The sequence below is a fragment of the Mauremys reevesii genome, unplaced genomic scaffold (genome assembly GCF_016161935.1).
Source record: "Mauremys reevesii isolate NIE-2019 unplaced genomic scaffold, ASM1616193v1 Contig3, whole genome shotgun sequence".
In the NCBI taxonomy this organism is placed as follows: Eukaryota; Metazoa; Chordata; order Testudines; family Geoemydidae; genus Mauremys; species Mauremys reevesii.
The window spans coordinates 1,311,738-1,455,916 of NW_024100840.1; the positions used below are offsets into that span (position 1 = coordinate 1,311,738).

General features: G+C 45.4%; 1 protein-coding gene across 1 annotated transcript; it reads left to right on the plus strand.

The window, feature by feature from the left end:
* Positions 1 to 34,992: 34,992 nt before the first annotated feature.
* Positions 34,993 to 121,226, plus strand: LOC120393762 (GTPase IMAP family member 4-like). Its single transcript, XM_039518260.1, has 6 exons — positions 34,993 to 35,344; positions 105,432 to 105,556; positions 112,105 to 112,157; positions 112,888 to 113,006; positions 118,860 to 118,922; positions 120,253 to 121,226. Exons 1-6 carry the CDS (start codon positions 34,993 to 34,995, stop codon positions 121,224 to 121,226), a joined length of 1,686 nt encoding a protein of 561 aa, XP_039374194.1.
* Positions 121,227 to 144,179: the final 22,953 nt, after the last annotated feature.

Here is a 144,179-nt window from a genome sequence, read left to right on the forward strand (position 1 = left end):
TGCCCATCAGTCACTCTGCCACTATTCCTAAAACCTTCATTATTCTCATTAAAGACAGAGGCAAAATATTTGTTTAGATATTGTGCCATGCCTAGCTTATCCTTAATCTCCACTCCGTTTACAGTTTTAAGCGGTCCCACTTCTTCTTTCTTGGTTTTCTTCCTATTTATATGGCTAAAAAACCTTTTACTATTGGTTTTAATTCCCTTCGCAAGGTCCATCTCTACCCGGCGTTTGGCTTTTCTCACTGCATCCTTGCACCCTCTGACCTCAATAGGGTAGGTTTCTTTGCTGATCCCTCCCATCTTCCACTCCTTGTACGCTTTCTGTTTTTTCTTAATCACCCCTCTGAGACGCTTGCTCATCCAGCTCGGTCTAAAACTGCTACCTACGAACCGTTTTCCTTTTCTCGGGATACAGGCCTCTGACAGCTCCTGCAACTTCAACCTGAAATACTCCCAGGCGTCTTCCTCCTTTAGATCCCTAAATATGTTAGTCCAATCCACTTCCCTAACTAGTCACCTTAATTTCGTAAAGTTAGCCCTTTTGAAATCGTAAACCTTAGTCTCAGATGCAATTTTGTTTATCCTTCCATTTATTTTGAACCAAATTAGCTCATGATCACTCGAGCCAAGGTTGTCCCCTACAACCATTTCCTCAACAAGGTCCTCACTACTCACCAAAACCAAATCTAAAATGGCACCCCCCCTCGTCGGTTCAGTAACTACTTGATGAAGGAATTCATCAGCTATCACGTCTAGGAAAAGCTGAGCCCTATTATTATTACTAGCATTTGTTCCCCAATCTATATCCGGGAAGTTAAAGTCCCCCATGATCATACAGTTCCTATTAGTATTTACCTCCTTAAAAACATTAAAGAGTTCTCTATCCATATCCAGGCTAGATCCGGCGGTCTATAGCACACCCCAATCACTATCCCAGGGGAGGATCTAGTAGTTTTCTTCCCTAATGTGACCATTGCCCGAACAGACTCCGTATTATCCATTCCATTACTAGTTATTTCATTACAGTTTACCTCATTATTGACATACAATGCTACTCCCCCACCTTTACCTTTGTTTCGGTCTTTCCTAAACAGCACATACCCTTCCATACCTGTACTCCAGTTATGACTACCGTTCCACCATGTTTCGGTTATTCCTACGATGTCCGGTTTCAATTCTCGGACCAGGAGCTCCAATTCCTCCATTTTGTTACCTAGGCTTCTTGCATTGGTGAACAAACATCCTAATTTTTGCTGTTTGGCTTCTCTCACCTTTGTTACCCAATTTGGTAGGGACACAGTACCACCAGTATGACCTATTGGTCTAGTATCCATCCCCCCCCCTTCCTTACGTCCAAACCCCTCCCTCTGGCTATATCCATTCTTATCCTGTTGTCCTCCCTCTCAATGTTTAAATTTGGCATGGAGAGTGCCTGGACATCTCCCAACCGTCTCCCCCCAATTCCTAGTTTAAAGCTCTTTTGATCAGATGAGCCAGCCTGCCTCCTAGAAATCTATTTCCTTCTCTACTCAGATGGAGCCCATCCCGTGAGAACAGTTCTCTGTCCCCGAAAGCCTCCCAGTGCCCATACATCCCAAAGCCCTCCTTATAGCACCACTCCCTGAGCCAACTATTTATCATCACTCCTATCACCCCTTTGTCGCCCTTCCCTAGGGACAGGTAGAATCCAACTGAAGATCACCTGAGCCTCAATTTCCTTGAGCGTCTTACCCAGCCTGGCATAGTCTCCCTTGATTCTCTCCAGCGAGAATCTAGCCGTGTCATTCGTTCCCACATGAAGGACAATCAGCGTATTCTTTTCCGCTCCCATTAGGATCCTCTTCAGCCTCAGGTCCACATCCCGTATTTTAGCGCCCGTTAGACAGCACACCCTTCTGTTCTCCGGATCGGCCCTGGTCACAGGCCTGTCCACCCTTCTCAGTATGGAATCCCCAATCACGTAGACCTGCCTTTGCCTGGTGACAGTGCGGTCTGCTAACCTATCCCCCGTTCCCCCTGGTTGCCATCTCCTTCCATTCCTATCATCCCTTGTAGGCACCCCTAAGCCATCCTGCATCCCCCCGGGGCCCAAAGTTGGTGCTGCCTCCATCAACTCCTCCCCTCTTTCTATCGGACTAGCCGCTCTTCTCTTCTTCCTTACCATCCCACCGTCAGCTACCCCTTCCTCATTCTCCAAACCTTCAAACCTGTTCCTTAGCTCTATTTCTCCTTCCCTGGCTCTCCTTTTCCCCTGCCTGCTTCTCATGGTCACATGCTTCCACTGCCCATGTTCCCCATCCAGCATTTCCCCCTCACAGGCCTTAGCCCCTGCTTCCCCCTGTACCTCTGAGCATTCCCCTTCAGCCACGGCTTGCCTTTGCTCCACCAGCTGCTCAAACCCCCTTCTAAACTCTACCAGGGTTTCTACCTGCATCTCTAGCCCTCGGATCTTTTCTTCCAGCAGCTCTATTAGGCGGCACTTCATTCATACATACCTCTGTTCCGGCGCCCCCGCTAGGACCATGTACATACCGCAGCTGCTGCATGTAACCATCCTCATTGTTTCCTCTGCTACTTGGCTCATGGCTGCTGTTGTCTCTGCCTCTATCAGCATTCTCACCTGGGGAACACAGCACACACAGCACCGCGCCCCTGCCGCCTCCCCCTGTAAACTCCCACCCAAACTCCCCTGTTAGCAGCCCTGTTCGCCGGCTCCTGTGCCGCTGCTCGCAGCTGTGCTGCTGCCTGGCTGGGTGGCCGCTTTTATAGGCCCCCTCCTCAGCCTAGCTCTGCCCCCTAATCAGGGCTCGGCTGCCCGCTCAGCACATTAAAACCAGCCACAATGGTCACCACATTTCCCAGAGTCACTACCCTTGATAGCAGCTGGTAAATGATTGCATTGACTACTTAGATCTCAGCAGCCCTCACACTAGATTTGCCTATTCCAAACTGATTTCCGACTGACCGGTAGCTGTCTGGCATTGCAAGCTTCCACAGGGCTATCGACACTCGCTTCTCAACTGTGAGAGCTGCTCTCATTTTGATAAAAAGAAAAGGAGAGCTTGTGGCACCTTAGAGACTAACAAATTTATTTGAGCATAAGCTTTCGTGGGCTACAGCCCACTTCATCAGATGCATCATTTTGGTGTCTTTCCACTTCAGGGCAGGGGACAGCAAGTCACAAAGTTCCAAGAAAGTGGCCCTATGGATACGAAAGTTTCGCAGCCACTGGGAATCAACCCATACTTGCAACACAATGCAGTCCCACCAGTCTGTGCTTGTTTCCTGGGCCCAGAATCGGCATTCCACGGCATGAACCTGAACCAATGGAAAATGCGCGAGGTATTTACAATGGTCAAAACCAGTGATGAGCTGCCAAAATCTTAACAATGGGTTCCCTATAAAAAGTTCTGATTTAACAACGGGTTCCCTATAAAAAGTTCTGATTTAAGGGATGTTCATCCACAGTATGTATTTTTGTACCTTTTCTCCATAAGAAATGGCAATGCATTGAATCATTGGAAGTCATACTTAAGAATAAAAAAACATTTTTATAAAAGTTTGTTACAATAGAAACAAAGTATTGCTTTATTACATGAATTTAAAATACATTTGAAAAGAAAAAATATATAAAGATGTATGAGTAAGCAAACAATAATAAAGAATTAAATGCCTTTTCTTGTATTTTAAAATATTACATGTGAACTACTTAAGTTATTAAAAAAGTAATATATTTATGTTGAAGTATACAATGCAACAACAAACAACATGACTCGGGCACGGTACCTGGAGGGAGAGTAGGGGGTGGCCTGCAGGGCCAGGCGGTGGCTCTTCTCCCCACCTGGGCAGCGGGACTCAGGAGCAGCCGCTGCTGCAGCTCCCACTGCCACGGAGGGAGGAAGCGGCCGCTGGCCAGGCTCGGCGGCTGCAGCTCTGGCGCCCACGAACCCCCCGAGTCTGGGCCTGCTGCGGGGACCTAGCGGGCACACCGCGTGCGCCCAGCCCCTGGCCAGTCACGTCTGGGCTGGCTGCCCAGCTGGTGCAATCCCGCGGGCGGCCCCGGAATAGGGGCAGCAGGCCCCAGCCTCCCCAGGTCCCCCAGGGGAACGAACGGGGCTGGGCTGCCGATGCCTCCGCCGCGGGATTGCACCAGCTGGGCAGCCAGCCCAGACGCGACTGGCCAGGGGCTGGGCGCAGCGTGCGCGCTGCTGGGTCCCTGCAGCAGGCCCAGATTCGGGCCCGGGCGCCACGTGCTTGGTCACGTCCTCCCCCCGCAGCAGTGGGAGCTGCAGCAGTGGCTGCTCCCGAGTCCCGCTGTCCAGGTAGGGAGAAGGGCCGCCCCCCTACTCTCCCTCCAGGTGCCAGGATGGACTCACACTCACCCCGACCCCGTGCTCCCCTGCGTCTCCTGGGCATGGTGTGCTTGGCAAGAGGCGGGGATTTGGGGAGGGAGCCAATGGGGCAGTGAGGGGGCGGGGATTTGGGGAGGGATCCAACGGGGGAAGGATGGTGCGGAGTCGGGGCAGGGGAGGGCGCGAGCCCTTTCGGGCTCCGGAGCTTTTGCTTGTTTGTCCAGTGTCCCGACCTAACATTGGTCGGGACGCGGGACAAACAAGCAAATATCGGGACATCTGGTCACCCTATTCGCAACAGTTCACGCAAACCGTTTGCTAAAATTAGACGCCGGACAGAGCCTGCCTGGCTCTTTAGCATCCGGTTCTCTGTCCGGCGTCTAATTTTAGCAAACGGTTCGCGCGAACCGTCTGCAGCTCACCCCTGGCTCCCTCAATCTCTCCTGCTGAACATTGGGTGTCATTACAGAGTCCTTGGGAAAGGGGATGGGGCCCTCCCAGGCAGGTGCCCCGACCCCTGGGCTACTGAGTCAGTCTCTTGCTCTGGCCCAGTGAACGTCTCCAGCTGAGCTGGGCAAAGAGGGGCTTTGCTGAAGGTCTCTCCCCAGCACAGACCCTGCTCGGGGAGCAGCAGCTGTGCGGTTTGGGCTCCCAGATCCCGATGGAGGAGGCAGCAGCTTGTGACCCAGGCTGGAAAATAGAGAGAGATGGAGCGTGGCCTCCTCTCTCTGAGCAGGACCCAGACCCCTCTGGCCACAACAGCTACTGAATCAACTCCCCCCAACCCCTCTCTGCTGGACCCCTAACCCTGGAGGGATCCATTGTAGCTTGGGCTGAGCATGACATGGGTGCCAGTCAGTGAATGGTGCTGAAACCCCCGTTCCCCCAGGAAAAAATTCGGCCCTGGAGCCAATCCTAAGTGGGCAGAGCACCAAGACGTCCTGAACCAGGCCAGCCGGAAATTTACCAGGCTCTGGTTGGGGACCAGCACTCAATGGCCACATGGGGGAGGTGTAGTTGGGATTCCTGGGGGCGGGGGGCAGACATGGGGGGGTTGCCTAGAGCCACAGGGGTGGGTGAATCTGAGCCCACAAATCACTGAATGAACCTGTTGCCATGGCACTGACAGCTCCAGGGCTGGTAGCCACGGATAGGGGGGTGCACCAGCTTTGTACTCGAGGGACTCACACACCGAGTCACATGGTGTCACTGAAAAACGTGTCCTGGGCAACCTCTCTAGGACCAGGACCCGAACCCATCACCCTGTGTCCATGTAGACATTGGGGACTCTCTGTTTGGAACAACGTCCAGTCTCCATAGAAACCCCCCTTCTGCCCCCTCCCCGGGATCTGCCCGGCTCCTTTCTGCCCCCACGTTGTGGTTTCTAGGCAGGATGCCTGCATAGCGCTGGGAGAAGCTGCCCTGCCCAGGGGGCTGGGGCTGGAGCAGGGGCTGCATTGAGCCGAGTTGATCGCTAGGACCCAGGAGCCGCCGGGAGGCGGCTCTGGGCAGCGAGCGCTGGGCTCAGGCCCGGCTGCAGGAAGTGACTTGCAGCCGCTGCGGTGACTCTGGCTCCCAGGCTCCTGGCGAGATCCCCGGGGGCCGGCTGGTGCTGGGAGCCCGGAGCCCTGGCTGCAGCGGGGAGAGGGGAATCTCCAGCAGGGCCCTTCCCGCTGCTCCCCCCCCCAGGAGCCTCTCCCAGGGCAGAGCGTCTGGTCACCCTATTCGCAATGGTTCGCGCGAACCGTTTGCTAAAATTAGACGCCGGACAGAGCCTGCCTGGCTCTTTAGCATCCGGTTCTCTCTCCGGCGTCTAATTTTAGCAAACAGTTCGCGCAAACCGTTGCGAACCGTCTGCAGCTCACCCCTGGTCAAAGCTGCAATGAAGATGTGGAAGCAGGGAAAGCTTCAATAAGGATTTGAAGGGGATTTTAATGCATGTTAGTCAGTTAGCAAGAGTCAGGCCATACTATAACCCTAATGACCTGAGTCTTGTAGGAGCAAAGATAGTGCGAGGCGACAGGACAAGAACTGTGTACAAAGTTATTACGACCTTGCAATCACTAACCAAAATGCAGGCTTGCTTTTCTTAGGCTTATCTTATTGTCTCACTCCTTTCTGCTATGTATAAACAAAATGTATGTGTTGCTTTTTACTGTCTCCATGATTGCTAGAAATTGTCTGTAACAAAGGTATAAAGGCTTGCTGTAATTGTTTACCAGTTGAGAGACCTGTCCAGGACTGGGGCAACCCTGTGTCCTATGGCACTCTCTCCCTCCATTGTAATTACTGGAGAAATAATAAAGTATTTGATTCTGCTGCACCCAAACAAAAAGCGAGAACTGAGTTTTTCTTCGACAAAGATCTGAGCGGGCTCCTTGCTTGCCTCGCTATGGTGCCTGCACAAGTAATCCTGGAAAAAGGGCGCAAAATGTAGAAGAGCAGAGTTGGCTGCGGAAGCTATGCTGTTCGGTTCACGGTAGCCCCACAAAATGGGGGAAATGGTTGTCTTCTGTAGTTTTCATGGAGACGGGAGCCCAGTACAGACAATATGCCTGCCCAGGGCTCGATAGCGTGGCAAGAGTGGGAGAGCAGAGTTGGCGGCGGAAGCTGTGTTGCTTGGCTCATGGTGGCCGAGCAGAGTTGGCAGTGGAAGCAGTTGATGAGAAAGAGAAACAGTAGATAGTTATAGAGTTGAGAAGAAATCCGAGATGGATTTATAGTAGCAGGAGAGTGGCAGTATACTGTACTGCACCATCTGCTGAAAGCAGTATGGTGTCTGCATGCCAAAAAGGCATGAAACTATTGTCTGCCGTAGCTTTCACGGACGGAGGAGCAAATGATGACACACGCCCAGAAACACCCGCGAGAATGTTTGTGCCCCATCATGCACTGGAAGCTTAACCAATGGGTGGCAGGGACTGTGGGAACTGTGGGATAGCTACCACAGTGCACTGCTCCAACATTCAATGCTACTGTGGATGGACTCCGCCGAATTCACACACTTAATGGGGACACACAAGCCCGAATGTATAAAATCACTTCTGAAAATTCGACTAGAATAATTTCAAAATAATTTCGTACCATAGACGTACCCTGAGTTATCTCCTCAGGAGCCATGTGGTAGGTTTAGCACATAATGCACAGGCACTTTGCTCAGAGTCTAACACATTATTGCTTTTTAGCTCTTTGGTCAAACAGAAAAAAATACACCAAGGACACAGATCGCACGGAAAAAAAAAACCATCCAGAATAGCTGACCCTTCCCTTGGAAGTAATATTCCCAGTTCCCCAATAACTCAGGGTCCCTCCTGGATAGCTCACTAATGCGAAGGCTCATAAGCCTCACAGCCTGATACTAACTGCTCAAGCTAAATGTCTTACATGATGGAGACTTGTGGGTTTCTTGTGTTGCTGCTACATAAAATACCTGAGAGCTACCCCTATGGACAACAGGAGGGAAGGAACCCTTCTGCTCACCCACACTCTAGGGACAGATTTTTGGGACACTGAGATTTTCATAGAATCTATGATTCTCTGAGATTTTACTTTTGAGTTATTGTCTGAATAAAGCCAAACCTCTCTAAGGATGGCAATTGGACAAGGAAGTGTGTGGATTGTCTGCAAAACTTTGGCCTTGAAGAGAGAGAATAAAGGGCAGGGCAGGGCAGGACCACCCCAGTCACAGGAGGGTGCACAGGCCAGGCAACTCACCTACAGGTGTCAGTCCCATCGCCAGTGCTCACAATCTCACCAACAATGCTCCTGGTAAATCAATAATCTCTTCTGAGAAAGAGCAATGAAATAGAAATCAAGTCAATCATTAAGCACCATTACTGCAGCTTATCTAAAGGAGATGGATGTGAGTAACACCTGTGAGACTCACAGTGATAAAATATACAGAAGTAAACCTGAAAGTAAAACTAAAGATAAAAGCTACAATAATGTCTTTCAAGGCCAGTAATTCTGCACATTGTCTGCTGTTTGCAGCTGCCAGCAGGGCAATGTCTCTCCACTCCCTTCCAGTAACGTTGTTATTTAGAATTTAAACTCCTGACTTATTGAGATACAATTATTTAGACATGCTCATGAAATCATTTACTATTCAGCTAGTCCAAAGGTAAATAGTGCACTGTGGAATGGGTCGCCACCCTTGGGCCTGTGCTCCAGTTCAGTATGTGAGCAAAGGTTACCTAAGGCTCCTGCTATCCATGGAATGACATGTGGAGGGGGGATACAGAAAGACCCAAGTAAGGGGGTAGGATTTGCGGAGGGATATAGATAATCCAGGCATGTAAGTGGACATGGGCGGGATTCAGATAGTTCTTGGCTTGTGAGGGGAAGGGATACAGACTCATTTTTTCCACACCTGGAACTCACCGGACACCAACACAAAAATCAAGTAAATTACAATTTCAGACACCTAAACAGACCCACCAAGGGCACAGACTTTACAACTCCCACAACCACTGTACAGTACTGAGCACATACCAGAACCATAATTCTGCTCTCCTCAATCCTCTGTTCTGCACACAAACCTTTGCCAAACTTCCCCTTCCTAACACCATTATTTATGGGTGTTTGGTGTCATTGTCTGCTGTGATCATTTTGTAAAGCAAGTGTTAGTCTGGCATTTCTAGGGGTCAGAACTAAGATTATGGTCTGTAATCTGTGATGTATGGTAGTTGTGGTTGTGGGAGTGGGGCAAAATGTTTGCCTGTGGGTGTAGGAGCAGAGGCTATAAAGGAAAATGGCTTCACTTTTTATTTCTTTGCTTTTACAGATCTGAGTCTGGTATGTTAAGCAGTAAAGGCCTGTAAAATTACACAATTTTTAAACTTCAATGGGGAGGAGAATGGTGGGTGGAATGAGCGGTGGGGACCCAGGAGCTCCTGAATATCTTGGGGGCTCTGCGACAGAAAGGGCATTCTGGCAGCCGGCTGATGGTATTTGGTCCTAGACATCCCAAATGCATTCTGGTAAGTCTCTTTGACTGAACATGCTTGGGACCGCACTGCCTTTACCTGCGAGGAGCAGCAGTGGTCTTAGACCATCCTTCCCCAGGGGTTCCCTAACTCTCCCACCCTTTTCCATCAGGAGTTGTGCAAGGGGCTAGATACTTTGGGACGAACAGTCAACAATTCCCTCCTACAGTATGTGGATGATATCTTGATAAAGGGAAGATATTAGACATTGGACACTCCTTTGGAACCAATGATGGTGGTGCCTATGTCCACGGCATTGTTTCCGTTGAAGGCCATTAAAGCAGAAGTCACTCCAGAAGGATGGGGACATATCCCGGTCTGGGCCCAGGATAGTCTGGATATGAGCAGGTTGACCCACACTGAACCTGTGAGGCTGGGGGGATTGGGAGCCTCAATAGTTGCCCCCTACATGGGCAAGAGAGGCAAGACAAGCCATACAAGAGGTACTTGATGTTTTAGCCACCCAGGGTATCATAGTCTCGACATCATCATCTGCTAACTGTCAGGTGTGGCCAGTTAAGAAGCCCAATGGCACCTGGAGGCTCACTATTGATTATCGGGCCCTCAATAAAATAATTCCCGCCCTGGCCCCAGTGGTGGTCAACCTACCTGAAATGATCTCCTGCATTCTGGCAGCCGGCTGATGGTATTTGGTCCTGGACATCCCAAATGCATTCTGGTAAGTCTCTTTGGCTGAACATGATTGGAACCGCACTGCCTTTACCTGCAAGGGGCGGCAGTGGGCTTGGACCATCCTTCCCCAGGGATTCCACAACTCTCCTACCCTTTCCATCAGGAGTTGTGCAAGGGGCTAGATACTTTGGGGCAAACAGTCAACAATTCCCTCCTACAGTGTGTGGATGATATCTTGATACATATCTCCAACCAAGAACAGTGTGATCAGATCACCACCCAGGAGCTAGAGGGACTAGCAAAGCTGGGGCTTTGATGTAACGGATCAAAGGCCTAACTTGTACAAAGGCAGGTGTCTTTCCTGGGAATACTGCTAGGACAGCAGAGTAAAGGTATTCAGGAAGATTGAGCAAAATTAGTACAGGCCCTGCTGTGATGTTATTGACATGAACTGTGACCATATAGATCATTGTTGCAACCAAGGTCATATAGTGGCACCAAATCTTGTACAAAGGAGATTAAGTAAGGTGTCTATGACAAGGTTAAGATTTGCTGGTTATAATTATGCTATCTGAATGAATGTATCATTTTGTATTTAAAGATATAAGTATTGGCTCTACACTGTCTGTATTTCAAACTTGTGCTGTGCTTCTGAGTGACACCCCAGACAAGTTGGTGTTAGTTCTGCCTAGCCTGCTTGATGGCCCATTAAGAACCATCAGCTGAGAGAAGGAAGATACACGTTGTTACTCAGAAAGGCAGGCAGGGACATGCCTATGTACAGAACTCCAAGGTTTTTCCATGCCATTTGCTGGATAGATTGTTTTTGGAACAAAGGAAGCACAAGCCACATGGCAAAAGGACGATAAAAGGCAGCTGCATCATCTCCATTTTGTCTTCAATCCTGCTTCTTGCCTCTGGAGGGACTTTGCTACAAACTGAAGCTCTGAACAAAGGACTGAATGACCCATCCCAGCCATGGATGTACTCCAGAGACTTGATTTGAACCTGCAGTTTATTCCATCACTACTCCAAGCCAGAACCAAGAACTTTGCCATCACTGTATGTAATTGATTCCATTTAACCAATTTTAACTCTCATCTATATTTCTTTCTTTTTATGAATAAACCTTTAGATTTTAGATTCTAAAGGATTGGCAACAGCGTGATTTGTAGGTAAGATCTGATGTGTATATTGACCTGGGTCTGGGGCTTGGTCCTTTGGATCAAGAGAACTCTTTTTCTTTTACTGAGGTATTGGTTTTCATAACCATTCGTCCCCATAAGGAGTGGTGCTGGTGGTGATACAAGGGAACTGGTGTATCTGAGGGAATTGCTTGTATGACTTCTGGTTAGCCAGTGGGGTAAAACCGAAGTCCTCTCTGTTTGGCTGGTTTGGTGCCTTAATAGTAAAGGAACTCCATTTTGGGCTGTAACTTCCCTGCTCCAAGAAATTTGTCCTGAATTGATACTCTCAGTAGTGTCCCACCAGAGGCAGCATCATTACTCCTGTCTTGGCCTAGACATGCCAAAAGTCTGGCTGTAACCATAGGAGTAGTGAGCTTTACATGCCTTGGCACGGGCTGAAAACTAGGAATGGACCCCAGCCTGTGAACAAGCCTTCACAGCTCTCAAGAAGGCTGTTTCCTCAGCACTGGCCCTTGCCCCAGTCAACGGGAACAAGCCCATAATAATTTACCCAGAGTGTTTAGATGAGGAGTTGGCCACCATTGCCAGCATGGGGGAGACCTCTGGCCGCATACTTCTCAATGCCTGTCCAATGTGTAAAGCAAGAATGGGCCATGTGAGTGAGAAGTGCTGGTTGTGATGGGTTGGACCCCCTGGGGCATCACTTGGGGTTCTGGGACACCCACTGAGTGAGATTCTTCTGCCAGCCTGGGCTCCCTGTTTACCTGCACTTGCTGGGTTAGACTCCCTCCAGTCTTTTCCAGCCAAGCACACACCCTAGCAGGGCCACACCTGGCTGCACAGAGAGACAGAGATCCGCCCTGAGAAGACTCATCATAAAGGGAGATTTCAGAGTAGCAGCCGTGTTAGTCTGTATCCGCAAAAAAACCAGGAGTACTTGTGGCACCTTAGAGACTAACAAATTTATTTCAGCATAAGCTTTTGTTGGCTACAGCTCACTTCTTCAGATGCATAGAATGGAACACACAGACAGGAGATATTTATACATACAGAGAACATGAAAAGGTGGAAGTACCCATACCAACTGTAAGAGTCCATAAAGGGACTTGCCTCAGCACCCAAATGCACAACCCCAATGGGACCTGAACTCCAGATAAATCCGTTTTACTCCTTATAAACTTTTATACAGGGTAAGCTCACCTTGTTCGCCCTCTTTCTCAAAGTAAAGGCAGATATGCACAGCTGCTTACCCCCACCCCAGGTAACAATTATTTACACTGCATTTATTTATTTTAAAAAGTGATTTTCTTAAGTATAAAAAGTAGGATTTAAGTGGTCATAAGAGACAGGAGATAGAATAAAGCAAATTACTAAACTGAAATAAACAGAAGACATAAATTAAACTAGTTTTACTAAAAACTGGTTACAAATAATAAGTTCTCACCCTAGATGTTGTTCTAATAGTCTTTGTACAGACTAGATGCCTTTCCAGTCTGGGTCCAGCACTTCCTCCTATTCAGCCTTATATGTTTCAAGCAGAAACCTTTGATGGAGTCCCAGGAGAGAACTGATGACCTGGATTACCTCACTCCTCACCCGTAAATAGGATTTGCATAAGGTAGAAGTCCATTGTTTCAGTTTTACCCCCTCCCAGCAATTCATGGAAAAATACATGGTTTAAGACGGATTCCAGCATCAGGTGACATGGTCACATGTCTCTGCAAGACCCCTGATAGCCTCTCCTCACAGGCTTACAGTCCATTTGCAGTCCATTTTCTTGCCAATGGGCCATCAAAATCCTGAAGAATCATTAATGGCCCCCACTTAGCATGACTACATTAACAACACAGTTTTATACTCCATAATCCTAACTTGAGCTACAAAGAGGATACATGCATACAGTAGATTATAATTTTTTCCAATGATATGCCCCATCACATTGGCATGTTATTGAAGCCTAAAAATATTTAAATACCAAATGGGGGAGCCCCAGTGATTATATGTTCTTTCCACAATCCTCAGAGGCTGATACCCACATTTTTACATATCCCTGGAGTGTATCTGACACACAAATAGGAAGGTGAGCTATTGCCCTGGAAAACAGTCAATGGAATGGCAACAGCTTAAGAACCCTGAACAGCGGGTGACAGGTCTGGTTTTCAAATGGGAGCCCCATCGGTGCAAGGAGGGTTCCAACCAACAATGGAGCTTGCCATTCCATGAAGTGGAGTCCTCCCAAGTCCAGGAGGTGGATGACTTGTGGTTTATCAATGGCAGTTCCTCCATCATCTCCAGGAGGTGAATAGTGGGAGTTGGGATCATCAGCCCCAGGGAAACTTGGCCCTTCAGTTTTGAAAAGGGGAGTTCACAAACTGCACAGGTATTGGCACTGCTCCTGCTACTAAAGCAATGGGAGTAGTGACCCTCAACTCTCAGATGGATAGTGGTAGTGTACAGCAACTACAGGAGGCCACCCAGTTGTTGGGATGGTGGGTGGGACATGATTTTGTAGACACCTTGCATGACCAATAGCTCATGAAGGGACATGGCATATAATATTGAAATTAACCAGGGGACACAGAGTTCCCCATCCCCACCATGAAGATTAAGGCCAACTGGAAAACTGGTTTTGGGTGGCAGGGAAATGCAAGGGCTGATGAGGCAGCTAAACTGGTTAAGGACCCAATCTCGTCAGACTGGGAGCCCTTCCAAGTCTCCACTCACACCGTGATAATGAATACTTATTGGCTGGAGCAAGAGAACTGGGAGAAACCTGAGGATAGACCAACACTCCTGAGATTAGAGAAGAGTATCTGGGGAAAGGAAGAGGCCAAGTTTGTTCCATACATCCCTAAACATCGATGTTACCCCCTCTTGATATGGGTTCATGGGTCCCCAGTGGGAGGACACCCTGCCACAACGGAAGCTGAGACACTGATAGGTCAGTTAGGATGGTGGCCAACTTGGAGGGAGGACATAAAAAGACACATGAAGAAGTGCTTGGAGTGTTCTCAACCTGGCCTGCCCTGGCAAACCACAAGAAATGGCTCATGAAGCGGTCGATGCTAGACCCATGAGAAAAGGTTTTTCTCAACCCGTGAGATTGACTACGTTGGCCCCCTCCCAAGAACCTGATGAGGTAACTGATTTATGATGGTAGTAGTAGATGCTTTTAGTTGGTGGGTGGAAGCTTTCACCACTTCTACAGAAACTGAGAAGCAAACCGCAGAGCTCCTGGAACAGAATGTCATGACCAGGTGGGGAATCCCAAGAGCCATTGATAGCAAGAGCGGATCTGCATTTGTGGGGTCATTGCTAAAACAGGTCTGTGAGGTCCTGGGAACTGAGTGTCAATATTTCCTACCACTCCCAAGCAGTGGCAGATTAACAAATTTGCCACCCCTAGGCCCTCAAAATATTGCCACTCCACCACCCCCCGCCGCGCCCACTCACCTCCGCTCCCCCGCGGCAAGCCTGGGAGGGAGGGGGGAGAAGGAGAGTTGTGGCACGCTCGGGAGATGGTGGAGGTGGAGTGATGGTGAGCTGGGGCAGGGGGCAGGGAGCGGTTCCCTGCCCCCCCCCAAGAGTTACTCCTCATGCCCGCAGCCCCAGCTCACCTCCATTATCCCTTGAGCGCACCGCTATTCGCTTCTCCCTCCCAGTGCTTTTGCACGGCAAGCCTGTGAGGGAGAAAGGGAGCTGTGGAGCTCGGGGGATGGTGGCAGTGGAGCGGAGGTGAGCTGGGGCGGGGAGTGGTTCCTGCCCCCGCCCCGGGTTACTCCCCGTGCCTGCGGGCCCCAGCTCACATCTGCTCTGCCTCCTCCGAGCGCGCCGCTACTCGCTTCTCCCTCCCTCCCAGCGCTTTCGCGCGGCAAGCGTGAGAGGGAGGTGGAAGGAGGGAAGCGCAGCGCACCTGGGGGAGGAGGCGGGACAGGGATTTGGGGAAGGGGCGGAGTTGGGGAGGAGGCATGAGCAAATTTGCTGCCCCTGCAAATTTGCTGCCCAAGCCTAGGCCTTGTTGGCCTAGGCAAAAATACGCCGCTGCCCCCAAACAGCAGGTAGGTGGAACGCATGAACAGGTCTCTCAAGGAAGAGCTCCACAGAGGGTAAAGCTGGGTGGGGAGGTAACTGGGCTGAGTTGCTTCCTTTCATTCTCATGTGAATCCGAGCACGTGTTAACCGAAGCATGGGGTTCAGCCCTGATGAAATTCTCATAGAAAAACCTCTTAGCCCTGTTGCCTACAGAATTTAAACATCTCACTGAGGTGGAGGAGTGGGTACAACACTTAATAGCACGACTTGAGTTGGTGCAGGGTATGGCTACCCAAAACAATGCCAAGGCCAAGGCCAAGGCCCAGACTAGGCTCTGGCACGACCTGGAGCACACACCCTCTGACTAGCTTAAAACAGGCGCGCTGGTAATATATAAAATCCTGGGAATGCACCCATTCCCGAAGCCAAAACGGGATGGGTCATACCAAATTATGCATAGGTTAGGCCCATCTCTTTTCGCACTGGGGAACGAGGGACAGTTGTGGTGGATTCCTGGGTTCCAAATTCAGAAATATCCAGGCCCCGAGCCTGGTCCTGAGAAAAGGACAAAGAGGGAAGAGATAACCTAGCCCCCCAGTAAAGGCCGTCTCTGTTTTGTTTGGCAGGAGTCCTTCTAATTCTAACCACAGAGGCAGTGGTGGAAGGATGGGAAGGTGGCAATTAGAACTCACCACTCACTGACCTCACTGAGGTCTGGGCTAATGGGACAGAAGCTGTCACAAAAATAAACACCTCTCAGTATAGGCAGGGCTTGCCCACAACATTTTGGCACCTGAGGTGAGGAGCTCAAATGACACCCCATGCCCCCTCACTTGGGCCAAAACTTTGAAAGGTCTCTTGTGCCCTCCTTCCTCCAGCCCAGCGCTCCACCATCTCTGTGCTTCTAGAGCAGAGAGAATACATAAGCCCCAGCAGCAGACACAATTTTCTACTCCCTGGGTCCTAGTGGCGCTCCCACACAATCTGGCACCTTAGGTGACTGCTTCAGTTCACCTCATAGGAAGGCCAGCCCTGAGTACAGATCATGGACCAATGGGTATCAACACTGTGCATGCCTTCTGTGCAGCATTAATTGGGCTTGGGATCACAAACTCACACAGGCCTATGTCCCCACTGACTGTACCAACTCAATCTACTATGACCCGGAGAGATGTTATACCCCGGGTAGATGAGCAGGGTCTGCAGTATGCTTTTCCTAGACTCATAGACTTTAAGGTCAGTGTTGTCAGAGTGATACCGGTGTGGTGCTCTGCTTTCTCCAATGTTGATATCACTTGGCTGTGTGCGTGTGTCCCCCCTGAGTGCTGCCCCAGCTCTGAGCAGATAGCTGACACAGCAGACCCGATGAGAACCCCCAATAACCACAGAGTCCAGTAAGATGCAAAGTCACGTCGACTAGGTTTATTGCAACCTCGGACACAATGGCAGTTCCGTGTAGGTTTCTTAGCCTAACTCAGGGCATACTACGAGAAAGTGCCTCTTGGCAATGGACTCAGCTCAGTCATTGGCGGGACTTTCCACTGCCCCCTCGGCTGGACAAAGACACCGCCCCAGGGATGTATTCTTATCCACAGGTACAAACAAGTTACACATCACTCCTGACATATTGAGATGCAACCCCTCCACGTAGCAAGGTACAACCCCTCTACGTATTAAGGTGACGCCTTTCACCTTGTACATGTTGGTTCGATCAAAACAACTCTATCCATCATATTACCCTTTTGCCCCTGTCATTGGGATGGGCCAGTCTGTTCTTTGCTATCTGTGTGGAATGTGTAAGTATGTGAATGTTCTGATATCTAGTGTCCAGTACCTTTTAGGTACGTATCTTCTTGCAGCATCAGCATCTCCTTGCCAGCTCCTGTGAGCAGGGCCTACCTCTGGCTCACAGCTTAACTTTGCTTTATGTTAGCAAAGTCTTGACCATTACTTTAGTTTAGGCCTCAGGCCTCATACCAGGCCTCTGATACCAAGGTTTATATCTTAGGGCCTCCTCTTACTACATTCCCCCACTTTCTGTCTTTTTATGGGGAGGATGTTTACCCATCGTCCCGGAAAAGCATAATGCATGAACTGAAGATAACCCAGTGGGCTAAACACTGTTATGTGGTTATCTTATTTTACCATTCATACACTCATGCCCCATCTGTCTGTTTAGTCTGCACATTCCCTCGTACGACTGGCAGACAGTTTTCATTATCCAATTCATTCAGGCCCCTTATGGTGGGCCTGGGAATGTTAGGCCCGGGACCATGACTGAGGAATGTAATATTATGATTGAGCCTATAATATTAATATATATGAATTATATGGATATGGCATATATATTTGTAGCGTGTATGGGCATATATGTATAGTATGTATGTGTACATATGACACCACCTTATATCCAAGCATAACCATGTTTTTCCAGTCTGCTGGTGTACTTTGGCCACATTCTTTTTAGGGCAATTCCAGTTATTATCTCATCATTAGTAGTAGGCTGAGTGTTTTGAAATACTGGGATAGGGATTATAATAGTGTGTCCCACAGTGCTATGTATATGAGAAATAAAACAGAAATTTGGAGTAGTGACACTACCACTGAGGCCTTTATATATAAATATATTGTAATTAGTTACTACACAGTAACTAATTACAATATATTTCTATATAAAGGCCTCTGACCCCAGGGTCAGATGCCATACCAGCAGAGGTGTACAAAGTCGGTGGACCAGTGCTGCTACGGAAACTCACTGAGCTGTTTCAGTCCTTCTGGAAGCAGGGATCCATTCCACAGGAATTTAGAGACGCGTCCATCGTGAACCTCTATAAGAGGACGGGCAATCGCCAGGTATGCGATAATCACCGTGGAATCTCGCTGCTCTCTACAGCGGGGAAAGTTCTTGCACGGGTTTTGTTGAACCGACTGATCACTCACCTGGAGGAGGGCTTACTGCCAGAATCACAGTGTGGCTTCCGCAAGGGGCGTGGGACTATTGACATGATCTTCGCTGCGCGTCAGCTACAGGAGAAATGTCAAGAGCAGAACCGTGAACTCTACACAACTTTTGTGGACCTCACGAAACCGTTCGACTCTGTCAGTCGCCAGGGCCTGTGGAGGATCATGTCGAAATTCAGCTGTCCAGACCGATTCATACAAATGGTACGTCAATTTCATCACGGTATGATGGCTCGTGTCCTGGATAACGGTGAAACATCTGAGGCCTTCCCAGTCACCAACGGCGTCAAGCAAGGGTGTGTTTTAGCACTCACTTTTTTAGCATGATATTCTCTGCCACTCTGACTGATGCCTTTCAACACTGCACTGAAGGAGTAGGCCTGAAGTACAGAACTGATGGGAAACTATTCAATTGAGGTGACTGTATGCCATCACCAAGGTGAAGGAAACTGTACTTCGAGACTTTCTCTTTGCCGATGATTGTGCTCTGAATGCTAGTACAGAGCCACAAATGAAAGCCAGTATGGACAAGTTTTCATCTGCATGCAACAGCTTCGGCCTCACCATTAACATCAAGTAGACTGAGGTCATGCACCAGCCAGCTCCCCACACTCTATACTCAGAACCGTCCATCACTGTAAATGGACAAAGACTTCAGGCAGTGGACCACTTCACGTACCTGGGCAGTACCCTTTCTCGAGCAGTGTCAATCGATGAAGAAGTAAAGTGCAGAATTGCTAAAGCCAGCTCTGCATTTGGCCGATTGCGCTCCAACGTCTGGGAACGTCGAGGGATCAGCCTACCAACGAGGCTGAAGGTCTACCGAGCAGTGGTGCTTCCAACTCTGCTGTATGCCTGCGAGACGTGGACTGTCTATCGGAGTCATGCACGAAGGCTCAATCACTTCCACACTTCCTGTCTGCGAAAGCTTCTAAAAATCAGATGGCAGGACAAAGTGCCCGATACTGAAGTCCTTATCAGAGCCAGTCTGCCGTCAGTTCACACACTGCTGATGAGAGCCCAGACTAGATGGGCTGGACATGTCGTGAGAATGTCAGACGAGCGCATTCCTAAACAGCTCTTCTACGGAGAACTCGCCCAGGGAAAGCGCTCCCATGGAGGACAAAAGAAGCGGTTCAAGGACACGCTGAAGACCTCTCTGAAGTCCTTTGAGATTACCACCACCACATGGGAAACCCTCGCACTGAACGGTTCAGCATGGCACAGCCTCATTCACACAGGCAGCAATACCTCTGAGGCGAGGCATACTGCGGAGGCTAAAAGAAAGCGTGAGCTGCGCAAGTCCAGAGCTGCCCGCACATCATCGACAGTGCCATCACATGTCTGCCCAACGTGTGACAGGACGTTCCATGCCCGAATCGGACTGATCAGTCATCTTCGGACGCACAGAGTCCGGTCATCGAAAGAATGAGTTGTTGAGGTCTTCATCGACAACGATGGACGAACATCAACTACACAGTACTGTCCATTCATGTTATAGGTTATCCTTAAGGCTGATTGTCACCCTCTGGTCAGCTTTACTGGGCAGGAAACAGAAGTGGCTAGCTTCTCTGTTCCATTGGATGATGTAGATCAAGTTGTTTCTTATGGATGCTGTCTTCCAGATAACCTACTGAATGGACAGTAACCAATTTATGAAATATTGCTGTGTCAGGATTTAATATTGGTACCCAGACACTGACCAAGATTGTTTTGAATAACATGTGCCTCAGTTAGGATGCAGTGTTACTGACCCAAATTATGACTGGTACTAACAGGCAATTTGTTTACCCAATTTGTAGTTACTATGTAAATTAGTTTCTTTACCCATTTGTTTTTTCCTTGCCTTCATGTTGTTTGCTGCCATTCGTTTGTTGATTTTTACCTGTGTGTTGGTTAAACAGTTTAGCAAGGTTATGCACATTGTACATGTTGTACATCAATCATACAATACAGCAATAATACAGCAGTACAATGATAATACAGTAGTACAGCAATAATACAGTTGCTTTAACAACCAAGTTGAAATTAAATGACAGTTTTCCTGGTCCAGCTAGTGGTTTTTAGCTGATTGTTAAATTAATTTTCCATATATGGTAGATAGAGGTGTATTTGACCAGTCTCTTATTTATAAAGCACTTCTTTTTTCTTTTCTTGATGTTTGGGGGTTTCTTCACTGTATCTAGTGTCTTCAGGGTGTGATATTTTGTGGCATCTTTGGTCTGTGGGATGCAACTTAAACAACTTTTGTTAGTTAACATAGTAAAGTTTTTTTGTTTGTTTTCAGTAACCCAAACTTAATACACGGTTTTAACTTAAAAAGAACAGGAGTACTTGTGGCACCTTAAAGACTAACAAATTTATTTTAGCATGAGCTTTCGTGAGCTGCAGCTCACTTCTTCGGATGCATAGAATGGAACACACAGACAGGGGATATTTATACATACAGAGAACATGAAAAGTGTAATAAGAACAATGTAATAGGGAACGAGCCTTTGATAACACAAGCTATACTTTTGCAATTGTTGTATAGACATTCATTTTTATTTCGGGTGCATTACTAATATTTAATACTAAATGTAATGCTTAACAGCTAAAATAAATGCTCACAATCTTCCATGAGAAGGTGTATTGCTTTCCCTTGCTGAACACTTTGTTTCAGCAAAAGAGTTAGTAACATAATTTTAACTAGCTTTTTAGAGTTAATTTGCTTGTGATACCAACTTCATTCTTGTTAACTGTTTAGAAGCACAAACCTTAACAACCATTGCTTCCCATTAACATAACATAACAAAAGAAAAGCATATAAAACTAAACCAACTATAAAATTAAACCAAAATAATTTTTAAATACAGATACATGCAAATAATTTGAGGGTATTTGAGGGTATACTCTGTTATGTTTGGGCGCCAAAGGTGGAAACCTGTTGAAAATGTGGAAACCTGTTGAAATTGTTTGGTTAGCTTTATGCATAAATTATTATTTTAAAACATTTTGGTTATGACATTCTTATAACTATATTTAAAAGTGCAAACAAGTTTATAAAAAGCCCAAACAAGAAATTGACATTTTGTTAATATTATCTTTACCTTAATGTTGAGGTTTCCCCTTACATTTTTTCTTTGAATAACAAATTTAAAAAAAAACCCAAAAACTTAAAAAACAAAACTGTGATTAATAAAAGAGAATTATTTTTGTTTGCAATTACATTATTTGTTGAGGCAGAAATATATGTACATATATTTGTAAGTGAAACCTTTTTGAACTTTGCACAAAAAATTGGTGCTAATAATACTATGATTACACCCCAACCATGATTTTAAAATAGTGTGGTACCACATCTTATATATATTTTAAAAAGGGTATAAAATTAACTTTTGTCGCAACAAAATAAAAATAATTAAAAAAAAATAGTCATGTGACACACAACATAGACACAAGACACACACATGACATACAAGACAAACGTACAATTAACAACAAATGGCACCAGAATTTTATTCATAACTATACAAAATAACACAACCAAAAATAAAAAGTAAAAAGGGTTAAACATTTGAATAAACAAGTTATTACCTTATTTAAAACTTGTAGCATACATTTGATAAAAATATATTAATATTTGCCAAATGTATTGTATTAATTTGGTAACCAGGAATTTTGCATTACTTTATATTTAACATTATTTTAAAACTCTGCTATATGGAAATAAGAAAAGCCCATGTTTCAAATATTAGTTAGTGGTTAGGATAAGAAGCAGAGAGTGCCTTTCTGTTGCTTGGCAACCATATCTTCAAGAAAGTTAGGAATAATTCCAGCTGTTGCATTCCTGAAGGGTTAAAATAATTAATTTACTGGATTTGTTTAAAGTTTTTACCTTGTTTTGTTTTTGTTTCTTGTTTTGTTCTGTTTTCAGTTGCTTTATTTTTTGGAGATTTCTTTAAAAACTATAGCTTTTAACTTTTAAAATAAAGAGAGAGAGCCGAAGTGAGGAGAGGCGGGGGGAGGGGAAGGAGGGAGGGAAGAGCAACCTAGGAAGGTAGGGAGACCTGAGCCAAGAGAGATTAACTCTATCAGGGTATTTGAAAGTACAGGCAGCAGCAGCAAGTTTAGCAAACTGGGAAAACATATAAAGGACAAAACTTAACTAGTATGTAAAAATATTTGAGAAAGGTGGTTATATTTTTAGATATGAGCGCGGAGTGTGGTTCCGTGGGTCAAAGCAATTGGGAACCTGCACAGTTGGGAATTGTGCCCCTGGTTTTTATCCTGGCTCTGAGAGGAGATTGGGGGTAGTTACCTGCTCTTGTAAAACCTGAATTTGTTCCCCCAGTGTCTGTTGCTTTTGTGTGCATGCTTTTTCACTGGGAGGGTGTTGAAGCACTGGAATGGATTACCTAGTGAGGTGGTGGAATCTCCTTCCTTAGAGGTTTTTAAGATCAGGCTTGACAAAGCCCTGGCTGGGATCATTTAGTAGGGAATTGGTCCTGCTTTGAGCAGGGGGTTGAACTAGATACCTCCTGAGGTCCCTTCCAACCCTGATAGGTTTAGAAGAGCTCTGCCCTTAGTTGGTCCCTCCAGCACTTGCACCAGGAAATTGTCCCCTACACTTTCCCAAAACTTCCTGGATTGTCTGTGCACCGCTGTATTGCTGTCCCAGCAGATATCAGGGTGATTGAAGTCTCCCATGAGAACCAGGGCCTGCGATCTAGTAACTTCTGCTAGTTGCCGGAAGAAAGCCTCGTCCACTTCATTCCCCTGGTCTGGTGGTCTATAGCAGATTCCCACCACGACATCACCCTTGTTGCTCAGACTTCTAAACTTAATCCAGAGACTCTCAGGTTTTTCTGCAGCTCTGCAGGTTTTTCTGGAGCTCTGAGCAGTCTTACATAATGCAACTCCCCCACCTTTTCTGCCCTGCCTGTCCTTCCTGAACAGTTTATATCCATCCATGACAGTGCTCCAGTCATGTGAGTTATCCCACCAAGTCTCTGTTATTCCAATCACATCATAGTTCCTTGACTGTGCCAGGACTTCTAGTTCTTCCTGTTTATTTTCCCATGCTTCTTGCATTTGTGTATAGGCACTTAAGATAACTCGCTGATTGTCCCACTTTCTCGATCTGAGACAGGAGTCCTCCTCTCTTGCACTCTCCTGCTCATGCTTCCTCCCGGTATCCCATTTCCCCACTTACCTCAGGGCTTTGGTCTCCTTACCCCGGTGAACCAAGTTTAAAGCCGTCCTCACTAGGTTAGCCAGCCTGCTTGCAAAGATGCTCTTCCCTCTCTTCGTTAGGTGGAGCCCGTCTCTGCCTAGCACTCCTCCTTCTTGGAACACCATCCCATGGTCGAAGATTCCAAAGCCTTCTCTCCGGCACCACCTGCGTAGCCATTTGTTGACTTCCACAATTCGACGGTCTCTACCCAGGCTCTCTTTCCCTGCACAGGGAGGATGGACAAGAACACCACTTGCTCCTCAAACTCCTTTATCCTTCTTCCCAGAGCCATGTAGTCTGCAGTGATCCGCTCAAGGTCATTCTCGGCAGTATCATTGGTGCCCACGTGGAGAAGCAGGAAGGGGTAGTGATCCAAGGGCTTGATGAGTCTCGGCAGTCTCTCTGTCACATCGTGAATCCTAGCTCCTGGCAAGCAGCATACCTCTCGGTTTTCTCGGTCGGGGCAGCAGAAAGATGACTCAGTCCCCATGAGGAGGGAGTCCCCGACCACCACCACCCTCCTCCTCCTCTTGGGAGTGGTGGTCATGGAACCCCCATCCCTAGGACAGTGCATCTCATGCCTTCCAATTGGTGGAGTCTCCTTCTGCTCCCTTCCCTCAGATGTATCATCTAGTCCACACTCCGCATTAGTACCTGTGGAGAGAACATGAAAATGTTTGCTCACCTGTATCTCCATTGCTGGTACATGGACGCTCCTCTTTCTTCTTCTGGAGGTCACATACTGCCAAATTTCTTCACCGTCCCTCTCTCCCCTCTACACAGCCTGCTCCAATTCTTCAAGACGTTGTGCCCATAGAAGCATATCCTGACGTCTGTCCAGGAAATCTTCATTTTCCCTTATACAACGCAGGGTCGATACCTGTTGCTCCAGACCTCAAACCTTCTCTTCCAACATGGAGACCAGCTTGCACTTTGTACAGACAAAGTCGCTTCTGTCCTGTGGAAGAAAGACAAACATGGCACAACCTGTGCAGGTTACAACAGCTGAACGCTCACCTTCCATATTACCTTCCTTCTAAGAATCTCCTCAACTGTTGCAGCAACTCACAGAAGCCTGTGAGATGAAAGCCTCAGTGGGCTCTCCCCAGGCAAACTCCCTCTGTTAGCCTCCGTTGTTCGCTGCTCAGCTGGTTCGCTCCTGGCTGCCTTTTTATAGCAGTCAGGCCCACTCAAGGCCCACCTGGAACAAAGCTCTCCCAATTCACACTTTTCAAACAAAGAAGCAAACAATCAAGCACATGGTCAAACTGACAAACTGTCCCCTGCAACAGACACTCAGATACTCACCAACACAGCTCCCCTAATGCATCTCTTAGTTTACCTCCTCACGGACAGATCCCAGGCAAACTCCCTCTGTTAGCCTCTGCTGTTCACTGCTCAGCTGGTTCGCTGCTGATTGCCTTTTTATAGCAGTCAGGCCCACTCAAGGCCCACCAACACAGCCCCCCTAATGCAGCACTTAGCGTACCTCCTCATGGACAGATCCCAGGCAAACTCCCTCTGTTAGCCTCTGCTGTTCGCCGCCATTGAATGCCTGAATGCATTGAATGCCTGAGCCATTGAAGTCCACAAATCATGGTTTAAAGACCTCAAGGTGCAGAGAATCTTCCAGCAAGTGACCCGTGCCCCACGCTGCAGAGGAAGGTGAAAAACCTCCAGGGCCTCTGCCAATCTGTCCTGAAGGAAAATTCCTTTCCATCCCCAAATATAGTGATCAGTTAAATCCTGAGTATGTGGGCAAGACTCACCAGCCAGCACCCAGGAAAGAATTCTCTGTAGTAACTCAGATCCCACCCCATCTAACATCCCATCACAGACTATTGGGCATATTTACCTGCTAATAATCAAAGATGAATTAATTCCCAAAATTAAGCTATTCCATCATACCATCCCCTCCATAAATTTGTCAAGCTTAGTCTTGAAGCCAGATATGTCTTGCCACAACTATGTGAGGTATGTCCCCACAGCGGGGAGGGACCTCCTCAGGACTAAGTTACAGCACCTGTGGTCCCCCTAAAAATGAGACTTGGAGGTTACAGAACATTTTCTGGGTTAAGCCCGAAACTCTGTTGGAGCTAAAACGGGTAACTTTGCCAATGGCATGCCTTGGCATGGGGCCAGGCATTGAACCTTAAGAGACTGGGTGGGTGAACAAAGCACCAATGGTTACGGGAAAAACAAAAATGAGGGGAGGTTCTGCTGGATTGGGAGGATGAGGGGTGGCAACAGTACTGATGGGAGGATGGGGTGGAAGACCATTAGGTCAGGTCTGTGGAAATCTTAAACTTACCTAGAACCAGAGGGGTACTATTTGGGTTTGAAAAGGGGAAAACATTTGCCTCTCATGCATGGGGCATGCTGTGGAATAGCAGAAACAAGGTTTCCATTAATCCCAAACCCCAGCAGGGGAACTGGACATGGGCTGACAGTACTCCCTGGTGGTGGTTGGAGGAAGTTAACCAGGTAATTGCCCTCAATGCAACACCCATCAGGGCAGAGGTACACCTCACCTCCCAGGACTGGGATATTGGGTGGGCAGTTCCACAATGTATACCCTAAAGCAAGGCTTCTATATCTCTGCTCAAATGGTCAATGGGTGCAGCACAGGGCTAGCAGAAATGGGACTTTGGTGATTATCTGTGGAGTGGGTACAATACAGTAAGTAGCCTGGAGATTGACACTGTGATTGTTGGAATTGACAAAGCTAACCAAGTCTATGGGAATGAGAGAAGGAAATACTCACCAGTTAAAGTGGAAGGCCCTGCAAACCACAGCATTGCTTTTTGCAGACCTGACTCAAATATTGTCAGTCTTAACAGATGCAGTGGTAAGTGTTACCCAGAGGGCAAAGTAGAGTGCAGAATGTACCTTGGCACAGGCAGTGTTTATGGTGCATCTGCACCACAACTGGCAAGCTCCTCAAAAGGGCATATGGTCTCTTTTACTTAACCCCATGATAAACACACGGTTCCCCTTACAATGGAGTAATACCTGGACAATCATCTTGGGGTCTTGCTCAGCCCAATGATACATACTTTATGCCAAGGGGGTGGGAACAAGGGCATCAATCCAAGCTACCCCGCTGTCCCCAAGCCAAGTGAATAAATGTCAGCTCCAGTGGATGACCAACTGAAGTGTATTCCAACTCACATGGGGAAATGTAGCAGGGTGGTCACCACAGGTAATATAAAGGGAAGGGTAACAACCCTTATGTATCCAGTAACATAAAATCCCTCCTGGCCAGAGTGTTAGGATGCTTTGCTAACCGGCCTAAATATCAATATCCTAACACAGAGGTACAGAATCCCCTTACCTGTAAGGGGTTAATCAGTTCTGTTAACCTAGTTGGCACCTGACCAGAAGGACCACTGGGAAAAGAAAATACTTTCAAATGTGTGTGTGTTGGGGGGAGGTTTTGCTTGTGCTCTTTGTTTTGTTCCCTCTCAGGGCAAAGAGAGAGACCAAGTAGGTAATCCACCTCCTACTGAAATAATACATATAAACTTACAGAAAATATAAGTAATAGCAAGGAAATGTGTTAGATTATCTTTTGTTTTAGCCTCTGTGTTTTAAATCCTTTTATTATCCTGTAAAATTACCTTCCATCCTAATTTTACGGAGGTGCTTCTTTTACTTTTTTCTTTGTAATAATGTTCTTCTTTTAAGAACCTGATTGATTTTAGTGTCCTAAACATAAAGAGTCTGGTCTTTAATTTTATTAAAGGAAATTGGTCGGTATATTATTCTCAAGGCTCCCAGGAAAGGGAGTGAAGGGGTTTGGGGGGATATTTGGGGGAAACAGGAATTCCATGTGTTCCTTTTCCTGAATCTTTGGCTAAATCACTTGGTGGCGGCAGCAATACCATCCAAGGAGAAAGGAAGGAATTTGTGCCTTGGGGAAGTTTCTAACCTAAGCTGGTAGAAATAAGCTTAGGGAATCTTTCATGCGGGCCCCCACATCTGTACCCAGAGTTCAGAGTTGGGAGGAAACCCTGACAAACGGGTTAAAAACAGCCCTGGAAAAAGGGCTTTCCTGTGGAGCCAATCAGGTGAGGGCAGGCAGCAGCAAGTCAGGGCCCAGCTAGGCCCTATAAGAAGGGCTCCTGGACAGGAGGAGCTGAGTCTCACTCATGCTCAGGAAAGAGATGCACCTGGCTGCCTATTAGGTACAAAAAGGGCACCTTTGAGAGAAAAGTGCTGGGGAAGGGCAGAAGGAGCTGGGGAGCACCCACCTGGCGAACTCCCAGGCTGAGGCCTTGCCTCCAAGGCTGGAAGAGGTACTAGGGCTGCAGGGAGGCAGCCACAGGTGGGAATAGGCAGCAGGTCCAACCATCCCCTTGTCCATGATGAGTGGCCAATTCAGACTGCAGTTTTCCCTGCAGTTTTCCCTGCAGTTTTCCCTGCAGGTAAAGGGCACCAAGGTCCGGGAAGGACATGGGGCTTGACGTGACATGATGAAGACTGGAGAAAAAGACAGAAAGCAACAGAAGAAACACTGGTCAGCAGAAGGCACTCCGGAGCTGGAAGTGAGCTAATTACCAGTGTGACCAGCAGGAGCCACTGCGGGGGTGAGTGGCGAGCATCTTACAGGAAACAACACTAGATATATATGGAACCTCGGGAAACAAACACAACCTTTGGGGAGGATTAGGGCTGCTCTAGGCAATGCTGCTGAACACTTCCCATGATACCCTCCTTCACTGAAATGTCAGAAGGGATCTGCACCCTTAGCGGAAAAGATAGGGGATACATTTGCTGAGGGAAGAAAGGTTGCATTATTAATAGCGCACAGCGTAATCTTACCTGCATAGACACTCAGCCTGGAACCTTACCGATCCACATCCCATGGCAGTATGGGGATACAAATGAGAGAGTCAGAATTCACACCATCCTATTGGTTAACTGGACTGTCACCCAAAAATTGCCAATGGATTGGGTAGGGCACATAAACCCAGTAGTGGTGGAGAACTGGTCTCAGGTCTGCACCCTAATTAAAGCAGCTATTTATAGGGGTCAAGAGATACATAACCTGGGAATTACTATCCAGACCAAGGATGAGAAAATTGAGGTTTCAGCTAGATAAGTCAGGGAGTGCCCTTGGTGGAATATTGCCTGCCACATGGGTTTGGGAGGGATTCAGCACCGAATTAATGTCCACTGCCATGAATGCCATCACTGTGTTGGCAGGAATCTTGATATTCTGTACTGGATGACATCTATACACTCAGCAGGTTGTCTGTAAAACTAATCATAGAATCATAGACGACTAGGGTTGGAAGGGACCTCAGGAGGTCATCTAGTCCAATCCCCTGCTCAAATCAGGACCAATTCTCACATAAATCATCCCAGCCAGGGCTTTGTCAAGCTGGGCCTTAAAAACCTCTAAGTATGGAGATTCCACCACCTCCCTAGGTAACTGATTCCAGTACTTAGAATCATAGAGTCATAGACTTTAAGGTCAGAAGGAACAATTACGATCATCTAGTCCGACCTCCTGCACAACGGAGGCCACAGAATCTCACCCACCCACTCCTGTAATAACCCCCTAACCTAAGTCTGAGCTATTGAAGTCTTCAAATCATGGTTTAAAGACTTCAAGGTGCAGAGAATCCTCCAGCAAGTGACCTGGGTCCCAGGTTGCAGAGGAAAGCGAAAAACAGCCAGGGCCTCTGACAATCTGCTCTGGAGGAAAGTTTCTTCCCGACCCCAAATAAAGCGAACAGCTAAACCCTGAGCATGTGGGCAAGACTCACCAGCCAGCACCCAGGAAAGAATTCTTTGTAGTAACTCAGATCCCACCTCATCTAACATCCCATCACAGGCCATTGGGCATATTTACTGCTAAATGTCAAAGGTGAATTAATTGCCAAAATCAGGCTATCCTATCATAGCATCCCCTCCATAAACTTACCAAGCTTAGTCTTGAAGCCAGATATGTCTTTTGCCCCCACTACTCACCTTGGAAGGCTGTTCCAGAACTTCACTCCTTTGAGCTTTAGAAACTTTCATCTAATTTCTAGTCTAAACTTCCTGATGGCCAGTTTATATCCATTTGTTCTTGTGTCCACATTGGTACTCAGCTTAAATAATTTCTCTCCCTCCCTAATATTAATCTGTCTGATATAGCCATCATATTCCGCCTCAACCTTCTTTAGCTTTGGCTAAACAAGCCAAGCTCTTTGAGTCTCCTTTCATACAACAGGTTTTCCATTCCTCGGATCATCCTAGTAGCCCGACTCTGAACCTGTTCCAGTTTGAATTCATCCTTCTTAAACATGGGAGACCAGAACTGCACACGGTATTCCAGATGAGGTCTCACCAGTGCCTTATATAACGGTACTAACACCTCCTTATCTTTGCTGGAAATACCTCACCTGATGCATCCTAAAACTGCATTAGCTTTTTTCACAGCCCGATCACATTGACGGCTCATAGTCATCCTGTAATCAACCAATACTCCAAGGTCCTTCTCCTCCTCTGTTACATCCAACTGATGTGTCCCCAATTTATAACTAAAATTCTTGTTATTAATCCCTAAATGCATGACCTTACACTTTTCACTATTAAATTTCATCCTATTACTATTACTCCAGTTTACAAGGTCATCCAGATCTTCCTGTATGATATCCCGGTCCTTCTCTGTGTTAGCAATGCCTCTTAGCTTTGTGTCATCCACAAACTTTATTAGCACATTCTGACTTTTTGTGCCAAGCTCAGTAATAAAAAGATTAAATAAGATTGGTCCCTAAACCAATCCCTGAGGAACTCCACTAGTAACCTCCTTCCAGCCTGAGAGTTCACCTTTCAATATGACCCTTTGTAGTCTCCCCTTTAATCACTTCCTTATCCACCTTTCAGTTTTCATATTGATCCCCATCTTTTCCAATTTAACTAATAATTCCCCATGTGGAACCATATCAAATGCCTTACTCAAATTGAGGGAAATTAGATCCACTGCATTTCCTTTGTCTAAAAAAAATCTATTACCGTCTTAAAGAAGAAGATCAGGTTGGTTTGGCATGATCTACCTTTTGTAAAACCATGTTGCATTTTGTCCCAATTACCATTGACCTCAATGTCCTTAACTACTTTCTCCTTCAAAATTTTTTCCAAGGCCTTGCATACTACAGATGTCAAACTAACAGGCCTATAGTTACTCGGATCACGTTTTTTCCCTTTCTTAAAAATAGGAACTATGTTAGCAATTCTCCAGTCATACGGTACAACCCCTGAGTTTACTGATTCATTAAAAATTCTTGATAATCGGCTTGCAATTTCATGTGCCAGTTCCTTTAGTATTCATAAATGAAGATTATCTGGGCCCCCCGATTTAGTCCCATTAAGCAGTTAGAGATTGGCTTCTACCTCAGATGTGGTAATATCTACCTCCATATCCTCATTCCCATTTGTCATCCTACCATTATCCCTAAGCTCCTCATTCGCCTCATTAAAGACTGAGGAAAAGTATTTGTTTAGATATTGGGCCAAGCCTAGATTATCCTTAACCTCCATTCCATCTTCAGTGTTTAGCAGTCCCACTTCTCCTTTCTTTGTTTTCTTCTTATTTATATGGCTCTAGAACCTTTTACTATGGGTTTTAATTCCCTTTGCAAGGTCCAACTCTACATGGCTTTTGGCCTTTCTCACTTTATCCCTACATGTTCTGACCTCAATAAGGTAGCTTTCCTTGCTAATCCTTCCCATCTTCCACTCCTTGTAGGCTTTCTGCTTTTTCTTAATCACCTCTCTGAGGTGCTTGCTCATCCAGCTTGGTCTACAACTCCTACCTATTAATTTTTTCCCCTTCTTTGGATGCAGGCTTCTGATAGTTTCTGCAACTTTGACTTGAAGTAATTCCAGGCCTCCTCTGCCTTTAAATCCACGAGTTCTTCAGTCCAATCCACTTCCCTAACTAGTTTCCTTAATTTTTTAAAGTTAGCCCTTTTGAAATCAAAAACCCTAGTCCCAGATCTATTTTTATTTATCCCTCCATCTAGTTTGAACTGAATTAGCTCATGATCGCTCAAACCAAGGTTGTCCCCTACAACCATTTCTTCTATGAGGTTCTCACTACTCACCAAAACTAAATCTAAAATGGCATCCCCTCTTGTTGGTTCTTCAACTACTTGGTGAAGAAATTCATCAGCTATCACATCGAGAAAAATCTGAGCCCTATTATTGTTACTAGCACTTGTCCTCCAGTCTATATCTGGGAAGTTAAAGTCTCCCATGATCACACAATTCCCATTAGTATTTACTTCATTAAAAACATTAAAGAGGTCTCTATCCATATCCAAATCAGATCCCGGCGGTCTGTAGCACACCCCAAGCACTATCTCAAGGGAGGCTCTAGTAGCTTTCTTCCTCAATGTAATTTTTGCCCAGACAGACTCTGTCTTATACATTCCATCACTTCTTATTTCTTTACAGTTAACCTCATAATTGATATACAATGCTACTCCACCACCTTTGCCTTTATTTCTGTCTTTCCTAAACAGCACATAGTCTTCAATACCTGTACTCAAGTCATGACTACTATTCCACCATCTTTCTGTGATCCCTATAATATCCGGTTTCACTTCCTGCACCAGTAGCTCTAGTTCCTCCATTTTGTTACCTAAGCTCCTTGCATTAGTGTACAAACATCTTAATTTTTGCTGTTTGGCCTCACTCACATTCTTTACCAGATTTCTTCCCTCTCAATGTTAAAATCCGGCATGGATATTACCTGGATATCTCCCAACCATCTCCCCCAAATTCCTAGTTTAAAGCTCTCTTAATCAGTTGTGCCAGCCTCCATCCTAGAAGTCTATTTCCCTCCTTACTCAGGTGAAGTCCATCCCGAGAGAACAGTCCTCTGTCCATGAATGCTTCCCAGTGGTTGTACATCCCAAAGCCTCCTTATAGCACCACTGCCTGAGCCATCTGTTGATCACCATAATCTTGTCACACTTTTGTTGCCCTTCTCTAGGAACAAGCAGAATCCCACTGAAGATCACCTGAGCCTCGATTTCCTTAAGCATCTTCCCCAGCCTGACATAGTCTCCCTTGATTCGTTCCAGCGAGAATCTAGCTGTATCATTTGTTCCCACATGAAGGACAATCAGCGTATTCTTTTCCGCTCCCATTAGGATCCTCTTCAGCCTCAGGTCCACATCCCGTATCTTAGCACCGGCAGACAGCACACCCTTCTGTTCTCCAGATCAGCTCTGGTTACAGGCCTGTCTATTCTTCTCAGTATGGAGTCCCCAGTCACGTAGACCTGCCTTTTCCTGGTGACAGTGTGATTCTCTGGTCTATCCCCTGTTCCCTCTAGCTGCAAGTCCTCTCGATTCCTATTCTCCCTTGCAATCCTCTGCAACCCATCCCGTATCCTCCTGGGGCTCATATTTGGTGTTGTCTCCATTGACACTTCCCCTCTTCCTACAGGATTTTAGATGCTCTTCTCTTCTTCCTTGTGCTCTCACTTTCAGCGACCACCTGCTATGCCCCTTCTTCATTTTCCAAACTCCGCAAACCTGTTCCTGAGCTCTATTTCTCCTTCACTAGCCCATCTTTTCCTCTGCCTGGTTCTCTTAGTCACATGCTTCCACTGTCTATTTTCTTCAACCAGCAGTCTCCCCTCAGAGTTATTTGGCCCTGCTTCCATCGGCAAGTCTGAGTTTTTCTCTTCAGCCTCCTTGTGTCTTTGCTCCATCATCTGCTCACCCCCCCTCTAAACTTCACCAGAGTTTCCACCTGCATCTCCAATCCTTGGATCTTTTCCTCCATCAGCTCTATCAGGCGGCACTTCATGCAGACAAAACTCTTTCCAGGTACTCCCTCCAGTGTCATGTCATACCACAGCTTCCACATCCACTCATCTTCAATGTGTCTTCCACTGCTTGGGTCACTACCACTGCTGCCTCTGTATCTGTCACAACCTTCTCACCTATGTCCTGTTAGTCCCAGAAACAAAAACCAAACCAAAACACCACCACCCACAGCAAAACAAACCCTCAATACTGCCAGAACACCACACACTCCCTTCACTATCCTTTCTGTTCCTCTGCCTGGTTCTCCTAGTCTTCTCTCCAAACTCCTTTTACAAACTCCCACTAAAATTCCCCTGTTTACAGCTCTTCTTGCTGGCTCCTGTGCCACTGTACTTCACCACCCGCCTAATGAAATAATGTTTCCTAATATCCAATCTAGATTCCCCCACTGCAACTTCAGAACATTGCTTCTTGTTCTCTCATCTGCCACCACTGAGAACAGCCGAGCTCCATCCTCTTTGGAACCCCCCTTCAGGTAGTTGAAGGCTGCTATCAAATCCCACCTCACTCTTCTCTTCTGCAGACTAAATAACCCCAGTTCCCTCAGTCTCTCCTCGTAAGTCATGTGCCCCATCCCCTTAATCATTTTCATTGCCCTCCTCTGGACTCTCTCCAATTTGTCCACATCCCTTCTGTAGTGGAGAGACCAAAACTGGACACAGTACTCGAGGTGGCCTCACCAGTGCCAAATAGAGGGGAATAATCACTTCCCTTGATCTGCTGACAACGCTCCTACTAATACAGCCCAATATAATAATAATTGGAGATATACTTATCTCCTAGAACTGGAAGGGACCTTGAAAGGTCATTGAGTCTAGCCCCCTGCCTTCACTAGCAGGAGCAAGTACTGATCTGTGCCCCAGATCCTTAAGTGGCCCCCTCAAGGATTGAACTCACAACCCTGGGTTTAGCAAGCCAATGCGCAAACCACTGAGCTATCCCTTGCCTCTAAGCTTTAATCCCCAGGTCCTTTTCTAAAGAACTGCTGCTTAGCCAGTCAGTCCTCAGTTAGTGGGTTTCCTCCAGGTGCTGTACACCTCTGCACAGTGGTCAGACTCAACTGGACCCTGAATGCACATGTCACCTTTGGGCGATGAGTATGGCTGGGCTGCCTGCTGTCAGGCCAGCTGTGTAGTCTCGTGATAAAGCCCTTCTTCCATCTCCTCTGTCGGAGGTTGATGGGGTTGGTGCTCTGGGAGCCGGAGCTGCGGCTTCTCCTGTTGGTGTACACCAATGACGTGATCCTTGTGGTCTAGGACCTGGGCGACCTGGTGAGGGTGGAGGCCTGTTAAAGGATCTACTCAGCAGCCTCCTCTGCCCAGGTCAACTGGGGTCAAGAGCTCTGGCTTCATGGTGAGGGACAGGTGGCAGGCAGGCGAGCTCTCTCCCACCTGTGCTTCAGGCCATTTGGTGGAGCATGGGTCCGCTGCTCTATCTTGACATCTATCTTCATGCCATGCATCCATCTTTGCCGGAAAACTGGCAAGGTTTAGAAGGCAGGGTGGCTGCTGAAGTGGACGGGACTGCTCCAGTGCCTCTCCCTTCGAGGGAGGGCACTGGTCCTCAACTAACTGGTCCTATCCATGCTCTGGCACTACTCAACACCCTGTGCTCAATCTGGGATTCCTGGCTGATATCCAGAAGCTGGTACTGGAATTCTTTTGGCCAGTACTGCACTGGGTCTCTGTGGGAGTTCTGCATTTTCCCTTGGAGGAGGGGAGACAGGGCCTGAAGTGCCTGCACATGCAGATCTATGTCTTCTGCCTCCAAGTCCTGCAGAGGCTTCTTTATGGTGCAGGTAGTCTGGCATGGAGCGTACTGGCACATGCCTTCTTCTGTCATCTCTGAAGACTCCAATATGACCGGCAGTTCCTTTATCTACATCCAAGAGGTCTTCCATGAGACCTGTCTGGGTTGCCGATCTTCTACCAGGACCTCCTCTGGACCTGGAAATGTCTTGGTGACCAGGTATGTGGCAGCCACTGAGGGGGCTGATCTCCTTGTGTATCCCCTGCTACACAACCCCCAGCTCCATGTGCAGGCAGTGGAGTTCCCCTTGGTGCAACAGAAGTTGTTCCTGGTGGAAGTCATCAGAGATGGAGACCTCCTGGACTATGACCAGGGAGACTGGGTGGATATTCTGATACTAATTGAGCACATGGAGCTCTCCACCCATCGTACTCCCTGGCATGTACTGCAAGAGATTAGGGCCACTTTGCCACCCACTGCTCGGGTCTACCTCAACTCGGTCCTGTGGGAGGGGGTCACCCTCAGGAGGGTTCCCCCCTCCCATGCTACACCCCAGGCCCTCCGGACCTTCTCATAAGGCCGCTGCCCCATGAATCCGCTCGGCCACCCCATCTGTACACTCCAAGCCAGCTGCAAGACTTGCAGATGGTATGCTTTCAAACCATGCCAAGGGCACATCTGTACATGCTCATGATCCATTCTCTTCATTTTCTCACCCTCGTGTCCTGCCCCAGCACCAAATGATGGGACCCTGTCACAATATATATGTGTAATAATTTTGTTCTTTGCAGTAGTTTGAACCAAATTGCCTGGTCCTGTAATTGCCAGGATCATCTCTGGAGCCTTTTCTAAAAAATATGCATTACATTAGCTACTCTCCAGTCACATCGAACAGAGGCTGATTTAAGTAATAGGTTATATACCAAAATTAGTTGCTCTGCAATTTTATATTTGAGTTCCTTCAGAACTTTTGAGTAAATACTATCTCATCCTAAAAGCAGCAAAGAGTCCTGTGGCACCTTATAGACTCACAGAAGTATTGGATCATGAGCTTTCGTGGGTGAATACCCACTTCGTTGAAGTGGATATTCACCCACAAAAGCTCATGCTCTAATACTTCTGTTAGCCTATAACAGCAGTTCCCAACCTTTTCATCTGGCAGGCGCCAGATGAAGGACCGTGGCGGTGGTTGAGCATCCGCCGAAATGCCGCCGAATTTCGGCGTCATTTAGGCAGTGATGCCTCTCATTGACATCACTTGTTGGTGGCAAGTGGCATCATTGAGAGGTGTCGCCACCGAAATGCTGTCGAATTTCGGTGGCATTTCGGCAGATGCTCGACCGCTGGCCAGGACGCGGGTGCTGGTCTATAAGGTGCTACAGGACTCTTTGCTGCTTTTACAGATGCAGACTAACATGGCTACCCCTCTGATACTATCTCATCCTAATGATTTTTTACTGTTTAATTTATCAATTTGTTCCAAAACCTCCTCTATTAACACCTCAATCAAGGACGGTTCCTGAGATTTGCCTCCTAAGAAGAATAGCTCAGGTGTGGAGATCTCCCTCACATCCTTTGCAGTGAAGACCAATGCAAAGTGTTAATTTAGTTTCTCTGCAGTGGCCTTGTCTTTCCTGAATGATCCTTTAGAACCTCAGTCATCCATTAGCTATACCGACTATTAGCTAGGCTTTCTACTTCCGAAGTACAAAGTTTTGCTATCCAGCACATTAGAAGAATGGGGGGAGGGAGGGACGGGAATGTCGGTTAGTCAAATATTCTGGTTAACTAAGAGTTATACTTACCAATGGAATACCAGTTTCCAAAAAATTAGAATACAATAAAATGAATAAAGTAAAAAATAATATATAGGCACTCACCAATCCAGTAGTAGTACTGCACTGCAGAATGGTTCGGTTCTTAAAGCACTTAGATGTATACAGGTAAATTTTTCTATGTTGGGAAATGTTAGGGTTAAGTAAAGACCTGGGAAGCTGCTAGTATGCTGACATAACATTAGGGAAGAAAGGCACAGACAGGGAGTATTTCTTTGTTTGATAAATAAGTTGCCATATTTTTCCCTTCCCTGTTGCTTCTTGAGGAATTGATAATCCTTGTAGCTGCATGAAAAATGTAGTTGTTTAAAAGAATACCCTAAGTGTTATCTTCCCTTCTCAGCTACACAAGCAAGCCCTGGGTCATGGCCCCTTTCTCCCTCCCCTAAGAACTGCTCATGGCCCCTTCCTCCCTCCCCTGAGAACAGCTGATTAGGGAATTTGAAACAAGAAGTTACTGCAAAGAAATGTGTTTTCAAGGTGAAAATGCCTGTATGACATGTGCAATGCTATGAACAATAGATAGGGGTGGGTATACTAATAGCATGGGTGTTTCTATTACTTAATAAGGGATTTGGGGATGTTGTAATGGATGTAGGTTTTTACATACAACTTAGATTTACTAGAGTGTGCTCTAACTAATCCAGTGCTTACTCGACAATTGGGTCGAGGGGAACAAGTATCGCAATAAAGAAGCCTGTACTCGTATCCGCCTCTGGGTCAACCTGCTCCTTTTCTTCTATCATCCTATACAATAGGTTCTCATATGACACTACATATCACTATGGGTATATTAGAGCGCCTACAAAGGCAAAAACTCCAATAGTACACCCAGATCACTAAAAATGCACTTAACACTAAAACTGTACTGAACATAATTTAATTTTTCTTTGACGATTCAGAAGGCACTTCAGGATCTTGAAGTGCCTTAGGGTCATCATTATTGACATCAATTATCATTGTAGATGTAGAAGATGTAGAAAGTATAGGAGATTGGGCTGAATCTCTAATGATTCTACGACAAAACCTGGAAGCTGCTTTGTTGAATAAATCCCTGATATCAGCTTGCTTACTGATTTTCTGCCTCTTTTGCATAAAAATAGAGTGCAGAATGTGCAATTGCATAACCAGCTGGGTAGTATAACAGGGCTGCCTTTCTGCAAATTTAATTATTGTATCAAAAGCTGAAGCTGCCTTTCTCCAAGTTATTTTGTCCTCTTCACTAAAATATTCTTATTCGCTGTCTTTAACTGTGTCCTTTGACTTTTCAGGATTCAAAACATTCTCTATTATTTCTGTATCAGTAACAATATGTGTCACTTCAAACTTGTCAGCTTCAACACACCCTTCTATCTCAGTTTCATGAAGTTTGTTGATTGGGTGAGAAGAAGGTGTATCCTTCACCATTTCAAGAATTTGTGCTAATGTATTTTTGCTAACTCTTACTTTAAAGCCTTCAAATTCATCTTCATCAGATGATACTTCTTTAAACAGAATACTAGACTGTAATTTTATCTGAGCTCTCCTTAATGTTTCACTTTTAACAGAAATCCAGGCACAAGCAACATTAAAAATGGCCTCTTTTGTGGTATAACAAGATTGAAAGTCCTATATAGACTCACTTGCACCTGCTCGGGTAGAATTTGGCAAGCATTGCCAAAATAGGCCAGTTTCAGTAGCATTATAAATTTGTTCAGAGGAGAGACCATGTTCGTCAATTAAATTTCTAAAAAATTCACAATATTTTTCTGAAGCTTCATGGTCAGCCAATTTTTTGTTCACCAGATACCTCTAGCTTTCTAATGCTGTGAGGAAGTTTAAAATACAAAAGCCATCCATCAGAAAATACACATGGTTCAGTCAATTGCATTTTCTTATAAAAATCTTTTGCCTTTTTGACAAGCATTGGGCCGAAGATAAGGGCACTCTTTCATCATTTCAGTGAAAACCATTTATATGAAACACTTATATCTGTTCTATTTTAGGCATATGCAGAGTATGGCATTGTTCCACAGCATTATTTGTCTCACAACTAGCAATAAAATTGTGCAATTGTCCTTTCTCAGCCTCAAGGTCATATATTGTGGATGAGCCAACATTGTACTCTTGCATCAAAACAGTCTATTCTCTCCCTTTTCAACACATGTACAAATATTTTCTATTATTGTAACCCTTCTGCCCCTCTGAGTTGGCAGCAACAAGGGCAGGGTTCAGTATCCAGGGGTTCTGTTTCAATAACACAATGCAAAACCGTCTCGAGCCCCCACCCAGTGACCTGGGACAATTACATACCACCCCCCCCCCCCGGGCGCCTCTAGGAGGCAATACATCCCCACTCACAAGCACGGAGTCCGAGTGTAGCAAAATCCTTTTAATAAAGGAGGGAAACAATGCGGCATCACGTTAGAGAAACACCACAAACAGAATTATAACACACACCATAAGCAAAAAACCCACCTCCAAATACATTTGGCACTGTCCTTTCCCCCTTAGGGTCTTAAGTCCAATCACGCCAAAGTCCAACAACCCAAAAGTCTCTGTCTCTGGTCAGAGTTCAAAAGTTTATCTGCAGAGTTTTACCCCCCCAGCCTGGGTGGAAATGGGGGGTCACACACAGGGTATTAAGGGGGCACCTTACATGGGCCAGGGGCCAACTGCTCCGCCTCTCCGTGGAGTTCTGCTGCAGCCTTCATCACAACCAGCTCCACTACACCAGGTAGGTCGCTCCTCCAGCCAACCCGTGAGCCGCTCCCACGAACCACTCCGCTCACTGTTCCATGGGCTGCTCCAACGTGCTGCAAACTGATCCGCTCTGCCAGCCGCTTAGCGATAGATCTTCAGGCTCCCCCACTAGTTAACACAGCACTCAGTGATCTCAGCTCAGTAAGCTTAGCTCTTTTAGTGATTTCAGCTTCTAGTAGGGGAGCCCCAGTGCTGGTGCACCATTAGCCCAACATGAATTCAGCCCAGCAGCCTCTAGATGGACTCCTAATGGATTCAAAATTAGCTCTCTCTTCAACAGTGGAGAGAGGAGGAGGAGAAGATGGTGCAATTGGTGTTCCAGATCCTCAAAAGGGGGCCCATACCACCAGGTACACACACCAGTCCCCAACTTCTCTCAATTCACTGGGTTTTGGCACCCATGTCCGTTGTCTAGCAAGTGCCACCCACCTAATGGTGGGACATCTCTGTCACAAAGCAGTCCCACAGTTCCTCATCCACACAACCAGGGCGACAACACTCCACTCCTCCTGCCCCAACAACAAAGAAACTGGGGATCCCAGAGCTGTCAAAACAACCATCCCAGGCTGCCGCATGCAATACCAGGTGGGGTGGGTGTGCCAATGCAAATACCTGAAATTCCTTTTCACACTCCCCACAATTCACCACCAGAGCATCCTGGTCACCCATCCTGACTCTGCTTACATCATAATATCAACACAATTCTCCTATGCTTCTCTCCTTTGTATTTTGCTGGTATTTTGGATGCCATAATGGTAGCATGGCACTGATATTTTATGATAAACACAGGACAATACACTGAGTAAGAAATCGACTTATCACTGTGGCGGATACAAACAGAAAGAACAACATCCGGCTTTCCTGGCTAATTCAAGCATAGTCCACCTGCTCTTGGAAATATTTGGGTCCCAAATAGCTTCAGCATCAATTCCAATGAGCTTCGGCATTGGTCCCAGTTACTAGATTGAAGATTTGTATTGGGAGATATCAGAAATGTTGGTTTCTAGAGCTTTCCTATTGGTAAAGTGCTGAATAACACAGCTTTTACTGTAGGTAAAAAAATTGCTTCAGTTTCTGTGTCCTTAGCTAGTTGCTTTTCAAATTCTTTCTTGACCTGTCTGCTTATGCTTTAAAATTTGACTTGTCAGTATTTATGTTCCTTTCTATTTTCTTTGCTAGGATTTGACTTCAGATTTTTAAGGGATGCCTTTTTGCATCTCACTGACTCTTTTACTCTGCTGTTTAGCGATAGTGGCATATTTTTATCCTCTTAATTCTTCTTTTATTTGATGTTATGACAGGGTGCACTCACTCTACACTAGACAGGGAAGGGTTAACTCCTAACTGTGGACTGAGGAAGCCATGTCCTCATGTCCCTATTGGGCATGTTCCATGTGTAGCACTAGTATAAAGGTGAGCAGCCCAGGGCTGATGGCCAAGGAGGAAGGACATTCCTTGCTGGTTCTGGCCTGGGAGCAGCGAGAACCCCTGACTATGGAAGCTGGAGGAACCAAGACACAGACAGATGCCCGGGTACTGTGGACATCCCAGAGGGATCAGAGCCACCAGAAGCTGCAAAAGCCATGGATCCCCCAGGCCCTGAGGACATCTGGACCCAGACTGCAGGAGTCACAGTAGGAAGTAGCCGGGAGTAGGGGGTGCTAGGCATTGTCCCTTCAGCAGTCAGCATGTTTTGGATGGATCCCTGCTTACTAAGTGGCAAGTCCAATCGCCAATACCAGAGGACTGGCCTGGGACCCTGTGGAGCAGGGAGGGCCTCGATTCCCCCTACTCCTGTCACCAGACACCCTTGGGTTGCAGCCTAACCCCCTCATTCTGGCCACTAGACCTTACCACCCTGTGGATAAGGGCAACTTTACTGGTTCTGGTCACAAGGTCTTATTGCCCCACAAGTGAAGGCAAATATATTGACTCTGGCCATGGAGCTGCACAGCCCTGAGGGAGAGGGCATCTGTGTTGAGCCATATTATTAGTTCTTCTAGCCCTAATGACAAGGGCATCCAAATTGACTCTGACCACTAAGCCATACTGTGCCAGAGGCAAAGGCAATCATGTCACCTCTAGCCATTTTCCCTCACCACCCTGAAGTAGAGGGTAGATTTGAGGATGGGGGTGCAGTTTTCCCACCCTGTCACAGGGGTGTACATTTAGTTTGATCATCTCTTATGGTTCATTTAAATCATCTTCATGCAATTTGTAGGCATTTCTCCCTAGTGACTGTTCCTTTAATTTCCATTTAACTAGCTTCCCCATTTTTGTGTAGTTCTCCTTTCTGAAGTTAAATGTTACTATCTTGGGTTTCTTTGGGTTTTCCACACACACCCCCACTAGGATTTTAAATTTAATTACATTATGATCGGTATTACCGAGTGGTTTCACTATATTCATAGAATCATAGAATCATAGAATCTCAGGGTTGGAAAGGACCTCAGGAGGTCATCTAGTCCAACCCCCTGCTCAAAGCAGGACCAAACCCAACTAAATCATCCCAGCCAGGGCTCTGTCAAGCCTGACCTTAAAAACCTCTAAGGAAGGAGATTCCACTACCTCCCTAGGTAACCCATTCCAGTTCTTCACCACCCTACTAGTGAAAAAGTTTTTCCTAATGTCCAACCTAAACCTCCCCCTCTGCAACTTGAGACCATTACTCCTTGTTCTGTCATCTTCTATCACTGAGAACAGTCTAGATCCATCCTCTTTGGAACCCCCTTTCAGGTAGTTGAAAGCAGCTATCAAATCCCCCCTCATTCTTCTCTTCTGCAGACTAAACAATCCCAGTTCCCTCAGCCTCTCCTCATAAGTCATGTGCTATTGACCCCTTGGATCAGATACCATGGTCCACTGAGGATTAGATTAAGAATTGCCACTCCCCTTGTGGATTCCAGAACAAGCTGCTCCAAGAAGCACTCATTTACGGTTTCAAGAAATTAAGTCTACATACCATCCCGAGCTTACGTACACCCAAAAAAAGACTTTTTTGCCTTTGTAGGTGCTCTAATATACCCAATCATTTCACAATCACCATCACCATCCTAGTCAGATGGTCAGTAGTATATTCCTACTGCTATCCTTTCATTGCAAAGATGGAAATGCCATGGTACAGTTTGAGTCATTTAAGATTTTTACTTTATTTGATTATATGCTTTCTTTCACATATAGTGTTACTCACCCACCTGCATGATCTATTCTGTCATTTCAGTATATTTTGTACCCTAGTATTACCATGTCACACTGTTTATCTTCATTCTACCAAGTTTCCATGATGCCTATTATATCAATAGCCTCGTTTAATGCCAAGAACTCTACTGCACCCATTTTAGTATTTAAACTTCTAAACATGAGAGATAATTTTCCTGTGACTCCTGAGTTGAATCAAAGAAGCTGATGTGTATACTGTTCCCTTTGGGAGGCAGCAGACTTTGTAACTATTGTAAGTGGCCAGTGACAGTGGCTGGGTAGTTCAGTGATTGATAGAACTTCTAGGAAATTGTTTGTGTGGGTGATAGACTGGGGTGGCAGGGAGTTGACACCCCGTTTAGCATCAGCATATCTCTCTCGCTGAGGCGAGGGGGTGACAAGGTGACCTATAGTTCTGAGTGCCCAGGAAAAGCATTGCAAGTAGGAATGTATCAAAAGCCTTACTAAAAATTAAGATATCCTGTCTATTGCTTCCCCTCTATCCACTAGGCCAGTAACACTGTCAACGAAGGAAATTAAGTTGGTTTGGTATGATTTATTCTTGACAAATACATGTTGGCTATTGCTTACACTTTATTATGCTTTAGGTGATTACAAATTGATTGTTTAATAAATTGTTCCAGTATCTTTCTAGCTATTGAAACCAGGCAGGGAATTATAGAACAGTCAACCTGTCTTTGAAAAGGGGAATCATATTTGCTCTTCTCCAGTTCTCTGGAGCATCACCCATCCTAAAAGAGTTATTGAAGATAGTAGCAAATTGTTTCAAGATTGCTCTAACTAGTTCCCTAAGTACACTATGATGAAATACATAGGCCCTGTTTAAATGAATACATCTCTAATTTATTCCCTATTCTGGAATGTGTTCTCTCCCCCTTGTTAATATTTATTAGGTTAATTATCTAGTCACAATTGACCTTTTTAATGAAAAATTATGCAAAAATAGTATTAAACACCTCAACCTTCTTGATGTCATCCATTATTAGGTCTCCTTTCCCACCAAGTAGTGGGCCAACATTTAATTAGTCTTTCTCTTGCTCCTCATATATTTATAGAACCTCTTCTTATTTCCTTTTATTTCCTTTGCTAGATCTAACTCATTTTGTGCCTTAGCTTTTGTGCCTTAGGCTGATTTTTCCTCTACCTGTACTTTGTACTCCTCCGTAGCAATTTATCCTTGTCTCCACTTTCTGTACTTCTTTTTGATTTTCAGGTGCTTATGGACCCATATTGGCCTCCTACTATTCTTCCTTTCTACCCTTAGCATCAGGATAGTTAGCTGAAAATCACTATTTAAAAATGAGGTCTTTCTGTTATTTATAACCACTATAGCATACCAACTGCAAACCTAGCTAAGAATTATAACTGCCTCAATGATTTCTAACTCCTACCAACAAACAGTTTTCTATCTGTTAAAATAAATAGGAAATTAAATTGAAAAAAAACTTCAGTAAATACAGAGTGAAGATTGCCTGGCGATAGCACTAATCCTTCCAGAATGTTAAGTTCAGCAAAAGTCAAACTAGTAGAAACCAGGAAATACAGGTTTAATGTAAATGCATGCACAACCTTAGCTCTGCCCTATTAGAGCAATGGCTCAGTACTTCACAACACACATACTTGCACTGTACCTTTTCACATAATGGACAGGTAATACCTGCACTTGCGCTACACTCAAACACTGAGCATACTCCACCCACAGAATACCACACCTGTAAAATTTAACAGCTGTCATCAGACTCTACCGGTGTGGTGCTCTGCTCTGTTCAATGTTGGTATCACTCGGCTGCGTGCGTGTTCCCTCCGTGTGCTGCCCCAGCTCTGTGCAGATAGCTGACACAGCAGACCTCGAGAGAACCCCGAATGAGCACAGACTCTAATAAGGTACGAAGGCACCCAGGCCAGGTTTATTGTCGAAGAGAAACACAGTCTCCAGCTCCCTGGCATAGAAGTCCAAGGTGCTGCTAAGGTGCTGCTAGGTAGGACATATGTGCTCCCTGGCAATGGACTCAGCTCAGTCAGTGGCGGGACTTTCCACTGCCCCCTAGGCCGGACAAAGACATCCACTCAGGGGTGTGTTCTTATACACAGGTACAAACAGATTACACATCACTCCTGAGGTATTAAGGTACAACCCCTCTACGTATTAAGGTGCCACCTCTAACCTTGTACATGTTGGTTCAAACAAAACAACACTATCCATCATATTACCCTTTTGCCCCTGTCATTGGGATGGGCCAGCCTGTTCCTTGTTATCTGTGTAGAATGTGTAAGTATGTGAATACTGATATCTGGTGTCCAGTACCTTTTAGGTACATATCTTCTTGCAGCATCAGCCCTTTCCTTGCCAGCTTCTGTGAGCAGGGCCTGCCTCTGGCTCACAGCTTAACTTTGCTTTATGTTAGCAAAGTCTTGACCATTACTTTAGTTCAGGCCTCAGGCCTCATACCTGGCCTCTGACAAGAGTTTATGTTTCAGGGCCTCATCTTATTACAACTGCCACTTCACATCCTTTTACAAGCACTTTGCATTTGCACACAGGATATCACCTCAGCCTACACTGTCACTTACCTATCAATAGATCCAGACTGCTCTCACACCCTACATTGCACCTAATACCCATGAAAAGAAGACCCCAGTGTCATGTGATAGGTTATTGTAGGTATGGCCTTGTCACTTGTATCTTGTCTTCCTTCCCCATTTTTGTCTCTTTCCCCACCTGTTCTCTCGTATGCTGGAAGGTTGTTCTATCATGTAACAAGAGACAACTAGTGGCAATAAGACAAATCGCGGGGAGGGGAGGTAGGAGAGATGAGACACCAGTAACTAAAACTGATGATAATCAAAACAAGATCCATCACCAACAAACAATGCACAGTTTAATCAGCATCATATATAGCCTGCATTAGACATCTGACTGGATGACACCACTAATGCTGTGCTGCCCCACCTCATCTCTCAGGCTACTCTACCCCTGAAGCTGCCAACAGTCACTGGGAATTACCTGAGTGCACTCAAACTGCATGTACTGTGTTAGGTGCAGCTGTTCTGAATGGGGAGGCAATAGGTGGGGTTGGTTGATAGAGGTGTGTTTGTGAGATGAAGAAAAATGGATTTGAACCCTTCCACATGGGTCAGTAAAGAAATGCATGTGTACCTTGAGGTTCCATTCTGCACTACACAACAGCCTCACTATAACACCCTTCATAAAGACAAACCTTTGGCACCCAGTCCCTGGATCCCACCTCCAAACTTGTGGTTGCAGTGGGGGGATTTACAGCACCTTCAGCCTCCTTCCCAAACCCCCACAGTAGGACTATTTTGCTTAGGGTGACCAGACAGCAAGTGTGAAAAATCGGAACAGGGGGTGGGGGATAATAGGAACCTATATAAGAAAGAGACCCAAAAATCGGGTCTGTCCCTATAAAATTGGGACATCTGGTCACCTTAATTTTGCTATAATGAACCCTTGGTTATAACAAATAACTTGAATCCCAAGAGATTTGTTATAGTGAGGGTGTACTGAATTTCAATATAGAACTGTGTAGGCACCAATAGCCAGATCTCTGTGATGCAGGCTATATAGTTTCCAGTTAAGTGATGGGCTATGAGAACAGTCTGACTCTATTGAGGGTAAATGAACAGCGTAGGTTTAAGGTTATCCTGTGTGAGAAACTCCTGGTCCAAATATGAGAGTTTATTGCAAAGGAAATTAGAACTTTATTTTCAGCAAGTAACCTTTAAAAGCAAATATCTCTGGGTTTTGTATCAGTTACACAACAAAAGCATCCCTATTGTAGCCTTTTATTTTATTTAAAGCACATTTTATGTGGTGTTACACTGCAGTGGGTTCATCTCTGGTGGCTACAGTTTCAAGAAACCTCTGCTACTTTCTTCAGATTTAGAGTCTCTAGAAACACCTAAAGACCCCGAATAGTGACCACACAGACATTCACAAGTTTGTTTTACAAGTTTTATTACAGTTACAGTTAAAGTTATGATTACCCAAGTGTAGATGAACGCTTTGTTGCTCACAGTACAAATTCGCTGGAGACCACTCTGTCACACACCAGTGCCCTTTTATTTCTCACACTTTCCCCACCACCACGTATGTACAGCTATATACAGTGCAATACCCAGTCAGGTAGCCCCTTAGGGGGCAGCTTGCTCTTACAGCAACTGGGAGCAACAGCCCCTCACTCCTCACTTTCCTGTTCCCCCTGTCCTACTTCCTTCCTGCCAGCTTTATAGGCCTTCCTCTCAGCAGGCTCACAGGTGATTGCTCTCAGGCTCCTTTAATGAGCCACACCCTGCCAGCTCCAGCCAGTTCCCCTTGATGGGAGCTATGCTAGCAGGTTCTGAGCTAACAGGGGCTGTTTCAGTGCCTCTTAAGCCAGCACCCTGTTACACCAAACAATATAAATTCTATACAGAACTATGCACAAATTACAAATAAAGTTATACTCACATCCTTAACAATAGTGTTAGGGTCTGGTGGATCTCTCATGGCTTGATCATCAGTAGAGAGATGTTTTCTGCTGGAGTCTCCCAGAGGGAGCTCAATTGTCCCATTCTGGGCATCCCCTTTTTATAATGTGATTCTGTCTACACCTACATTCTGCACGTGCCCATAGAAGTGTGACCCTCTGTTCTCTTATTGGTCTGTGTCCCCTGGAAACTTAAGGGACCCCAATTTTCTATAGGCTGGGTAAATAACCTTTATTCTCATTAGCACTGATTAACAACCTGTATCCTGTGGTTAAGACACATGTCAGAGACAGATGCACCTTTGCAGTATTTTCTGTAATCAAATATTAATCTTCTGGGTAATTTTTTTCCCAGTATTACCACTTGGAACCTCTTTTCCCATAATCTTAGGGCATCAGGTTATTTTCTGGTCACTGATGTCATCATTTCTTGTCTCCACAGCCTGAAATAGATTAGCTAAAATCTTGCAGGCCTCAGCCGACAGGTTATTGCATTTCAGTTTGTCTTATGTCTACTAAATGGTTTCTCTAAATACTGATCAATCTTATAGTTTTATAATCCTAAAATTAACTCTAATTAACATACAATGAATATATGATATAATATGTTGATTAATCATAACATCACACAATAAATGAATCATAAACTAAAATCATTGCATACATTATAAATTGGTATCAGTCCTGGTAGAGCCCCAGTAGCCTGGCAGGATGAAAGAACAGCTGGAAGGAGCTCCAGAGGTTGCAGGAGGATTATGTTTGTTCTTCAAGATGAGCAGGCAGCACATAGGTATTGTTAGCTTATTTGTTTTAAAGTTGCTTGTGATGTCTGGATAAAGAATGTGTATAACTGAAAATCTGTCACTGAAATGCTCCTGGGTTAGAGGAAGAAAAAAAATATGCAACAGACAGATCTCTCTGGCTCTAAATCTGTATGTGCAAGATCCAGATGATACTAATTTCCAAGAGAGATGGAATCACACAGAAGGTGATTCTTGAGAGCTTTGAAAGCTTGTCAGTTAACCATCTTTACCATCACATTGCAGAGAATGCCCCACTCCCAAGTGTGGTGAGATACTATAAACATGAATTAGTGGTGTTCAAGTTTTTCTGGTCTCTGTTAAGACTGTTATGAGAGAATGAATTTGTTAACTTGGTTTATGAATCACTCCTGATTTCTGCAAGTGTATTCATCATTTGTCAACTATTCAAAATACTCAAGATGAAATACTTTCTCCCAATGTTTATATTCACAACCTCTTCACTTTCAATGTTATTCTTAGAGCCCCCTCCTGCACCCAAACACCCTCCCAGAGCTTGCACCCATCACTCCTGCACCCCAACACTCTATCCCAAGCCTGGAGCCCCCTCTTGCACCAAATTCCCTGTCAGGGTTCCGTCCTCACTCTGAACTCTGGGGTACAGATGTGGGGACCCGCATGAAAGACCCCCTAAGCTTATTTCTACCAGCTAAAGTTAAAAATTCCCCAAGGCACAAATTCCTTCCCTTGTCCTTGGATGGTATTGCTGCCACCACCAAGTGATATAGACCAGAATTCAGGAAAAGGGCCACTTGGAGCCCTATCCCCCAAAATATCCCCCCAAGTCCCTTCACCCCCTTTCCTGAGGAGGCTTGAGAATAATATACTAACCAATTGGTTACAAAGTGAGCACAGACCAACCCCCCTGGGTTTTTAGAACACTGAAAATCAATCAGGTTCTTAAAAGAATAATTTTATTTAAAGAAAAGTAAAAGAATCACACCTGCAAAATCAGGATGGAAAGTAACTTTACAGGGTAAATAAAAAGATTTAATACACAGAGGATTCCCCTCTAGGCTTAGCTTCAAAGTTACAAAAAACATGAATAAAACTCCCTCTTAGCATAGGGAAAATTCACAAGCTAAAGCAAAAGAACATTTCCTTGCCTTTACTTAAAATTTGTGTAATTTTAGATGTATCATTTCAGGTATCTTTTTAGGAGTTGTTTTACCTGCTTGGTCTCTCTTTCTTTATTCAGAGAGGGAACAAACAAAGAGAGCACAAACAAAACCTCTCCCCCCCCAGATTTGAAAATATTTTCTTTCTTTATTGCTACTCTTGGTCAGGTGCCAACCCAGTTGTTTGAGCTTCTTAACCCCTTGCAAGTAAAGTGATTCTGTACCTCTGGCCAGGAGGGATTTTATATTACTGCATACATAAAGATTGTTACCCTTCCCTTTATGTTTATGGCACAGCCTCCAGATCACAGACAGTGCTGGACAACCTGTTTCACACTGGCTGTGATTTCTTCCTGGAGCTCTAGGAGAAAACAGAGTTAATAAAACACATGCACCCTTAGATATACTACTGATTATATAAAAACTAACAATATTTCCCACATTTTAAGGACAATTTTAACCAGTTGATTCTGGGAAACTTTTATTGGAGAGTGCATCAACCACTTTGTTAGAAGCTCCTGAGATGTGTTGTGTTTCAAAATCAAAATCTTGGAGAGCTAAACTTCACCGAAGATGGTTTTTTGTTTTTTTTTATGGTGTGAGCCACTTTAGCGCAGCACGTTCGGTTTATAGTTGGAAATGCCGTCCCCAAATGTATGGGAGTAGCTTTTCCAGCGCGTATACAATGGTGTAGCATTCCTTTTCGCCGATTGACCAGTGGCTTTCCCTCTCAGACAGTTTATTGTTGAGAAACATGGCAGGATGGAATTCTTGATCAGGTCCTTCCTGCATTAAAACTGCTCCCACACCACACTTGGACACGTCTGTGGTTACTAGGAATGGTTTGTCAAAGTCTGGGACCCTTAGCACAGGGTCAGACATGAGTGTCACTTTAAGCTGGTTAAAGGCCTTCTGACACTCTTCAGTCCACTGAACTGCATTTGGCTTTTTCTTTTTGCTTAGGTCTATCAGTGGGGCAGTGATTTGGCTGTAGTGAGGGACAAATCGCCTGTAATATTTGGCCAAACCTAAGAAGGATTGGACCTGTTTCTTTGACTTTGGGATAGGCCACTTTTGGATAGCATTCACTTTGGCCTGTAGGGGGTTTATAGTTCCTTGACCCACCTGGTGTCCAAGGCAAGTCACTCTATTTATGCCTATTTGATACTTTTTAGCCTTAACAGTTAGTTCTGCCTGCCTGATGCACTCGAAGACTTTTTGTAGATGCTCCAGGTGTTCTGCCCATGAATCAGAAAATATGGCCACATCATCAAGGTGGGTGACTGCAGATTCTCCCAATCCTGCTAGAAGACAATGTACAAGTTTTTGGAAGGTGGTGGGTGCATTTCACAGCCCGAATGGGAGCATCTTAAATTCATACATCCCTGCATGGGTGATGAAGGCTGAACATTCCTTGGCGGGTTCATCTAGTGGTACTTCCCATTACCCCTTGGTTAACTGTAAGATAGAGGTGAACTGGGCACATCACAGTTTCTCCAATTGCTCATCTATGCGTGGCATTTGAGAGTTGTCTGGGTGAGTTACAGCATTTAGCTTACGGTAGTCCATGCAAAAGCTTATTTCCCCATCTGGTTTGGGAACTAGAACCACTGGAGATGACCATGCACTTTTAGAGGGGCAGATTACACCCATCTGTAGCATGTCCTGGATCTCCCTTTCTATAGCAGTTTTTGGCTTGAGGAACCACCTGGTATGGTTGGACTCTAATTGGGTGAGCATTACCGGTGTCAATGAAGTGGTGTGCCTGTTCACTCCATCCTGGAGTGACTGAGAACATCGGTGCAAAGCTAGTGCACAGTTCCTTGATCTGCTGTCGCTGCATACATCCAAGGGTCGCGGAGAGATTCACATCTTCCACGCCTTGCCTTTTCCTTCATAGTAGACACCTTCAGGCCACTCAGCGTCATCTCCTCCCTGGGCTGTAAACTGACAAACCTTTAATTCTCTGGAATAAAAGGGCTTTACAGAATTAACATGGTATATCTTAGGCTTTAGGTTTGAGGTGGGGAATGCTATGAGATAGTTAACAGCTCCCAGGCACTCTTGGACCATGAATGGCCCTTCCCATAACGCTTCCATCTTATGGGCCTGGAGCGCCTTCAAGACCATAACCTGGTCCCCTACTTTGAAGGAACGCTCTCTGGTATGTTTATTATACCAGCCCTTTTGCTCTTTCTGAGCATCCTTTAGGTTTTCTCTAGCAAAGGCCAAAAAGTTTCAGAGGGTTTTTTGTAGTTCTTTACAAAGCCCAGAATGTTAGTTCCTTGAGAAGGTGTAAACCCCTCCCATTGCTGCTTCACCAACTGTAATGGCACCTTAACCTCACAGCCATACACAAGTTCAAATGGTGAAAACCCTAAACTAGGATATGGTACAGCCCTGTAGGCAAAGAGCAACTGCTGCAACACTAGGTCCCAAACATTGGAGTGCTCATTTACGAATTTACATATCATGTCCCCTAAAGTTCCATTAAAGTTTTCCACCAGGCCATTTGTTTGATGATGGTAACAGGGTTCACCCAATGAGCTTCCCACAAGCTTTTCATTGTCCTTGCCAGGAAATTAGTTCCCTAATCCATAAGGATGTCAGAGGGCCAACCTACCCTGGCAAAAAAAATTTTTAATGCCTGACACACACTTTTAGCTCTGGTGTTGCTTAGAGCTACTGCTTCTGGCCATCAGCTGACAAAATCCATGAAAGTCAGTATGTACAGTTTTCCTCTGGGTGTCTTTTTTGGGAATGGACCAGAATTTTCACAGCTACTCGCTGAGATGAAACCATAATTATGGGGAGTGGCTGGAGAGGGGCTTTGACCTGGTCTTGGGGTTTTCCCACTTGTTGACACACCTCACAAGACTGAACATAGGTAGACATGTCCTTGCCCATTTCCTACCAGTGGAAGGTCTTTCCCAAATGGTCTTTGGTCCTGTTCACCCCAGCGTGGCCACTAGGATGATTGTGGGCTAAGCTCAAGAGCTTTCTCCAGTAATTAGTTGGAACTACCAACTGTCTTTGAGGTTGCCAGTCTTCCTGGTGCCCACCAGAAAGAGTTTCCTTGTATAAAAGTCCTTTTTCCACAACAAAATGGGATCAGTTAGAATAGCTGAGAGGCAGTGGGTTGCTCCGTGCCATCGTCCAAGCAACCTGGAGGCTGTCATCTGCTTTCTGCTTGGCCTGGAACTGTTCCCTTGATGCTGGAGACATCAGTTCCTCACTGGATTGTGGAATTGGGCTTGGTTCCTCTGGAAGTGATGCAAATGATGAGGCTGTTTCCGTTGTCTGTGAACAACTCTCCACTGGAGCACGGGTAGTGATCAATGGCTCCATGTCTAGTTGGCAGCCGGATTCAAGTGGAGTGCCCCAAGGGTCAGTCCTGGAGCCCGTTTTGTTCAATATCTTCATTAATGATCTGGAGGACGGCGTGGACTGCACTCTCAGCAAGTTTGCAGATGACACTAAACTGGGAGGAGTGGTAGATACGCTGGAGGGTAGGGATAGGATACAGAGGGATCTAGACAAATTAGAGGACTGGGCCAAAAGAAACCTGATGAGGTTCAATAAGGACAAGTGCAGAGTCCTGCACTTAGGACGGAAGAATCCCATTCACTGTTACAGACTAGGGACCGAATGGCTAGGAAGCAGTTCTGCAGAAAAGGACCTAGGGGTTACAGTGGACGAGAAGCTGGATATGCGTCAACAGTGTGTCCTTGTTGCCAAGAAGGCTAATGGCATTTTGCGCTGTATAAGTAGGGGTATTGCCAGCAGATCGAGGGACGTGATCATTCCCCTCTATTCGACATTGGTGAGGCCTCATCTGGAGTACTGTGTCCAGTTTAGGATCCCACACTACAAGAAGGATGTGGAAAAATTGGAAAGAGTCCAGCGGAGGGCAACAAAAATGATTAGGGAGCTGGAGCACATGACCTACGAGGAGAGGCTGAGGGAACTGGGATTGTTTAGTCTGCAGAAGAGAAGAATGAGGGGGGATTTGATAGCTGCTTTCAACTACCTGAAAGGGGGTTCCAAAGAGTATGGATCTAGACTGTTCTCCGTGGTAGCAGATGACAGAACAAGGAGCAATGGTCTCAAGTTGCAGAGGGGGAGGTTTAGGTTGGATATTAGGAAAAACTTTTTCACTAGTAGGGTGGTGAAGCACTGGAATGGGTTACCTAGTGAGGTGGTGGAAGCTCCTTCCTTAGAGGTTTTTAAGTTCAGGCTTGACAAGGCCCTGGCTGGGCTGATTTAGTTGGGTTTGGTCCTGCTTTGAGCAGGGGGTTGGACTAGATACCTCCTGAGGTCCCTTCCAACCTCGATATTCTATGATTCTATGTTGTATTTCAGGCTCTGGCTGAGCCTCTTCATAGTTTTATCTACTGCTGCCAGTGCAGGCTCGGTGGTGCCCTCAGGCATTGGAGCTATAGACGAGGTTGCAAGCACAGGACTCAGTGCTGGCAATGGTTCTGGTGCTGGTGGCTCCTCCCATTCCGGTTTTGGGACTGGTTCTTGTTGGGTGTCTGGGACTGGATCCACTACGGCGGTTGCAGTTGTTGGCATGTGGTCCGGTTCCACCACCTCAATCTGGGCCACTGGTAACACTGATGGGGCCCTGGTAGAAGGCTCAGGAACACAGCTAGGTGTGAAGACTTGTTTAGCCTGGCTGCGGGTGACCATTCCCACATTCCTGGCTAGCTTCACATGATTGTCCAATTCTTCCCCCAGCAGCATGGGGATGGGATAATCATCATAGACTGCATAAGTCCATGTCCTGACCAGCAGTGACCAGTACTAGACAGGCGACTCGGCTTTAGGCAAGCTTAAAGAGTTTAACATGGAGGGTTGAATCATCACTTGGGCCTCTGGGTTGATGAATTTGGGGTCCACTAAGGATTGGTGGATAGCTGACACCTGTGCTCCAGTGTCCCTGCACACTGTAACTCTCTTCCCACCCATACTCACATTTTCCCTTCGCTCTGAGGGTATCTGGGAGGCATCTGGGCCTGAGGTGTGGGGCAAACAACCTAATTAATTTTTAAATAGAGCTTGATACATTTAAGTGGGATTGTATGATGGATTTGCTGGGAAATGGTGGGAGAAAAGGGCTCCGCTCACAGGCCTCAGGTCCCTTCCAGTTTCATGTCTTATATCCTTAACATCTTGTGTTTCAGGGTTGAAGCCAGTCTCCTGCAGGAGACAGGATTACATTTTTTCCCCGTCAGTGTATTTTGTTTTTTTTAAATATCTCCTGGCTCTGAAGCATCAGGGCTGGATATGGCTGAAGATGGGACCCTGGATGGGGATGGCCAGTGCTTGGAGTTGATACTGAAAATTCTCTCACAGGTGCCTGGCTATTGGAGGTGGTTCATGTGTGCAGAGTCTAACTGATTTCCAGGAAGGCAACTATAAGGACAAAATCTTCCCCTAGGTCAGATTGTCATGGACCTTCGGGGGTGGGGGTTGCCTTCATCTGCAGCATGAGTCATGGATGATTGATGGAATCATATGGAAGTATCTCAATAAATCATTGCAAAGGCCTTGGGCCATGTTGCACTGTGATGGGGTATACAAACCCCGCACCAGCATGGAAGGTGTAAAAAGCTGCTTTGGGGTTATATTCTCCCCCAGGATGGCAAATCATGCCAGGATTGAGAAGGAGTTAAAATGAGGAAACTTAGATAAGCCAAGCGGGCATGTGAAAGTAGAATAGAAGCGGTAAATGTGGTATATCTAGACTTCAGTAAGGCTTTTGATAAAGTCTCTCAGTCTTGCATGACCTTCTCATTAACAAACTAGGGAAATAAAACCTAGATGGAGCTACTATAAGGTAGGTGCATAACTGGTTGGATAACCAGTCGCAAAGAATAGTTATCAATAGTTCACAGTCATGCTAGAAGGGCATATCAAATGGGGTTCTGCAGGGATCAGTTCTGCATCCACTTCTTTTCAATGTCTTCATCAATGATTTAGATAACGTCATAGAGAGTACACTTATAAAATGTGTGGATGATACCAAGCTGGGAGGGGTTGCAAGTGCTTTGGTGCATAGGATAAAATTTTTAAATTATCCTGACAAACTGGAGAAATGGTGTAAGGGAAATAGGATGAAATTCAATAAGGAAAAATGCAAAGTACTCCACTTAGGAAAAAATAATCAGTTGCACACAAACAAAATGGGAAATGACTGCCTAGGAAGGAGTACTGCGGAAAGGGATCTGGGGGGTCATAATGGACCACAAGCTAAATATGAGTCAATAGTGCAACACTATTGCAAAAAAAGCAAACATCATTCTGGGATGTATTAGCAGGAGTGTTGCAAGCAAGACATGAGAAGTAATGCTTCTGCGCTCCTCAACGCTGATTAGGCCTCAACTGGAGTATCGTGTCCAGTTCTGGGCACCACATTTCAGGAAAGTTTTGGACAAATTGGAGAAAGTCCAGAGAAAGGCAACAAAAATGATTCAAGGTCTAGAAAACATGATTTATGAGGGAAGATAGAAAGAACTGGGTTAGCTGAGTCTGGAAAAGAGAAGACTCAGAGGGAACATGATAACAGTTTTCAAGTATCTAAACAGTTGTTATAAGGAGGAGGGAGAAAAAATATTCTCCTGAACCTCTGATGATAGGACAAGAAGCAACAGGTTTAAATTGCAGCAAGGGAAGTTTAGATCAGACATTAGGAAAAGCTTCCTAACTGTCAGGGTGGTAAACCCCAGGAATACATTTCCTAGGGAGGTTGTGGAATCTCCATCATTGGAGATTTTTAATAGCAGGTTGGACAAGCACCTGTCAGGGATGTTCTAGATGGTGCTTGGTCCTGCCATAAGTGCAGGGGACAGGACTTGATGACCTCTGGAGGTTCCTTCCAGTCCTGTGATTTTATGATTCTATGTATCAGCGGGTAGCCGTGTCAGTCTGTATCCACAAAAGCGACAAGGAGACCGGCGGCACCTTAAAGACTAACAGATTTATTTGGGCATAAGCTTTCATGGGTAAAAAAACCCACTTCTTCAGATGCAACATAATAACCATATGATTCTAGGGTTATTAGCCAGGATGTTCAGTGATGCAAAACCATGCTGTGAAGTGCCCGTAGGCTCTGTTTGCCAGAAGCTGTGAATGGATGAAAGGGGATGGATCCTTTTTTGATTATCTGCTTTGTTCATTCCCTCTGAAGCACCTTGTATTGGACATTGTCAGAAGACAGTATACTGAGCTTTATGGACCATTGTTCTGCTCCACTATGACCATTCTGATGTTCTAAAAGATCTTTTCTAAGAATTATTTTATGGAAGTTCTCTGGACTGTGTAATATAGGAGGTCAGACTAAATGATTGCAAAGGTCCCTTCTGGTCTTGGAATCTGAGAATCTATATGAGCTATTCCTGACTTCTGTACCACCTGCAGAAAGAGAGAGAGAGAAAGTGTAGATGTGTGTATTATGGAAGCATTAGGTCATTGCTCAAAGAGGGTACAATTAAGGTTGTGTTGGTGTCTATCTTAACTCTGTATTTTCTGTTTTTCAGAGGTTTTCACTTTTGTTGGAAGGGCACAAAATACTACTAAGTAAATCTAATTCTGTGTTAATGAACGGTTGTTGTTTTTCAGTGAATTTCCTAGTGTGATGATTTGGGGAACCTGTCCATATAATTTATTAATTCTTCATGAGATTATGAACTCTCTGTGTGTACCCTCATCAAGCTATAAGCTATATTTTCAAGATGCTGGCTTTTATCTTCTCTGTCTTTCACCTCCATGGTGGACTGAAATTCCGACAGGATCTAACCCTCTTGACAGTACTCATCACCATGTATTTTTGACAGGTTTCCACTCTACTTTTATTATTCATGTCCAGTCCCAATCTCATTTCCAGTCATGTACACACTTGGCACTATTGAATTTTTTTTTTAATTATTCATTTTTGTGTTGGGGGCTGTTAGGAGTGCCTGTGTACCTGGGTTTTGACATATGAAGACTAGAATTTAAGAAAAAAATAAAAAATATATTTTTAAACAAATTACAGAATAGAGATGAGATTGTTTCAAAGGTTTAGTACATTAAAGAGATTTTAAAAAATAAAGAATCTTTTCTTAGAGAGAAATTAAAAGAGTTTTAAAGAAAATAAGGAATTATTTGTAAGGTTGAGAGAAAGTTTAGTAAGCACATGTTAGAGGGAGAACCCACGTCAATGACCACATGGAAGTAAGAGGAGCAAAACGTGTTTTTAAAAGTGCTTTTGAGAAAAAAGAAAGTGTTTTTTTCCAGAAAAAGAGAAAATAAAAAGTTATTTTGAAATAAAGACTAGAAAGCAGCAGGAGAAGCTGTAACACTGAACACATGGAAAAGAGGGAAAAGAGGAGAAAAGACAGGGACACCGTGGCAGAGAGAGAGAGAGCTCAAAGCCTGTGTCCCAGAGCAGCTTATCCCAGTGATGGTCTCTACTAAAATGCCACCAATTCCGGAGCTGTGCGTCTTGGGAGCAAACAACTCGGGATCGATCAGAAGCTTTTCTACAGCTATGTCATAGAACGCATTTTCCTGACCAACAATATCATATCAAAATTTTAAAACAGGAGCACCCTCCCCCATCCCTTCAAAGATGTAAGAAAAACACTGTCCGTGAAGAAACAAAGCCTTTTCTTAATTCCTTTGCTAACAGTGACATAAAGGTATATCTTTTTAACAAAAAATGTTCTTCTTCTCTGACAAAAATACACCAACTTGCTTTTTAAGGTTTTGCCTAAAGGCTTTAGATTTATATAAAACAGACACACACACGTGCGCGCACAAGAAAAATTAGCTTAGGTATAAAAGTTAACACTTTTTTTTACAAGAGTTAAGGCATCTGTTTCTCCCCACAAGAAACACACTTCCTTCTTTTCTAAAAATACAAAAGTCACAGCCATAGAGAACAGGACATGGAGATAAGAGAGCTGTCCTGAGTTTTAGGGGTATATTGATAACTGAAATCTTTTTTTTTTTTTGTGAGAAAGTTTTGTAGGCAGCCAGTCTTTGTTAGTTGTTATACTTTAGCACACGCAAGCATTTGTCATTCAGAAACACTTCCCCACTTTATGAGGTAATAGCTCCCCCATCCAATGGACTATCAGAAATAATAAATAAGATTAACAAAAACATTGCAGGATTCCATACTCGGAGATTCTTTATACCAGTGCCTGCAAAGCAACAATTACAATGTGTTTATTGTTACCTTCTCTAGAGACACTAGAGAATTTTTTATTTTTATATAACACTTTTACGCTAACTGTAACCCTAGATACTTTGCAGCATTAAAATAATATGAACCAGTGGACGAGAGACCTGAGACATTGTTGAAATCAGAGGTGTCATGCAATTTTATTGTCCAGTCACCTGGTTTTGTGAGATCCCCTTGTAATTCTTTGCAGTCAGCTTTGGACTTTACTCTCTTGAGTAATTTTGTATTGTCTGCAAACTTTGCCACCTCACCGTTTACCCTCTTTTCCTGATCACTTATGAATATGTTGAAGAGCCCTGGTCCCAGTACAGATCCTTGGGGGATCCTGCTATTTACCTCTTTCCATTGTGAAAACTATTTATTCCTACCATTTGTTTCCTACCTTTTAACCAGTTACTGATCCATGAGAAGATCTTCCCTCTTATCCCATGACTGCTTGCTTTGCTTAAGAGCCTTTGGTGAGCCAAGTGACTGAATTCTGCTCCACAGCCATCCCGAGGGAGGGGAGATCTATGACGTTGGAGATGTGGCAGCACAGGCCGTTTGCTTTGGGAATGCTCACCGCAGGGTAGCTCCTGGGAGCAGGGTAACTACGAAGGGCAGGGCCAATGGCCAGGCCTCTGCCTGCAGGCGCGTAGGCCCAAAATGAGAGTCTATAACTGCTAATGAGATCAGCCTCAAATACTAGTTCACAAGCAAGATCGATGGACACTATGAGCAATCCTGGTAGATTCTGGGGCACAGGTTTCCACTGCACACTCATCATTGTGGGAAAGAGCCACTCAGGGAGCTCAGAGGAAGTTGAGAACTTCCAGTGGGGTGGGCAAGGTTGCAAACAAATCCAGCTCAAGATCATGGGACTATGGCAAGCAACTATTGCTCTAGACACCCTCCATCCAGCCTGTGAATTCCGAGTAGCAGAAAAAGCCTCCCAGAAAACCCTAATCAGGACTGGTTTCCTCAGGCAGTATGAGGCCTACCTCAGTTTCAAAGATGCCTCTGTATTGTTAGAGACACTTTGCCATGACTCCTTTGGGCATTAAACAGAGGAGTGCAAGGTCACCATGAAAAAGCATGTGATGATACCCGTCTGTGAAATAGAAATCAAATAAATCATTAAGCACCATTTCTGCAGTTTATCTACAGGAGAAGGATGTGAGCAACACCTATGAGACTCACAGTGATAAAGTATAGAAAGGCAAACCTGAAAGAAAGCTAAAAATAAAAGACACAATAATGTCTTTCAAGGCCAGTAGTTCTGTACATTGTTCACTCTTTGCAGCTGCCAGCAGGCAATGACTCTCCACTCTCTTCTAGTAACTTCGTTATTTAGAGTTCAAACTCCTGATTTATTTAGACAGGGCTGGGTTTATTAACATAAATAAAATTCAGAACAAGAGCAAAGACTCAGAAGGCTTGGTAAGTGGTCTGTCCAGCTATCAATAGTCTATGTGGAGAAGGGATCCCCTGGGTAGCCTCTCCAGCTTTCAACAAGCTGGGATCATGCATGTGACAGGCAGAGAATCTGGTTCTACTTGTTACTCCTTACATGCTGCAACTTCAGGGAAATATTTATACATTCAGGGATATATTTATACCATATTTAAATACCTACAGGGTTATTTTAAACTTGTTACAAAGTTTCAAGAAAGTAATTGACAATTGTCACTTAAAGCATTTTTGAGTAATTAAAGGAAAAGCTGCAGAGAGCAACAGGTTCCTCTTTCTGGATGTTGGTAAACTAGCTTTTCCCTCCAACATATTCCAGTAATTACAAACACCAGCACAGGTTCACTAGTGCTAGTGTAACAGTTGGGATGAGGGAAAATAAGATGCTGCTTCTATAGCGCCCCATTGTCCTGAGGTGAATGCCTGGCTGCGAAGATGGTGTCGCCAGGAGGGCTTTGGCTTTCTAGACCACGGGATGCTATTTGAGGAAGGACTGCTAGGCAGAGATGGCGTTCACCTTTCGAGGAGGGGAAAGACCCTATTTTCACACAGACTGGCTAACCTAGTGAGGAGGGCTTTAAACTAGGTTCGACGGGGACAGGTGAGCAAAGCCCGCAGGTAAGTGGGGAACATGGAGACCTGGGAGATGGGTCGGAAACGAGAGGGAGTGTGGGCTATATTGGCAGAGAGAAAGGAGGGTCAGGACAAAACTGGGAGGGAAGATCAAACCAGTATCTTAGATGCCTATATACAAATGCGAGAAGTATGGGTAATAAGCAGGAAGAACTGGAAGTGCTAATAAATAAATACAACTATGACATTGTTGGCATCACTGAAACTTGGTGGGATAATACACATGATTGGAATGTTGGTGTGGATGGATACAGCTTGCTCAGGAAGGATAGACAGGGGAAAAAGGGAGGAGGTGTTGCCTTATATATTAAAAATGTACACACTTGGACTGAGGTAGAGATGGACATAGGAGATGGAAGTGTTGAGAGTCTCTGGGTTAGGCTAAAAGCGGTAAAAAACAAGGGTGATGTCGTGCTAGGAGTCTACTACAGGCCACCTAACCAGGTGGAAGAGGTGGATGAGGCTTTTTTTAAACAACTAACAAAATCATCCAAAGCCCAAGATTTGGTGGTGATGGGGGACTTCAACTATCCAGATATATGTTGGGAAAATAACACAGCGGGGCACAGACTATCCAACAAATTCTTGGACTGCATTGCAGACAACTTTTTATTTCAGAAGGTTGAAAATGCTACTAGGGGGGAAGCTGTTCTAGACTTGATTTTAACAAATAGGGAGGAACTCGTTGAGAATTTGAAAGTAGAAGGCAGCTTGGGTGAAAGTGATCATGAAATCATAGAGTTTGCAATTCTAAGGAAGGGTAGAAGGGAGAACAGCAAAATAGAGACAATGGATTTCAGGAAGGCGGATTTTGGTAAGCTCAGAGAGCTGATAGGTAAGGTCCCATGGGAATCAAGACTGAGGGGAAAAACAACTGATGAGAGTTGGCAGTTTTTCAAAGGGATACTATTAAGGGCCCAAAAGCAAGCTATTCCGCTGGGTAGGAAAGATAGAAAATGTGGCAAAAGACCAGCTTGGCTTAACCACGAGATCTTGCATGATCTAAAAAATAAAAAGGAGTCATACAAAAAATGGAAACTAGGACAGATTACAAAGGATGAATATAGGCAAACAACACAGGAATGCAGGGGCAAGATTAGAAAGGCAAAGGCACAAAATGAGCTCAAACTAGCTATGGGAATAAAGGGGAACAAGAAGACTTTTTATCAATACATTAGAAGCAAGAGGAAGACCAAATACAGGGTAGGCCCACTGCTTAGTGAAGAGGGAGAAACAGTAACAGGAAACTTGGAAATGGCAGAGATGCTTAATGACTTCTTTGTTTCGGTCTTCACCGAGAAGTCTGAAGGAATGCCTAACACAGTGAATGCTAATGGGAAGGGGGTAGGTTTAGAAGATAAAATAAAAAAAGAACAAGTTAAAAATCACTTAGAAAAGTTAGATGCCTGCAAGTCACCAGGGCCTGATGAAATGCATCCTAGAATACTCAAGGAGCTAATAGAGGAGGTATCTGAGCCTCTAGCTATTATCTTTGGAAAATCATGGGAGACGGGAGAGATTCCAGAAGACTGGAAAAGGGCAAATATAGTGCCCATCTATAAAAAGGGAAATAAAAACAACCCAGGAAACTACAGACCAGTTAGTTTAACTTCTGTGCCAGGGAAGATAATGGAGCAAGTAATTAAGGAAATCATCTGCAAACACTTGGAAGGTGGTAAGATAATAGGGAACAGCCAGCATGGATTTGTAAAGAACAAATCATGTCAAACCAATCTGATAGCTTTCTTTGATAGGATAACGAGTCTTGTGGATAAGGGAGAAGCTGTGGATGTGGTATACCTAGACTTTAGTAAGGCATTTGATACGGTCTCGCATGATATTCTTATCGACAAACTAGGCAAATACAATTTAGATGGGGCTACTATAAGGTGGGTGCATAACTGGCTGGATAACCGTACTCAGAGAGTTGTTATTAATGGTTCCCAATCCTGCTGGAAAGGCATAACGAGTGGGGTTCCACAGGGGTCTGTTTTGGGACCGGCTCTGTTCAATATCTTCATTAACGACTTAGATATTGGCATAGAAAGTACGCTTATTAAGTTTGCGGATGATACCAAACTGGGAGGGATTGCAACTGCTTTGGAGGACAGGGTCATAATTCAAAATGATCTGGACAAATTGGAGCAATGGTCTGAGTTAAACAGGATGAAGTTTAATAAAGACAAATGCAAAGTGCTCCACTTAGGAAGAAAAAATCAGTTTCAAACATACAGAATGGGAAGAGACTGTCTAGGAAGGAGTACGGCAGAAAGGGATCTAGGGGTTATAGTGGACGACAAGCTAAATATGAGTCAACAGTGTGATGCTGTTGCAAAAAAAGCAAACATGATTCTGGGATGTATTAACAGGTGTGTTGTGAGCAAGACACGAGAAGTCATTCTTCCGCTCTACTCTGCGCTGGTTAGGCCTCAGCTGGAGTATTGTGTCCAGTTCTGGGCACCGCATTTCAAGAAAGATGTGGAGAAATTAGAGAGGGTCCAGAGAAGAGCAACAAGAATGATTAAAGGTCTTGAGAACATGACCTATGAAGGAAGGCTGAAAGAATTGGGTTTGTTTAGTTTGGAAAAGAGAAGACTGAGAGGGGACATGATAGCAGTTTTCAGGTATCTAAAAGGGTGTCATAAGGAGGAGGGAGAAAACTTGTTCACCTTAGCCTCTGAGGATAGAACAAGAAGCAATGGGCTTAAACTGCTGCAAGGGAGGTCTAGGTTGGACATTAGGAAAAAGTTCCTAACTGTCAGGGTGGTTATACACTGGAATAAATTGCCTAGGGAGGTTGTGGAATCTCCATCTCTGGAGATATTTAAGAGTAGGTTAGATAAATGTCTATCAGGGATGGTCTAGACAGTATTTGGTCCTGCCATGCGGGCAGGGGACTGGACTCGATGACCTCTCGAGGTCCCTTCCAGTCCTAGAATCTATGAATCTATGAATCTCAGTTAAGTCTTTGGTGAAGCACAGGCGAGAGTTCTATCTTTTCATGACCTCTCAGGAAGCATTGCTGACTGAAACCCAGGACTACTGTGTTCAAAACCATGACTGTAGCTCTGAGTACCAGCTCCCAGTCTCTGTCAAAAAGTGAACACCACAACTGTGTTATATATATTTTATTTAAAAGGAACATTTTAAGCAGCCTTTTTTCAACAAAGCCCATTATTAAGTAGTGAGTCTATCAGTGGTTTTTCCCATATAAATTTCAACAATCTCTGCTGCTTTTTCGTACATGCTCTTGGAATGGCTGTTTGGTTTGTAACATTTTCATCACAATGCAAAGTTTCAGACTCCGCTCACTTCTGTTTTAAGGGACTCTGCTCATTCTCTACTGCCTTGGCTCATAGAACCAGACCCCGACCTCAGAGCACCTGGCAAAGGAATGATTATTTACACACTGAGCACTTACAGCATGGTGGGAGACTGCATTTCTGAACGGCTAATGGCAAGATGGAATTGTGTACAGAACCATTTGGATGCTGTCTTTACGAGTGTGACCTGCTGCAGCCTGTGTGACATCTGCAAGGATAAGGGGGCGAATTTTCACCTGGAGTGCGCTGAGCACACCGCTGTTTGCAGGCCCACTACAGGCAACCAGAGAGTTCAACCATCATTGATGGGGCTATGTCCAAATGAGCAAGAGAAGTAAGGATGTGTCCATATCCTGGAATTTCAGGGTAAGAGAGAAAAGGGAATGTGATACTGTGATGTGGGAATTAGATGCTGTGTGCTATTGTTTTATACAGATCAATTTATTTGTTATTGCTTTTGTGTGATTATGAGAGTCTGCTATTTATTAAAAGATTTGGATACAGTCTCCTGTATCCTACTTTTTAACAAGCATTCACACAGAAATGTATTGTGCAATCAAACCAATTCATTAATAAAATAAAAGAATATTAAAATAAGAAAGAATATTCTGAAAAGTCATTGATGTCACCCCAGCTGTCTGTTCACAAATAATAATTTTAAAACTGTAGAAAAGTACACAAAAATGCAAAGATTTGTAAAATGGTGTTGTTATCTGAAGTGCAAGTGTTATAGTCCCACTGATAGTAGAACTGGATGTCAGGAACGTACCTTCTCCTCCATCCCAGATCTAATTAAATGGGCTGTATGAGGGTGAAGTGAAAAAGATACCTCTGTCCATTCCAAATCTTGGCATGGTTCATAGCCCACCTAACTCCCGAGTTCTCCAGTGGCTGCTCTGGCTGCAAGACGTGGTAGCATGGAGGAAGGTCAGCGGGGATTGATGATAATGCAGGAGCTGGGGTCAGCAGTCTGGTGACCATCAAGATAAACACCTTCTGCTTGTTCACCCTCTATAACACTGATAGAGAGATATGCACAGCTGTTTGCCTCCCTCTCCCCCCCGGTACTAATGCATAGTCTGGGTTAATTAATAAGTAAAAAGTGATTTTAATAAGTACAGAATGTAGAATTCAAGTGGTTTCAAGTAGTAACAGACAGAACACAGTGAATTACTAAGCAAAATAAAACAAAACACGCAATTCTAAGCCCAATAAGTAATAACACTGAATACAGATAAAACCTCACCCAGTAAGCTTCCTTTTACAGACTAGGCCCCTGCTAGTCTGTGTCCAGCAATCACTCACACCCCGTGTAGTTACTGTCCCTTGTTCCAGTTTCTTTCAGGTATCATTGGGGGTGAAGAGGCTCCCTCTTTAGCCAACTGAAGACAAAATAGAGGTGTCTTCCAGGGGCTTAAATAAACTTTCTCTTTCCTTCTCCGTGTGTAGCATCCAGTTACAAAATGGAGTTTTGGAGTCACATGGGCAAGTCACATGTCCATGCACAACTGAGTTCCTTACCAGCCAAGCCATATCCTGGGAAAGCTCAGATGCGGATTGGTGTCTCTCAAAGTTCATTGAGTAGATCATAACCTTTACAGAGAAAGGTACATGGAACATGTAGCATAAAACCTATTCCAGTTATATCATATATACATTTATAAGCATTTCCCCATAAAGCCCTATGGGGTATACTGTCACACATGTGTAAGGGGAAACAGAATTATCAGAGACATCGATGAACATGATTTGTTGGGGAAGAGTCAACATGGTTTTGGTAATGGGAAATCATGCCTCACCAATCTACTAGAATTCTCTGAGGGGGGGGTCAACAAACATGTGGATAAGAGTGATCCAGAGCATATAGTATGCTTAGATTTTCAAAAAGCCTTTGACGCGGCTTGTTCCACACTAAAGGCTCTTAAGCAAATTATACTGTCATAAGAGGTGTCGAAGAAAAACTCAGTTCTCGCTTTTTGTTTAGGTGCAGCAAAATCAAAATACTTTATTAATTCTCTAGTGATCACAAGAGGGAGAGAGTGTCAGGAACTGGGTTGCCCCTTGTCCCGGACGGATCTCTCTCAATTAGTAAACAATTCATAACAATCTTTATACCTTTCTAGCAGACAATGGTTAGCATACTTGGAGACATTGAAGATAAACATTTGCATTTGTTTATACATAAGCCTATTCGCTATCTTATTTGTCTGCAATACTAGAACAGAAAACAAGACTGCAATTCACAAGGTCGTAATGACTCTTCACACAATTCTCTCTGTACTACATACCTTACAGCATGCAGGGTCACATTAACTTCTAACATACATTAAGATCCCTTCAAACCTATATTAATTAATTCTTGGCCTCCACAGAGGGAAAGTCTTTTTGTGGATCAGTAAATGGTGAAAAGATAGGAACCAAAGGGTAGGAATAAATGGTCAGTTTTCAGAATGAAGAGAGGTAAATAGTGCTGCCTCAGGGGTCTGTACTGGAACCAGTTCTGATCAAGATATTCATAAATGATCAGGAAAAATGAGTAAACAGTCAGGTGGATAAATTTGCAGATGATACAAAAGTACTCAAGATAGTAAAGTCCAAAATAAACTGCAAAGATTTACAAAAGAATCTCACAAAACTGGGTGACTGGGCAACAATATGGCAGATGAAATTCAATGTTGATAAATGCAAGGTAATGCACACTGGAAAAGATAATCCCAACTATACATATAAAATGATGGAGTCTAAATTAGCTGTTACTGCTCAACAAAGAAATCTTGGAGTCATTGTGGATGGTTCTCTGAAAACATCCACTTAAGTGTAGCAGCAGTCAAAAAAGCTAACATAATTTTGAGAATCATTAGGAAAGGGATAGATAATAAGACAGAAAATATCATATTGCACATATATAAATCCATGGTAATGCCCACATCTTGAATACTGTGTGCAGATCTGGTCGCTACAGCTCAAAAATCATATATTGGAATTGGAACAGGTACAGAAAAGGGCAACAAAAAAGATTATGGGTATGGAACAGCTTCCATTTGAGGAGAGATTAATAAAATAGGGATTTTTTTAGTTTTGTGCACAATTGCAGGCATGTATGATTAGTAGGGATTCTAAGGAAGGAGATGATAAGTCTGCAACAAAGGTTGCTAAAGTTACTGCTCTGGCTTTTGGACTGAATGATCCAGTGGTTAGCTATCAGGTAGCAAAGAACAGCCCTCCCCAAGACTTGGAATGCATTTTTCAGCAACCCATGATAATAGATGTCTGGGGGCACTCCCATTTAAGCATCAGAGTCTGTGATGGGCTTGTAGATTTTCTATTGCCCCATAGTAAAAGACATATTTAGTGCATACCCAGTAACAGACTCTGTACAAATATAGGGAATATCAGGAAACAAGCAAAGATATAATGTAAAAACACAACCGCTTCAGTTTGGTACACATGCCATTCAGGAGAAGTGAGGACAAAGTCAAACTTTGTGACTTTGTCCTCACCCACAACTATTTCACATTTGGGGACAATATATATCTTCAAGTCAGTGGCACTGCTATGGGTACCCGCATGGCCCCTCAGTATGCCAACATCTTTATGGCTGACTTAGAACAACGCTTCCTTAACTCTCGTTCCCTAACACCCCTACTCTACTTGCGCTACATTGATGACATCTTCATCATCTGGACTCATGGAAAAGAAGCCCTCGAGGAATTCCACCGAGATTTTAACAATTTCCATCCCACCATCAACCTCAGCCTAGACCAATCCACACAAGCGGTCCATTTCCTAGACACTACTGTGCTAATAAACGATGGTCACATAAATACCACCCTATACCGGAAACCCACTGACCGCTATACTTACTTACATGCCTCCAGCTTCCATCCCGGACACACCACACGATCCATTGTCTACAGCCAAGCTCTAAGATACAACCGTATTTGCTCCAATCCCTCGGACAGAGATAAACACCTACAAGATCTCTATCAAGCATTCTTAAACCTACAATACCCACCTGCTGAAGTGAAAAAACAGATTGACAGAGCCAGAAGAGTACCCAGAAGCCACCTACTACAGGACAGGCCTAAAAAAGAAAATAACAGAACACCACTAGCCATCACCTACAGCCCCAACTAAAACCTCTCCAGCGCATCATCAAAGATTTACAACCTATCCTTAAAGATGATCCCTCACTCTCACAGATCTTGGGAGACAGGCCAGTCCTCGCTTATAGACAGCCTCCCAACCTGAAGCAAATACTCACCAGCAACCGCACACCATACAACATAAACACTAACCCAGGAACCTATCCTTGCAATAAAGCCCGATGCCAGCTCTGTCCACATATCCATTCAAGTGACACCATCACAGGACCTAATCACATCAGACACACCATCAGGGGCTCGTACACCTGCACATCTACCAACGTGATATATGCCATCATGTGCCAGCAATGCCCCTCTGCCATGTACATTGGCCAAACCGGACAGTCTCTACGCAAAAGAATAAATGGACACAAATCTGACATCAGGAATCATAACATTCAAAAACCAGTGGGAGAACACTTCAACCTTTCTAACCACTCAGTGACAGACTTGAAGGTGGCAATTTTGCAACAAAAAAACTTCAAAAACAGACTCCAAAGAGAGACTGCTGAACTTGAATTAATATGCAAACTAGATACAATTAACTGTGGTTTAAACAAAGACTGGGAATGGTTGGGTCATTACACCAATTGAATCTATTTCCCTATGTTAAGTTCTCCTCACACCTTCTATGGGCCATCTTAATTATCACTTCAAAAAGTTTTTTTTCCTCCTGCTAACGATAGCTCATCTCAATTGATTACACTCTGCCTGTTGGTATGCATACTTCCACCTTTTCATGTTCTCTGTATGTATAAATATCTCCTGTCTGTGTGTTCCATTCTATGCATCCGAAGAAGTGAGCTTTAGCTCACGAAAGCTCATGCTGAAATAAATTTGTTAGTCTCTAAGGTGCCACAAGTACTCCTGTTTTTTTTGCGGATACAGACTAACACGGCTGCTACTCTGAAACCATCATGGGGAGAGAAAACTTAATTGGAGCTGCAACAATAAAGCAATTGAGAATAATTATAGACTTCCCAAATATGTGTATCAGACAAGCCCTTACTGTGAAACAGGGGAAGGACGGTAATTTATCTGATACCCATGGGGCTTGTCACTCAAACTGTAAAAGCAGTAAAACTGAAAAAGCCATCTCCTGTGCCGGAAGGCTGGGAAACCTGCTGGACTTAAATACAAAATGTTTGGGTCACAGACTCTTTAGACATGGGAAAGGTACAGACTTTGGTTACACTAGAACAGGGGTAGGCAACCTCCTGGTCATCGCAAATCCAGCAATATATGTTTCTAATGATATGATCGAATCCCCCATAACTATTACCTGTCTCTTCCTAACAACTGGGGTTTCCTCGCCCTCAGAGGTATCCTCAGTGCGAGAGGATACCACATCATCATCTGGAAGGAGGGTCTCAGCTATGGGATCGTTTCCCTCTGCTCCAGTTAGATGCTCTCTTTCCCTGGGATTTTCATTCCCCTCAACAGCACAACAGAGGGATGGGACTGCTCTACTGTGTACTGGAAAGTTTCATCTATGTACCTCTCTGTCTCCCTCAGCTCCTCCAGTTCAGCCACTCTGGTCTCCAAAGCCTGTACACTGTCTCTAAGGGCCAGGAGCTCCTTGCAATGAATGCATACATATACCACCTGCCCACAGGGCAGATAATCATACATGCTGCATTGGGTGCAATACACTGGATAGCCCCCACTCTGTTGCTGGGTTTCTGCTTGTATTCTCTTTTTAATTCTGGAGCTTGTTCCTTTGTTGATATTTTGATTTTACCAGGAGGTGCTATAGGTTTTAAGTTTAAAGACATTTAAAGATTGTTAAATGATTGCAGGAGCTGCCTCACAAAACTCCTCTGTTAGCTGCTCCTGTTTGCTAGCTCCATTTTATATACTGTTATATACATATTTTAACAGGGCAATAACGTTCAGCAGATTATGAGTTTTCAAACCTCACAAGGCATACTTTGTCCAGAATTGGCCATAATCCTGTATAAGGGAGAACATAGGGGCACAGACTTCTCACAGAGACTAATTTCTGGGTCTGTGATAGGGGAGAAGGAGAGACTTTGAGGTGGGGAAGAGAAGACGAGCCAGCAGGATGGGGAAGGCCACTTCATATTTTGTCAAGTATCAGACGGGTAGCCATGTTAGTCTGGATCTGTAAAAGCAGCAAAGAGTCCTGTGGCACCTTATAGACTAACAGACGTTTTGGAACATGAGCTTTCGTGGGTGAATACCCACTTCGTCAGATGCATGTAGTGGAAATTTCCAGGGGCAGGTATAAATATGCAAGCAAGTAGCAGCCTAGAGATAACGAGGTTAGTTCAATCAGGTTAGTTCAAACAGGTTATCTCTAGCCTGCTAGTTGCTTGCATATATATACCTGCCCCTGGAAATTTCCACTACATGCATCCGACGAAGTGGGTATTCACCCACAAAAGCTCATGCTCCAAAACGTCTGTTAGTCTATAAGGTGCCACGGGACTCTTTGCTGATCATATTTTGTCAAGTTTCTCTTTGAAGAAGTCAATGAGATCATGTGCTGAAGGGCAGTGGGGAGAAGGGTGTGAGGAGGAAGTTACCACAGGTGGTGAATAGTCATCTGTCTTTATGGACAAGGAAGTCATTCAGGGTGAAAAAGTAGAGTTACTGGGCTAGGAAAATGACAGAACTGAAGAAGAGAACAAATTTGTAGTACAAGAAGTCAGTCTGGTCACACAATTGCTACCATAGATGCTCCGTGGTGTAATGGCAGAAGGAGCGGATGATGGTGGTGAGCCAGGGCTGAATTCTGGCAGAGTGGGGACCTGGCAATGGGAGCAGAAAAGAAGCCATTTACAATGATGGACTGCAAGTCATGGAAGGGCTGGGTGACAGGATGTTTACAATTTCAAAAGGGTTACTAAATTGAGGCAACTAGTTAGGGAAGTAGATTGGACTAACATATTTAGGGATCTAAAGACAGAAGACGCCTGGGGTTATTTCAGGTTGAAGTTGCAGGAGCTGTCAGAGGCATGTATCCTGAGAAAGGGAAAACGGTTCGTAGGGAGCAGTTTTAGACCGAGCTGGATGAGCAAGCGTCTTAGAGGGGTGATTAAGAAAAAACAGAAAGTGTACAAGGAGTGGAAAATGGGAGGCAACAACAAAGAAACCTACCTTATTGAGGTCAGAGGGTGTAGGGAAGCAGTGAGAAAGGCAAAGAGCTGGGTGGAGATGGACCTAGCGAAGGGGATTAAAACCAATAGCAAAAGGTTTTTTAGCCATATAAATAGGAAGAAAACCAAGAAGGAAGAAGTGGGACCGCTTAAAACTTTAAACAGAGTGGAGATTAGGGATAATCTTGGCATGGCACAATATCTGAACGAATATTTTGCCTCGGTCTTTAATGAGGCTAATGAAGGGCTAAGGATTAGTGATAGAGGGACTGATGGGAATGAAGATATGGGGGTAGACATTATGGTATCTGAGGTGGAAGCCAAACTTGAACAGCTTAACGGAAGTAAATCGGGAGGCCCGGATAATCTTCATCCTAGAATATTAAGGGAATTGGCGAGTGAAATTGCAAGCCCGTTAGCGATGATTTTTACTAAATCTCTAAACTCGGGGGTTGTACCGTTTGACTGGAGACTAGCTAATATAGCTCCTATATTCAAGAAGGGGGAAAAAAGTGACCCGGGTAACTACAGGCCTGTTAGTTTAACATCTGTAGTATGCAAAGTCATGGAAAAAATTATAAAGGAGAGAGTGGTTACGGACCTTGAGGCCGATGGCAACTGGGACAAATTACAGCATGGTTTTACGAAAGGTAGATCGTGCCAAACCAACCTGATCCCCTTCTTTGAGAAAGTAACAGATTTTTTAGACAAGGGAAATGCGGTGGATCTAATACATCTTGACTTCAGTAAGGCGTTTGATACGGTAACGCATGAGGAATTACTGGTTAAATTGGAAAAGATGGGGATTGAAATGAAAATCCAGAGGTGGATAAGGAGCTGGTTAAAGGGGAGACTCCAGAGGGTCGTATTGAAGGGTGATCTGTCGGGTTGGAGGGGGGTTACTAGTGGAGTTCCTCAAGGTTCGGTTTTGGGTCCGATTTTATTCAATCTATTTATCGCTGACCTCAGAACCAAAAGTAGGAGTGGGCTGATAAAGTTTGCGGATGACACAAAGTTGGGAGGTATTGCCAGTTTGGAAAAGGATCGGGATATCCTTCAGGGAGATTTGGATGACCTTGTAAACTGGAGTATTAGTAACAGGATGAAATACAATAGTGAGAAGTGTAAGGTTATGCATTTAGGGATGACTAACAAGAATTTTAGTACAAGCTGGGGACGCACCAGTTGGAAGTAATGGAGGAGGAGAAGGACCTAGGAGTCCTGGTTGATCGTAGGATGACTATGAGTAGGCAATGTGATGTGGCCACTAAAAAAGCTAATGCGGTCTTGGGATGCATTAGGCGAGGTATTTCTAGTAGAGATAAGGAGGTGCTAGTCCCGTTATATAAGGCGTTGGTGAGACCTCATTTGGAGTATTGTGTGCAGTTTTAGTCTCCCATGTTTAAGAAGGATGAATTCAAACTGGAACGGGTACAAAGAAGGGCCACTAGAATGATCCGGGGAATGGAAAGCCTGTAGTATGAAAGGAGACTTGAGGAGCTCGGTTTGTTTTCCTTAACCAAAAGAAGGATAAGAGGAGATATGATTGCACTCTTTAAATATATCAGAGGGATAAATACCAGGGAAGGAGAGGAATTATTTCAGCTCAGTGCTAATGTGGACACGAGGACAAACGGATATAAATTGTCAGTCAGGAAATTTAGGCTTGAAATTAGACGAAGGTTTCTAACCATCAGAGGAGTGCAATTCTGGAACACCCTACCGAGGGAAACAGTGGGGGCGAAGGACCTCCATGACTTTAAGATTAAGCTAGATAAGTTTATGGAGGGGATGGTATGATAGGATAACGGGTTTAGTCAATAGGTCAATAACGTGCCACAATGGTAATTAGTACAAAGGGTCAATGATAGGATATTGTTAGCCTTTTTCCAGAGGGTCTGACTGGAGAGTCTTGCCCGCATGCTCGGGGTTCAGCTGATCGCCATATTTGGGGTCGGGAAGGAATTTTCCTCCAGGGTAGATTGGCAGTGGCCCTGGAGGTTTTTCGCCTTCCTCCGAAGCATGGGGCAGGGGTCGCTTGCTGGTGGATTATCTGCTACTTGAAGTCTTTAAATCATGATTTAGAGCATTCAACAGCAGAGTCAAGGGAGATAATTATTTCAGGAGTGGGTGGATCGGCTTATGTGGCCTGCATCTTGCAGGAGGTCAGACTAGATGATCATAATGGTCCCTTCTGATCTTTAATTCTATGATTCTATGATTCTATGTGAGGGAGGGGGCAGATGGATGATGTTGAAAATACCTGGTGACGGTCAGAGAGGAAACTTTTCAACCGAGAGATCAGAAAGGGAGCTTGGTGAAGGCAGTCAATTGTGTTTTGGTGTGTGGGAAGTTGATTGAGGGCCTCAGATCAAAAGAGGAGATGATGGTGAAGAGACAGATAACCAAGTGTCATCACAACAGAAGTTGAAGTCACTGAACACGAGTGTGGAGGATTGTGACAAAAGGAAGGGAGACAGCCAGGAATCAGAGAGGAAGGTGGGTGGGGAGGAGCTGGGTGGGCAGTAGGTAAAAGTAGTGTGGAGAGAAGAGAGGAGCTGGATGCAGCACTGCTCAGAACAGAAGAAATGAGCAGGGGGAAGGAGAAAATGGCTGGAAGCAGCAGGAATGGGAAACTTGCTGGTGGGAGGAAGTGGACTTGGAGAAGGGAAGACAAGTAGATAGAGCAGGTGTCAAGGTTCCTTCCCCACTCTGAACTTTAGGGTACAGATGTGGGGGACCTGCATGAGAAGCTCTAAGCTCAATTAACAGCTTAGATCTGGTCTGGCTGCCACCACCCCCAAGCACTCCCTTCCCTGGGTAGCCTTGAGAGACTTCACCGATTTCCTGGTGAACACAGATCCAAAACCCTTGGATCTTAAAACAAGGAGAAATTAGCCATCCCCCCTCCTTTCTCCCACCAACTCCTGGTGGATCCAGATCCAACCCCCTTGGATCTAAAAACAAGGAAAAATCAATCCGGTTATTTTTTAAAACAAGGCTTTTAATTAAAGAAAAGAAAGGTAAAGAAAACCCTCTGGGAGAGATTAGCATACCAGCTACTCTCACAAACAGCAGATTCAAAACACAGAGGATGTTCCCCTGGGCAAAAAAATTAATTACACCAATGAAAATACCCAAATATCCAATTTGATTCTTCCTCTAATTGCACAAGACAGGTTACAAAGAAATAAACATAAACCTATTTATTCCTTTCTAAAACTTACTACTCTGATAAGAGGCTGGTTCCTTGATCTTTTTTTCTCCGGCTGAAACTGGAACTGACTAAACAAAGGAAAAAACCCTCCTTCCTTTTGAAACATCTTGTTCCCCCATTAGTTCCTCTGGTCAGGTGTCAGCTAGGCTAGGTGAACTTCTTAACCCTTTACAGGTAAAAGAGGCATTAACCCTTAAATATCTGTTTATGACAGCAGGTGAGAACTGGGTCGGGTGAGGGTAGCAGTGCTATGATGCAGAAAAAGGATGTGGTGAGAAGCAAATAAATATGATTATACATAGATCTGAAGGTCAGAAGGGACCATTAGATCATCTAAACCAGGGGTAGGCAACCTATGGCACGAGTGCCGAAGGTGGCAAAAAAGTTGATTTTCAGCGGCACTCACACTGCCCAGGTCCTGGCCACCGGTCCGGGGGGCTCTGCATTTTAATTTAATTTTAAATGAAGCTTCTTAAATATTTTAAGAACCTTATTTACTTTATGTACAACAATAGTTTAGTTATATATTATCGACTTATAGTAAGAGACCTTCTAAAAATGTTAAAATGTATGACTGGCACGCAAAACCTTAAATTAGAGTGAATAAATGAAGACTCGGCATCCCACTTCTGAAAGGTTGCCAACCCCTGATCTAGATTGACTTGCTGTTTAACACAGGCCACAGAATGTCAACAGTTACCCCTGTACTGAGCCCAGTAACTTGTGTTTGACTAAAGCATCTTCCAGAAAGTCCTGTGTCTGGATTGGGAGACATCAAGAGATGAAGATACCACTACTTCCCTTGGGAGTTTGTTCCAGTCACCCTCACTGTTAAATTTGTGCCTTGTTTCCAATTTGAAATTGTAGCCCAAGGTCCAGTGTGCTTCAGTAACAGCACTCAGACAGACATCGAAGGGCACCTGTCTGGTTTGATCTGAAAGACTGAGAACATAAGAACATAAGAATGGCCATACCGGGTCAGACCAAAGGTCCATCTAGCCCAGTATCCTGTCTGCCGACAGTGGCCAACGCCAGGTACCCCAGAGGGAGTGAACTTAACAGGCAATGATCAAGTGATCTCTCCTGCCATCCATCTCCATCCTCTGACAAACAGAGGCTAGGGACACCATTCCTTACCCATCCTGGCTAATAGCCATTTATGCACTTCACCACCATGAATTTATCCAGTTCTTTTAAATGCTGTTATAGTCCTAGCCTTCACAAGTTCCACAAGTTGACTGTGTGCTGCGTGAAGAAGAACTTCCTTTTATTTGTTTTAAACCTGCTGCCTATTAATTTCATTTGGTGACTCCTAGTTCTTGTATTATGGGAATAAGTAAATAACTTTTCCTTATCTACTTTGTCCACATCACTCATGATTTTATAGACCTCTATCATATCCCCTCCTAGTCTCCTCTTTTCCAAGCTGAAGAATCCTTGCCTTTTTAATCTTTCCTCATATGGGACCCCCTACAAACCCCTAATCATTTTAGTTGACCTTTTCTGAACCTTTTATAGTGCCAGTATATCTTTTTTGAGGTGAGGAGACCACATCTGTACACAGTATTTGAGATGTGGGCGTACCATGGAGTTATATAAGGGCAATAATATATTCTCAGTCTTATTCTCTATTCCCTTTTTAATGATTCCTAACATCCTGTTTGCTTTTTTGACCTCCTCTGCACACTGCATGGACATCTTCAGAGAACTGTCTACGATGACTCCAAGATCTTTTTCCTGATGCCTCATAGCTAAATTAGTCCCCATCATGGTGTATGTATAGTTGGGGTTATTTTTTCCAATGTGCATTACTTTACATTTATCCACATTATATTTCATTTGCCATTTTGTTGCCCAATCACTTAGTTTTGTGAGATCTTTTTGAAGTTCTTCACAGTCTGCTTTGGTCTTAACTATCTTGAGCAATTTAGTATCATCTGCAAACTTTGCCACCTCATTGTTTTCCCCTTTCTCCAGATCATTTATGAATAAATGAAATAGGATTGGTCCTAGAACTGACCCTTGGGGAACACTACTAGTTTCCCCTCTCCATTCTGAGAATTTACTATTAATTCCTACCCATTTTTCCCTGTCTTTTAACCAGTTCTCAGTCCGTGAAAGGACCTTCCCTTTTATCCCATGACAGCTTAATTTATGTAACAGCCTTTGGTGAGGGACCTTGTCAAAGGCTTTCTGGAAATCTAAGTACACTATGTCCACTGGATCCCCCTTGTCCACATGTTTGTTGACCCCTTCAAAGAACTCTAATAGATTAGTAAGACACAATTTCCCTTTGCAGAAACCATGTTGACTATTGCTCAACAGTTTATGTTTTTCTATGTGTCTGACAATTTTATTCTTAACTATTGTTTCGACTAATTTGCCCGGTACCGACATTAGACTTACCGGTCTGTAATTGCCGGGATCACCTCTAGAGCCCTTTTTAAATATTGGCGTTACATTAGCTAACTTCCAGTCATTGGGTACCAAAGCTGATTTAAAGGACAAGTTACAAATCTTAGTTGATAGTTCCGCAACTTCACATTTGAGTTCTTTCAGAACTCTTGGATGAATGCCATCTGGTCTCGGTGACTTGTTAATGTTGAGTTTATCAATTAATTCCAAAACTTCCTCTAGTGTCACCTCAGTCTGTGACAGTTACTCAGATTTGTCACCTACAAAAGTTGGCTCAGGTTTGGGAATCTCCCTAACATCCTCAGCCGTGAAGACTGAAGCAAAGAATCCATTTAGTTTCTCCACAATTACTTTATCATCTTTAAGCGCTCCTTTTGTATCTCGATCATCATGGGGCCCCACTGGTTGTTTGGCAGGCTTCCTGCCTCTGATGTACTTAAAAAACATTTTGTTATTACCTTTGGAGTTTTTGGCTAGCTGTTCTTCAAACTCCTCTTTGGCTTTTCTTATTATACTCTTGCACTTAAGTTGGCAGTGCTTATGCTCCTTTCTGTTTGCCTCACTAGGATATGACTTCCACTTTTTAAAGCAGGGGTCGGCAACCTATGGCACGTGTGCCAAATACGGCACGCGAGCCAATTTTTAAAGTCATGCTAGAGGCTGTCCGGACTCCAGCATGCCACTAAAAATCCTGCCCAGCCTCGCCCGCTCTCCTCTGCCCTTTGCTCCCCCCGCGGGAGCAGGGATTAGAAGCATAGCCGTGTGCACGGGGTGGGCAAATGGCCCCACTCTCCCAGCACGGCAAGCTGAGGGGTCCGCGCTCCGGGGCCAGAGCGCCGGCTGAGAGCAGTAAGCTGCCCCTTCCCTGGAGCCCTGCCGCTGCATGCCATGCTCTGGGGGGGTCGGGGCAGCGTGCTCCTGCGGGGCAGTGTTTGGCTCCGCGGGGAGGCAGATACGCTCCATGCTCAACTGGAGCTCTGCCACCACCACATGCAGCGCTCTGAGGGCTGGGGCTGTGCTCTCTGGCAGGGCAGCGTGTCTGGCTCTGCATGGAGCATCAAGGTAAAGGGCCCAGGGCTGGGGGGGTTGGATAAGGGGTGTGGGCAGTCAGGAGACAAGGAGCAGGGTGGGTTGGATGGGGAGGTGGGGTCCCAGGGGGGTTAGGGGCTGGGGTCTCTGGAGGGCAGTCAGGGAGCAGGGGTTGGATGGGGCATGGGAGTCCTGGGGTTTGTGAGGGGCAGGGGGTGAATAGGGATCAGGGCAGTCAGGGGAGCGGGAGCAAGGACGGTCCTGGCGGGGGCAGTTAGGGTTGGGGGGTCTCTGGAGGGGTGGTCAGGGGACAAGGAGCTGGGGGGGTTGTATGAATTGGGAGTTCTGGGGGTCCTGTCAGGAGGCAGGATTGTGGAGAAACTGAAACTGCAGAAAAACCTGAGTTGAAACCGCAGAAAAACCTGACTGTCTCTGGATTAAATTTAGAAGTATGAACAACAAGGGTGATGTCGTGGTGGGAGTCTGCTACAGACCACCGGACCAGGGGGATGAGGTGGACGAGGCTTTCTTCCAGCAACTAACAGAAGTTGCTAGATCACAGGCCCTGGTTCTCATGGGTGACTTTAATCACCCCGATATCTGCTGGGAGAGCAATACAGCAGTGCACAGACAATCCAGGAAGTTTCTGGAAAGTGTAGGGGACAATTTCCTGGTGCAAGTGCTGGAGGAACCAACTAGGGGAAAAGCTCTTCTTGACCTGCTGCTCACAAACAGGGAAGAAATAGTAGAGGAAGCAATAGTGGATGGGAACCTGGGAGGCAGTGACCATGAGATGGTCGAGTTCAGGATCCTGACACAAGGAAGAAAGGCAAGCAGTAGAACAGAGACTCTGGACTTCAGAAAAGCAGACTTCGACTCCCTCAGGAACTGATGGGCAAGGTCCCCTGGGAGAATAACATGACGGGGAAAGGAGTCGAGGAAAGCTGGCTGTATTTTAAAGAATCCTTATTGAGTTTGCAGGAACAAATCATCCCGATGTGTAGGAAGAAAAGTAAATATGGCAGGCGACCAGCTTGGCTTAACAGTGAAATCCTTGCTCGTCTTAAACACAAAAAAACAGCTTACAAGAAGTGGAAGATTGGACAAATAACCAGGGAGGAGTATAAAAGTATTGCTCAGGCATGCAGGAGTGAAATTAGGAAGGCCAAATCACACTTGGAGTTGCAGCTAGCCGGAGATATTAGGAGAAACAAGAAGGGTTTCTTCAGGTATGTTAGCAATAAGAAGAAAGTCAAGGAAAGTGTGGGCCCCTTGCTGAATGAGGGAGGGAACCTAGTGACAGAGGATGTGGAGAAAGCTAGTGTACTCAATGCTTTTTTTGCCTCTGTCTTCAAAGACAAGGTCAGCTCCCAGACAGCTGCACTCTGCAGCACGGTACGGGAAGGAGGTGACCAGCTCTCTGTGGAGAAAGAAGCAGTTCGGGACTATTTAGAAAAGCTGGACGAGCACAAGTCCATGGGGCCAGATGTGCTGCATCCGAGGGTGCTAAAGGAGTTGGCCGATGAGATTGCAGAGCCATTGGCCATTATCTTTGAAAAATCATGGCGATCGGGGGAGGTCCCGGATGACTGGAAAAAAGCTAATGTAGTGCCCATCTTTAAAAAAGGGAAGAAGGAAGATCCAGGGAACTACAGGCCAGTCAGTCTCACCTCAGTCCCTGGAAAAATCATGGAGCAGGTCCTCAAAGAATCAATTTTGAACCACTTAAAGGAGGGGAAAGTGATCAGGAACAGTCAGCATGGATTCACCAAGGGCAAGTCATGCCTGACTAACCTAATTGCCTTCTATGATGAGATAACCGGCTCTGTAGATGAGGGGAAAGCAGTGGATGTGCTGTTTCTGGACTTTAGCAAAGCTTTTGATACAGTCTCCCACAGTATTCTTGCCAGCAAGTTAAAGAAGTATGGGCTGGATGAATGGACGGTAAGGTGGATGGAAAACTGGCTAGATGGTCGGGCTCAATGGGTAGTGATCAATGGTTCCATGTCTAGTTGGCAGCCAGTATCAAGTGGAGTGCCCCAAGGGTCGGTGCTGGGGCCGGTTTTATTCAATATCTTCATTAACGATCTGGAGGATGGTGTGGACTGCACCCTCAGCAAGTTTGCAGATGACACTAAACTGGGAGGAGTGGTTGATATGCTGGAGGATAGGGATAGGATACAGAGGGACCTAGACAAATTAGAGGATTGGGCCAAAAGAAATATGATGAGGTTCAACAAGGACAAGTGCAGAGTCCTGCACTTGGGACGGCAGAATCCCATGCACTGCTACAGTCTAGGGACCAAATGGCTGGGCAGCAGTTCTGCGGAAAAGGACCTAGGGGTTACGGTGGACGAAAAGCTGAATATGAGTCAGCAGTGTGCCCTTGCAGCAAAGAATCCTGTGGCACCTTATAGACTAACAGATGTTTTGCAGCATGAGCTTTCGTGGGTGAATACCCACTTCTTCGGATGCAAGCAGTGGAAATTTCCAGGGGCAGGTGTGTATATATAAGCAAGCAAGAAGCAAGCTAGAGATAACGAGGTTAGATCAATCAGGGAGGATGGGGCCCTGTTCCAGCAGCTGAGGTGTGAAAACCAAGGGAGGAGAAACTGGTTCTGTAATTGGCAAGCCATTCACAGTCTTTGTTTAGTCCTAAACTGATGGTGTTAAATTTGCATATGAACTGGAGCTCAGCAGTTTCTCTCTGGAGTCTGGTCCTAAAGTTTTTTTGCTGGAGAATGGCCACCTTAAAATCTGCTATTGTGTGGTCAGGGAGGTTGAAGTGTTCTCCTACAGGTTTTTGTATATTGCCATTCCTAATGTCTGATTTGTGTCCATTTATCCTTTTCCTTAGAGACTGTCCAGTTTGGCCGATGTACATAGCAGAGGGGCATTGCTGGCATATGATGGCATATATTACATTGGTGGACGTGCAGGTGAATGAACCGGTGATGGTGTGCCCTTGTTGCCAAGAAGGCTAATGGCATTTTGAGTTGTATAAGTAGGGGCATTTCCAGCAGATCGAGGGATGTGATCATTCCCCTCTACTCAGCACTGGTGAGGCCTCATTTGGAGTACTGTGTCCAGTTTTGGGCCCCACACTACAAGAAGGATGTGGATAAATTGTAGAGAGTCCAGCAGAGGGCAACAAAAATGATTAGGGGGCTGGAGCACATGACTTATGAGGAGAGGTTGAGGGAACTGGGATTGTTTAGCCTGCAGAAGAGAAGAACGAGGGGGGATTTGATAGCTGCTTTCAACTACCTGAAAGGGGGTTCCAAGGAGGATGGATCTAGACTGTTCTCAGTGGTAGAAGATGACAGAACAAGGAGTAATGGTCTCAAGTTGCAGAGGGGGAGGTTTAGGTTGGACATTAGGAAAAACTTTTTCACTAGTAGGGTGGTGAGGAACTGGAATGCATGACCTAGGGAGGTGGTGGAATCTCCTTCCTTAGAGGTCTTTAAGGTCAGGCTTGACAAAGCCCTGGCTGGGATGATTTAGTTGGGGTTGGTCCTGCTTTGAGCAGGGGTTTGGACTAGATGACCTCCTGAGGTCCCTTCCAACCCTGAGATTCTATGATGATTCTATGATTCTATGATTCTATGAGAGGGGTTGGGGCAGGCAGGGAGTCGGGGGGGTTGGATGGATCGGGAGTTCTGGGGGTCCTGTCAGGGGCGGGGAGCGGTTGGATAGGCATGGGAGTCCCGGGAGTCTGGCTGGGGACTGGGATGTGGATAAGGGTCGGGGCAGTCAGGGGACAGGTAGGGGATAGGGTCCAGTCTGGGGACAGGGAACAGGGAGGCTTAGATAGGGGGTGGGACCCTGGGATGCAGGTGGGGGCAGAGTTTCCAGGACGGGGTAGTCAGGGGACAAGGAGCAGCAGGGTTGGGAGTTCTTAGGGGGGGCAGTCACCCAGCCCTCTCCCCTGAGCCCTGACCCCCCACATACACACACACCATGCCCTCTGCCCTGAGCCCCACACACACACCCCAGGTCCCTGCCCTGAGCCCTGTACCTCCCTCATACACACCCAGCCCTCTGCTTGACTCCTTCATCCCCCCCCAACCCTGACACCGGCACACCCCTCATACCCAAGCCCTCTTCTGCCCTGATACCTACCCAGCCTCCAGCCCTCTGCCCCCAACCCTCTGGATCCCGGCCCTGCACAGCCTGCTGCTGGTCTTGGGTTCTGGCTGATGGACCCTTGCCAGCCGGGATCCCGGCCACAGGCCTTGCTTAGCCTGCTGCCGACCTAGGTGAACAGAACACCAGACCAGCAGTGGGCTGAGCGGGCCGGCAGCGTAAGATCAACATTTTAATTTCATTTAAAATGAAGCTTCTTAAACATTTTGAAAACCTTGTTTATTTTACATACAACACTAGTTTAGTTATATAATAAATAGACTTATAGAGAGAGACCTTCTAAAAAACATTAAAATGTATTACCGGCACCCAAAAACTTAAATTAGAGTGAATAAATGAAGACTCGGCACAGCACTTCTGAAAGGTTGCCGACCCCTGTTTTAAATGAAGTCTTTTTATCTCTCACTGCTTCTTTTACATGGTTGTTAAGCCACGGTGGCTCTTTTTTAGTTCTTTTACTGTGTTTCTTAATTTGGGGTATACATTGAAGTTGGGCCTTTATTATGGTGTCTTTAAAAAACGCCCATGCACCTTACAGTGATTTCACTTTAGTCACTGTATCTTTTAACTTCTGTTTAACTAACTCTCTCATTTTTGCATAGTTCCCCCTTTTGAAATTAAATGCCACAGTGTTGGGCGGTTGAGATGTTCTTCCCACCACAGGGATGTTGAATGCTATTGTATTGTGGTCACTATTTCCAAGCGGTCCTGCTATAGTTACCTCTTGGACCAGCTCCTGCGCTCCACTCAGGATTAAATCTAGACTTGCCTCTCACCTTGTGGGTTCTCGTACCAGATGCTCCATGAAGCAGTCATTTAAAGTATCGAGAAATTTTATCTCTGCATTTCATCCTGAAGTGAAATGTTCCCAGTCAATATGGGGATAATTGAAATCCCCCACTATTATTGAGTTCTTAATTTTGATAGCCTCTCTAATTTCCCTTAACATTTCATCATCACTATTACTGTCCTGGTCAGGTTGTCGATAATAGATCCCTAATGTTATATTTTTATTAGAGCATGAAATTTCTATCCATAGAAATTCTATGGAACATGTGGATTCGCTTAACATTTTTACTTCATTAGAATCTACATTTTCTTTCACATATAGTGCCACGTCACCCCTGCAAAACCTGTTCTGTCCTTCCAATATATTTTGTACCCCGGAATGATTGTGTCCCATTGATTGCTCTCAGTCCACCAGGTTTCTGTGATGCCCATTATATCAATATCCTCCTTTATCATAAGGCACTCTAATTCACCCATCTTATTATTTAGACTTCTAGCATTTGTGTACAAGCACTTTAAAAACTTGTCCCTGTTTATTTCTCTGCCCTTTTCTCATGTGCCAGATTCTTTTTTATGTGACTGTTTATCATCTGATCTGGCCCTTACATTATCCTCTTCCACCCTCTGCTTCTGACTATAACCTGGAGATTCTCTATCATTAGACTCTCCCCTAAGAGAAGTCCATGTCCGATCCACATGCTCCTCTGCAGCAGTCGGCTTTCCCCCATCTCCTAGTTTAAAAACTGCTCTACAACCTTTTTAATGTTTAGTGCCAGCAGTCTGGTTCCACTTTGGTTTAGGTGGAGCCCATCTCTCCTGTATAGGCTCCCCCCATCCCAAAAGTTTCCCCAGTTCCTAATGAACGTGAACCCCTCCTCTCTACACCATCGTCTCATCCACGCATTGAGACTCTGAAGCTCTGCCTGCCTACCTGGCCCTGCGCGTGGAACTGGGAGCATTTCTGAAAATGCCACCATAGAGGTCCTGGATTTCAGTCTCTTCCCTAGCAGCCTAAATTTGGCTTCCAGGACATCTCTCCTACCCTTCCCTATGTCATTGGTACCTACATGTACCACGACCACCGGCTCCTCCCCAGCACTACACATAAGTCTATCTAGATGCCTCAAGAGATCCGCAACCTTCGCACCAGGCACGCAAGTCACCATACGGTTCTCCCGGTCATCACAGACCCAGCTATCTACATTTCTAATAATCGAATCTCCCATTACTAACATCTGCCTTTTCCTAGAAACTGGAGTTCCCTCCCCCGGAGAGGCAACCTCAGTGCGAGAGGCAACCCCAGCACCATCTGGAAGGAGGGTCCCAACTACAGGAAGGTTTCCCTCTGCTCCCATTGACTGCTCTACTTCCCTGGGCCGTTCTTCCTCCTCAACAGCACAGGAGCTGTCTGACCGGAGGTGGGACAATTCTACAGTGTCCTGGAAAGCCTCATCAACATACCTCTCTGCCTCTCTTAGAAGGAGGTGATATGTGATATTCAACCTGAAAGAGTGTTGACTAGGGAAAGGGATGGGCAGAGATGAGCACAATAATATAAATTTGACCCATTTCGGAGAGGCACATTCTCTGTTCTCCCAACCCCCCACTCCCACCCCAAGAGGATCTTGCTTTTCTCCCCCCTGAGCTTGATCTTCACCCTCACCCTGCCGTGGCTGAAGCTCACTCTTCCCCCACCCCAACCCTGGGGCCAGAGGAGTTCTGTGCCCCCAATGATTAATGGGGAGAAACATCCCCTGTTTGCCCCCTCTTGCACACACCCTGGAGGATGGGGTTATCACTCTTTCAGTAAGTTGGGGGAGGATCTAGCCCAAGTTCCTGCGTGCTTTATCATCAGCAGTGGTAAGGAAGTTGTAGACTATAAACTGTGGCATGTTGGCAGAACTTGCTGGACCCCGGCAGGAAATCGTCTCTGCCTCCCAGTAGGTGGGTTCAGCAGTGACTGAAGTTGGGAGCATGTAACAGACAAGCAGAGAGGAGGCTGCTGAAAAGTGATCCCATTCTAAGTTTAGTTACAGAATAACTCTTGGTTCCTGGTAGTTTGTCTGAGTGGGTCTGGTCTGAGGTCTGACACACAACACAGTCTGCAAGAAGCCTCAGAACCACTTTCTAAAGTTTTGTAAAAAGCCACAAGGCCAACTCACCCGATCGTGTGCAGTGAACAGAAGGAGGAGAGAGCTACATATTTGTAATTCCTTACATGCTGGGATTTCAGGAGCATATTTATACTGTCTTTGATCACATACTGGGTTGTTTCAAAATTGCTACAAAGTCTGAAAAAAGTAGATGACAATTGTGATTTAAAATGTTCTTGAGCAATCACAGGAAAAAATACAGAGAAAAGCAGATTCCCCTTTCTGGATTTTGGTAAACTAGGTTTTCCCTCCAAAAAATTCCAGTGGCTGCAAACACCAGCACAGCTCCACTAGTGCATGTTGCACAGGTGGGATGGGGGGGGGGAAAGGGAAATGGCGTACTGCTTCTATAACACTCCATTGTCCTGCATCTCAGATTAATGCTTTGGTGAAGCACAGACCTGTGTTCTACCTTTTCATGACCCTTCAGGAAGCATTGCAGACTGAAATCCAGGAGTATTGTGTTGAGACTCATGAATGGAGCTCTGAGTAAGAGCTCCCAGTCACTGTCAAAAAAGAGAACACCACAATTCTATACATTTAGAAGCAGTCTATTTTCAACAAAACCCATTATTAAGTTGTGAGTCCACCAGTGTGTGTTTTTCCTGTACAGACTTCAACAAACTTTGCTGCTTTTTTATATACACAGTCCTAGAATGGCAGTTTGGTGTGTAACATTTTCATCACAATGCAAAGTTTCAGGCTGTGCTCACTGATATTTTAGGGGACTCTGCTTACTCTCTACTACCAGGGCTCATAAAACAAGACCCTGAGCTCAGAGAACCTGGCAGAGGAAGGTTTTGTTACACACCCAGCAGAGCGGGATGGTGGTGGAGTGCACCTGCGAAAGGCTGACAGCAATTTGGAACTGCTTACAGAACTGTTTGGATACAGCTGTGGCTGGGGCTGTTTTTATGAGTGTAGCCTGCTGCGCACTGTGTGACATTTGCAAGGAGGAGAATTTTCACATGGAGTCGGCTCAGTAAACTGCTGGTTTTCAGGCCCAGTATAGACAACCAGAGAGTTCAACAATCATTGCTGGGATTGGTCCAAATGATCAGGAGAAATAAGAGAACCTCGTGTTCCCATATCCATGCATCACAGGGTGATATGGAAAAGGAAATGTGATAGTGTGATGGGGGAATGTGATGTTTCGTGCTGTTGTTTTATACACCTCAATTTAATAGGCTGTGGGGGAATGGAGGCATTGCTCAGTGGTTTAAGCATTGGCCTGCTAAATCCCGAGTTGTGAGTTCAGTCCTTGAGGGGGCCATTTAGGTATCTAGGGCAAAAATCTGTTGGTGATTGGTCCTGCTTTGAGAACAGAATTGAACTAGATACTTCCTGATGTTCTGTGAAATCTTTTACTGTGTAAGCAGGGTCAAGGTGAGCTCTACCCTGACATCTGGTTGTGAATTGTGGCAAGTTGTGGAAAAGAACTTCAGGGGATGGTCTTGTTTGCATAGGCACACTCACTCTGCCTAACATGAGCCCACAGCTGCCCAAATGGTCACTTTGGCTGCTCTGGGATCCCCAGTTTCTCTATTATTGGGGCAGGGAGAATGAAGTGTTGTTACCCTGATTATGTGAATCAAGGACCATGGAACTGTTTTATTACAGAGGGATTCACCATCAACTAAGTAGCACTCGCTAGATAAGGGACATGGTTTCCAACTCCCAGTGAATGAGAGAGGTTGGGGGTAATGTATTTGTACCTGATGGTGTGGGTCCCTTTTGAGAGCTGCAAACACCAATTACACTGCCTTCTTTCTCCAGTGTTAAATAGCAGAGTTACTTTTGATTCCATTAAGAGTCTAGTTACAGGCTGCTGTGATGAGTTCACTTGGGGCTAATGGTGCACCAGCACTAGGGCTTCCCTACTACAAACTGAAATCACCAAAGAGCTAAAATTACTGAGAGCTGTGATCACTGAGTGCTGTGTTAACTAGTGGAGGACCCTGAAGGTATATTGCTAAGTGACTGGCAGAGCAGAGCAGTTTGTGGGACGGTTGGAGTGGTTCATGGGATGGCTGGTGGAGTGGAACGGCTCATGGTAAAGGCTGCAGCAGAACCCCATGGAGAGGCGGGGCAGTTGGCCTCGGACCACAAAAGGTGCACCTTAACACCCCCCACACCTCTTTCTTCCCTGCCCCAGGTGTGTGTGGGGTAAAACTCTGCAGATAAACTTTTGAACTCTGGGGCCGCACTGACCAGGGACAGAGACTTTTGGGTTGTTGGACTTTTGGGTAATCTTTGGGTTGCTGCACTCAAGAGACTTTGGGGTGTTGGACTTTTGGGACTTTGGGGTGATCTTTTGGGTTGTTGGACTTAAGATCCTGAGGGGAAAAGGACACTTCTAAACTTACTTGGGGGTGGGTCTTTTGCTCATGGTTTGTTTCTCATCTTGTTTGTGGTGTTTCCCCAACATAATGCTGCATTGTTTCCCTCCTTTATTGAAAGGCTTTTGCTACACTCAGATTCTGTGCTTTCGAGAGGGGAAGTGTTGCCTCTTAGAGGCACCCATGGGGGTGGTGTGTAACTGTCCCAGGTCACTGGGTGGGGGCTTGAGCCGATTTTGCTTGTGTTATTGAAACGGAACCCCTAGATACCGAACCTGGCCCTTGTTGCTGCCAACTCAGATGGGCAGAAGGGTTACAACTGTGTAAAAAACTGCCATCCAGATGGGAGAGGGTACTTCTGAAACTCTGCAGTTAAAGGGAAAGAGAAGAAGGGATGTTGTTACGATGAAAGCCTCATTTAATACTTTACATTTCAAACACTTTGACTGGTTTTCCTTCTTCTCTTTCAAGTACTGTATATTTTATCAAGGCAGTTCATACAGATTTTTTCCCCTGAACTTTTCACCTGGCTCTAATTGCAGCCCCAATCATGCACATGTGCCCAAGGGTGGAGAATCTCTTGTACAACATGTATGTTTGGAGAAAGGTGAACATTCACTAAGCACAAAGTTACTGATTAACTATAAAGTCCGAATGACAACTGAGGTATTTATTAGAGGGTGTTGAAGAGACTTTTCTTTGCTAATAGCAGCACAATGCAGATTGTAAAATTTATTATCTTGAGATTACTTCTTAGTTTTATTTTTAGTTTTACTTTTATATTAACCTTTCTAATGTAGGAATTTTATCTGCTGGAGCTACTGCTTTCTCCTTGAGATAAACTTGGTAAATGATTCATTCATATTATATTGTACAGGTGCTCTTCCCAGGAATGATTTCTTGATTTACAAGAAACTTCCTCAATAAAACAGTTTGACCGTGAAATGATTCTGAGCACGATGTCCAATTAAATCAAACAACTTCTACCATGGTTGCACTGTAAGAAGAGATTTCTTTTTATTATAGAGTGCTGCACTGACACTCTTGCTGAGGATCCAATATTAGGTTTTCCCTTTAAACATTGTACAATGTTACCAGATTTGCCCATTACTTTGGGGTAGGCTCATTTATTAGGGTTACTCTTCTGGGGGATGGGGAGTTCTGTAATTTTATCAATGTACTGCTTGTGTCACTTGTGTTTTTATATGGAGCTCTACTTCTCTCTTCTGCAAGTTCCCTCCCAATGGAGCTATCCTGCAGGACCTAGCTTCCCCAAGGCTGGTTTCCTCCAGCCCCAGAACTGGATGAACCCACACGTCAGTAAGGTCCCTGGATTCAGAAGTGCATTGCTGTGAGAGTTCACCTCCTACCCAGGAAAGAAGGCACCTTGTTTGCTCCATCATCTGAACACTTGCTTTGGCTGGCCATCCCACCAGCCACTGTTCCTTGTTGCCTGGCCACCCTACCACATCAGAGAGTATAAAACAACTAGGCACTGCAACAGTAATCTACTGAATGGCACAACAAATTAGTTCTTAGTTCTCCGGTGCTGTTGATACCGGTCAGCTTTGTGTTCTTGGGGAACCAGGGCACAGTATCCTGGTAGCCTGTCTGACTCATGAAGGACTCCACTGCCCCCAGCCTCTGCTTGAACCAAAACCAATCAGAGAAAAGACTTGCAGAGAGCAGTGAAGGGTGGTGGGAGACACACCTAGACCTCTCCTGACAAGGGTAATAGGATTAAGGCAACTCCCCTAGCCTCATCTGCATCAAAGATGGGATAGGGAGGCATCCCCATTAGCAAACAGAATGGAGAACAGATATTCCAAAGCAAGAACTGCACTGAACTCTGGGACCAGAAAAGCAGGGAAGCACTGCATCATGGGGGATCTCTGCTCCAGATGTTAATGAACCCGCCTGCCCACACCCAGCTCAGTAGTTATCAGACCAATTCTAGTAATGAATCCTTGATTGATATCCAAAATACTGAAGCTGCCTAATAGCATTGTGAGCTCCCTGGAAGGAATATCACCCGTAGCCAAGAGTGATCAGCTCCTATTGTCTAGCCTAAAGAAAAGGCTTGAGTCATCAGTTTACCCATAAACAAATCTAGGGTTCTTCCTTGAAGTGTTGTTATTTCCCTACAAAAACTCTTACCCAAACTCCAGTAAGTGTTCTGATGCCTGGATCCAAAATCTGCATCAGTTCCACTGGGATTTCATCTTCTCCTGGCTGATCATGCTGGGGGCTCTGCCTGTCTCCAGCACTCAGGACTCTGAGGTACCATCACCTGGGAACCCTGACCAGTTCAATCTTCATGGAGTGGTGAGACCCCAGCTCTCTCTCTCTGTTTTCTTTTCTACCTCAGGTATAACTTTTAACCCTGACTTGTTTGATCAGGTGTATTTTTCTATATCTGACTTCTGTAACCTTTAATAATGTAACTGTTATGTTTGTTCAGGCTCTCTTTGTGTAGTTATCACTATTATTCAATAAATTCCTTTTAGGGTTAAGCTGGTTGCTTCCCTCCTTCCCTCTCTCTCTGAACTTTGCTCTTTTGTGTTTTTTGCTTCCCCTTTACTCTGCAGCAACACTCCTCCTACCTAAGCTAAAGATCCCTGCAGTGCCCAAAAATCCTGTGGGGTTTGCTCATCAAATGGATTCCTACCAGTACAATTGTAACATGAAAGTGGGGATAGGGACATGCTGAGCCTGTGACATATGAGGGTGGCAGCCTGGAAGTGCTGTTCGACCCAGCCTGCTCAGGCTTGCTCTATTCCGGTGTGGTACCTGTGGCATATAAGGGTGGCAGCTTGGAAATCCTGCTTGACCCAGCCCACTGAGCCCAGGGACTTATAAGGGGTCAGCTTGTGAGTGCTTATTGACCCGGTCCACTCAGATTTGCTCTGTTAATGTGTGCGTGTGGGTTCATCCTGTTCTGGGGCTGGAGGAAACCAGCCTTGGGGAAGCAAGACCTGATTTTCCTTGGCAGAATCCATATTGATTAGACTGTATCTAATCATGATCCTCCAGACATTTTGTTATTGTTTTTAATTATCAATACAACCAATTTGCCAGGTAGAGCTGTAAAACTGACAGGTCTATAGCATATGCACGGTTCACTCTCTTTGACGTGTCAGTTTGGTTCACCTATGTTGTAGTTCTAAACTTTAGCCTGAATAACTGTGTGAACGTTGATTCCCCAAAAGGGCAGTGGCTTCCAGACATTTGTTGAGATCTATCCCAAGCTGGTAATATCAGGAGGAGAAGATCAGAGCTGTAGTTTAAGCTCCAGCTGCAGGCAAAAAAACACTATAAGGACTAGGAAATTTTGGTGACAAGTATCAGGGGGTAGCCATGTTAGTCTGTATCCCCAAAAACAACGAGGAGTCTCATGGCACCTTAAAGACTAACAGATTTATTTGGGCATTATCGTTCATGGGTAAAAAAAATGACTTCATCAGATGCATGGACTGAAAATTACAGATACAGTCATAAATATACAGGCACATGAAGAGGAGGGAGTTACCTTACAAGTGGAGAACCAGTGTTGACAAGATCAACTCAGTCAGGGTGGATGTGGGCCACTCCCAATAACTGATATGAAGAGAGGGAAAATTGCTTTTGTAGTGAGCCAGCCACTCCCAATCCCTATTCAAGCCCAAATTAATGGTGTTAAGTTTGCAAATCTATTGCAGCTCTGCAGTTTCTCTTTGAAGTCTGTTTTTGACGTTTTTTTGTTGAGGATGGCAACTTTTAAATCTATTACACAGTGTCCAGGGAGATTGAAGTGTTCTCTTACTAGTTTTCGTATGTTACCATTCCTGATGTCTAAGAGATCCTGCTATATTTGTCCCTACTTATAAAATAGTGCTTTGCATCATCCTTCAACAGCAGAGTCAAGGGAGAGAATTAGTTCAGGAGTGGGTGGATCGGCTTATGTGGCCTGCATCTTGCAGGAGGTCAGACTAGATGATCATAATGGTCCCTTATGATCTTGAATTCTATGATTCTATGATTCTATGATCCTCCAGTGGCTGGTTCACGCAAGATAACAGTCTTCTGCTGCCAGCTAATCATAGACTATCAGGGTTGGAAGGGACTTCAGGAGGTATCTAGTCCAACCCCCTGCTCAAAGCAGGACCAATACCTGCTAATGTAGTAAGCCCTATAGCTCAAATGCTAGAACTCACTACTGAAGCTCCAAGGTTCAAACTTTGATGAAGATGGGGGATGGGCGGTGGAACAAGTCTATCCCCCACTCCTCAGTAGCAGGTACAAGGGAGCTGGGAAAGCCAGGGGCAGCTCAAGGGAGTCACAGTTATGGGACAGGTTTAGGGAGCAGGGGGTGGGGAGGTATCTGGAGAGTGGGGGTTGCTGCTGAAGGAGAAGGAGGGCAGTGAATCTGAGCGAGCTGTTTTGAAGGAGAAGAGCAGCAGAAGGTCCTGGAACAGTCGGGGTATGCAGGGGGGAGGTGGTGTGTTGTTTGGAGGATCATGATTAGATACAGTCTAAGCAATATGGATTCTGCCAAAGAAAATCAGGTCTTTCTAGTATCAGAGTTCTCCGAACATGTCAATAAAGCAGTGGACAAAGGAGAACTGTTTGATCCTGCTGTTTGCTTTCTGTCTTCTAGCCAGTGTTTGATCCAGGACAATATTTTGCCTCTCATCCCATGACTACTTGGCTTCTTTTATAGCTTCTAGTGCAGGACTTTGTCAAAGGCCTTCTGGAAGTCTGTGGGTCTGTCTACACAGCAAAAGCTACTCTCACCAAGCTAGCTTGACTCCAGCTAGGGCAGTAACAGTAGCAATGTAAACAGCATGGTGAGGGCTTCACAGTGGGCCAGTGAGACGAGTACATACTAAAACCTGGTCTACAGTACGCGATTAGCTTGAATTTAGATGCATTAGGATGAATTAAAACTAAATCCATCCACACAACCAACCCCGTTTTGTCGACTTAAAGGGCTCTTAAAATTGATTTCTGTACTCCTGCCTGGCAAAGGGAGTAACAGTAAAATCAACCTCGCTGGTTCGAATTTGGGGTACTGTGGATGCAATTCGACGGTATTGGCCTCCGGGAGCTATCCCAGAATGCTCCATTGTGACTGCCTGGATAGCACTTTCAACTCAGATGCACTAGCCAGGTACCCAGGAAAAGCCCAGGAAACTTTGGAATTTCATTTCTTGTTTGGCTCATCAGCACAAGTGACCATGCAGAGCTCACCAGCACAGGTGACTATGCAGTCCTAGAATTGCAAAAGAGCTCCAGCATGAACCGAATGGGAGGCACTGGATCTGATCGTTGTATGGGGAGAAGAATCTGTGCAGGCAGAATTCCGTTAAAAAAATGGGACCGCCAACATATATGCCAAAATCTCCCGGGACATGACAGACAGAGGCTACTCCAGGGACATACAGCAGTGCCACATGAAAATTAAGGAGCTCAGGCAAACCTACCAGAAACCAAAGGAGGCAAAAGGTTGGTCCAGGTCACAGCCCCATACATGCCACTACTATGATGAGCTGAATGTAGTTGGGGGGGGCTATCACTACCCCACCATTGTCCATGGACACCTGCAATGGGGGAGTCTTACGGAACAGGGAGAAGGATTTTGTGGAGGAGGAAGGGGAGGAGGAGGAGGACAGTTCACATCAAGCAAGTTGTGAATCCATTCTCCCCGGCAGCCAGGAACTGTTAATCACCCTGAAGCCAATACCCTCCACACCTTCCCAAGGCGGGCTCCCGGGCCATGAAGCCAGAGAAGGCACTTCTGGTGAATGTACCTTTGTAAATACAATACAGGGTTTATAAGAAAGTGTGTTTAATGATTCATTTGCCCTGAAGACTTGGGCAAATGCATCTGCGGCCAGTACAGTTATTGGAAAAGTCTGTTAACATGTCTGGGGGTGGAGCGGGAATCCTCCAGGGACATCTCCATGAAGCTCTCCTGGAGGTACTCCAAAAGCCTTTGCAGAAGGTTTCTGGGCAGGGCAGCCTTATTCTGTCCTCTATGGTAGGACACTTTACCCTGCCAGGCCAGTAGCAAGTATTCTGGAATCATTGCTGTGCAAAGCATAACAGTGAATGGTCCTGGGTTTTGGGCACATTCAGGCAACATTAGTTCTTTATCTCTCTGTGTTACTCTCAGGAGAGTGATATCATTCATGGGCACCTGGTTGAAATAGGGTAATTTTTTTCAGGGGACATTTAGAGGTGCTCATTCATGCTGGGCTCTTTGCGTTTGGCTGAAAGGGCTCATCCCTGTGGTGAGAGGAGTGATGAAGTGATCATCCCAGAGAATTGGTGGTGGCGGGTGCTGCACAGCTGCACGAAAACCGCAAGCCTTCCTTTTAACTGGCAAACCCACCAGGCATTGCTTGGTATTGGAAAGGAGGGGCTGCAGTTCGAAAGCATTAACATAGGTTATGAAGGCGGAAGAAGCCGAACCCTGCATGCCCCTAGGGCTTACCATGGCTGCCTGCAAGGCGAATTCTGTTGCCCAACCGCGTGTGATGTCTCACACCAAACCGGCGGGTATGCAATATAAAAGGCAAAATGCGACCTTGTACCAAAAGAACATGTGCTGTGTACTATGAATTGCTTGATTCACTGTGAAAGAGTCTCCCTTGTATTCTCTAAAATGTATCTTTTTAAATTCTACTCTCCCTTTTTTTCCTCCCTCCGGTGCAAATGTTTCTACGCTCCCCCTGTCATCTCCATCCCAGAGGCTGGGCCAGATTAGAAGGTGAAAAAAAATGCACTCCTGATGACATGTTTTCCAAGCTCATGCAGTTCTCCCACACTGATAAGGCACAGCTGAATGTGTGGAGGCAAACAACGGCAGAGTCCAGGAAAGCGTTAAATGAATGCAATGAGAGGAGGGAGGCGCGCAATGTGAGGAGGCAGGAGCGCGATGAGAGCAGGCAGGATGCCATGCTCAAGCTAATGGGGGAGCAAACGGACATCCTCAGGAGTCTGGTGGATCTGATGCAGGAAAGGCACCAAGAGCACAGAACGCCACTGCATCCACTGTATAACTGCCCGACCTTCTCCCCAAGTTCCATAGCCTTGTCACCCAGATGCCCAAGAACATGTGGGGGACAGGCTCTGGGGACCCAGCCACTCCACCCCAGAGGTTTGCCCAAACAGCAGAAGGCTGGCATATCCTAAGTTTTATTTATACTGTGGCTTTGTCCATCCTTCCTCCTCTCATCCCCCACCCCACCCGGGCTACCTTGTGATTTAATTTCCTGTGTTTTTAATCAATTAATAAAGAATGCATGGTTTTGAAACAATAATGACTTTATTTCCTCTGCAAGCTGTGATCAAAGAGGGTAGGGCAGTTGGTTTACAGGGAATTAGAGTCAATCATGGGGGCGGGTTTGTATCAGGGAGAAACAAACACAACTGTCACACCGTAGCCTGGCCAGTCATGAAACTCGTTTTCAAAGCTTCTCTGATGCGCAGCACACCCTGCTGTGCTCTTCTAATCGCCCTGGTGTCTGGCTGCATAAAATCAGACGCCAGGTGATTTGCCTCAACCTCTTACCTCACCATAAACATCTCCCCCTTACTCTCACAGATATTGTGGAGCACACAGCAAGCACCAATTACAATTGGAATATTGGCTTTGCTGAGGTCTAACCTAGTCAGCAAACAGCACCAATGAGCTTTTAAACATCCAAATGCACATTCTATCACCATTCTGCACTTGCTCAGCCTATAGTTCAACTGCTCCTTACTACTATACAGGATGCTTATGTATGGCTTCATGAGCCATGGCATCAAGGGGTAGGCTGAATCCCTGAGGATAACTATTGGCATTTCAACATCCCCAACAGTAATTTTCTGGTCTGGGAAGTAAGTCCCTTCCTGCAGCTGTTCAAACAGACCAGAGTTCCTGAAGACGCGAGCGTCATGCACCTTTCCCAGCCATTCCACATTGATGTCGGTGAAACATCCTTTGTGATCCACAAGTACCTCTTGCGGTATATGTACTGGCTGCCCTGGTGGTCCGGTGCCAAGATAGAGATATGGGTTCTGTCTATCGCCCCACCACAGTTAGGGAATCCCATTGCAGCAAAGCCATCCACTATGATCTGCACATTTCCCAGAGTCACTACCCTTGATAGCAACAGGTCAGTGACTACATTGGCTACTTGCATCACAGCAGCCCCCACAGTAGATTTGCCCACTCCAAATTGATTCCCGACTGACTGGTAGCTGTCTGGCGTTGCAAGCTTCCACAGGGCTATCACCACTCGCGTTTCAACTGTGAGGGCTGCTCTCATCTTGGTATTCTTATGCTTTAGAGCAGGGGAAAGCAAGTCACAAGTTCAAAGAAAGTGGCCTTACACGTGTGAAAGTTTCACAGCCACTGGGAATCGTCCCACACCTGCAACACTATGCCATCCCACCAGTTTGTACTTGTTTCCCAGGCCCAGAATCAGCATTCCACAGCATGAACCTGGCCCAATGCCATCATGATGTCCCAATTGCCACATCCCGGGCTTCTAGGAACATCTGTGTCCATGTCCTCATCACTATCCTGATCATGCTGTCGTTGCCTCCTCCCCAGGTTTGCAGGTTCTGCACATATTGCAGAATAATTCATGAGGTGTTTACAATGCTCACAACTGCAGTAGTGATTTGAACAGACTCCATGCTTGCAGTGCTATGGTGTCTGCACGAGTAATCCAGGAAAAAAGGCGCGAAACAATTGTTTGCCATTGCTTTCATGAATGGAGGGGAGAATGATGACGTACCCAAAACCACCCGCGACAATGTTTTTGGCCCATCAGGCATTGGGAGCTTAACCAGAATTCCAATGGGCAGCGGAGACTGCGGGGACTGTGGGATAGCTACCCACAGTGCACTGTTCGGAGAGTCGATGCTAGCTGTGGTACTGTGGATGCACTCTGCTGACTTAACGCGATTAATGGGGACACACAGAATAGACTGTATAAAATCTCTTCCGAAAAATCTAATTCTATAAATTTGACCTATTTTCATACTGTAGACATACCCTAAGGGGACTTTGCTGGACCAAATGGTCAACTTTCATCATGGCAGAAGGAGAACAGCAGGGACTCAAGGTTCCATGCTAGATCCCATGCTGTTTAATGTATTAATAAGTGATCTGGAAAGACGGGTGACCGGGCAGGGAGAAAAATGTTCAAATGACAAAAAGTTATTTAGGTTATTTATTAAAGTCAGGATGAGAGAGGGTGATGAAGAACTTCAGAGAGGCCTAGGAACAGGCAATAAGATAGCAAGTAAAATTCCCTGTTGATAAATGCAAAGTAGTGCTCACTGGAGAGAAAAGAAAAAACCTAACTCCTCATGCACTTTTCAGGCTTCTAAAGTAACTGTACCAACTCATGAAAGAATCTTGAGCATCACTGTGGAGAGCTTGTCATAAACAGACAGTTAAGGGTTAACTCCTCTTTTACCTCTGAAGGGTTAAGAAGCTCAGGTAACCTAGCTGACACCTGATAAAAAGGACCAATAAGAAGATAAGATACTTTCAAAGAGGGAGGGGGGGAAAGAAGTCTCTGTCTGTTCTGTGTGTGCTTTTGCTGGAGTCAGAGATCCAGGAACCAGACATCTAACATTTCTTAAAAGTAGTGAGTATTTAGAGAAGAAATGTATTCAATTATTTTTATTTTCTATTTGTGATTTCTTTTGCATAAGAGGGAGAATAAGATTTTTCTTGTGTAACTTTAAAGTTTTGCCCAGAGAGAAAACCCTTAGTGTTTTGAACTTGTTTGTCTGGGAGATTATCTTGCATGCTAATCTCACAGAGGTATTCCTTTCACCCTTTTTCTTTAATTAAAAGTCTTCTTTTAAGAACCTAATTGATTTTTCCTTGCTTTAAGATCCAAGGGTTTTGGATCTGGGCTCACCAGGGACTGGTGAGGGAATTCTCTTGAGTCTGCCCAGGAAAAGAGGTATAAAGATTTGGGAGGGAAGGGGAATCAGTCTCCATCCTGCCAGGAAAGGGGGGGAGGGACTGGGGAAATATTTGGGGGAAGGTAGAGTTCCAAGTGGCTCCCCTAAATATTTGGAACACTTGGTGGTGGCAGCTTAAAGGGTCTTTCATGCAGGTCCCCACATCTGTACCCTAAAGTTCAGAGTGGGGAAGAAACCTTGACAGAGCTCAATGATGAGTTCTGCTCAGTGTGAAGCTGTGGTCAACAAAAGCTGGCAAGATGTTAGGGTTCATAAGGAATGGGATAGGGAATAATGCAAAGAAAATCATAATGCCTTTATATAAATCAAGTTTGACCTAATAGGGATACTGTGTGCATGATAGTCACCCCACTTCTAACAGGATATTGCAGAACCGGAGCGGGTTCAGAGGATGGCAGTGAGAATGATCAGAGGCCTGGAAGAGATTGAAAAGAATATCCAGTTGTCATAATTAATTATAACAAATTTTAGGTGCTGTATTAAATCTTGTGCTTCAGGGCTTATTCAAATCTCTAACTATTAGAGACCAGGAGAAGATGCATGTGGGGAGCAGATAATCTCACAACTGCCTACATGGGGTTCTTACATCTTCCTCTAAAATATCTGGGGTTGGCCGCTGTCAGAGACAGGATGCTGAACTAGACCAACCTCAGGGCTGATCCTGCCTGACAATTCCTGTGTTCCAATGAATGAGGCAGGAGTCCTGTTGAAAAAATAGAATGTAATTATGTAAGTAAAGAATGTATCATAATGCATATGCACAAAGGAGCCAAATTAAGGTTGTACAGGCAACCTGAAAACTGGCATTACGTAAAAAAATTCTTTTCATATAGATCTTTTGAAAAATTAATGTTCTAGGATTTTTGAAAAGTAAAGTAAAATCCCATTTTGTTATTTACAACTGGACCAAACCTCCCTCCCCACATCATCCCAAGGCCTTGACCTTGGAACCTTTAACACAGCTACCAGACTTTTGTCTTTTGAGCTACAGGGTTAACTTTGCTAAACACTATGCAGAGAAGGCTGTTACCCCAGAGTTGAATGGCCTGCTGGGGTCAGGAGCTGGGTCTGAAGTGTTAAAGGGAAGTCCAGCCTGGGATGTCTCTTTTTCCTTCCCCCAACCTAAGAGTTGGAGAAGCTTCTGCCCATGGGGTGCTCCCCACAGGGGGCATAGCCTCCAACTTGCTATAATTGCTCTGGTATCAATGAGATATTTCCAGTGCAGTGCATTCTGGCCCCAGCCTTAGAATGTGAGCAAGACAAGGGAAATTGTGATTTGTCAGTAGTTTATATCTTGGCAAAACCTAAATGAAATTTCATGAAGAAAAGGAAGGGAACTAAAACCTCAGACTAAATTTCAAAGGCCCTATGCAAACAAGAGCGTTATTAAAGCGTCCAGAAAGAATTATAAGTGCCTTTTATAATAGAAAGTGTTAGACAACCTACATAAAGGAGGTGCTACCAGTTATCTCTATAATTATTTATATTATGTAATGCTGAGATAAGAGTTGTGATGTTGGACTCCATGTGTTTTATGGAAATATGCTTATTAGGGTAAATATGATGTAACTGGAATATGCTTTATGCAAAAGGTCTCTTGTAAGGTATCATAACAAAGTTTATAATTTACTGAATATATTCCTCCTATTTGTATGCATGTATCTGTTGGAAGAAGAACAGGCTGACCCAGAGACACATTTGAGTAGATAGGCTTCTTTATTGCGGTACTTGTTCCCCTGGACCCAATTACCCAGTAAGCACTGGATTAGTTACATCATACTCTTTTTATTTACATTAGCATGTACATTTCGACATTTATTACAACACCCCTAAATCCCTTATGGAGTAATATCGATGCCCATACAATGAATATTGATAACCCTATACTGAATATGATTATCCCCACCCCAATTATGATTTACCTCATTAGCATATTCTACAGATAAGTTTTACTGTGAAGATACACTCCTTTGCTATAACTGCGCCAGTCATGAACAGCTTGGATCAGCAGTTTGCAGGAAATGGAGAAAGTGCAGCTGGGAAAGAAAGGGAGAGGGAGGTAACACTACTTTACCTGAAAAGGTTTCCTTTTGATCCTCACATTTCTCAGGCATCTGCAACCTTATTAAACTCTTAACAAAGAGAAGGGAAGGATAGCCCTAAACTTATCAAACACAGAAAGATGCCTACACTTTATCTATGAAGTGCAGAAGCAGTGTTTGCCCATGCCTTTACTCCCTAATACCATTTCTGTTCACCAGCAGTTTTCCAGTTTTCTGCTTTAACCATTACATATCCCAACAGTATCATTCTTGTATCTGAAGCTAGAAATATGAAGTATAACTCTGACGGCCTATTGTAATTATGCAAAGTGTGAGTCATTAATGGTAGTTTAGAATCTTCATGGCTCCCATTGACTAGGACAATTGGATGTAAATGGTTTATTTACCTGTAAACCTTCCTGTGTACATATGGGCCAACCCAGGAAGAATGGAGAGTAGGGGTCTTAGAGTGACATGTGACCATGTCGTATGATACTGGAATCCATCTTAATCCTTGTACTTTTCCATTGATGGGGCGGGGTGAGGACAAGCACAGACAAAAGATTCCTGCCTTGTGCCAAAGCTATAAAAGGGGATGGAGCAGGACAAAGATGGCTACTAGTTATGAGAAAACCCCTTCTTACCACCTGAGATGTCTGCTGGAACTAACAAGGTCTGTACCAGGGGAAAGGATGTGACCCAGACTAGGAAGGAGTCTTGTCTGTGAAAGAAGCTTATTGGAATATCTCTGAGGGTGAGATATTACCTGTAATCAGTTTCTTGATGTATTAAGCTTAGACTATCATGTTTTGCTTTATTTTGCTTGGTGACTTACTTTGTTCTGTCTGTTATTACTTGAAACCACTTAACTCCTACTTTTTTAATGAATAAAATGACTTTTGTTTATTAATAAACCCAGAGAAGTGATTAACATCTGGGGGAGCAAACAGCTGTGCATATCTCTCTATCAGTGTTATAGAGGGCGGACAATTTATGAATTTACCCTGTATAAGCTTTATAGAGAGTAAAATGGATTTATTTGGGGTTTGGGTCCCATGGGGAACTGGATGTCTGGGTGCTGGAGACAGGTAACCTGCTGAGCTGTTTTCAGTTAAGTCTGCAGCTTTGGGAGCATGGCCCAGACCCTGGGTCTGGGTTGCAGCAGGTTAGCGTGTCTGGCTTAACAAGACAGGGTTCTGGAGTCCCAAGCTGGCAGGGAAAACAGACTCAGAGGTAATTTCAGTAGATCAGGTGACAGTCCCAAGGGGATCTCTGTGATCAAACCTGCCACAAGGCTATCCAGTGCTGCCTTATGCCCTTCCAGAATGTGGAGTGACACTAACCTTAAAAAACTCTGTGAAAACCATGCAATCCAAAGTTAATATACACATTATCCTGGCAATGCAATCTTAATTCTGCCCTCTGGAGTTGGCAATAGCCACTGAGAGTGGCTGAGGAACGGGGGTTACTATAATATGTGAAATGAGGAAGTGCTCAGGTAATGTGCCAAGCTGTCACTTTGCTATGAGGCTGGGTGCATGTGTATCTTGAGGGATCAGGTATGCCTCATTTCAGTGCTGAGTTCTGTAGCTTGTGTCTGTGGAAGTGCATGTGTCTGCTTGCCATAGGGATTGTCAGCTGTCTGGGGATAATATTTAGCAAGTCTGGGCTGGTTTGTGAGGAGTAGACTTATTATCTGCGTGTAGGCCCGCTATGGGTAACTCCAGTTTGCTGTGCCTGACCTCAGGCTGAGTTTTGCCTTATCAGAGAGAAGGTGTTAGACTGTGTCCTGCAATGTTCATGTGCTCTGTTTCCAATGAGGGCAGAGTGTTACTGGGAGGTTCGGGTATTGCTCAAAAATGGTGGAGTTAAGCTTCTATAGCTGGGGAGATGTATACTGCAACTCTGTATTTCCTGATTGTCCAAAGTTTAAGTTTAGCCAATCTCCATATTCTGGAAGGGCATGAGCCATCATGGGGCAACCTTAACTCTGTGTTAATATAACCTTGGGGCAGTTAATTTGCTTATTTGTAAAGAAATAATTCCTCAGCATCCCCTTGAACCCAAGCCCAGCTCTCCCCTCCACTGCCCCTAGCTTCTTGACAATGATCTGCATGTTAGTCCTTTCACTGCCCTTGCATTGACACCTCATCCCCCATCCCTTTGCCTGGCCAATGCAGCCTGGTCCTCCCTCCCCAACATTCTCCCCACAGAGAGTCAGGCATCTGCTTGAGACCCATAGATAAAGGATCTGGGGAGAGGAAGTAGAAACAGAGCAGGGAGTACCCTGGAGTCAGTGGGGACTCTTCTGTAGGGTGCCTAGACCTGGGGAGGTATGGATGTGGGGAGTTTTGGGTGCAGAGAGCTGAAGCCTCCAAACTTCCCTCACTGCACCTCTCTGACCTCCTACTTTCCATCCCATACATCCCTGAACTGCTCCAACTCCTCCTTTGGGAAAAAAATAGGATGTGATCTTGCAATTAAAGACTGTGTCATAAGTTATCATAATACATACACATAAAGGGACTGAAATAAGATTGCACAGGCAACCCTAATTGGGTATTTCCTAGATTTTGGCTGCTTGATTTTGCAACCTTAACAATTTTTTAACATATCTTCTGTGTGCTATTTTATACATTTTTATCATGTTCCCTCTAGTCTTCTATTCTAGTCTAGTCTATTCAGGTTTTTATACCACTCGCATCACCATAGTATCTGAGGCTTTCCAGTAGTGCATTAAGCAACATAACTAACATCTGCCATGTGTTTGTCTCTTCTCTAGGGTAAACAACCCCAATCTTTTCATTCTATCTGCATATGAGATTTTTTTCTAGGCCCTTGATTGTTCTCATTTTCCTCCTCTAGCTCTCCTCTAGTTCTATCCCTTTTGAGATGGGCTGCCAGAACTGCACACAGTTTCTCAGACGAGGGTGAGCCATTAATTTAGGTAATGGCATTATACTACTTGCCATATTATTCTCCATCCCATTCCCTATGCATCTTAAAGTCTTGTTAACTTTCTTCACCATAGCTGCACATTGAACTATATCATACATGATGATGTCCTGGTCCCTTTCCTGAACCGATGCTCTTAATTTAGATCTCTGTAAGATGAGGGAGTAGTTCAAATTTCCTTCTCTCACATGTAACTCTAGGGCCCTCATGTCCAAGATGGAATCTGCTGTGCAGGTGGCTCCAACCAAGAAAAGGCGCACGCAGCAATGCAGCAGGAAAACTCCCTTCCACCCTAGGGACACTTGTTCCAAATCCCCTGGAGTAAACACACACACACACACTGGAATAGTACAATGAATACAGGACAGGGAAATATATATTTACAGAGCGAGGGATGGAGAAAAACAACAGGAGAGAAGATGGGGTAGTGATAAAATAGGATTACAGACAACAGGAAGACCCACAGGCCCAGTGATACCACCATAAAAAGGGCAGACACTGAGCACTCAGAGTTCAGGAATCCTGGGCAGAGTTCCAGTCCGGCAGTGAGTCTAAGAAGCATCTTCAGTGCCAGTGAACTTCCTCCCACAAACCTCTCTGGTGCCCTCTTCTGCCACTCTCAGCAAACCCACACAGAGCCACAACTTCCCAATTTGGCTAGCTACAGCCTCTTTCCCAGAGGTGGCAGGTATAATAGGCAAGGGAAGGCTAAGCCGTTGACCTGCCACCGGAAGCCTGGGCTGTGGTGGCCTCACGTGTGCTCCACCTCTTCCTCTCCCTCCTCTTCCTCTTCCCCTCTCTGCTCTGCCCCTTCCCCGAGGCCTTCGCCACCCACTGCTGCCTTACAGAGTCCCTCCTCTCCTCCACTCCATCCCCCTCTCTGGAGGGATGTGGTGAGCAGTGGCAGGGAGGCTGAGTGGGAGTGGGGCCTGGGGTGGAGCACAGGTGGAGTGTGGGCGGGGCAGCAGGTGGAAGAGGTGGGATAGGAAGCTAGCCTTCCCCATGGGAAGCGTCATCTCCTGCCCAAGCTCCTTCTTTATTCCCAATGCAAGGTCTCAGGGCCCAGGACTCATGGCCCCCTAGAGCTCTGGGAGACAGCGATACTGGGTCCAGCTCTGGTTTGTCCTTCTAGGGTGATTCCTCCCTGGCACAGTGCTCCTCCTGGCTCCTGTCCTGGGACATCCCTGGTCGGCTGCTCTCTCCCTCCCAGACTCTGGGCTGGTTATTGGCTGCTTCACTATGAGAGGTCCTGCTCACTGTAACCCTCTTGTCTGGAGCTACAGACACACACACCCTGTCCTCCCCTTCTCTCCACTTCCTTGCAACAACCAAAACTTCCTCTAAGAACATAAGAACATAAGAACGGCCATACCGGGTCAGACCAAAGGTCCATTTAGCCCAGTATCTGTCTACCGACAGTGGCCAATGCCAGGTGCCCCAGAGGGAGTGAACCTAACAGGCAATGATCAAGTGATCTCTCTCCTGCCATCCTCTGACAAACAGAGGCTAGGGACACCATTCTTACCCATCCTAGATAATAGCCATTTATGGACTTAGCCACCATGAATTTATCCAGTTCCCTTTTAAACATTGTTATAGTCCCAGCCTTCACAACCTCCTCAGGTGAGGAGTTCCACAAGTTGACTGTGTGCTGCGTGAAGAAGAACTTCCTTTTATTTGTTTTAAACTTGCTGCCTATTAATTTCATTTGGTGACCCCTAGTTCTTGTATTATGGGAATAAGTAAATAACTTTTCCTTATCCACTTTCTCAACATCACTCATGTTTTTATATACCTCTATCATATCCCCCCTTAGTCTCCTCTTTTCCAAGCTGAAGAGTCCTAGCCTCTTTAATCTTTCCTCATATGGGACCCTCTCTAAAGCCCTAATCATTTTAGTTGCCCTTTTCTGAACCTTTTCTAGTGCTAGGACATGGTTTTAAAGGGTCCACACTCTCTAAACCCCAAGAGGGTTACACACAAAGTAGGTATGAACAATGTGATTAATAAGTTCCATGACCAACAATAAGATCTGATATGTTGTGGGAATCCTTTTTCAGGGTCAGGTAAAAACAATGAGATAGTGTTAAAGTTGGTTTTAGTTTGCATGGTTATTAACTGGGTTTATTGACTTTAACTGAAATAGGTTTTCAAGAGACCAGCAAAAATACATTAAGAATGAAATATTCTCAGTAGCAGTTGGAAATAAAAACAAAATAAGCGATTGAGTAAAGAAGGTTTTACTTCCCAGAGGTTTTATTACTGCCTCTTTCTGCATTGTCTGACCTTTCTGTGAGGGAAAAATTAAATTTGCTTGAATTTTGTGTTCTGTCAGCCTGCTTCACCCCTCTCATTGTAGCTTTACTCAGTGTAACTCTATTGACTTCAGTGAAGTTGCTCCAGATATACATCAGTGTGTGTCAGAGGAGACTCATGCTGCATCTTTTATAAACAGCTGTAAAAGAGTCCGATTTGTGCTTTGTTTTGTTTTTTAGTAGATGGCTGAATCCATTATGGGAGGAAAAAGTTTAGTGAGTATCATGATAAATAGATATGGTTCAGAGTCCAGCTAAATGAAATATTCTTGTGCAGATGTATACACAGTTCATAGTGAGATTAGATTTGTATTGTGGCTTCATCTTATCTCTGCTCAGCTCAATGTCTTATGAGGCCTGCTCTACACTATGAGGTTAGGTCGAAGTAAGCCATGTTTGGTCAAATTTATAATGAATGTGTCTACACAACCAATCCCATTCCGCCGACCCAAAGGGCTCTTAAAATCGACTGCTGTACTCCTCCCTGACAAGAGGCGTAGCACTAAAATCGACCTTCCTCGGTCGAATTTGGGGTAGTGCACGCACAGTGCTGTGCAATTTGATGTTCTTGGCCTCTGGGAGCTATCCCAGACTGCTCCAATGTGTCTGCTCTGGATAGCACTTTCAACTATGCTGCACTCAGCCAGGTAGACAGGAAAAGCCCCAGGAACTTTTGAATTTCTTTTCCTGTTTGGTCAGCACAGGTGACCATTCAGTCCCAGAATCGCAAACGAACTCCAGCATGGAGTGAACGGGAGACACTGGATCTGATTGCTGTATGGGGAGAAGAATCTGTGCAGGCAGAACACCGAACCAGCAGAAGAAATCCTGACATCTATGCCAAAATCGCACAGGGCATGGTGGAGAGAGGCTACACTAGGGACACACAGCAGTGCTGCGTGAAAGTTAAGGAGCTCAGGCAAGCCTACCAAAAGACAAAGAAGGCAAGCGGTCACTCTGAGTCAGAGCCCCAGACCTGCAACTTTTATGAGCAGCTGCATGCCATTCTAGGGGGGGACCCTGCCAGTACCACAACACTCTCTGTGGATACCTCCAAGGTGGCAGCCTCGGGCAACACCGAGGTCAACTTTGTCGATGAGGAAGATGAAGAGGAGGAGGAGGAGAATGCACAGCAGGTAAGTGGAGGACTCATTCTCCCCAGCAGCCAGGACCTATTGTTCCTGCACCCTGATGGTGGAGAAGGCACCTCTGGTGAGTGCACATTTGTAATGACACTACAGGGGTTAAATGCAATTGTGTTTAATGTTTGATCTGCCCTGAACAATTTGGATGCAGTTGCAGCCAGTACAGCTAAATGAAATCTGTTTACGTGTCTGGGGATGGAGTGGGAACACTCCAGGGACATCTCCATGAAGCTCTCCTGGAGGTACTCTGAAAGCCTTTGCAGAAGGTTTCTGGGGAGGGCTGCCTTAATCTGTCCTCCACGGTAGGACACTTTACCACACCAAGCCAGTAGCAAGTGGTCTGGAATCATTGCAGCACAAAGCATAACAGCAAAAGGTCCTGTTTTTTGGCCACATTCCTGCAGCATGTGCTCCTTTTCTTGCTCTCTCAACCTCAGGAGACTGATATCGCTCATGGTCACCTGGTTGAAATAGGGGAAGTTTTGTAAGGGAACAGTAATCCCCTCTGTTTGCTGATCCCTGACACATTATGACCCCAGGGAATCATAGAATCATAGGACCAGAAGGGACCTCGAGAGGTCATCAAGTCCAGTCCCCTGCCCTCATGGCAGGACCAGCACCATCTATAACATCCCTGACAGGTGTTTGTCTAACCTGCTCTTAAAAATCTACAGTGATGGAGATTCCACAACCTCCCTAGGCAATTTATTCCAGTGCCTAGCCACCCTGACAGTTAGGAAGTTTTTCCTAATGTCCAACCTAAACCTCCCTTGCTGCAATTTAAGTCCATTGCTTCTTGTCCTATCATCAGAGATTAAGGAGAACAATTTTTCTCCCTCCTCCTTGTAACAACCTTTTAGGTACTTGAAAACTGTTCTCATGTCCCCTCTTGGTCTTCTCTTTTCCAGACTAAACAAACCCAGTTTTTTCAACCTTCCCTCATAGGTCATGTTTTCCAGACCCCTAATCATCCTTGTTGCTCTTCTCTGGACTCTCTCCAATTTGTCCACATCTTTCCTGAAATGTGGAATCCAGAACTGGACACAATATTCCAGTTGAGGCCTAATCAGCACGGAGTAGAACGGAAGAATTACTTCTTGTGTCTTGCTTACAACACTCCTGCTAATACATACCAGAATAATGTTTCCTTTTTTTTCAACAGTGTTACACTGTTGACTCATATTTAGCTTGTGGTCCACTATGGCCCCCAGATCCCTTTCCGCAGTACAGAAGCTGGGTTGTTTGCCCTTAGCTAAAAGGGATTATCCAGGAGAACAGCCAAGCTGTGGGGAGAGGGTTCCCATGCCGATAGTGCACGTTGTGCACATCCACCCCAAAACCACAACTCCTCCTTTTCAACTGCAAACACAAGCAGCATTGGTTGCTATGGGGAAGGAGGGCTCTGCAGTTTGCAACCATTCCCACATGTTATCAACACGGAAGCAGAAACCCCACCCACCCTTTTGCTTACCATGGCTGCCTGCAAACCGAATTCTGTTGCCCAGCCATGTGCGCCATACTGGTAGGCGCTCAATTTAAAAGGCAAAATGTGACCTTGTACTTGTACCTTGTGCTGTCTGCTGTGAATTGTTTGATTCATTGTGAAAGAGTCTCCCTTTTGTTCTTAACAGTGTATCTTCTGTAAAGTTTATCCTTGCTCTTTCCCACCCTGCAGCTGCAAATGTGTCTATGCTCCTCGCATCAACTCTGGCCGTGAGGTTATCGCAGATTAGAAGGCAAAAAAAAAGCACTTGCAATTACATGTTTTCTGAGCTCATGGAATCCCCCCACCCTGATAGAGCACAGCTGAATGCATGGAGGTATTCAGTGGCAGAGGCCAGGAAACATGCAGTGAGAGTGATGGTACCACACAGGAGATGTTGAGGCTTATGGGGAAGCAAATGGTCATGATGAGGTATCTGCTGGAGCTACAGGAAAGGCAACTAGACAACAGAGCCCTGCTGCAGCCATTGTTGAACCACTTGCCCTCCTCGCCAAGTCCTGTATCCTCCTCACCCAGATGCCCAAGAATGTGAAGTGTGGGGAGGCTCCGGGCACCCTGGAGTAACTCAACTCCAGGGTGTAGCAAGGTGGTTACCCTGCTCCTGTCCTAATGGGCTTAAACTAGCCCTGGCAGGGGGCTGTGGCTGAAGAAAGCAGCTCTAAAAGCCTGGGCTGACTGGGGGAAGTGGCTGCTGGGGCCACGCCCCAAACAGAGTCAGCTGGCCCTATAAAGGCAGAGAAGCCAGGGGCAGACAGAAGTCTCCCTCTGCCTATAGAGGGAGAAGGGCTTGGCTGCAGGGAGCTAGAGACCGAGTATCTGAGTGGAGCAGGGCTGGGGACAGGCTGAGGAGCTGGGGAGCTCCAGCCTGGAAAGCCCCAGGCTGAGGCCTAGCATAAGGCCAACAGGTACTGGGGGCTGCAGGGGGCAGCCCAGGGGTAGGCCAAGGCAGCAGGTCCAAACCCAACCTTGTCAGTGATGAGTGGTTGATACGGCAGTCTGACCAGGGTGTGGGGCTAGACAATAACTGGCAGTAGCCTTATACTGAGGCGAGGTGGGGATAGTAGGTGGGGGTTCCCTGGAGAGGGGAGACCATAAGACTGAGGGGTTACTGCCAGGAGGCAGCACCCCAGCTAACAGAGCACTGGGATCCTAGGAGGGACACGGGGGCCAGAGGACAGGTGGTTCACTGGCCTACAGAGGGCGCTCTGAAGCTGAATTGAGCTAATTCCCTGAGAGACCAGCAGGAGGTGCCACAGGGGTGAGTCCACACGTCTACAGAGGGGATAGGTCAAGCAGCAGAAGGCTGTCATTAAAACAGCTTTGATTTATCTATCTGGCTACAATAAACTATGTGACCTTGTCCTTGCCTCCTTTCCTCTGTGTTATCAGACCCTTAGTACACCTGGGCTTCCTTTACTATTCAGCAGTGCCTGTGATCTCAGGTCTTTTTCCTATATAAAAATGCTTGGATTCAGAACAATATGAACTTTATTTCCTGTGCCAGCTGTGATTGGGGGGAGGAGGGCTTGGTTACAAGTGAAGTACATTCACCGAAGTGGGCTGCTTTGCGTCGGTGAAAAAATGCAAAGAACGTACCAATGTGAGATTTCTATGACACTCGACCCAAGGTTTAAGAATCTGAAGCTCCATCCAAAATCTGAGAGGGACAAGGTATGGTACATGCTTTTAGAAGTCTTAAAAGAGCAACACTCCGATGGGGAAACTACAGAACAGAACCACCAAAAAAGAAAATCAACCTTTTGTTGGTGGCATCTGACTCACTTGATGAAAATAAACACGCGTCGGTGCACACTGCTTTGGAACGTTATCGAGCAGAACCCATCATCAGAATGGAGGCGTGTCCTCTGGAATGGTGGTTGAAGCATGAGGACATATGAATTTTTAGAGCATTTGGCACGTAAATGTCTTGCTATGCCGGATACAACAGTGCCATGAAAACACCTGTTCTCACTTTCAGGTGACATTATAAACAAGAATCGGGCAGCATTATCTCCTGCAAATGTAAACAAACTTGTTTGTCTGAGTGACTGGCTGAACAAGAAGTAGGACTGAGTGGATTTGTAGATTTTAAAGTTTTACATTATTTTATTTATTTTTTTGTACATAATTCTATATTTCTAAGTTCAACTTCCATGATAAAGAGATTGCACTACAGTACTTGTATTAGGCGAATTGAAAAATACTGTTTCTTTTGTTGTACACAGTGCAAGTATTTGTAATAAAAAATAAATATAAAGTGATCACTGTGCACTTTGTATTCCGTGTTCTAATTGAAATCAATACATTTGAAAATGTATAAAACATCAAAAAATATTTAAATAAATGGTATTCTAATTATTGTTTACAGCGCGATAAATTGCGATTATTTTTTTTAATCGCTTGACAGCCCTAGTATTTATCATCCTGTCACCTCTTTGCTTCTTTCTCTTAGTCCCAAGGTTCTCCCTCAAATCTAGCTTTTACCATTTCCTACACAAACACCCATGCACCAACTGACTCCTTTCTCCCTGTACTCAGTCCTGCCAATCCAGTCCACCCCTTTCCAGCTCCAATCGTCTCCAGGTTCTCCAGCTCCTTCCAATGCAACCCCTATCTGCCTGGAGACTCCCCTCAGCCCTGCTTCGCTCCCTGCTTTCCCCCAGGTTTTCTCCTCCTACTTAATCTCTCCACAGCTTGGAATCACTCTCTTCAGCTCTGAAACTTCTCCCACCTGATGCCCTCAGGCTAAGAACACAGACAAGTGCAACCCTGCAGACTCAGCAAACCCACACCAGGCTCTGAATTCTTTCCCCTCTGTGATGAAGTGGGAATGTGCTTAATGTTTTGTCTGAATATGGCGTGTATGCCTCAGTTTCCTTTATGTGTTAATCAAATGTTTAGGTGGTGGGACAAGGGTGTGTGATTGTTGCAAGGTCCACTAGGGGGCAGGCCTGACTGCTGACTGACTGCCTGGGCACAGACAATGGCCAACACTCTGTATCCTGGCAACTGATGACCAGGGCCCATCCTCTGCAAGAGCCAGCTGGATATGTTGGAAAACAAAACAAGAAGTGGAGGCCAGGTGACCTGTTTGCCCAGGAAAGAGACACAGGATGGAGGAGGGGCGACTGGGTGTGACTTAGGGTGGGCTGCTGGAAGTGAATCAGTCTCCTAGACTAAATCTCAGGGAAATCTAGGGTTCTGGGCTCTGGATTTCCCAACATGGAATTTTCTGAGTTGATGAGCTAACAAGATCTGTTCTCCTCTGTGTCCCAGCCAACCAATAAACCTTCTGTTTTACCTCAATGGCTGAGTGACTGATGACTGAGAGGTTGGGTGCATGTCCCCTTTGAGGGAGTGGGATGTATAAGTCTTCCCCAGCTGTCCTATCCAGGTGGACTCACTGCAGGGAGCTCATGGTGGAAACAGGGGTTCTGAACACTCCAAGATCAAACCTAGGAGTCAGAAGCCAAGGAGGCTTGCCCTAGTGTGTGTGTGCCCTAAGGAGTGTCAACCTGCCAGAGGGTCCTGTCTGAACTTCATCCTGAGTGGTTCCAGGGCACCAAGCCTGTGTGCCAGTGACACCCTCCTACCTCACCCCTGCCACCACCTGCCTCAGAAAGCCCAGCTCAGAAAGCCCTACTTATAGCTGGGTCTGGAAAAACAGGGGCAGAGGCGCTAGGAAGCATGTGCAGATAGCCCTATGCCTTGCTTACATGAGGCTAATGTGCAATGGTTAAATGGCAGTTACACAGAAACTTGTTTTATTAGGAAGTAGTTTTCTGACAGTGGCCAAGGCCAGGTGGTCCAGATGGAATGAACAGAACAGGGAATCCTCAAGTGATTCATCCCCTGTCACCCATTCCCAGCTTCTGGCAAACAGAGACTAGGGACACCATCCCTGTCCAGCCTGGCTAATAGCCACTGATGGACCTATCTTCCATGGATGTATCTAGTTCTCTCTTAGTTATAGTCTTGGCCTTCACAACATCCCCTGTCAAGGAGTTCCACAGGTTGACTGTGCGCTGCGTGAAGAAGAACTTCCTTGTATTTGTTTTAAACCTGCTGCCTATTGATTTCATTAGGTGACCCCTAGTTTCAGGGTCAGGCAAAAACAATGAGACAAATAGTGTTAAATTTGGTCTCTGTCTCATGGTTATTAACTGGTTTTCTTGACTTTAACTGAATTAGGTGTTCAAGAAGCCTGCAAAAATATATTAAGAATGAAAAAGTCTCAGTAACCGTTTTAAATAAGTGATTGAATAAACTAGTGTTTACTTCCTAGAACTACTATCAGCTCTCTTGTTCTACATTGTCAAACCTTTCCGGTGAAGGAAAAATTGCATTTGCTTGAATGTTGTGTTCTGACAACCTGTCGTTGTTGCTTTACTCAGTGTAACTCTATTGACTTCAGTGAAGTTATTCCTGATTTACACCAGTGTGTGCCAGGGGAGAACCTTGCTGGATGTTCTGTAAATAGCTGCAGGAGAGTCTCATTTGTGCTTTGTTTTGTTTTTTAGCAGGCAGCTGAATCCATTATGGGAGGAAAACAAAGTTCAGTGAGTATCATGAGAAACGGATCATTTCAGAGTGCAGCTGAATTAAATGTTCTGAGGCAAAGTATATGTAGCACTGGGAGACCTGGGTCATCAGCAGATGGGATTGAACCTGGGACCTTTGGAGCTAAAGGCATGAATCTCTACTGCATGAACCAAAACCCAACTGGTGTTTAACTAAGGCTGTAGAGCAGACATGCTAATCTGTCTCGCAGTGTTCTTAGTACCTCTGGGTTACATAAATACAATTCATGTGGAGATTAGATTTGTGTTGTGGCTTCACCTCATCTCTGCTCAGCTTAGTTTCTTAAAGGCAGAGCAGCTTCTCTTAGGCAAAGAGAACCTCCTCTACCACAGCTGCACCCCTCTTACCACTTGCTTCTTGACCCAGATATTTGTTCCATTTCTCTACTGTGTCCCTGACCTTGGAAACACCTTTAACCCTGAATGTGACTCCTCTACCTCTTCCGTGTCTGCAGATCTTCTGCCTCTGCTACGTGGCTTTCCCAAATGTAATCAAACGACACCCAAAGTGGGCTGAGGGAGCTCAGGTCAATGCGTTGCTATTTCATGCATTCTTTATGTCTAAGTTCTAATCATTTTGCAATATTCACATTTTTTAAATCAAATATTTCAGCCAGAGTCTCATCCAGGAAAGCAAACTGAAAACGAAACAGGTAAGAAAATGACATTTCCCCCGTGCTGTCCTTATTTCTGTATGAATTATCAGCTCGTGATTTTCTGTAATGAACTTGAGAGCCTTGCTAGCACGGGGGTTTGATCCAAAAATCCCAAAATATCTCTTCTCACTCAACAGGTTTGCATGGGGCTCAATAGTTCCCTCTCCCCAGTTTGGCCTCTTTGCTCAGCTGCAAGGACAGATGAAATTGTTGTAAAAACAAGAGGAGTTGCTAGGTCACAGGTTTGGGTGCTGTGGGATTCTCGCTAGCACTGGTCAAAAAGTTTCCATCAAAGCTGGTTTTTGTTGGAAAATTGGGTTTTCTACTAAACAAAACTTTTCCTAAGAAGTGGGTGTGTTCCATGGCTAGTTTTGACTTTCCATCAGAAAACCAAGAAGTTCTTGTTTTTGGGCAACTGCATTTAGACTGAAAACTTTGTATGTGTTTTGTTTTCTTTTTATGAACATTTGAATTTTTCAATAACGGAAAATTCCACCCAGCTCTGCTTCTGACAGTACAGTACTTACATTTTAGATACGATAATGTTTGAAATGTCTGTGCTTCTGCAGATAATGGTTTCAGACTGCTGGTGTGTGTTAAGCTGCCTCCTCATATCTCCGGCAACACACCTCAGTCTGGACCTGTGATAGACCCTAGTATTTCAGTCCTGGCTCTCTCCGGAACAAAGATGCAGGCTATGGGTACGTGACAGAGCTTACAGCAGCACAGCTGCATTGGTGCAGCTGCGCTGCCATACCGCTGCTAGTGCAGATGGTCTAAACCAATGGGAGAGAGCTCTCCTGTCAGCTTAATTATTCTAGCCTTGTGGTAGCTGTGCTTCTCTCACTAATATGTCAGAGCCTACACCAGTGCTTCAGTCAGTGTAATGTACATTGCTGGGGGTGTGTGTGAATTATTCACACCTCTGAGTGACAAAAGTTATGTTCACGGAAACTATAGTGTAGACATGGTCTAGCAATCAAGGCAAATCTTGCAGTGGTTTTGTGATGTGGGAAATTGTTTTCTATGGTCCAGGATGACACCAAAAGTGGTTCACTGAAGAGCAGTCCTTACATTGGAACTGACAGTTCACACTCACCCAACAGAGCTGTACTGGGTTAAAGGTTTTCTCTCTCAATCCCACCCCTTTGAGGGCTTCAGTCAGTCCCACAACTGCCCTGAAAAAAACCCAAATTCTTTCCCATTTTTTCCTAATTCCTCCCACCCTCTCCCTGCATTTCTCCAGATTTTGCAAACATGGAACTTTTCCCAGGCTGCCCTGCCAGTGTAATGTCAACAGACCCCAGTCATCAATGGGCAGGATTGAACCGCAGACCTGTAAAGTTTAGTGCATGAGCCGCTACTACCTGAGCTAAAAGCCAGCAGCTTCTTAGCTAATGCTATAGAGGAGATGCTATAGAGGAGATGCAACCAAACAAACAAACAGTCTGTTTGTTTGTTTGGTTGTTTGAGGGACCGTGTGCTCTGGCTGGCAGTTGGAGGCAGGTTTGAAAGCTCGAAGCCTCTGGTAATTGGCTGAGCCTTACTCAGTGGGCGGGGCATTCACTCAGGCCAGGCCAGGGCTTTATAAAGCCGCGCACAAGCGACCAGGGAGCTTTGCGAACAGGGGCTGCTAACAGGGAGTTTCGCAAGGGAGTTTGGAAGGGGAGTGGGAAGGGAGTGGGAACCCCTCGCCGGCCATAACCCCTTCCCTGTAGCCCCCCCTAAAATCCTAAAACCTATAAACCAAACTACATTCCAAAACTACTTTCTGTAAACCAGCCTTTCACTAACTAGGAGACAATGCAGGCAGAAGCCCAGCAGCAGAGTGGGGGCTATCCAGTTTATTGCACTGAGTGTAGCATGTATGATTACCTGCCCTGTGGGCGGGTTGCGTATGTGTGCAGTCGGTGCAAGGAGCTCCTGGCCCTCAGAGACCATGTACGGATTTTGGAGGCCAGGGTGGCGGAACTGGAGGAGCTGAGAGAGGCAGAGAGGTATGTTGATGAGGCTTTCCGGGACACTGTAGAATTGTCCCACCTCCGCTTAGACAGCACCTGTGCTGTTGAGGAGGAAGAAGGGCCCAGGGAAGTAGAGCAGTCAATGGGAGCAGAGGGAAACCTTCCCGTAGTTAGGACCCTCCTTCCAGATGGTGCTGGGGTTGCCTCTCGCACTGAGGTTGCCTCTCCGGGGGAGGGAACTCCAGTTTCTAGGAAAAGGCAGGTGTTAGTAATGGGAGATTCGATTATTAGAAATGTAGATAGCTGGGTCTGTGATGACCGGGAGAACCGTATGGTGACTTGCCTGCCTGGTGCGAAGGTTGCGGATCTCTCGAGGCATCTAGATAGACTTATGTGTAGTGCTGGGGAGGAGCCGGTGGTCGTGGTACATGTAGGTACCAATGACATAGGGAAGGGTAGGAGAGATGTCCTGGAAGCCAAATTTAGGCTGCTAGGGAAGAGACTGAAATCCAGGACCTCTATGGTGGCATTTTCAGAAATGCTCCCAGTTCCACGCGCAGGGCCAGGTAGGCAGGCAGAGCTTCAGAGTCTCAATGCGTGGATGAGACGATGGTGTAGAGAGGAGGGGTTCACGTTCATTAGGAACTGGGGAAACTTCTGGGATGGGAGTAGCCTATACAGGAGAGATGGGCTCCACCTAAACCAAAGTGGAACCAGACTGCTGGTGCTAAACATTAAAAAGGTTGTAGAGCAGTTTTTAAACTAGGTGATGGGGGAAAGCCGACTGCTGCAGAGAAGCGTGTGGATCGGACACAGACTTCTCTTAGGGGAGAGTCTGATGATAGAGAATCTCCAGGTTATAGTCAGGAGCAGAGGAATGAGAAATATAATGTAAGGGCCGGATCAGATGATGAACAGTCACATAAAGAATCTGGCACATCAGAAAAAGGCAGGCTAATAAACAGGGACAAGTTTTTAAAGTGCTTGTACACAAATGCCAGAAGTCTAAATAATAAGATGGGTGAACTAGAGTGCCTTGTGATAAAGGAGGATATTGATATAATAGGCATCACAGAAACCTGGTGGACTGAGAGCAATCAATGGGACACAATCATTCCGGGGTACAAAATATATCGGAAGGACAGAACAGGCCGTGCAAGGGGAGGAGTGGCACTATATGTTAAAGAAAGTGTAGATTCAAATGAAGTAAAAATCTTAAGCGAATCCACAGGTTCCATAGAGTCTCTATGGATAGAAATGTCATGCTCTAGTAAAAATATAACATTAGGGATCTATTATCGACCACCTGACCAGGACAGTAATAGTGATGATGAAATGCTAAGGGAAATTAGAGAGGCTATCAAAATTAAGAACCCAATAATAGTGGGGGATTTCAATTATCCCCATATTGACTGGGAACATTTCACTTCAGGACGAAATGCAGAGATAAAATTTCTCAATACTTTAAATGACTGCTTCATGGAGCAGCTGGTACGGGAACCCACAAGGGGCGAGGCGACTCTAGATTTAATCCTGAGTGGAGCACGGGAGCTGGTCCAAGAGGTAACTATAGCAGGACCACTTGGAAATAGTGACCATAATACAATAGCATTCAACATCCCTGTGGTGGGAAGAACATCCCAACTGCCCAACACTATGGCCTTTAATTTCAAAAGGGGGAACTATACAAAAATGAGGGGGTGAGTTAGACAAAAGTTAAAAGGTACATTGACTAAAGTGAAATCCCTGCAAGTTGCGTGGGCCCTTTTTAAAGACACCATAATAGAGGCCCAACTTCAATGTATACCCCAAATTAAGAAAAACTGTAAAAGAACTAAAAAAGAGCCACCGTGGCTTAACCACCATGTAAAAGAAGCAGTGAAAGATAAAAAGACTTCCTTTAAAAAGTGGAAGTCAAATCCTAGTGAGGCAAATAGAAAGGAGCACAAATGCTGCCAACTTAAGTGCAAGAGTGTAATAAGAAAAGCCAAAGAGGAGTTTGAAGAACGGCTAGCCAAAAACTCCAAAGGTAATAACAAAATGTTTTTTAAGTACATCAGAAGCAGGAAGCCTGCTAAACAACCAGTGGGGCCCCTTGACGATGAAAATACAAAAGGAGCGCTTAAAGATGATAAAGTCATTGCGGAGAAACTAAATGGATTCTTTGCCTCAGTCTTCACGGCTGAGGATGTTAGGGAGATTCCCAAACCTGAGCTGGCTTTTGTAGGTGACAAATCTGAGGAACTGTCACAGATTGAAGTATCAGTAGAGGAGGTTTTGGAATTAATTGATAAACTCAACATTAACAAGTCACCGGGACCAGATGGCATTCACCCAAGAGTTCTGAAAGAACTCAAATGTGAAGTTGCGGAACTATTAACTAAGGTTTGTAACCTGTCCTTTAAATCGGCTTTGGTACCCAATGACTGGAAGTTAGCTAATGTAACGCCAATATTTAAAAAGGGCTCTAGGGGTGATCCCGGCAATTACAGACCGGTAAGTCTAACGTCGGTACCGGGCAAATTAGTTGAAACAATAGTAAAGAATAAAATTGTCAGACACATAGAAAAACATAAACTCTTGAGCAATAGTCAACATGGTTTCTGTAAAGGGAAATCGTGTCTTACTAATCTATTAGAGTTCTTTGAAGGGGTCAACAAACATGTGGACAAGGGGGATCCAGTGGACATAGTGTACTTAGATTTCCAGAAAGCCTTTGACAAGGTCCCTCACCAAAGGCTCTTACGTAAATTAAGCTGTCATGGGATAAAAGGAAAGGTCCTTTCATGGATTGAGAACTGGTTAAAGGACAGGGAACAAAGGGTAGGAATTAATGGTAAATTCTCAGAATGGAGAGGGGTAACTAGTGGTGTTCCCCAAGGGTCAGTCCTAGGACCAATCCTATTCAATTTATTCATAAATGATCTGGAGAAAGGGGTAAACAGTGAGGTGGCAAAGTTTGCAGATGATACTAAACTACTCAAGATAGTTAAGACTAAAGCAGATTGTGAAGAACTTCAAAAAGATCTCACAAAACTAAGTGATTGGGCAACAAAATGGCAAATGAAATTTAATGTGGATAAATATAAAGTAATGCACATTGGAAAAAATAACCCCAACTATACATACAACATGATGGGGGCTAATTTAGCTACAACTAATCAGGAAAAAGATCTTGGAGTTATCGTGGATAGTTCTCTGAAGATGTCTACGCAGTGTGCAGAGGCGGTCAAAAAAGCAAACAGGATGTTAGGAATCATTAAAAAGGGGATAGAGAATAAGACTGAGAATATATTATTGCCCTTATATAAATCCATGGTACGCCCACATCTCGAATACTGTGTACAGATGTGGTCTCCTCACCTCAAAAAATATATTCTAGCACTAGAAAAGGTTCAGAAAAGAGCAACTAAAATGATTAGGGGTTTAGAGAAGGTCCCATATGAGGAAAGATTAAAGAGGCTAGGACTCTTCAGTTTGGAAAAGAGAAGACTAAGGGGGGACATGATAGAGGTATATAAAATCATGAGTGATGTTGAGAAAGTGGATAAGGAAAAGTTATTTACTTATTCCCATAATACAAGAACTAGGGGTCACCAAATGAAATTAATAGGCAGCAGGTTTAAAACAAATAAAAGGAAGTTCTTCTTCATGCAGCGCACAGTCAACTTGTGGAACTCCTTACCTGAGGAGGTTGTGAAGGCTAGGACTATAACAATGTTTAAAAGGGGACTGGATAAATTCATGGTGGCTAAGTCCATAAATGGCTATTAGCCAGGATGGGTAAGAATGGTGTCCCTAGCCTCTGTTCGTCAGAGGATGGAGATGGATGGCAGGAGAGAGATCATTTGATCATTGCCTGTTAGGTTCACTCCCTTAGGGTCACCTGGCATTGGCCACTGTCGGTAGACAGATACTGGGCTAGATGGACCTTTGGTCTGACCCGGTACGGCCTTTCTTATGTTCTTATGTTCTTATGAGATTCATTTTTTCTCTCAATAAGTGGTCTCAGTGCCACTAGATGGGACAGACACCACACCCAGAAGGTGTGTGGTTTACACCAGCTCCACAGACAATCTCAGCTTCCTGGGTGTGATTGGAAGGATGGTCTGTGTCTGTGGCATATCCCATCCTTGCACCCACCTAATTGGTCTGAGGACAGTCATGTGGATGTGGATACAGGTTCGGTTGGACTCTGCAGCTCCTCGTGATCAAGAGTAAGGGGGTCACTAGTGGGCAGGACAGCTTGCTCTCCAGGTCTGGCCTTACCATGAGGCGAACTGAGGCAGCTGCCTCAGGTGCCAGACTGGGGGGGAGGTGCCACTAGGACCCAGAGTGTAGAAAATTGTGTCTGCTGCTGGTGCATATCTATTCTCTCTGCTCTAGATGCACAGAGATGGTGGAGTGCTGTGCTGGAGGAAGGAGGGCACAAGAGACCTTTCAAAGTTTTGGCCCAAGCGAGGGGGTATTGGGGCGTCATTTGAGCTCCCCGCCTCAGGTTCCAAAATGTTGTGGGCCAGCCCAGTTGCTCTCATGCAACTTAGCTCCAATGAGCCTTCCACAGATCCTACCCCCCATTTCTCCCCCATGCAGGGGCCAGGGCAGTTACTGTTGACCTGGTGCAGCCCAACACCACAGGGAGAGGGGACCCGGAAGGTGAGTATTAATGAAATCACAAAGAGCCATTTTCTCCCCCTCCCAGGCCAGTTGCCCTCGGTGGCTGTTCTTCACCCTGACAGGCCCATCCTCCCCAGCTGGCAGCTCCACTTAGTACTGGTCAGCCAGAGACACTTTCCCTGTGCTGCTTGCCCATTTAGTGTCCTGGGCTGTTACCCAGTTGCTGAACGGCCTCACTGGCTGGAACAGTTGGGAAGGCACCATTTCCCCTGCTGTAACTCCCCCTAGCCGAGTGCCAGGCAGACTCCATGCAAGGGGAAGAGCCGAGGGGATGCTGTGGCCATTGCTGAGAGAGGACTCGTCTCTGGGATCCCATTGCTCCTCTGCTGCTGTTCAGACCGGCTCCCCAGGGAGGTCCTAAGGGCTCCAGGTAATGGAGAAGGTGGGATTTGGCTCTAAAGCCGGGCAATGCAGCTCTATTGCATTTATTCCCTGGGTGTGTTAATCAGCTCCCCTAACTGAGAGCGACGAGAGCTGCCATTGTGGGCATGGTGCATGTCCTCCATCTACTTCTACTGTCTGTCCCTCTCCTACAGTGTTTTCTTCCTCTCCTCCCCTCTTTTCCTTCACTGCTTTCCCTCTTCACTCCCATTTTCCTTCTCCTGCTCCCCAGGCTTCACTCTTTTCCCTTTCATCCATCTGTCCCAATTATTTGTCCCACTCCCCTTTTCATCTTTTTTGTATTCCATTCTTTCTCTCCCTAGTCTCTTTCCTTTCTCTTTTTACCTCATTACCCCAAAAAGTAAAACAAAGGGGCTCATTTGCAGCTGAAGTCAGGGGGATCTGGGCGTCCTCCACTTCTCTGAAAGTCAGGTCCAAATTAATCTCCTTGGGCATCTTCTGACAATGAGGGAGCCCATTCTCTGGCCTGCCCTGGGCTCTTTCTGCTGCTCCCACATTGCTGGGCTGGCTCCTGGTGACTGCTGCTCCTCTCTGCGTGTGGTAGAGGCTGGACAGGGAGCTAATGAGACCTGGTGGCAACACCACACCGTGAGCAGTGATTCCAAAACAGAACAGAAGGATCCAGACCAGCATCCCTCCCACAAACACCTGATCCCTGCGCTGGCCCCCTCCAGCCCAAATCCTGTTGGGTGCTTAGAACTCACTCAAATCTGAGCCAAGGCCTCCAAATGTGACAGGCTGTCAGTGCTAACCACCCACTTTGCTACTCCGCTCCAACATGCAAAAAGTTTCCATGCCAGTTAGCTAAGGCCTTACAACAGGTATAATTACAGAAAGGGAAATCTCCAAACTCACCCATTGTTACTTTATTATCTTTACCATGACATTGTCAAACTTCTTCTTCCAGGCCCAAGAGCTGCCACACTGAGCACTGAGAAACCTGAACTACGGATTGTTCTTGTTGGTAAAACTGGATGTGGGAAAAGTGCAACGGGAAACACCATCCTTGGTAAGACACTGTTTGACTCTAAAATCACAGCACAATCGGTAACAGAGACATGTAAGAAGGAGAAAAGGGATTGGAACGGCAAGGACATTGCAGTCATTGATACGCCTGGTCTTTTTGACACACAAAAATCTTTAATAGAAACTATGAAAGAAATAGGGCGTTGTGTGGTAGTCTCCTCCCCAGGACCCCATGCTATAGTTCTGGTGATGCAGTTGGGTCGTTTCACTGAAGAAGAGAAAAAAACAGTTGAACGAATACAAGATATTTTTGGAGAAAAAGCTGTGGAGTACATGGTCTTCTTGTTCACCAGAAAAGATGACTTAGGTGATATGACTTTAGAAAAGTATTTAGACGATCTCAATGACAAAGATCTTCAGAGATTGATAGGAAAGTGCGGGAATCGGCGCTGCGCTTTCAACAACAAACTGACAGGACAGGAGCAGGAAGGCCAGATTTCAGAGCTGATTAAAGTGATTGATGAGATGGTGCAACAGAATGGAGGCTCACATTATACTAATGACATGTATGAATATGCTCAGAAGAAACTTCAAGAAAACATCGAGATGCTCAGAGAACTCTATGAGGAAGAGAAGGGAAAAAAGATAAAAGAAGTGGAATCTCAGTATAAGGAGGATTGTAAGAAAATAGATGAGAAATTACAGAAAGAAGGCCCCTTTAATGAAAACACTTTGAAACAACAGAAAGAGGCCCGAAGACAAAAACTGGAAAAAGATTTAGAGGAAATAAACACCAGCTACCAGGCAAAGCTACTTGAACTCAAGAAAAAAGCTGCCGAGGATGTTAATATAATAAAAGCTATTTTAAAACAATTCTCATCTGTATTTTCAAAAACCACAGGCTGGTTTCAGTAATGATTGACTTACTGTAATTTCTCCTTCTCTTGCTACTTTTTCAATAGTGATGAATGGAGTTTCAGTGCTTTGTAACACTTTAACCTGCTATTTTTTTTTCTTCACAGAAGTTTACATTTGTATCAGCTTCTTATTCAGCTTTGTACTATGGCTAATTCATACAAAATATGAGTAAATGAAGCTATTAGCATTTGCTTTTTATTAACAATGTGTGTTGGTTCCATTAAAGACTCTGGTTACAGCTAAAGGTAATAATTGGAGATATACCAATCTCCTATAACTGTAATCATGTAATGTACTTCTTCTATATTTTCCTGTTTAGCTTTTGATTTGCTGTGAAATGTCATGTGATAATTTCCATCAATTATGAATGACGCTATGAAAATAAAATCTATTATTTGTATTTAACCTTATGGCAGCACTTGGGGTTTTAGAACTTGATGACTCTACTTAGGCGATATCTGTACTGGCAGGTGTACAGTGCTGCAGTTACTGTGCTGCTCACAGAGCGCTGCAGGGAAAGCACTGTTGTGTGTTCACACTGTGCTCCTTGTGACTGTGGAGCATGTCCACATTAGCAGCTCTTGCAATGCCACAGAGAGCAGTGCATTGTGGTAGCTATCCCAGTGTGCAAGTGGTCACAGGGAGCTTTGGGAAGGGTTTGCAGTGCCTAATGGGGCAGGCCGAGCATCACATGATGCAGGTTTCCCAATCCCATTGCTCCAGGGCATCCTACTAGACTGCCAGCTGCTTTTCAAATGGCAGGGGGAGTGTGACAGGGTGCTGTGTGTATGTGGGGGGAAAGACAGTGTGTTTTGAGGGGCAGAGAGTGTGTCAGCATGCTGTCTTGTAAGTTCAGACAGCAGCAGGGAGAAGGGGGCAACTCTGACATCAGTCCCCCCACAACACACACACGCACCCACACCTGCCTCTGTAGCAGGAGCATGCCACAGGAATGGTTTGCTTTGTGTCCCGGAGTAGATAAGCAGCCGGCTGTCAGAAACGGAGTTTTGAAAGAGGATATCCACACGCCTGCAGCAGAGTTCAAAACAGTGACCAGAGTGGCCACTTGAGTTCAAGGGATTATGGGACATTTCTGGAGGCCAGTCACAGCGCAGTAATGTAACATGTAGTGCACACTGACGCCCCAGCGCTGTAGCCATGATGCAGAAAGCTCTACGCCCCTCGTCGAGGTGGATTACTTAGAGCTCAGCAACTGTGGAGTTAGTGCTCACTAAGTGCCTTGCCAGTGTGGACACCTCGGGAGTTACTGTGCTGGGAGCTGATTTACTGTGCTGCAACTTGCCGGTGTAGACACAATCTTAGCTTAATGCTGAATTGTAGGACACACTATCTCAGATATAATTTATTATAGAGCAGTTATCGCCTCCTTATAGTTAAAATTAGTATTTGCTTTCCTTTATAAATGAGTGAAGGGATTCTCCCTTCTACTACAGCCCCTGGACACTTCTGTGGGAGTTCACAGGGTCATAAAGTCCTCTTTGGGGGGGCTCAAGGAGAATTCTTCTTTGAGTATTTGTCCACACAGACCCCACTGTAGTACGTCTGCCTCCTGTGCACAAGCCGAGAATCTTTTGACTAGCCCTGTCCATTGGGGTTATGTGTACACCTGGAGCACCCGTGGGGAAAAATTTGTGGGTGCTTAACACCCACTGGCAGCCAAGCTCCCCTCCCCCTAGTGTGTCTCACCTGCCGGCTGCCCCACTGACCAACTCATCCTCCTCCCTCCCAGCACTTCCCCTCCACTGTTTCGTGGTGCTCAGGACGCTCCGGGAGGCATGGGGAGGAGTGGGGAGGTGCGCTTGGGGTAGGAGGCAGGGAAGTGGTGGGGCAGGGACTTGGGAAAGGGGTGGAATGAGGGCGGGGTGGGGGCAGAGCAGGGGTGAGAAGAGACTGAGCAGGGGCGGGGCCTGGGGTGGAGGAGGCGGTCGAGCACCCACTGGCCAGAAAGGAAGTCGACGCCTATGGCTACCATAGTGTCCCACTGCTTCCCCGTAGCTTTGTTAGAATACTCTTGGAGTGATAAAAAGCTGGTCCCTAGACACTTTTGAAAATCCCTCTAGGTACCTGTCTGCATCTTTAGTCACCTACATACCTTGGAAAGTCTGGCCACCAGTGCCTAAGTCATTTGATTGTAATGGCACTTAGCCATTTAAGTCACCCAGGCCTCACAATGCTGAGTGGTGCAATGACAAAATACACCTGTAAATCTGGCCATTGTGGCACTGGAGCAGAAACCCCTGAGCAGAGGCACAAAGAGGGCGAAAGTGGGCTGAGGTGACTATTGGGCACGAGGGAAAACAAGAGATCTGGCAGCGGGTGGAGGCAGCCAGCAAACACAGTCCCTTGTGCAGGTTGGGTGGATAGGGGGGTGAGTGGCAGTATCTTATTTACGCTCATTGTGTTATCATTGATATGTCCTGTCTTGAACACGGTCACAGAATCATAGAAATGTGGGGCTGGAAGGAATCTCCAGAGGTCATAGGGTTGCCACCTTTCTAATACCTGGTAAGCAGACCCGTGAGGCTCTGCCCCCTTCCTCACCTTTTCCTCAAGGCCCCTCCCCCTTCTCCACCTCTTCCCCCCAAAGTCAAGCCCCTGCTCTGCCTCCCTCCCCCCCCGATTAAAAAAAAACAGACATCTGGGCTTGTCTAAGGCATCTGAACACACAAGCCAAAACCCGGACTGTCCAGGTGAAAACCAAACAGGTGTCAAAACAACTATAAGAGGTTATCTTGTCCATAGTCCCACATTGCAGCAGGATCAAGCCTAGACCATCTGTAATGGGTGTACCAGGCCCTTTGAGGCCCCCTGGTGGAGGTCTCATGGGTCCTCCTGTCCTGCCTAGAATGGCTACTTCCTGCAGCCTATCATTGCCGAGCAGGCTCAGTTAAAAGGAGCAGCTGGGCCTGAGCAGGTCAGTTCCTGCCTGGGACCAGAAGGGATAAGACAGAGGGATTCTCAACATAAGAACAGCTACACAAGGGTGAGACCAAAGGTCCATTTAGCCCAGTATCCTGTTTTCTGACAGTGGCCAATGCCAGGTGCCCCAGAGGGAATGAACAGAACAGGTAATCATCAAGTGATCCATCCCCTGTCACCCATTCCCAGCTTCTGGCAAACAGAGGCTAGGGACACCATTCCTGCCCAGCCTGGCTAATAGCCACTAATGGACCTGTCCTCCATGAACTTATCTGGTTCTTTTTTGAACCCTGTTATAGTCTTGGCCTTCACAACATCTTCTGGCAAGTTCTACAGGATGACAGTGCATTGTGTGTGTTCCGCAGGGAAGCAGGCATGGGAGAAACCATACACAAACAGAGAAAAGACAGAGAACCCAAGCACTGTAACTCTAAGGCAGTGGTTCCCAAACTTTTTATGTTGCTTCCCCCCCTTACCCATAATATAATCACTTGCATCACCACAGGAGCTGGGCAAGGAGTTGGGGGCCAAGGCCAGGGCCGGAGCTGCAGCTGGGTCCGCAGCCAGGAGCGGAGCTGTGGCCGGGGCCAGGAGCCTCAGCCAGAAGCCAGGAATAGAAGCTGTGGCCAGAAACAGGGCTGGGGCCAGGCCATGGTTGGGCTGCAGTCAGGGCTGGGAGCCAGGAACTGAACCCAGGGAATACTGGGGATGGGGATGGAGCCGGGAATGGGGCCAGAGTCAGTGGAGTGGGGGGCAGAGCGGGGCTGGGTGGTGCTCTATCCCCATCCCCTATGGGCGCTGATCTGGGCCCCATGACACACCCCCAAACATTCCTCTGTGCTCCTTAGGGGGTGCATCCCACAGTTTGGGGACCACTGCCCTAAGATAACAGGTGAAGATGATGGGACAGCCCAGGGAATGCAGTACCAGCAGCTAGTAAAGGAAGCAGCATGTGGCAGTTATTAGTAATGTCCCTGGATTGGACCCAGAGTAGTGGGCAGGCCTAGATTCCCCCACAGCCGGTGGCAAAGTGGCCAAATCCCTGAGCGGGGGTGGGGGAAGTTTTGTTTTGGAGCACAATCAAATGGCTGTAATTTAAACAGACCCAGAGATGGTATTGAAGACCCTGAAGAGGTCCAACCATTAGGTGGACTTTGTTGCCCAAGAAGGGAACTGAACTTGAAGGAGTGAGCGGGCTAAAGAGCTGAGGCAATAAGAACCTATAAAGCAAAGAGTCTCCTGGGAGAAAGGCCTGGGGCACTGCTCTGTACCAGGGCAGGCACAGACAAAGCTAGCTCCGAAGTCCCTGAGGACTGAGCCCAGAGACAGAGCTAAGGGAACAGGGACAGGCCCTGTTGGACCTTTTACACTTCATGCGTTTAGACTGTGTGTGACTCGGCTGGAGGGCTGAGCCACTGGAGACACAGCCGACGAGGGCAGCCGCCAATAGGGTGCACCGCGAGAAGGAAGAGAGAATGCAGGTTCGCACCCAGCTGACAGGAAGTGCTCATGAGAGGTGAGTGTGTAACACTAACAGACCCTGGTTGTCGTCAGGAGGGATTGAACCTGGGGCCTCTACCGCAGGAGCTAAAAGCCAACGGGCACTTAGCTGAGACTGTAGAGCAGACGCATTTGATCTCTCACTCTAAGTGGTCTCAGTGCCACTAGATGGGACAGAACAGCACTCCAGGAGGTGTGTGGGTTATAAGTGAACATTGCTACACCATCATCTGTTACCCACACAAATTCTCTGTCACTCACACACTCTAGGGACACCCATCTTTACATGTTTCTAGGGCTCAGGGTGTAACTTCCTGTGGGTTTGCAGGACCTTTTACCGGTAATAGGTAATAAAATAGGTAATAATTGGAGATATACCAATCTCCTAGAACTGGAAGGGACCTCAAAAGGTCATTGAGTCCAGCCCCCTGCCTGCACTAGCAGGACCAATTTTTGCCTGAGATTCCCTAAGTGGCCTCCTCAAGGATTGTACTCACAATCCTGGGTTTAGTAGGCTGATGCTCAAACCACTGAGCTATCCCTCCTCTTTAGGAGACCCCCTTACACAGTAATATCCTTACTCTATTTATTATCAGTTACCAAGGAAGCAGAATACACACGCTAAGCATACAATGCTGTGCTCACCAATTCTGATCATACAAGGAGACTTTCTGTGTTGGCCAGGCAAGGTCAGTCTCGTCTGGGTGCTTGTTGCTTCACGTCAAGGTCGTGCAGAGGATTCTTGCCAGCTCTGGTGTTAGGCTGTGTCTTGAGGGGTGAGTTCTTCTTCCAGGTCATTTCTTCTTATTATTCTTCTGTTTCTTCCTTTCCCCCTGCGAGACTTCTTCTTGGACCCCAGTTTATATAGTGAAATTGGAATCCTGTTTAGCTGGAATCCTGTTTAGTAACCAATTACTTCTACTACCACCACTGGACAATGACTTCTAACACAAACACATCCCCTTCCTGCATATACAACAGCTGACTTTTGTTCAGTGAATATATTAGACATACATCTTTGGGTTCCTTTGTCTTTATCATGGAAACATTCATGTCTTTCTTATAGCTTTTGATCCTCACATACATATCCCACATTTTCGTGGTCCCGACACTGAAACATGTCAATGTTTTTTCCAGTGTTGGTTTTCTTTATATGCCCAGGAATGATGATCAGTGGAATACATAATCACATTTTTTTGTTACCTGGCTTTCCATAGATACCACTGGATATATTTCAATAGGAGTATACGGTTACTACATATGCTTGTAAAACCAATTGATCTTTATTTAGGGTAAAATTTACCAATTTCCGCCATGCCATTAATTGTCTTTCCCCTTCTATGACATTTTCCCACAACTTTTTTATTTCCAAAGGCAAATTTCCTTGCATGTCTTCCTGGCGTCTTTGAATGACCAATTGCTGACTTATTTCCTGGGCCTGTGTACAGCCTAGTGCTAGGGACACATTTTCTTGTCTTGATTGCATAGTCCCTGCTAACAATAACAAATCCTTTTCACCTTGCTGTTGCCAGACTGGCAGTATTTTAGAAAATAATTGTTGCCCCATTCCTATCTTTGATAAGAATGCACTGATGGGCTTTCTCAATTCTTGTAGTTCAGCTGTAATATAACTTAATTTGTTCGCCATTACCTCTATGCTGGTAGCATCTAATACTACAACTCCTAATCCAGTTCCACCCAAAACAGTCTCTAATACACCCCTTGGGATTCTTTTCTTTATGGATTTTTCAATGTACCATCATTTAACCATGCTGCCCACCCTCTATGGAGTGTTTGTACATATGGGGCACATTGAGTTATGACCTTGGGCACATTTAATCTGTAAAGTCCAGCTCAATTTGCTTTAGAGATCATATTGGCGATATAACAACTTGTTCCTTATAATCCAGTTTTCCCATATGCAGTCCATTTAATGGATGCCTTCTTGATTTGAGCATATCAGACTCTCTGGCAATTATTTTAAAATTTAATTTTACCCAGATGCTTTGCAATATATATTCACCTGATTGGGCAGGGATATTATGAAAATTAATCAAACACTGATATTGTAATTGAACTTTTGGTTGCTTTTTTGTACATTCACTGCCCTGTGTTTCTTTAGTCCATCCTGGGGGTCCCAGTTCTCCGATGTGTCTTGCTTACAACACTGCTACTAGTACACCTCAGAATGATGTTTGGGTTTTTTTGCAACAGTGTTGCTTTTGGTCCACTATGACACCTAGATCCCTTTCCGCATTACTCCTTCCTAGGCAGTCATTTCCCATTTTGTATGTGTGCAACTGATTGTTCCTTCCTAAGTGGAGCACTTTGCATTTGTTCTTATTGAAATTGATCCTATTTTTAAAAAAAATTGTTAGTCTCTAAGGTGCCACAAGTACTCCTGTTCTTTTTGCAGATACAGACTAACAGAGCTGCTACTCTGACTCTTATTTACTGCAGACCATTTCTCCAGTTTTTCCAGATCATTTTGAATTTTAGTCCTATACTCTTTGTGTTGAGTCAAGGATTTGACTCGGTGTGTAATCTCTCCGGAGCAGGCTGGAGAGAGGGAAGGGGGGGAGAGGAACTGGCTGTTTCTCTCTGGTGAGATTCAAGGGGTTTGAATCTGGGTTCCCCAGGGGAAGTTTGGGGGACAGGCAGTGTGTTACCCACTTTAAACTTAAATGGTGGCAGCAGAACTGGATCTAGACTAAGATTAGTTTAGAGGAGCCCATGCAGGTCCCCATCTTGGAACCCAAAAGCTCCAAGTGGGGGAGAAGACCTATGACACTGGGTTAAATTAAAAGGGGTAAAAAACAAGGGTAATGTCATGCTAGGGGTCTACTACAGGCCACCTAACCAGGGGGAAGAGGTAGATAAGGCTTTTTTTAAACAACTAACAAAATCATCTAAAGCCCAAGATCTGGTGGTGATGGGGGACTTCAACTATCCAGATATATGTTGGGAAAATAACACCACGGGGCACAGACTATCCAACAAATTCTTGGACTGCATTGCAGACAACTTTTTATTTCAGAAGGTTGAAAAAGCTACTGGGGGGAAGCTGTTCTAGACTTGATTTTAACAAATAAGGAGGAACTCGTTGAGAATTTGAAAGTAGAAGGCAGCTTGGGTGAAAGTGATCATGAAATCATAGAGTTTGCAATTCTAAGGAAGGGTAGAAGGGAGTACAGCAAAATAGAGACAATGGATTTCAGGAAGGTGGATTTTGGTAAGCTCAGAGAGCTGGTAGGTAAGGTCCCATGGGAATCAAGACTGAGGGAAAAACAACTGAGGAGAGTTGGCAGTTTTTCAAAGGGACACTATTAAGGGCCCAAAAGCAAGCTATTCCGCTGGATAGGAAAGAGAGAAAATGTGGCAAAAGACCACCTTGGCTTAATCACGAGATCTTGCATGATCTAAAACATAAAAAGGAGTCATATAAAAAATGGAAACTAGGACAGATAACAAAGGCTGAATATAGGCAAACAACACAGGAATACAGGGGCAAGATTAGAAAGGCAAAGGCACAAAATGAGCTCAAACTAGCTACAGGAATAAAGGGAAACAAGAAGACTTTTTATCAATATATTAGAAGCAAGAGGAAGACCAAGGACTGGGTAGGCCCGCTGCTCAGTGAGGAGGGAGAAACAGTAACAGGAAACTTGGAAATGGCAGAGATGCTTAATGACTTCTTTGTTTCGGTCTTCACTGAGAAGTCTGAAGGAATGCCTAACATAGTGAATGCTAATGGGAAGGGGGTAGGTTTAGAAGATAAAATAAAAAAAGAACAAGTTAAAAAATCACTTAGAAAAGTTAGATGCCTGCAAGTCACCAGGGCCTGATGAAATGCATCCTAGAATACTCAAGGAGCTAATAGAGGAGGTTTCTGAGCCTCTAGCTATTATCTTTGGAAAATCATGGGAGACGGGAGAGATTCCAGAAGACTGGAAAAGGGCAAATCTAGTGCCCAGCTACAAAAAGGGAAATAAAAACAACCCAGGAAACTACAGACCAGTCAATTTAACTTCTGTGCCAGGGAAGATAATGTAGCAAGTAATTAAGGAAATCATCTGCAAACACTTGGAAGATGGTAAGGTGATAGGGAATAGCCAGCATGGATTTGTAAAGAACAAATCGTGTCAGACCAATCTGATAGCTTTCTTTGATAGGATAACGAGTCTTGTGGATAAGGGAGAAACGGTGGATGTGGTATACCTAGTTATAGTGGACCACAAGCTAAATATGAGTCGACAGTGTGATGCTGTTGCAAAAAAAGCAAACGTGATTCTGGGATGCATTAACAGGTGTGTTGTGAGCAAGACACAAGAAGTCATTTTTCTGCTCTACTCTGCGCTGGTCAGGCCTCAACTGGAGTATTGTGTCCAGTTCTGGGCACTGCATTTCAAGAAAGATGTGGAGAAATTGGAGAGGGTCCAGAGAAGAGCAACAAGAATGATTAAAGGTCTTGAGAACATGACCTATGAAGGAAGGCTGAAAGAATTGGGTTTGTTTAGTTTGGAAAAGAGAAGACTGAGAGGGGACATGATAGCAGTTTTCAGGTATCTAAAAGGGTGTCATCAGGAGGAGGGAGAAAACTTGTTCACCTTAGCCTCTAAGGACAGAACAAGAAGCAATGGGCTTAAACTGCAGCAAGGGAGGTTTAGGTTGGACATTAGGAAAAAGTTCCTAACTGTCGGGGTGGTTAAACACTGGAATAAATTGCCTACGGAAGTTGTGGAATCTCCATTTCTGGAGATTTTTAACAGTAGGTTAGATAAATGTCTATCAGGGATGGTCTAGACAGTATTTGGTCCTGCCATGAGGCAGGGGACTGAACTCGATGACCTCTCGAGGTCCCTTCCAGTCCTAGAATCTATGAATCTATGCCCTTCCAGCATGACTGTGAACCATTTCCCCTCCCAGCCACATGCCACCTTGCTGATGACTGGAGAGGAACACTGATTTTACCTCTTCACTGGGCTCCAGTCCAGAGATTGTAGGACAGGCCGGCAATGTTCATTCTGCCAGACTACTTGCTACTTCCTCCCTGGATTTCTTCCTGTCTGTGGGCCTCTCACAGACCTGCTATGGTCATCTTTCTTTCAGGGCTGGGACTCTCAGGGCTCCCTCCTGGAATCCCACAATTAATCCCCAGAAATATAAGTGTAAACCTACTTCTGCCGTCCTCAGACTTGACCTTTCACCCCTCCCTGTTCCACCAAATCAGGGCTTGCTCTACCCCAGTGGTTACTCCATGTCTCTCTTGGCCTCTTGCCAGACTCTGCTACTCAGGAGAGGATTCCATGGCCAACTCTCTTCCTCAGCTTCCTCCCTGACTCTGTCGGTCCCACCCCTTTGCTCTCACAGAGTGACGGCGGAGTTTTTCTCAGAATCCCTTTTTATTTTTATTTTTTCTCTTTTCCAAATGAATTTACTATCAAATATTACTCCAAAGAATTTGAACCTTCTAACTATCTCTATTTGTTCTCCGTCCAGATACAGTTTACAAATAGGAAAATTACTGATTTTTTCATTCTTTTGTCCTTTGGTTTTAGCAATGGAAAACTTGAAACCCCATTCATTTCCCCAATCAGAGGTCTCTTGTAACATATCATTGATTCTCTTTTCTGCCACCTGAATATTTCTTCTAATCCTCACAGCACAATCACCCGTGAATAGAGTATCAGAGTGGTAGCCATGTTAGTCTGGATCTGTAAAAGCAGCAAAGAGTCCTGTGGCATCTTATAGACTAACAGACGTATTGGAGCATGAGCTTTCGTGGGTGATACATCTGATGAAGTGGATACTTACCCACGAAAGCTCATGCTCCAATACGTCTGTTAGTCTATAAGGTGCCACAGGACCTTTTGCCGCTATGTGAATAGAGTGGCACCTAGCCCATGTAGCCTTTTATTAGATTTAAAGTACATTTTGTAATGTGGTGTGGGTTTCAATCTGGTGGCTACAGTTTCAAGCCTAACAGAGTGAAAGTCACTTCTGTTACTTGCTTCAAATGTAGAGTCTCTAGGAACACATAAAGACTAAAGGTAATCATAGAACCATAGAATATCAGGGTTGGAAGGGACCTCAGGAGGTTATTTGGTCCAACCCCCTGCCCAAAGCAGGACCAACCCCCAACTAAATCATCCCAGCCTGGGCTTTGTCAAGCCTGACCTTAAAAACCTCTAAGGAAGGAGCTTCCACCACCTCCCTAGGGAACCCATTCCAGTGCTTCACCACCCTCCCAGTGAAATAGCGTTTCCTAATATCCAACCTAGAACTCCCCCATTGCTTCTTGTTCTGTCATCTGCCACCACTGAGACCAGCCAAGCTCCATTGGCTTTGGAACCCCCCTTCAGGTATTGAAGGCTGCTATTAAATCCCCCCTCACTCTTCTCTTCTGCAGATTAAGGCCTTGGCTACACTTGCAGATGTAGAGCACTTTGGGTTAAACCAGCCTTTGGAGAGCACACTAGGAAAAGCGCTGCAGTCTGTCCACATTGACAGCTGCAAGCGCATTGATGTGGCCACATTTGCAGCACTTGAACTGGCATTGGGAGCGGTGCATTATGGGCAGCTATCCCACAGAGCACTTCTTCCTATTCTGGTGCTGTGGCTTGTGGGAAGGGGGTGGAGGGGGCGGGTCATTCTGCTTCCTGTCCCAACGCCCCGTGATGCATCGCTTCACATCCCAGCATTCCTTGTGTTTCCATCCACATTCGGTGCCATCTTTCAGTGGTTTCTGTACAGCACGCTCTGTCTTTCCCTTCAGACTGCGGGAATGAAGCCCAAACTGCTGAGTAGTATGCTGACGAGTCTCGCCAGCACATCACGTTTGGCAGTCGAGTTACTCCTTAAGATCCACAGTGACATTGAGGAGTCTGATGATGATATCGAGTCATGTAACGCATATGACATGAGATTGCTTGTGGCATTCACGGACATGCTCACCATCGTGGAACACCGCTTTTGGGCTCGGGAAACGAGCACTGAGTGGTGGAATCACATCATCATGCAAGTCTGGGATGATGAGCAGTGGCTGCAGAACTTTCGGATGAGAAAAGCCACTTTCATGGGACTGTGTGAGGAGCTCGCCCCCACCCTGCGGTGCAAGGACACGAGATTGAGAGCTGCCCTGATGGTGGAGAAGCAGGTGGCTATTGCAATCTGGAAGCTGGCAACTCCAGATAGCTACCGATCGGTCGCGAACCAGTTTGGAGTGGGAAAGTCAACTGTTGGAATCATGTTGATGAAAGTCTGCAGGGCTATTAATTGCATCCTGCTCAGAAGAATTGTGACTCTGGATAACATGCAGGACATTGTGGATGGCTTTGCATAAATGGGTTTCCCTAACTGTGAAGGAGCGATAGATGGGACGCATATTCCAATTCTGGCACCAGCCCACCTAGTCTCTGAGTACGTTAATCGGAAGGGGTATTTCTCAATGGTTCTCCAGGTGCTTGTGGATCACCGTGGGCATTTCATTGACATTAACGCAGGCTGGCCCGGAAAGGTGCATGACGCACGCATCTTTCGGAACACTGGCCTGTTCAGGAAGCTGCAGGCCGGGACATTTTTCCCAGAGCGGAAGATCACAGTAGGGGACGTCGAAATGCCCATTGTGATCCTTGGAGACCCCGCTTACCCGTTAATGCTGTGGCTCATGTAACCGTACATAGGGAGCCTTGACAGCAGCAAGGAATGGTTCAACTATAGGCTGAGCTGGTGCCGAATGACTGTGGCGTGTGCTTTTGGCCATTTAAAGGGCCGCTGGCACTCTCTGTATGGTAAGCTGGACATGGCCAAAGACAGCATCCCCGTGGTTATATCCGCATGCTGTACCCTCCATAACATTTGTGAAGGGAAGGGTGAAAGATTCACTTAGGCATGGAACTCAGAGGTTCAAGATCTGGAGGCTGAATTTGCACAGCCAGAGAGCAGGGCTATTAGAGGGGCCTAGTGTGGGGCTGCAAGGATTAGGGATGCCTTGATGGAGCAATTTGTGGCTGAAAGCCAGCAGTAATGTCTGGTACCATGCAGGGTAGTGAAGTGCAGTGGTTGCGTTTGCTACACTGACTTGCAGTGCTTGTTGCTTTCCTGGGCTAAGGTATATTTTGCTTTATGCACTAATAAAGTATTTTTTCAAAGTCAAAAAATCCATTTATTGAAAACAAAATTCATTTATTGAATAAAAACACAGAAATACAAAAAGCGCAAGGGGGTGGGATGGGGAACGGTTCACTCACAGACTTGCACGTGTCCTCTTACCATGCTCTGGAATCCTGTCTGGAGTGATGTGCATTGAGTGCTGCACTTCAGGATGGCTATAAGGCATGGTCATGGGGGTTGAGTGCAGTGGATAAGGGACAGAGTTTTCAGGGCTGGGTGGTGAAGCTATGGGTGTTGGAGGCAGCTGGGGGTGGTAAGAACCCAGATGCTGGGGAAAGTGGGTTGGAGGAGACATGGGGGCACAAAGGAAAGAGTTTTGGGACAAGGGCTGCAGGGGGGGCAATCGCGGTAGTGCTCCGCCTGCATGGCAACGAGCGCCTGGATAGAGTCTGCTTGCCACTCCATGGTGCTTATGAGCCGATCCATGCTTTGCTGCCGGCAATCCTCATTCTTCTGGCAGATCCTCCTTTCATTCTCCCTTCACTCCTCTGCCTTTAGATTCATGTTCACAGACTACTGCACTACTTCTGGCAGCATAGCTCAGTGGTTTAAGCATTGGCCTGTTAAACCCAGGGTTGTGAGCTTAATCCTTGAGGGGACCACTTTGGGATCTGGGGCAAAAATCAGTACTTGGTCTTGCTAGTGAAGGCAGGGGGCTGGACTCGATGACCTTTGGAGGTCCCTTCCAGTTCTAGCAGATAGATATATCTCCAATAAAAAAAATGTATTCTTTGCTTTTACGTGGCCTCTTCCTGAGTCTTCGTAGTCTCTCAGCCGGTGATGACGACGATGGCTGAGATCTCAAGGTTGCACCTGTAAAGGCAAAATGCAACACTTAACAGAGGCAGCATTGTATACACCAGACAGAGCAATGATTCCCCCCACACTTAAGAAGGGCAAGCACAGTACACACAATACCATAATTGGCCTGTCCCAGAGCGAGCACACATAACCCATGGGAGCCCCAGAATGGTGAGCAAGCACAGGGTCAAGGGGGACTGATTGTTTCATGGCTGTACTGTCCTCTGGGTTTCTGTGCCTTGGGGAGAGCCAACAGCTGCATGGGGCCCCTATACCGAACACTGTCCCAACATTTGCCACAGGATTCCATCCTGGAAGATCTCTCACTGCTGAGGGTGAACAAGGAAGCAAGGGAGGATCTTCTACTACAATGTGGCTTCCATCCTGGCTCATATGCAGCTTGCCCGTGTGCAGCAATGATCCCTACGCCCCTCACAGCACAGTGGCACAGACATGTTAGCCTGACTGGGACAAGGAACATGGTGGCTCTCCCAATAAACCTGCGCAGGCATATTGCCCACGTTCTGGATGAGACTTTTGAAGAGATCACGGAGGCCGATTACCATGATGTGAGAGACCACATCAATGCACTATTCCGCATCTAGGCATGCATACAGCCCAAACCCTCCTAGCACCAAGAACCCACATTGAAAACTTTCTTCCCGAAGAAAAAGCCACTTACCGGGAACCTCCTCTGCTGTTTGTCCTTCCCCAAGCACCGGCTGCCACGACTGGCTGCTTTCCTCCTGGCTCGAGAAGCGCTCCTGGCTGCATGCCTCTAGGGATTCCGGGGTGTCTCCCCCTGCCCCACCACCCTCACTCTTGTTTTCCTCCTCCTCTCCCCTTGTTGTGCTGGGCTTGGAAGTGTCCATGGTGGTCACTGGACTGGAGGTGGGGTCACCCCCAAGAATCGCGTCCAGCTCTTTGTATAATTTGCAGGTTGCAGGGGCAGCACTGGAGTGGCCGTTTGCCTCTCAGGTTTTGCGGTAGGCATTCCGCAGCTCCTTTACTTTAACCCAACACTGCACTGTGTCCTGGTCATGGCCCCTTTCCGTCATGTCCCTTTATATCTGCCTGAGTAGTTCCTATGGCTGGAGCACAGCTGTGGGGATGAAGCTGTCCAGTCCCAAACACTGATGAGGTCCAGCACCTCACCATTGCTCCATACTGGGGATCGCCTGGTGCATGGAGCATGGTCACTTAGAAAGATTCGGTGACAGCACTCCACACCTGGCTGAACAAACAGGAAGGGGATTTTCAAAATTCCCAGGGAATTTAAAGGGCGGGTCTGACGATTGGTCACCTGAGGCCAGGGCAGTAGAGTTCGAACTGATGACCAGAGTGACTAGAACAGGCATTGTGGGATACTGCCAAATACCTCTGGAGGCCAATCAGAGTGCATTAGGTGTCTACACTGGTGCCGCGGTGCTCCAGCGGGAGTGCATCAATCATTATTCCTCTAGGGGAGGTGGACTGCCAGAAGCTCTCCAGCCGTGGAGTCAGAGCGCTGTACATGCCTTGCCAGCGTGGACGGGGAGTAAGGTAGAGCACTCTAGGCAGCTTTATTGCAGTACAAAGTGCAAGTGTAGCCAAGGCTTCAATAACTCCAGTTCCCTCAGCCTCTCCTCATAAGTCATGTGCCCCAGCCTCCTAATCATTTGCTTTGGCCTCTGCTGGACTCTCTCCAATTTGTCCACATCCTTTCTGTAGCGGACACAATACTTCAGGTGTGGCCTCACTAGTGCCGAATAGTGACTACATATACAGTCACCAGTACAAGGTTTATTCTATTTTATAAGTTTTATTAAGTTACAATTAAAATTATGATTACCCAAGCACATAGAAATTCTATACAGACCTATGCACTAGTTACAAATATAGTTATACTCATATTCTTGACAATAGTGTTAGGGTCTGATGGGTCTCTCATGGCTTGATAATCCATACATGGATGGTTTCTACTGGAGTCTCCCAGAGGGAGCTCAGTTTTCCTATTCTTGGCATCCCCTTTTTATAATGTGATTTTTGTCTACACCTACATTCTGCAAGTGTCCATAAAAGTGTCCACTCTCTTTTCTCTTACTGGTCTGTGTCCCCTAGAAACTTAAGGGACCCCAATTTCCTATGGGATGGGTAAGGTCCCTTTATTCTCATTAGCATTCATGCACAACCTATATCCCATAATTAAGATACATGCCTGAGACAGATGCGCCTTTATGGTATTTTTATGATCTAATATTAATCTGCTGGGTAATTTTGTGCAATATTATAACTTAATACTTCTTTTCCCCTTATTTTAGGGCATTGGGTTTTTCAGGGTTCCCTCCCCACTCTGAACTCTGGGATATAGATGTGGGGACCTGCATGAAAGATCCTCAAGCTTATTTTTACCCACTTAGGATAAAAACTTCCTCAAGGCAAAAATCCCTTTTGTCCTTGGACAGTATGCTGCCACCACCAAGTGATTTAAACAAACATTCAGGGAGGGCCACTTGGAGTCCTATCTCCCCCAAAATATCCCCCCAAGCCTTACACCCCCTTTCCTGGGGAGGCTTGAGAATAATATACCAACCAATTGGTTACAAAGTGAGCACAGATTAACTCTTGGGTTTTTAGGACACTAAAAATCAATCAGATTCTTAAAAACAGAACTTTATATAAAGGAAAAAAAAGTAAAGAAGCACCTCTGTAAAATCAGGATGGAAGGTAACTTTACAGGGTAACAACAGATTCACAAACACAGAGAAACTTCCTTTGGGCTTAGTTCAAAGTTAAAAAAAAAAGTAATAAACCCCCCTGTAACAAAGGGAAAATTCACAAGCTAAAAAAAAGGATAATCTAATGCCTTCCCTGGCTTTTACTTACTATCGTGGTAATTCTTTTAGGCAGGTTCTTAAGAGATGTTTTCCTGCCTGACCCCGAGAGGACACACAAACAAAGAGCACAAACAAACCTCCCCTTCTGCCCCAGATTTAAAAGTATCTTCTTTCCCCATTGGTCCTTTTGGTCAGGTGCCAACCAGGTTATTTGAGCTTCTTAACTCCTTACAGGTAAAGGAGGGATTTCAGACTACCCTGGACAGCCTGTTCCACACTAGCTGTGATTTCTTCCTGGAGCTCTAGGAGAAAACAGAGTTAATAAGACACATACACTTTCAGATATACTACTGATTGTATAAAAACTAACAATATTTCCCTCATTTCAAGGACAATTTTAACCAGTTGATTCTGGGAATCTTTCACGGGAGAGTGCATCAGACACTTTGTAAGAAGCTCCTGAAATGTTTTGTATTTCAAAATCAAAATCTTGGAGAGCTAAACTCCACCAAAAAAGTTTTATGTTATTTTCCTTGACAATATGAAGCCATTTCAGTGCAGCATGGTCAGTTCACAGGTGGAAACGCCATCCCCAAACGTATGGGCATAGCTTTTCTAGAGCGTACACAATGGTGTAACATTCCTTTTCGGTGATTGACCAGTGGTTTTTCCTCTCAGACATTTTTTTGCTGAGAAACATGACAGAATGGAATCCTTGATCCAGTCCTTCCTGCATTAAAACTGCTCCCATACCATGCTCGGATGTATCTGTGGTTACTAGGAAAGGTTTGGGGCCCTGAGCACAGGGTCAGACATGAGTGTCTCTTTAAGCTGGTTAAAGGCCTTCTGACACTCTTTAGTCCACTGTACTGCATTTGACTGGTTCTTTCTGGGTTAGGTCTGTCAGTGGGGCAGCGATTTGACTGTAGTGCGGAACAAATCGCCTGTAATATCTGGCCAAACCTAAGAAGGATTGGACCTGTTTCTTTGCCTTTGGGACAGGCCACTTTTGGATAGCATCCACCTTGGCCTATAGGGAAGTTATCGTTCCTTGACCCAACTGGTGTCCAAGGTAAGTCACTCTGTTTAGGCCTATTTGACACTTTTTAGCCTTAACAGTTAGTCCTGCCTCCTTTATGCGCTCAAAGACCTTCTGGAGATGCTCAAGGTGTTCTGCCCATGAATCCGAAAACATGGCCACATGGTTGAGATAGGCAACTGCAGATTCTCCTAATCCCGCTAGGAGACTATCTACAAGTTTTTGGAAGGTGGCGAGTGCATTTCGCAGCCCGAAAGGGAGCACATTAAATTCATACAGCCCCACATGGGTGATGAAGGCTGATCTTTCCTTGGCGGATTCATCTAGCAAGTACCTGCCAGTGCCCCTTGGTTAAGTCTAAGGTAGAGATGAACTGGGCATGTCCCAGTTTCTCCAATAGCTCATCTGTGCGAGGCATTGGATAGTTGTCTGGGTGAGTCACAGCATTTAGCTTATGGTAGTCCACACAAAAGCGTATTTCCCCATCCAGTTTGGGAATTAGAATCACTGGAGACGCCCATGCACTGTTAGAGGAGCGGATTACACCCATCTGTAGCATGTTCTGGATCTCCCGTTCTATAGCAGTTTTGGCTTGAGGAGCCACCCGGTAAGGTTGGGCTCTAATTAGATGAGCATTACCTGTGTCAATGGAGTGGTATGCCCGTTCGGTCCATCCTGGGGTGGCTGAGAATATCAGCGCGAAGCTAGTGCACAGTTCCTTGATCTGCTGTCACTGCATACGTCTGAGGGTCATTGAGAGGTTCACCTCTTCCCTGCCACTGTCATTTTTCCCTTCGTAGTAGACACCTGCAGGCCACTCAGTGTCATCTCCTCCCTGGGCTGTAAACTGACAAACCTTTAATTCTCTGGAATGAAAGGGCTTTAGAGAATTAACATGGTACACTTTAGGCTTTAGGTTTGAGATGGGGGATGCTATGAGATAGGTAACAACTCCCAGGCGCTCTTGGACCGTGAATGGCCTTTCCCATGACGCTTTCATCTTATGAGTCTGTAGCGCCTTCAAGACCATGACCTGGTCCCCTACTTTAAAGGACCATTCTCTGGCATGTTTATCATACCAGGCCCTTAGCCTACAAGATGCTCAGGAAGAGCATTCTCTATCATGGGCTAAAGCAGTTCAGAGAGTGTTTTGTAGGTTGTTTACAAAGTCCAGAATGTTCATTCCTGGAGAAGGCGTAAACGCCTCCCATTGCTGCTTCACCAATTGTAATGGCCCCTTAACTTCGCAGCCATACACAAGTTCAAATGGTGAAAACCCTAACCTGGGATGTGGTACAGCCCTGTAAGCAAAAAGCAACTTCTGTAACACTAGATCCCAGTTGTTGGCATGCTCATTTATGAATTTACATATCTTGGCCCCCAAAGGTCCATTAAACTTCTACACCAGGCCATTAGTCTGATGGTGGTAAGGGGTGGCAACCAAGTGATTCACCCCATGAGCTTCCCAAAGGCTTTTCATGGTCCTGCCAGGAAAATAGTTCCTGAATCCATAAGGATGTCGGAGGGCCAACCTACCCTGGCAAAAATGTCTGCTAATGCCTGGCAAACACTTTTAGCCCTGGTGTTGCTTAAGGGTACTGCTTCCAGCCATCGGGTGGCAAAATCCATGAAAGTTAGTGTCATAGGTCTCACCCCCACTTAGAGCTGTTGGGTTCCAATATGGGGATCTGCATGAATTAATCTCTAAACTAAAAATCCTAGTTTAGATCTGGTAAAAGCTGCCACCACCCAATCAGGTACGTGGATTGGGACACAATCCTTCCCCAAAATCCTAGGGGATCCCAAGAGCCCCAAATCCATGGAGTTCTTACACCCAGGAGAAATAAACCATTCCCCCTGCTTCCTCCCCCCTCCCTTTTCCTTGGAGAGATACTGGGATTTAACTACAGAGGGATGCCTCCCCCTCCCCCTTCCCTGAGAATCCACTCAAGGAAGGATCAACCAAGTCCTTAATAGAAAAGAATTTATTAAAGAATAAAAAGAAAGTCACTGTCTCTGTAACCAAGATGGAACAATATACAGGGTCTAAACTTATCAATCTCTGGAGAGAATCCCCCCTCCTTTCTTTTTCAGTAAAAGCAATAACAGTACAGAATTAAAGAAATTCCTTCAGCAACACACAATTGCAAATGTAGAAATCAAATTATAAGACTAATCCGCCTTTCTAATTAATACTCACTATTGAATAGTAGAAACTACTCCAGGAGAACTTGGAGACATGACTGGCCTCTCTTAGATCCAAAAAGAGAACTCTCTAACAAAGAACACAGACAAAGGCTTCCCTCCACAGAGATTTGAAATTATCTTGTCTCTGATTGGTCCTCTGGTCAGGTGGTCATCAGGTACTGCATGTTAACCCTTTACAGGTAAAAGAGACCTTAACCCTTAACTATCTGTTTATGACAGTTAGTATGTATTGTTTTCCTCTGGGTGTCTTTTTTGGAAAAGGACCCAGAATATCCACAGCTACTCGCTGAAAGGGAACCTCGATTATGGGGAGTGGCTGGAGAGGGGCTTTGACCTGATCTTGGGTTTTTCCCACTCATTGGCACACCTCACAAGACCAGATATAGGTAGAAATGTCCTTGCCCATTTTCTCCCAGTGGAATCACTTCCCCAAATGGTCTTTGGTCCTGTTCACCCCAGCGTGGCCACTAGGATGATCATGGGCTAAGCTCAAGAGCTTTCTCCGGTAATTAGGTGGAACTACCAACTGTCTTTGAGGATGCCAGTCTTCCTGGTGCCCACCAGAAAGAGTTTCCTTGTATAAAAGTCCTTGTTGTACAATAAACTGTGATCAATTAGAAGAGTTGAGATGTGGTGGGTTGCTCTGGGCCTCCGTCCAATTTCCCTGGAGGCTTTCATCTGCTTCCTGCTCACATTGGAACTGTTCCCTTGATGCTGGAGATATCAGTTCCTCCTTAGACTGTGGACTTGGGCTTGGTCCCTCTGAAAGCCATACAGGTGATGGGGCTGTTTCCATTGACTGTGAACTGCTCTCCGCTGGTGCACTATATGGTATTTCAGGCTCCAGCCAAGCCTCCTGCATAGGTTTATCTGTTGCTGCCAGTGCAGGCTCAGTGATGCTCTCTGGCATTGGAGCTGTAGATGGGGTTGTGAGCACTGGCAATGGTTCTGGTGCTGGTTGCTTCACCAGTTCTGGTTCTGGGACTAGCTCTGGCTGGGTCGCTTGGACTGAATCCACTACTGTTATCATAGATGTTGTCATGGGGTCCAGTTCTAACACCTCATTCTGAGTCGTTGGTAACACAGACTGAGCCCTTGTATAAGGTTCAGGAACAGAGCTCGGTGTGACAGCATGTTTAACCTGGCTGCAGGTGACCATTCTCACCCTCTTGGGTAGCTTCACATGATTGGCCAAGTCTTTTCCCAGCAGCATGGGAATGGGATAATCATCATAGACTGCAAAAGTCCATGTCCTGACCAGCCCTTGTACTGGACAGGCACTTGGTCTGTAGGCAAGTTTAAAGAGTTTGACATGAAGGGTTGAATTGTCACTTGAGCCTCTGGGTTGATGAATTTGGGGTCCACTAAGGACTGGTGGATAGCTGACACTTGTGCTCCAGTGACCCTCCATGCGATAACCTTCTTCCCTTCACTCTGAGGTTATCTGGGAGTCATCTGGGCCTGGGGACCTTTGGTGTGACCCGGGTGTAATGAACTGTAATCTGTTGGGGTTCTTGGGGCAGTTGGCCTTCACATGCCCCAGCTCATTACATTTAAAACATTGCCCAGCTGACTGGTCACTGGGGCAAGGCGGGTTGCTAGAGACTGGTGTGGTCTTGCAGGCTTTAACCTACAGGTACATAGTTCAGTGTTTACAGGAACTATCTTATACTTTTATAATCCTACAGATTAACTCTAATTAACATGCGATGAATATATCTCATATAACAGAATCATGACATTACACAATAAATGAATAATGAACTAAAATCATTGGCTTCATCCAGCACTTACTTGTTTTGGGAGATCATTTATCATAATATTAAATAAGGTTGGGCTGATAACACTTCCCTGTGGTGTACCATTTTTAATATTATATATATTCAACATAACTTTCCCTACTCTGACTTGCATGGTCCTTTTATTGAAAAAAATCTCTAATCAACCCATCCATTCTTCCTTTTACCCCTATTGCACTCGCTTTGTACAACATGCCTTCCCTCCCTACCATGTCATATGCCTTTTCAGTTTCTAGAAAGACAGTTATCATGAAGCCCTTGTCCCTCATACTTTTTTGTATTTCAGTTTCTCATTTAGCAATGTGATCAATGGTGCATCTTGCTCTCCTAAAACCACTCTGCAGCTTGTCTATAACACCATTATTTTCCAAATAGGCAATCAATCTTTCATTCACCATTCTCTACAGAATTTTATGCGTTTGACGAAGTGGGTCTTCACCCAGAAAAGCTTATGCTCCAATATATCTGTTAGTCTATAAGATGCTACAGGACTCTTTGTCACTCATTCTGGATAATATCTTCATATTTACCCCCAACTACATAATAGACCATGATTCTCTTCAGTGAATTGTCTTTAATCTGGTGTAAACTTCTCTTGGTTTTCATCATTCCTTATCCCTCAGTAGTTTCTGCTAAAATGTCTGCTCTCTCATTATCAGAACTTCTAACTGTATTATCAGTCCCAATAAGACCTGGGATGTGGCTACTGTTAGTCTGAATTCCATTCATTTTTCTAATTGGCCTGTATATTTTTGATGTCTTATTCTATTTGTTTTTCCAGTCACAGTACTTCCTTCAACTCTCTTTCTTTGATCTTTTAAGAATTCCCTGTGATATTGCCTTACTTCTTTTATACTTCTTTGTATTAAGATTTTTGCCCAGGGGAACATCCTGTGTTTTCAAGTTATTGTCTGTGGGATTAGCTGATATGCTGTCTCCCAGAGGTTGTTTTTTTTCTTTCTTTTACCTTTCTTTTCTTTAATTAAAAGCCTTCTTTTTAAGAACCTGATTGATTTTTCCTTGTTTTAAGATCCAAGGGTATTGGATCTGGTCTCACCAGGGAATTGGTGGAGGAGTCTCTCAAGGCTACCCAGGGAGGGGAAGGTTTTGCCGCGAAAGGGAGTGATCCAGACACTGAGAATTCTGGATGGTGGCAGCGAGACCAGATCTAAGCTGGTAATTAAGCTTAGAAGTGTCCATGCAGGTCCCCACATCTGTACCTTAAAGTTCAGAGTGGGGAAGGAACCTTGACAGCTGGTAAATCTTGCTTAGCCCTTGCTAACTCCAGTGCATGCTTCTGGGACTCCCTCTGGATCTCCATAGCTCTCTGGTGGTCAGCCTCCTTGGCTTTCTCTTCTTTTTCTTTCTCCTCCATAGCTCTTTTGTGGGCAGACTCATCTCTGGATATCTTTCTATCATGTTTCTTTTGGCTCTCATCAGCCCGGAGTTTGGCTAATTCTAGCTCCTGTTGTATTTTTTTTCTTTGCTTAACATTTTTCCCTGCTCTGCCTGGGCTACCTTTGTTTGCGAGGTTAAAAAAAAAAAAAAACAACCCACAGCTTTTAACTGGACTTCTCAGAATGAGAAAGAAACTAGAAAAACTGGTTTGTGACTTGTCTTTTGCAAACTTTAATTACCATCCAGCTAAGCCCAGCTGGAAATCCTTTCTAACAAA

Bases quoted from the DNA above. Each gene is read 5' to 3' on its own strand.
- LOC120393762 (XM_039518260.1), top strand. From the start codon at position 34,993: ATGCCTTCTTCTGTCATCTCTGAAGACTCCAATATGACCGGCAGTTCC. The intron at 112,158-112,887 runs GTGGGCTGAGGG...TAATGGTTTCAG, and splicing joins GTAATCAAACGACACCCAAA to ACTGCTGGTGTGTGTTAAGC. The intron at 113,007-118,859 runs GTACGTGACAGA...TCCCCCATGCAG, and splicing joins AACAAAGATGCAGGCTATGG to GGGCCAGGGCAGTTACTGTT.